At 39.5% G+C, this 144,179-nt stretch overlaps 2 protein-coding genes and 1 long non-coding RNA gene across 7 annotated transcripts; 1 reads left to right on the top strand and 2 right to left on the bottom strand.

The window, feature by feature from the left end:
• Window positions 1-49,588: 49,588 nt before the first annotated feature.
• On the bottom strand, window positions 49,589-55,927 carry LOC125277634. Its single transcript, XR_007186953.1, has 3 exons — window positions 55,190-55,927; window positions 52,426-52,606; window positions 49,589-50,173 (listed from the first exon to the last, which is right to left on the bottom strand). It is a non-coding gene; the product is annotated as an uncharacterized LOC125277634 (long non-coding RNA).
• A 14,067-nt stretch (window positions 55,928-69,994) lies between these two features.
• bcl11aa (BAF chromatin remodeling complex subunit BCL11A a) lies at window positions 69,995-132,284 on the bottom strand. Of its 3 annotated transcripts, none has more exons than XM_048204939.1 (3): window positions 132,031-132,284; window positions 119,320-119,655; window positions 69,995-75,314 (listed from the first exon to the last, which is right to left on the bottom strand). In XM_048204939.1, exons 2-3 carry the CDS (start codon window positions 119,546-119,548, stop codon window positions 73,252-73,254), a joined length of 2,292 nt encoding a protein of 763 aa, XP_048060896.1. In that variant the 5' UTR covers window positions 119,549-119,655; window positions 132,031-132,284; the 3' UTR covers window positions 69,995-73,251. The 3 variants fall into 3 exon arrangements, with proteins under 3 accessions (XP_048060896.1, XP_048060894.1, XP_048060895.1); XM_048204937.1 differs by lacking the exon at window positions 132,031-132,284 and adding an exon at window positions 123,085-123,811; XM_048204938.1 differs by lacking the exon at window positions 132,031-132,284 and adding an exon at window positions 122,279-123,049.
• Window positions 132,285-132,409: 125 nt separating this feature from the next.
• papolg (poly(A) polymerase gamma) lies at window positions 132,410-143,911 on the top strand. 3 transcript variants are annotated; one of them, XM_048204942.1, is made up of 22 exons: window positions 132,410-132,567; window positions 133,243-133,410; window positions 134,621-134,687; window positions 134,785-134,866; window positions 134,990-135,099; window positions 135,186-135,239; window positions 135,559-135,670; window positions 136,946-137,035; window positions 137,869-138,007; window positions 138,166-138,238; window positions 138,328-138,448; window positions 138,530-138,614; window positions 138,693-138,746; window positions 138,930-139,049; window positions 139,580-139,689; window positions 140,770-140,891; window positions 140,986-141,149; window positions 141,652-141,764; window positions 141,871-142,073; window positions 142,188-142,265; window positions 142,463-142,522; window positions 142,593-143,911. In XM_048204942.1, the coding sequence occupies exons 1-22, from the start codon at window positions 132,551-132,553 to the stop codon at window positions 142,689-142,691; spliced, it is 2,241 nt and encodes a 746-aa protein (XP_048060899.1). In that variant the 5' UTR covers window positions 132,410-132,550; the 3' UTR covers window positions 142,692-143,911. The 3 variants fall into 3 exon arrangements, with proteins under 3 accessions (XP_048060899.1, XP_048060898.1, XP_048060897.1); XM_048204941.1 differs by having other exon boundaries at window positions 132,411-132,567; window positions 141,655-141,764; window positions 142,188-142,268; XM_048204940.1 differs by having other exon boundaries at window positions 132,411-132,567; window positions 142,188-142,268.
• The last annotated feature ends 268 nt before the right edge of the window (window positions 143,912-144,179 follow it).

Here is a 144,179-nt window from a genome sequence, read left to right as displayed (position 1 = left end):
AGTGTGTAATTTACGATTAGCTTGGACAAAACACTATGTGCTCAGTGCTGAATAGTTGGAGATTTTTTCACATCGGTTTCCATAATTACTCTAAAGATGTGCAGACTGATTTGTGAGTATGTGCTATGACATGGTCAGAGCAGTATGAATCTGATCTATCTCTTACAATGCCATTAGCATTACAGGGGGAATCCTATACTTCCTTAGCTATTTTCTATTTTACAGATTCTCTGTGGTCTGTCTCTGAAAGGCTTTTGGCTCTCATTATGTGGCTACCTGTTTTGCTTTTCTGGCATTCCTCCTTTGATTTAACCGATTGACATTTTCAAATGAATGTATATAAATGGGGAATAATCAGTTGGCCAAAACTATAGTCTATTAAGGCACGTAACCCGCAGCCGGACCTTCTGACTCGATTTGCATTCCAAAACCATTTCAAAGGCAACAGCAGAACTGTAATCTTTCTGTTTATTTAAAACATTTGAGGGTTCTGTTTTGTGGTCAACCATGAGGCATTCGAACAAACATGAAAGGGAAGGTTCATTCATAAAGAAACGGCAGCCTTATTACTGAAGGACCTACACACACGCAAGTGGGTGCACACACAAGCCTGCACTTATCCTCATTTACTGGGCTACTTCAGCAGAGCTGGAGAGCTATACACATTGATTAAAAATTCATTCCACATCCAGCTGTTTAAGAGACATCCTGTTGTATTTTATTAGTGAAGCTATGTTTCCATTCAATTTGCGAAAATAATGTGGATAAATTGGATTATCGCAAAAAAAATATAGATATTTTTTTGATGAAAGGCTGCAGCACTTCAGAATGACTATTCAGTCACATGACATTTTAATGTGCATCTAGAAATGTATGTGGTAAATATGTTTTCATAGAATTTTTTGCAAATTTCTTCTAATCAAATAAAAGAATTGTTATGATTATTAAAGCACAATTTTTATTTCCATCCAGTGTCATCCCAAAATTTACATGCAAAATATTCATATGGAAATCCTTTACAATAAAGTTCAATTAAGTTTTACACTAATGTTTAGTTTATGTTCAAATGTAAATTAATTACATTTATTAAACTGTTTTAGGTAGAAATGAACATTAAGGTTTAGTTTACCCCCCAAAAAAATGAAAATTCTGTACACATAAACACATAGATATTTTAATGAAATCTGAGAGATTTCTGTCCCTCCATTGACAGTCCATGCAACTACAATTTTGACACTTCAAAAAGTTCATAAAGAGATCGTAAAACTAATCCATATGAATTGAGTGGTTTGATCCAAATTTTCTGAAGAGACACAAGAGCTTGATGAACAGATTTAAAGGTGCTCTAAGTGATGTCACGCGTTTTTAGGCCAAAACATTTTTTGTCACATACAGCAAACATCTCCTCACTATCCGCTAGCTGCCTGTCCCCTGAACACACTGTAAAAAAACACGGTTTCTGTAGTCGCCACAAGCTCCGAAAATGGCAATAAAAACAAACTGGTCCAGCCTGGACCACGAAACATAATAAACATGCTCCAGCCAATAACCGACAAGAATGATTTTAAATGCGCGTTCATGACTGTTTTAGGAAGCACGGAGGGGAGGAGGAGGAGGAGGGAGGGTCTAGCTAGCCTCTGTTTTGTTTGACAACACTTCGAACGTCAACAGGAAGTTACTCCACCCAGGATCACTTAGAGCACCTTTAATTTAGGCTTTTTTCACATATAAACATTCATCAACGCACACATCAGATATGGTAAAACAAGCTCAAGCATGCTTGCTTGATGTGCGAAATCAATGAGTTTCATCCTCGCGTGTTATGCAGCATGTTTGAGTTTACACAAGAACCCATGAGGTTTGTTCTTACAGTACAGTTGAGCTTCTGTTTATGTTTGCTGATCAGTGTTTATATGTGAAAAAAGCCTAAATTCAATCTGTTCATCATATAAAGCGATCTTGTTTCTTCAGATATTGAATTTTGACTAAATTGCTCAATTTATATAGATTAGTTTTCCGATCTCTTTCTGAACTTTTTGAAGCGACAAAGTGCGTGGACTGTCAGTGAAGGGACAGAAATCTCTCAGATGTCATTGATCTATCTATATTCATTTGTGTTTTGAAAATGTACGAAAGTCTTACAGGTTTGGAACGACATGATTTTTTTTTTTGAGTGAACTAACTCTTTAACTAATGTATTATTCATTAATCTATTATTTTATGTATTTGTATAGAAAACTATTAAAAAGTGGGTCAGGAGGGTGGAGATCCAGAAAACATCCATAGCACTTCCTGAAGGATTTCCTTGACGGCTCTAATTAAATCTTTGGCCCCTAATCTAGTATATACACTAATCCAGTGCACACATAAAGACAGCTATCCTAATCCATGGTGTTGAAAGCTGCCTATCTACAGTAATACAAAGAATGCTGGACTGCCGTCAGACAACATCTGTGCAAAGACTGTTACACCTTTCCACGACTGGAATCCTCCTCCTTTGCTGTTCATTATTGAGCGATCTATCCCAGTTCATCTGCTGCAATCTCTGACTCAATAAGATATAACAGAGATTTATTGTGACTATACTATAGACTCTTCCCAATGAGTTTGAAAGAACAGAGATGTCTTACAACAATAATCACGGATATTAAAATGCTGTCAAAATTCTGCTCATGCACCGCTCACCAGAAAATCCCTCGTATATCTCAGCACAATAGATGACATTTAGGCAGAAGGAAAAAAAGGGCTGAACTGGGCCTTTCTTGTGGGAAATCCTGCTACTGGCCTGAAATAACAGCATTATCTTGAGAAAATCCCAGATTAAGCAGACAGGTAGGAGCATGGCCGCGCTCCGGGAAGCGCACAGGGTGGAAATCGGGCAGGACGGGGAGGGGGTGCAGAGAGAGAGCACCACGGGGGGCTAATGCTCCCATCCCAGGCCACAGCTGATCCCCACCTTGACTGACAGGGTGCTGTGCATGGGCCTGCATACAACACAGCCTACGGAGAGACAGACACAGCGCAGCATGGCACCTCCCCGCACAATCTCCCAGACTCCCCTGTGCATTTACAAGCATGTGCAGCACAACTGCTGAGCTCCACACATGTAATCATACACAAATGTGCAGTTCTACTAACTACAGAGACAGAACTCATAATTATTTAGTTATGTAAAGCACTGCCACATGCTCGCATTAACAGGAGAAATCAGCAACGACGTCACAAAAATCTTTGAAGAAATCAACAAAATGCAATGCAGTTCAAGGAGGATTTTCAATCCTTAAAGGGGACCTATAATGCACCTTTTACAAGATGTACAGTAATGTAAGTCTCTGGTGTCCCCAGAATGTGTATGTGAAGTTTCAGCTCAAAATAACCCACAGATCATTTTTTATAGCTTGTCAAATTTGCCCCGTTTGGGTGTGAGCAAAAACACGCTGTTTTTGAGTGTGTCCCTTTAAATGCAAATGAGCTGTTTCCCCTGGTCCTCTTTCCAGAAGAAGGCAGAGCTTTAACAGCTCGCACTTCAATTGCTCAACAACAACAAAGCTGGAGAATCTCACACAGACAAAATGTCGATTGTCAGTAACGGTGTTCGGACTTACATTGCTCAAAAAGTCAGACACTGATGGAGAGACTCAGGAAGACGTTACAACTTTTAGAATGCAACTAGACATTTCTGAATGGTTAGTGGATACATTTATGTAGTTGCTGTGGAGTTGATTTAACGCATAGCATGTGCTGTCATAGAAATCCAGCATTGAATTGACCCTCGTTTGTGAAGCAGTCCGGCGTAAATTGATGACATGGTAACAACACTCTTCTACAACAACTCTTCCTCTTCTCTAAAGCAGCCCAACATATAAATATATTTACATTTTTTTTCGAAAATGACCAATCGTTTTAAAGCCCTTTGAAGCTGCACTGAAACTGTCATTTTGACTTTCAACCGTTTGGAGGCCAATGAAGTCCACTATAAGGAGAATAATCTTGGAATGTTTTCATCAAAAACCTTAATTTCTTTTCGACTGAAGAAAGAGACATGAACATCTTGGATGACATGGGGGTGAGTAAATTATCAGGAAAATTGTATTTGAAAGTGGACTAATCCTTTAAGTGTCTTTGTTGCTTGTTTTGTACTATGTTGGTACGGACTTTACTCGACTAGATGTGTCAGTGATAGCCTGGTAATACCAGACTCTGCTACTTCACTTTGCTTCGTAGACAGAGTCTGGAATGGCATAATAGAGAAGTGTTTTCTCTCTCGCTAGGGGACGCTTGTCTGAAGTTTAAAATCATTGGTTACCCGTAAGCCAATCAGATACGTTTAGTTATGACGTATGTTATCCGCCTGTACAGCCGCATCGAAGCACAGACATCATGCATCGAACTCAAATCTATGATTGAACTTCCACTGTAAACCTGTTGTAAACACATGATGATGTGAGCGAAATACCGGAGTGAACATGGCTGTAAACGACTTTTGCAGATTATGCGAAGTTAATGCATCCCGAAGTTTGCATCCCGTGTCTCGTTTCCCATTTCCGCGGTCATTTCGGTTTTCGATTTCTCTAACCTACAATGTAAAACTCGGCGCTTAGCATCTACGTCACGGCTCTCAGCCCGCCCTCTGTTCGTTGATTGGCCCGGCTGTTTCCAGACCGGTGGCAAACACAAAGCTCTGACGCTGTATCAGACTGAGTACAGAAGCGAAATGAAATTGAGCGGAAGTAGGAAGTCTGACGTAGTCAGGCTATGTCAGTGATGCTTCTGAGTGTAATTAATACTTGCGCATAACAATGAGAGTTTTAACCTCAACAAAGAATATTAAGGAAAAACTTGTTTTTTCACATCAGAGGGGAAAAAAGAAAAGGAGACAAAAATATTGATGAGACTGGTGGGAAAATATGTAAAGTGTATGTTTTGGATTCATTCATATGCATCAATAAATAGGCATAACCATATCGAATGGAACTTAAATGAATATTATTATAGCATAATATAGAATAATATGCATAGAAAGTTGAAGTTGCAAGCTATAGGAGGTGGCAGTGTTTCCCAGTGTTTTTTCAGTCTTAAAATGTTTCATTTAAATAAAGATATATATTATTGTTTAATCAGTGGTTCTCATCCTTTTTTTTACCTTTTTGACAAAATAATATTTGAAGGCTCTCATATAATATGATATTAAAAGAAGGATATTAATTTAGTCTTGTAGTGTGCACTTGGCATATGCAAGTTTACAGTATACTGATTCCGTGTTTCTGGAAGGATACAAGAGTGTGAAAGAATACATGACACGGGTTTCAGTACTGATACTTACTCTATGTATTCATAAGACAATCTGTCAACCAACAAAGAAACTGGCACGCATTTAGCATTGATGATACAAGCAAAGAACTGGCCTATTCTCAACCGTTGATGACCTTGATAAACCCTGGGAATGCTTTTAAAAGTGGAGGCATGCAATAATTATTTTCTCTCATTCTTCATCCTGAGCCTCCCACTGAGGGGAGCATTACACGCTTTCACTCAGCCCATCCTGAACATCCTTTGCTAATGATGGCCCACTATTACTTGTCAATGACCTTACACTCAAACACAGTTCGATTTACACTCTCTCCTCTGAATTTTACAGAAAGGATGGGTAACCTGAGGAATAATTGGATAAGCAAGGCCAATTAAACGGCTAAAAAATGAAAATGTGCTGATGGTGCCAAAAAGAGACAAGAAGAGAGCGTTTTCTGTGCTTGATTGCCCTCACTCCTGAAAAGACGCAGGGCAGGGTGCATGTTTGGGCAAGAGAGAGAGAAGAAGGACTTGAAAAGGTTTGACTGCTTAGCCTAGTCCTTCAGCAGGACCCCAAGCGCAGTAACCTTATATCAAAGACAGAGTGTAGAACAGGGAAGGGAACTACATTAATTATTAAAGCACTTTTGGTAACAAGCTGCGCGTCGGTAGATGCCTATTGTAAGGACGACTTCCTCCTGTTTCCAATTATCTACTTTTAACAGTCCTATAGCGCTGCGTATTTCCCTGAAGCCCACGGACGGGTCTGGCTGCTCCACGGCCAAGTGAACGAGAGGTGTGTGCTAAACCGTATAGCGCTAACTGCTAACATAAGGCGAGCTCACTATCTGTGTATCCACAGAGGAACAGACTGCGAGAGGAACCGGTTCATCCTAGCTTTCAGCCGTGGAGTCGGCTACAATTATAATTGTTCACTTCAGGAACGCAGTACATGATCTCATACAGAAAACTGGTGGTTGACTCCACACATAGCAGAAATCACAACCTGTGCTGAAGGTCTTATTGGAAGGCATCTCAGGCACTCTGACAATTTATTCATTATCTGCCAGACTCGACAGCACCGGCCTGCAGTCTGCCAGTCAGATTTCTCTTATCAACTGTCTTTCGGTTTTTAGCATTTTCTGCATTATTTGGTGCCTGTAATGCACTTCAGGGGACAGACGAAACATTCTAAAGGTGTTTGTATTCCATCAAGTATTTCAATGTTTTTTTTGTTGTTGTTTGTTCATTTTATTTTTAACAGTATATATTTTTCATTTTATACACATTTTTTGTATTTCATTGAAAATATTCATTTATTTATTCAGTATTTCATAATATTCATTAATTGATGTCAGCTTTACTAAAAGGACATTTCATTTTGGTAGATGAAAACAACATTTTAGTGAAAAAACAAAGTAGTCTCGCATAGCCAGACCTTCAGACTGATGGCAGAAAGTCTGGACTTCATAGCAGCTTTCATTGGCCAAGGACTGTCCAGAGCTTTCTGACTGAAATGTAAAGCAACCAGTCACAGTTTTTTTTGTTCAGTGTCATATTTAGGGGCATGAAAATGTAAAGTCGATGTCTCTAAAATAACAGACTGGCGAAGAAAAATTCTTGGATGTATTTTAGAGAGCATATATCGTGAACTTCACATCCATCATTTAGGTGATCATGATAAGCGCTTATTGTCACAGATATAAACACCACAGCTTTCTTTTTCCATGAGGGGGTTTGGCATCACTGTAGCTTTTTTTTCAAGGTGGACCATTAAAGAAAGTGGCACACACGTCTCCTGGAAATCCTGTAGAATTCTACCAGAATGTCAATCAGATGACAACTTCAAAACTCCTGAAGTCTTTTCCATTTTGTGTGCCATATGCATCAGATGTTCAGCCAACGGTTCGTGATATATATATATATATATATATATATATATATATATATATATATATATATATATATATATATATATATCCTTCAGTTAGATTCAGCTTTGCAGTTAACCACAATACCAAACACAAGCAAAGGAGGTCAAAACAGACTTTTGCCCAGTGTGAAATTATGGACAAGATTGAACTAGAGATTTAAAATACGTGAAAAATAATTAAATGATAAAGTAAATGATAATAAAAGATACCACATAGGCAACTTTACAATGAAAACACTTGTGAAATTTAAGGAGAGTGACTACAAAAAAAGAAAACAATTAGATTTCAGATAATATAATCATTGCCGCTGAATTTGACTAATAGTTAAGAAGCCCCAGAGAAGTTTCAGATCCAGAGGTATTCAGATGAAATGTCTTTCTATGTCTGTATGACTTGCTTTATTCTGTGAAACACATGAGAAAATATTTTGAAATGTCTTTTTGTCCATACACTGAAAGTCCAAGGGGCCCAGTGTTGTTTAGTGTTATACAGAAGAAAGAAAGTCAAGATGGAGATAATAAGCAATGTAATAGCAATGCTAAAAAGAATTTAATTGTTTAAAATATTTTTCTGTCTGGCATTATTCAATAAAATATTTTAATAAATTATATTCTTTCTAGCATCTTGCGGTGTTATTTTTTCTTTAAAATGATAAAATCATTTCATTTTCCTCATAGTACACATTTTATTTCATCTAATCTTTGTTTCATTGATGAGGTTGACACTGGTTTTTGCTGCTATCATTTAATAAAAAAGACATCAAAAATGACATGCTACAGACTGTAGCATCCCACACGGGACATAACTGAGTAAATGCCTTTGTATAACGCAGGCAGTAAAGTTAACCATAGTGTCAGGTGCTCTGTTACCGCATTAAACACACTTTTCACAACACATTGGCTCTGCAGGGCTCCACTAAAACTCCATTTCCATCCACTCTCCGTCAGTGAGTAACTGTTGATTAGCGTGTGATTTGTTTACACTGACTGATGGCCTTTCACCCTGAACTGTCATTTCACACGTCCACAACCTTGTGCCAATGAGCCATTTAACACCCTTCAATAAGACCACCAGCCAGCAGTCACCCCACCCTGAAAGAATCATGTTTATTGGGCTCAATAAAACTCTTTGTTCCTCAGGCAAGCGCAGATAACAGGCAGGCAATATCTCTGAGTACTAAATATTGCCGTTATGATGACGGAGATTGATCTGTGTATCATTGCAGCGCACAACAGTAATGCATTTTGAAGACTCACTCAGAGGTCATTAGCACTTAAACTGCAGTGATGAGAACTTCAGCAAGCTTTGCACCTCTCCTACGATCTGAACTTGGTGACTCTATCATATATTGAGTTAAGCATCTTCCAGTATTTCTGCTTACTTCTCTCATGTTTAATTCATTTGTATAATTAAAATATTAATAATTGAAATTAATATTCGACAGCAATAATGCAGCCTTTGGTACGGGAACATGTTCGTGATTGATAAAGATAATTGTATGATTATTCATTATTTTGGTCATTTTAAGTGTTGGGATTGATGTTGTGCAACAAAGATGAACAAAGATGAAGTTTGTTTCATGGCTCCTTTCAATAAGACCCAACTTTTAATGGGCCAACTTTCAGCAACATGAAACGTTTTGCATATTTTCTCAAGTTTCATTTTTAATGGAGGTTTTAAGAACTTCATTAAGTACCGAGGAATGTGAGCGCAAGTATGCATTTGATGTTTTTGGCTCTTTTTTTTTTTTTTTTTTTTGGTGAAAAGAGCAGAACCACGCAAATCCCATTGTTGTTGGTGAAAATAAAAACAAGTAAAACTGCCCTCTGTAGTAGTTAGTCAGGCTGGAGTCCTTTCAAGCATTCAAGCACAGTTGTTTCAATTATCTTCAAAGCAGAGTCGAGCCGAAACCTTTGTTTTTTGCACACCAGTACACTGGCTTGAACCTGACCCTGTTTCTTCAAGCTTGTTGAGGATTACATGTTCCTTTAGTACTGTTTGATAGTAAGAGCACTTTTTTCTCATTTATAATTCATTTTCTCCTAATTTATTATTCATTTGATCTAAAATTTCATTAATTTTCTAAAATGTTCCAATTGGGTTTTTCTAGCTCAGGCAAGAATTTCTTTGTCCCTTTTTATAGATGGTTATTATTCTTTAATGTCTCGTGTTGTAGAGGTTATCGTCTTCTAGGGGCAAACAGCATTTTTAAAAGTTTTAATCAGCCTTTAATGAAAAGGGTCAGTGTCAGATTGGTGAGATTATGTCTGTCTCTCTGTATTTTTTTTCTATCACTATTGTTCATTCACTTTCTTTTCATGGTCTCCTAGTTGCTCTCTCTTTCTTTAAAATGAAACGGCTGCACTAATTACAAACTGCAGCACATGGCTGGTCAAACTGGACCGGGAGTCCTTGCATAAGAAAATGATACATGTATTATGTGCTCATTTAGGCGGTGATATGCGGTATGAAGTTGTGCAAGTCTATAGTCTCATTATAATGTTCCACATATACTCTACTCTAGAGACTTTCTTATAATGTTAATGCCTTCTCACTCACTTCTGATAGTTTTTGCACGAGGCTGGCAATACTTCTCTACACCTACCCTATTTATAATTCCCATTTTTCATTTAAATAACTAATATTACAGCGCTGACTTCAACTTCAGCCTTGGGCTTAATGTATTTTAGAAGAACACGTTAATCCCTGACACAATTAACCCTGTAAAGCCAGCTGGTCATTTCAGACTGGACCAAAATCATCACATATTACCCACTCTGAAGGACCTAAGCAATCAGATAAAGTGCTTTGGGCTGGGTTTGAATTTTTGAATTTGTGTATTTAACAAAAACTTGAAAGTATTAGTTCGCTTCTGAATTAGAATTTTTTGATCATTAACTCGCCCCTATGTCAACCAAGATGTTCATGTCTTTCTTTCTTTAGTCGAAAAGAAATTAAGGTTTTTTAATAAAATATTCCAGGATTTTTGTCCATATAGTGGACTTCAGTGGGGTTCAACAGGTGGAAGGTCCAAATTGCAGTTTCAGTGCAGCTTCAAGGGGCTCTACACGAAGTGAAACGGTCTGTCATTTTTTAAAAAAAATAAAAAATTCTATACTTTTTAACCACAAATGCTCGTCTTGCAATGCTCTGCGATCTGCCGCGCATTACATAATCACATTAGAAAGGTCACGTGTGACGTAGGTGAAAGTACAGATCCAGTGTCTACAAAGAGAACATGCAAAAACTAAGTCAAACGCTCTTTACGAAAAAAAAGTAAAACAATGATGTTGGACGATTTTGAAGCTGGAAGAGAAAATGAGATGTGGAAAGTCTTTCGCCCTACCGCGGTACTTCCACCTACATCACTCGTGACCTTTCTAACATGATAACGTCATGTGTTGCGGATCGCAGATCTAGTGCAAGATGAACATTTGTGGACAAAAGTTTATAATTTTTTTATTATTATTATTTTTTTAGAAAATGAATGATCGTTTCGCTAGACAAGAACTTTATTCTTCGTCTGGAATCATGTAGAGCCCTTTGAAGCTGCACTGAAACTGCAATTTGCACCTTCCACCCATTGTAACCCATTGAAGTCCACTATATGGAGAAAAATCCTGGAATGTTTTCCTCAAAAACCTTAATTTCTTTTCGAATGAAGAAAGAAAGACCTGAACATCTTGGATGACATGGAGGTGAGTAAATTATCAGGAAATTTTAATTCTGAAGTGAGTTAATCCTTTAATATATTGTTGAAAATGTATTAATATGGTATAGTGGTGAACATTTGACCTAGTTCAGTACCTTTGAACCTGTTTCCAGAACAGGGCCTACTTCAGACTAGGCAGAATAATGGACTGCATTCCTGAAGACTACTGAGAGCAGGTTGGTTTGAAGTAAGGATGCATGCTATATGCTACGTTCACTGCGCATTATATTTTTGGGTATAGGGTTTTATGTGCTCTGTATTATTATGTCTGCAAATACATGCATTCATACCTTTGTCCTTCATATAGCCGGTGCATCTACAAGCCCCAAATGTCAGTAGTATTATCATGTGCCTGTTTTGGTCAAATTTGCATCTGGCAGCATCAGTGTGGGCCCATTTCTAAAGAGCAGAGGTTCAGAGCAGTCACAGCTTAGCATTCATATTGATAAGGGTGTACTCAAAGGAGGGCTAAGAAATGCATTTGCCATGTCAAAGCTAGACAAATTCCCTGCTGCCTGCTATGAGGTTGTGCTCCTCTGAGGTTCAAAGAGAGAATGACAAAGAGGAAGATTGTCAGGTGCAATGACTGAGAATAAGACCAGCGCAGATAGAGGGAGCTGGCACAGGTGCTGAGCTGTAATTATGACCAGGGTGACCATAGTCTCAGCCTCAGACAGACCGACCGACCGCCCACAGTCTGTTCACTGACCGTCTGATGCATATGGCACACAAAACACTGCGAAAAGCAACTAAGAGCACCCAGGGTTTTTATCAGTCAGCCTGAAACAAAGTTGTTTTTACAAGGAACCAGCACTGATACAAGTGTAGCAAGTTAACTAGATATCCACATGCAGAACTGTAGGCCTATATTCTTATATCTTCAGAATGACTTGAGCACCATGACAAAACAAATAATACTTTACCTGAGTTGTGAATGTGACCTTGCAGCTTAAACTGAATGTGATGAGACTGTGTATAGCAAAATAATTTCACGCACAAACTCAGGAATTGCCATTTTGACTCATTCAAATTAATCCTTCACTTAATGAACTAACTGAATCGTTTACTGAATCAATGTGACTTACTGAACTGTAGGATTTAATATTTTTATTTACAGATAAAGTTGTTGTTTTTTATGACAATATACAAGACAGTTTACATTTAAAATTGTCATTGGTCTACCGATTATTTTGGAAATTATCAGTAGTTTTAGTAGTTTATATATATATATATATATATATATATATAGTTACTGACCAAGGTGACTTAAATGAGAAGAAAACAAGCATGAGTAATTATTCAAAGAGATAAACAATACAAGTTATGCTAGCAAAACCCTGACAGGCTATACTTTGACAAACATACCTAAATTTCTCAGTTGATGAATATACAATTGTCTTTCACAAAGCAGAAATACATTATATTGTCACTGTGATTAACTCCCCCCTTTTTTACATAGTGTTTAAATTTATTATGCATGCACATGGAGACTCATACTAGGCAGACCATAAATGTTCAATATGTAATGATGGAGGTAACAGCTATATGTTATAGAGTCCGCAGCTGTGCATTGTTCCACACAGGCAGGGTGGCTGCAAACACACAGCATGTGAAGTAAAATGAACACACATTCTTATCAAATGCAGATTTTTCTGCTGCAGCATGTGGCAGTGTAGTCGGCTGGCAGTAGCGGTGGAGGGGCCGCTGGCCTGCGCCGGGGGGCATGCTAAGGATAATTGGAGGGCCGGCATATTGAGAATGAGGCCAGGCAGCCCAGTCTGCTCAGGGGGGTCAGCGCTCTGCACTCACAGCTGGTCATTAGTGACCCACGCAGAAAGGAATATGGAGCTATGCTAAAAAACCTATTAAAATTTTAGCTCAGTGGCTGTGACAACATTACAGGAGAAAGGTGAGGGAGGGAGATTAATCTTTATTGGGCGATTAGCGAATATGGCCTCCGTCCGCTGAAACGGGACACACTGGGGGTTGCCAAGTACAGAGCTGAAACACACAGACTAAGGCCGAAATCGAATCGAAAATGGATGTCGCACTCTGTCTGAAGGGCGGAACTTGTAGCGACTACTCTGAAGGGAGAATAGTGGATTCATTCACGTCTTTAAATTGTGTACTGTCTCTGTACTTACAGTTTTTCATCGATTGCTTAAACACATTTCTTGAAATTATGCCTCCTTTTCATATCACTCAATTCCCCATACTTCCTATTTTCAGGTCAGAATGAAGCTTTCTGCTCAAAACCATTCAATTTTGCTGAAAGACCAAACACATACCCTCAAACATAACACACAAGCCCTCAAAAACCACACACACTACAACTGTCACACTACAATAGTCTTACACACTGGTGAGATAAATTCAAAACACTTACAAAAACCTCCTTTTGGCAATCAGGAATCATTTTACATCTCAATGTCTATTACAGTATACAACAAAAATAGAGCATATATATACAGCAGATACAGTGAAATTCAACAATAAGCTTTAAGAAAAGTTTATTTTCAGATCGTGCAGTAGATGAAAACCTTGAAATACCAATGAATTGAACATGAACTTGGATTACGGTATACTGTCAATTAAAGTATAGTAAATAAATAAATGAATAAATATAGCATACTCTGCCAAATTGCATTGCAGTACTGATAATGACCATATTTGCCATAATAGAGCAGTTTCTTCTTCTGACAAAAGACTTTCTCTCCCTCCCCAGTTGTCTCTCAGTTCTGCAAAAATACAAAATGTAAGACGCACTTGGCTACAAATCAGTTTGACAATTACGAGTTTGAGGGTTTACATATAATAATAAAAGTTCTCTTCTCTAAAGTAATGCTTCTGTGTCTGTATGTGTAAGTAGAAAAACCCAGTAGATGAGCCTGTAAACCAACTTCCCTCACGGTCATTCCTGCACAAGTACATAGTCAAATATAGTGCTTTGTATTTCATCAGGAACAAACGTCCCTTGACCCCGTCCCCTTCATTTTTCTTTCCCTTCCTCTTCCTCTTTGTCTCCGACAACTAGGATTCATTTTCCAAAGCACATAATCACCTGTGGATTCTGATTGGTGTGTCATCAGTTTTGCTACCTAATGTTTACACATGATAAATGTGTGCTATTTGGGTTCACAGTGTGACATTTGAAGTAATTATATTGTGTTATGTTTTCTCAATGAGAACAAGGTTAAATGCAAAATGGCGGCAGTTTTGTGTAGAGTTTTATAGAAAACATTGAGAATTTCTAACTGAATGAATGGTTTGGGAAATTGGGCCAACTGAATCGAGAAAAACTGTAATATTTTATTGTCTTTGGGTGCTTGATGGGTTTAAATACCAGGTAAGATCATAATTTCTTGAAGTGACCGTTGAACGTACCTTTCACTATTAGCTTTATGTAAGGGTCATTCATGAAGAGATTCAATTGTTTACTTCTGTTTGGTACAGCCCATTGAGTATGAAAAATGCTGTTCAAATATTCTGTTCGAAATTCACCTTAAAACTGAACGTTTGTGTCCTTCACATCAGTTTTGTAATGAGGTTCAGTCATTCTTACCATAGTCCCACAGGGTAAGCCAAAAGCTAGAGGCATGTTCAAAGGTTCAAAAGCTCCAAAAGTGACTTCAACTTGATTGTATCACATATAACTGAAGATGCTAGCTTAATATTCCAAACAAATAATATTATATTTCAAATCGGTAGCAGTGTCAGGGGTCAAAAAAACACGCGTTAATGAGATTTTGAATTATGTGGAAAACAAACACAGATTTCAGGATGCTCTCCGAAATAAAGTTACACCTTGAGGAAAAAAAGTGCTCGACAAAACACTGCAAAATGACCAACAACCTCGTCCAACCTCGAAACAAAAGAATCCAGGATCTGAAGGTAGATAATAAAGACAAAAAAAGAAGAAAAAACATGGCCTCAGCATCTCCTTTTATCACCCGCATTAATTTGTTCTCCCAGAACAACAAATGATTTTTCCAGCTCTTGTGAGGATTTTGTTTTTCTTTTATGTGCTTCTCAGACATTAATTATATATTTTTATATAGAATATGCAAAAAGAAATCTGAATGTTGGAAGGCAAGGTGATTAAATATTAAACAATGCAGAAATCATTCTGTTACCTAAAGGGATGCTATTTCTTTTTCTTCTTTTTCCCCCTTCCTCTTTTTTGTCGTCTTTGTGTGTCGAAAATTCCTTTAAAGTACCGCATACTCTGAAGGCATGCACGGCAGAGCCGGGCGAAGTTTGTTTCAGACCCCAGCTATTTATTATGGAGTGTAAGGCGGCCGGGTCACTTCACTAAACTAATGTGTCATTACTCGCCGGCTGCAGCACTGACCAAAGCGCTTGCAATATGCATTGAGTTTGAATTATTTCTCTGCCCTCTGGCAGCAACAGTGAGGAAGGAGGCAAACGAAAGAGAAAGACTAGAAGAGAGAGTGAGAGAGAGAGAAATGAGCAAAAAAAAGGAGAGAGGACATTCTGCGCAGTTTGGGTCTGATCCTAAGGGAAGCATTAGCAAACCTTTGAAGGGGGAAAAAGGCATCTGCACCATAACTGAGACTAACACTGGAGGGTGAGGGGGTCACAGTCCATTCCACCATGTAGCTATTTTTGGTAGCCGGGCCTGAGGAAGAGGAGGGGCCGAGGGAGACTTGCAGCATTCTGCACTCAGTCTGAAAGGAAACTTCACGGCAGGTCTTCGTCGGTGTTAAGCGGATGCTCTCATCCAGTAGCGGCGGTAAACAAACGCAATCGTTAGGGTGAGTTCAGGGCTTGTGGCCTCCTGGTGCAGTAGACCTGGGGCTGGGAAGATCAAGGAGACTCTGGCAAAGGAGGGCTGTTCTCTTTGTGAAGGCTGTGAGCCTGCAGGGCTCTGACTCACATACAGTACCTGAATCAATCCACTGCATCATCTCGTACTCTCTCAGAGACTTTCAGCTCTGTTCAACATGTTTCACCCGAGGAATGGCTGGATACAGAAGCATCATGCCCATTCAAACTGCTCAGATTTTTGAGCCAAGTGGATTTTGAATGTAACTTCCAAAAAAATATATATTTGTATGTTTGAAAAAGTAAGTGAAACCAGTGCTTAGTAGAACCACTGAGCTGCTAAAGTTGTTCTTTTTCTTCCTGGGGATTCAAGTAAGCCAGGACTAGGGATGAGAAACTGGAAGAATTTACCAATTTTGGTGGATCCGATTCCTAGCAATACCAGTTCTGATTCCTTAATGGTTTCATAAGCAATTCTTTTAGTACTTTAAAGGAATAAATATTTGGGAGGGGAAAACAAACTGCAAACCAATTGCTAAATGATGAGATATAATAATAAAAAAAATATATATATATATATATATATATATATATATATATATATATATATATATATATATATATATATGTAATATATGTAATAATATATAAAATGTAAAACAAATAATAAATAAGACAGTTTTGCAAAAATGTGTTTAGACAGACTATTTAATGACCTTCAGTCTGTTTTAGAGTGCAACCCAATACGTATATAATTTAAACTCTGTCTGATGTATATATTAAATAATACTAAACAAACAAAAAATATGGTAACATATTTTATTAATATTTTTTTTAAAAAGACTACTGACAAAATGTGCATCTTCATGCATATTGTCATTTGATTTAGGACTCACAAATTCTGTCATTAATTACTCACCCTTGTGTCATTCCAAACCCGTAAGACTTTCGTTCATCTTCGGAACACAAATGAAGATATTTTTGATGAAATCTGAGAGCTTCATAATCCATATGAATTGAGCGGTTTAGTCCAAAATTTTCTGAAAAGAAACGATCACTTTATATGATGAACAGATTGAATTTAAGCTTTTTATTCACTTAAACATTCATCAACTCACATATCAGTTGTGGTAAACCAATGGAAGCTCAAGCTTGTTCACGACGTGCGAGAACCAATCAGGTTAATTCTCGTGTGTTTCGCAGCATGTTTGAGCTTCCACAATAAGATGTCAGGTCAAGCATGTTTGGTTGAGCTTCTGTTGATGTTGGCTGATCAATGTTTATATGTGAATAAAAGCCTAAATTCAATCTGATTTCACCAAGTACAACAGATTCATGGATCAATATCTTTGTTGATCCTCGAACAACATTCCAATCAACCAATCAGATATGAGGGACAAGTTTACCGTTCATGTCAAGTTTAGGCTAACAACCAGAATAGGTGCTTCTACATCAGTGTTATTCACCTATCATTTCCGTCTGATTTTAGGGAGAAGTTATGGGTAGGACTAGGTTTAGGGGTAGCCTTTCGGACAGGAATGTTGTTCCAGGATTAACAAAATATGTTGATCCAGAAATATGTCTTACTTGGCAAAATCACAGTGACCTGTACAGCACAGATATGTGTTTAACTCACTAAAAAGAACCGACTCATTAGAGTCATTTGTTCGGGAATCAGACGACATTGGTCAAGCTGTTTTCTATGTTTTTGAGTTAGCAGTGATGTGACTCTGTGTTGAAGAAGTATTACTGGAAACTCTCTGCGCTCCTGCATCAGTGGAAGAATGCATGTTTAAACTGTGGAACCGGTCCAGTTTTGAATAATACCCCTGACAAGATACGCTAAAAACATTTTGTTTTTAATTTTGACTTCACTTCAGAAGTTGATCTGTTCTCTTAATACTTAAAATGGATTTTGTTTGGAATAACTGAGATGGGCGGTCCAGCAGAGAAAGGGTTTTGGACACATTGGTTCCACTGTCAGCTAGCTAATCTGTGAGAGCAGTCTTGCAAAACAAACCATCACCTCCACAAAGGACCTGCCACCTGGCTCTGATTTCCCTCAACAACCATGTGCACCATCACTGAAAACACACAAAGATTTTGTGGTCTCCGTAGGTCAGTGCAGAGTCTTACAAAAACTCGCTAGAAGAGCAAATGATGACAAAATGACCTCATAAGTGGTAAATAAACAACTTTTTAAAGAAGTCTTCACCAAGCAGAATAGCCTCCATATCATATTAAAATGCATCAGTTTTTGTCAGACAGGAATAAACAAATCTGCGGAGGAGAGCCAAAGTGGTGTTGCTAATGCTTCCCCTTTGGAAAGGCCTGCGTTTGGCCCCGTGGGCAGAGGAATGATTGGCAGGCAGAGGAAAGTAGGAGCGAGACCCGGAGGGGAATGAGCGCGGCAGGGATTTGGCTTCACCAGCCCTCCCTCCATGTTTTGAAATCTAAGAATAAACAGCGATAAGGCTCCAAACTCTTCCCGCCGTTTAATCTTGCCCCCCTCCACCCTGTCTCACTGGGCAGCCTACCTCAAATGGACTGGGAGGGAAAGAGTGGGCATGCATGGCTGCTCTCACCTGCGCAGGCTGGCTGTGCGGGCAGGAAGAGCCCCCTGACTGTTGCGCTAATCGCCTTTAACAGGAAGCTCCAGTGTCTCTGCTTATGATTCTTCCCCATCTGTCTTTCTCTTCAGCGATGAAGACATCCGTCGAGATTTCTTCCCCTTCTACTGTATCCCATTATGTTGTCTTTCATGCTGCTTTCTTAGTTTGTCTTTCAAAGCAACCGTGGATGTCCTCTTTTAGCCAATGCCATGTCTGAATATTGTAGACCGGTGCTTCTCTAACTTTTCAGGTAAAGTATCACCTTTGGTCAAATCAGACCTTTCAAGTACCACCCAAACACACTGATATTTCACTAGTTTCTGAAAATCTGTGAACATAATTCCATCAGAGCTGCATATATAAAAAAACACACACAACAATAGTAAGATTAATACAGTTTTACAATTGCACATATTTATATAATGATTTTGCAGTCCAGTTCACACACAGTATATTATGGAATTCGGGTCAGTGTAGCCAATTCAATTTTTTTTCAAGTATAAGCACATAAATAATATATATATATGGTCACACTTTAGATTATGATCTAATTATCACTAATAACTTACTATTAACTATGACTATTAACTCTTAAATGTGCCCTAGATTCAAAATTTGTATTTGCCTCGGCATAGTTGAATAACAAGAGTTCAGTACATGGAAAAGACATACATTGAGTTTCAAACATTGCTTTCTCTTTCTTATGTAAATCTCATTTGTTTAAAAGACTTCCGGAAAACACGCGGATCTCAACATAACACCGACTGTTACGTAACAGTCGTGGTTTACGCCCCAGTATTTGCATATGCCAGCCCATGTTCCCAACATTATGAAAGGCATTAGACAAGGGCAGCCAGTAACGTCTGGATCTGCACAGGTGAATCAATAGACTAGGTAAGCAAGAACAACAGCGAAAATGGCAGATGGAGCAATAATAACTGACATGATCCATGATAGCATGATATTTTTAGTGATATTTGTAAATTGTCTTTATAAATGTTTCGTTAGCATGTTGCTAATGTACTGTTAAATGAGGTTAAAGTTACCATCGTTTCTTACTGAATTCACAGAGACAAGAGTCGTCGCTATTTTCATTTTTAAACACTTGCAGTCTGTATAATTCATAAACACAACTTCATTCTTTCTAAATCTCTCCAACAGTGTAGCATTAGCCGTTAGCCACGGAGCACAGCCTCAAACTCATAGAGAATCAAATATAAAAATCTAAATAAATACTTTACTCACATAAATCGAAGCATGCATACAGCATGCATGACGAACATCTTGTAAAGATCCATTTGAGGGTTATATTAGCTGTGTGAACTTTGTAAATGTGCTGTAATATAATCGAGAGCTCGTGTGGCAGGGAGCACGCGAATTAAAGGGGCGGAGCGCTGAAAAAATCAGTGCATAGATAATGATGCCCCAAAATAGGCAGTTAAAAAAATGAATTTAAAAAAATCTATGGGGTATTTTGAGCTGAAACTTCACAGACACATTCAGGGGACACCTTAGACTTATATTACATCTTGTGAAAAAGCATTCTTGGGCATCTTTAATTACTGCTTATTAATAGTTAGTAGGGTACTTGTTAAGTTTAGGTATTGGGTCATGGTCATGCAGAACAAGGCATTAACATGTGCTTTATAAGTACTAATAAACAGCCAGTATCCTAGTATGCATGCTAATAAGCAACTAGTTAATAATGAAAATTGGACCCTAAACTAAGGTGTTACCATATATAATTATATAACTTGAAATATATGTTCAATTTTTATTATTTTTTATGAACAAAAAAAAATGCATTTATTTGAATTTTTTTGGAGGGTTGTGGAGGTTTGTTTCCTACACAAAGACAGCTACCAGCATATTTACACCCCAAAGAAAGATTCATATAGTGGCCATGCTTACTCTGAGTGTGTATTTATCCATATTTTACTTCACACTGTCCAGATTACGGACCCCTGTGAACTGTGTCCTGATGACCAGGAAGCTGCAGCAACATTATTGCTATTATTCACTTACATTTGTCACACAGAAAGACAAATTATGAATGAAAAATGTGGCAGGGCGAGTGAGAGAAAGCTGATGAATAGAAAGTCAGAAACAGAGTGAAAGAGTGTGACAGAGAGAGAGAGAGAGAGGGAGAGAGAGAGAGCAGTCGGGGTGGCTCGGTGTCAGCTGACATATATAATTACAGGAATGGTTCTCTCTCCCTAAACCATTATTTATTTTAGCAGTTCTGACCCACTGCTGTGGCTCTACCACCCCCACTCCTGCCAAAAAGTGGCTTTTTTAACTGAAAGCTTTCCAAACAAGCCTCACTAGTACTTGGCTTCACTCCAAGAAACTGTGTATTTTGGTGAATCTGGCCTGTATTACTATGAGTCTGTGCTGGATCGGAACTACTCAAGTAGCTAATTTGTGTGTGTTTGTGTGTGTATTAGTTTGTAATGCTTTGTGTGTGTGTGTGTGTGTGTGTGTGTACGCAAATGGTGTAAAAGTGAAAAGTTTTAGCCTCACTAAAATGTGCGGTAAAAAAAAAAAAAAGACAAAGAGAAAGACATAAATTTAAACAATCATATTTTACAGTGTGATTGCACATTAGAACAGGAGGTTACAGGTTTTTTTTCTTTTTCTTTTTTTTCTGTTTAAGCAATCTGGTCCAGTCCTCTCCACACCAAGAGTTTTAATATTGTAGATAGGTAAAATAACCCCAGATAAGGACTCCGAATGAGAGGTTAAAATAACTAACTAAAGGTGTGAATGAGCTGAAGAGGCACTGTCAGAAGTACAGGAAAATGTCACTCATTGCATGATTAAAGTTCAGCCCTGTACTGGCTGCTTTCCTCTGTTCTGAAAAGAGTCGATTTGAATTTGACAGTATCTGTGCTTTTCTTGGTGATTAGAAGAAGTGTTAGGAATGCTACTTTAAAGCTAGCTTGTCAAGATACAAGCTACACGTTATTTAAGAGAGTTAAACCTCAGTCAAGCTACTCTTTTGAAATAAGTAGTTAGCTACAGGCTACTAACAAAAAGAAGCTAACTACAAACTACTTAAGGGGACAATGAGTATGTTTACATGCACACTTATTGTGAGATGGATTAAAAACACATATCTTACTGCACTGACAAATAGCAATAATGTAAGTTGTAGATAAAGCATTTACAGGTGAGCACATTTATTGTAGAAAAGTCCATGCCTTTTTAAGATTTTATTCACTTCAATTATCTTTTAGATGCCTGGAAAGCACATTTTAAGAATTTCCTGATATATGAACCTAAAGTGTACCTTTCTTTAAAAAAACACACACCTTTGAATGAATATATATTCACACACACACACACACACATTTATTGAAACTCTGTGAAGCTAATAAACTAATCACTAAAACACGAATAAATCTACCCCATTGCTTGCATATGGATGATAATAGAACTCTTTTACATTACAGTACAGTGAAGCACTTCACTCTTTCACATTCCACTCTTTATTCTTTCCAAAGGTGATGAGTTGAATGTGACCTTTGGCCCCTGTTAGCTCTGACAGCTTGTTACCACAGAGGCATGTGAGACTGCTAAAACACACCCTGGTGGACAAATTCCTACACTACAGGCTTAGGATCAGAGAGGAACAGCACAGTAAGCCAACACACTGACTTTAAACAAAAAAGACATACAATAGAGTCATAATTTGCTGAGAAAGAGATTTACTGTGTGTATATATGTCTGTGTGGTTTGTAGTTTATTGGTTTCAAAAGCTGGTAGCAGTATTGTTAAGCTTAAAAGAAGAGCTGAAACGCTTTAATAAAAAGGTATGTGTGTGAGAGTTTGGTTGAGGTGCGTGTGTGTGTGTGTGTGTGTGTGTGTGTGTGTGATAAATGAGCCAAAACAATAAAAGGTGGCCCCTAACTGAAAGATGCACACTGTCAAAGAAAATAAATAACTTCAAGCCTCATCACCTTCTTTGGGAAAAAAAAGTTTCACCACATGAATATGCAAATACATCAGCGAGTTTACGTTTGTTTACAAAGCTGCTGCTTTTGTGTCGAGCAATTAAAAGCGCAAACATTTCTTTCTACTCGCTCTCGTCCCATGAATACGGATATCTGTAGAGATGATATGTAAAAGCTGGCAAATGCATGCAGATTATTAATGCAAATGCAATGCAACTTTTTCATTTGTTGACATGAAAGGAATGAATGCCGGATTCAGCATTATCCTGTGGGCTGTGGGTTGCGGCCAGGCCGGGCTACATACTGCACTAACGCTCGTGATTTTCTCTTACCCTGACCGCATCGTCTCAGCAGCAGTGGCAGAATCGAGCCGATCGGATCCAGGGCCGGACACAGGGGACAGGCATTGTCACAACGCATGAGAAGAGTCGCTTGCATCAACGCACCCCCTCTGCCTCCATCTGAGATATTTATAATTCTAATGAGGATGATGATGACCAGGGCAAAGCGGCCTGCACAAGCAGCCCCATCCGCAGGCTTATCGGAATAACCTCCTGCTCCCTGCATCTTCCGTCCGAATACACATACACATACATTTGGACATAACCATGCAAATCAGTCTCGGATGCGCCCCGAAGAGAGGCAGCGGTCGATCCCCCACGGACAGAACGCTGTCCTTCTTCATGACCTGTGTCACCCGGAATCAGCAGTCGCTCCTCAGCCGTCCCCCTGACCCACGCATTAGCATCCATGTGCTGTGCATTGTTTGCTCGCTTTTTAATGCAGTGTTTTATATGCTGAATATGCAGTAAAAGGCCTTGGCAGAAAAGACGGAGGGAATGTCCTATGGGTAGGAAATGCTAATTGCTGTAATCGTATAACTCATTTGGGCATTTTTAAAGGAATAGTTCACCCAAAAATATAAAATTCTGTCATTTGTTACACACTCTGAGTTATTTATGTCCGATTGTTCAAGCCTCTTGTTTCCATTCAATGAAAGTCAATGGTGGCAAAGGCTTCAAGCAAGATTTTTAATGAGTAATGGCTTAAATTTCAGTTGGTTCCTGCACAAAACTTCCATATGGCTTCAGAAAACTACTACTACTTTTGTGATGCTTTTATGGTGCTTTTTTTCTTTATTGAGCTTGACATTCTGCTCACTATCTACTTTCATTGTATGGAAGAGAGCATCTCGGACATTCTGTAATTGATTTCAATTTATGTTCAGAACTAAGGAAGTCATACAGGTTTGGAATGACAGGAGGGTGAGTAAATGATGACAGAATTTTCATTTTTAGGTGAACTATCCCTTGAAGGGGTTTGTTGGCATCCTGTTGAATTTTTTGCATGGGTTAGAGACAAAGAGTTAATGTCATCTTGACTGTCTATAGCTAGTCAATAGCTAGAAAAGTGCCATTTCTCATCCTGAGAGGAATTTCTCTCATCCTTTTAAGATGTTTTCATGTGACTCAAGATCAATGCCTTTTTATTTCTTTGAACAGCGCAGGATCAATAGTCAGCCACTGTGAAGAGTGTGACCACCGAAAGACGAGCCATGTGAAGATTATGACCATCAACGCACCAGAGCCTGTCCTGTCTCTTGCTCTTTCTTAAGATGTATTTTCTTGAAAAGCAAAATTGCATATATATATATATATATATATATATATATATATATATATATACACACACACACACACACACACACACACACACACAGACCATGCATAACATTATGACCACTGACAGGTGAAGTGAATAACACACTGATTATCTCTTCATCACGGCACTTGTTAGTGGATGGGATATATTAGGCAACAAGTGAACATTTTGTCCTCAAAGTTGATGTGTTAGAAGCAGGAAAAATGGGTAAGCGTAAGGATTTGAGTGAGTTTGACAAGGGCTGAATTGTAATGGCTAGACGACTGGGTCAGAGCATCTCCAAAGCTGCAGCTCTTGTGGGGTGTTCCTGGTCTGCAGTGGTCAGTATCTATCAAAAGTGGTCCAAGGAAGGAACAGTGGTGAACCGGCGACAGGGTCATGGGCAGCCAAGGCTCATTGATGCACGTGGGGAGCGAAGGCTGGCCCGTGTGGTCCGATCCAACAGACGAGCTACTGTAGCTCAAATTGCTCAAGAAGTTGAGGTGTCAGAATACACAGTGCATCACAGTTTGTTGCGTATGGTGCTGCATAGCTGCAGACCAGTCAGGGTGCCCATGCTGATCCCTGTGCACTGCCAAAAGTTCCAACAGTGGGCACGTGAGCATCAGAACTGGACCACGGAGCAATGGAAGAAGGTGGCCTGGTCTGATGAATCACATTTTCTTTTACATCACGTGGATGGCCGGGTATTTGTGCGTCGCGTACCTGGGGAACACATGGCACCAGGATATAGAAGAAGGCAAGCCGGCGAAGGCAGTGTGATGCTTTGGGCGATGTTCTGCTGGGAAACCTTGGGTCCTGCCACTCATGTGGATGTTACTTTGACACGTACCACCTATCTAAGTATTGTTGCAGACCATGTACACCCTTTCATGGAAACAGTATTCCCTGGTGGCTGTGGCCTCTTTCAACAGAATAATACACACTGCCACAAAGCAAAAACTGTTCAGGAATGGTTTGAGGAGCACAACAACGAGTTTGAGGTGTTGACTTGGCCTCCAAATTCCCCAGATCTCAATCCAATCGAGCATCCGTGGGATGTGCTGAACAAACAAGTCCGACTTAAAGGATCTGCTGCTAACATCTTTGTGCTGGATACCACAACACACCTGGTAATTCACCTGTGACTTCTCCATGCCTCAACAGGTCAGGGCTGTTTTGGCAGCAGAGGGGGACCAACACAGTATATATACCGACATATTGAGCGGTATATATTTTTTTAAGCTGTTCCTGGTCTTTATTCACTTTCATTGTATGCAGCTTGAACATTTAGCTAAATATCTCCTTTAGCACCCCACACAAGAAAGAAAGTCATATAGGTTTAGAACAGCGTGTGGGTGAGTAAATGATGACAGAATTTTCATTCTTGAGTGAACTGTTCCTTTCAAGGGATGTTTCTCTCTCTCTCTCTCTCTCTTGCAAAGATTGGCTATGGAATAGATTAGTGCTCTGCAACATCACTTCAACTCCCAGGCCAGCCAGTGTGTGTGCCCCCACTCCACATTTGTGTTTAATCTTATTTAAATGAAAGGGACTTTGGCAAGAAGGCGGCAGGGAGTGCCAGCCTGCACTCCGGAGCTGGGGAGAAGGATAATGCCCAGCTCTGTGGCAGTGAGAGCAGGGTTGGGGGGAGGGAGGCCGGAGGGTGGAGAGTCCGATCCAGCCCAGCAGGAAGCTCCAGATGTGAGGCCACAGAGCTGACAGTGCTCGTTCCCTCTGGGAAAGAGTGTGGCTAACATAGCTCAGAGAAAATGAAGAACAGAGAAAGAAAGACAAAGAGAGAGAGAGGAGAGACCGACAGGCTGCTGTAATTTATTCTTGTGAAATGGACACAGTTTGGAGTAAACTATAGGTGCAGAGGAACAGAGAGTCCTGTGAACTGTGAAAGTGTGAAGCCTATTCTTCATGTGCAGAGGAAGTGATGATAGTCTCTTTGCCCATTTGAGCCCTATGTATGAATTTATTTTAAAATACATTTTTACACCTCTTCTATGATGAGTATGTTTTCCGTTTCTGTATTGAAATGTATTTTGATGCCTTTAGAGGGGCATAGATTAAAAATGAGATGCTGATGCAACTATCCTGATTTTATAATCACAAAAAAAAGCCTCATTAAAAATAATTTGGCATATTAAAACACAACTGCTTCGCTGCTACTGATATCTGAAAAACATTAGACAACTAAACAAAGGTCATGTGATTTGACTTCCAAAAATGTATGAACTGTTGTACTATATCGTAACATTCCATAAATATCAACTTCATGTAAATATCAACTTCCACACAAAAATAAAAATTCAAACAACAGTTTTGGGTCCCATTGTATGGTCAAAAAATATAATGGAATCAATGGGAACTGAAACAGTTTGGTTAGCGACATTCTTCAAAATATCTTTTTTAGTTTGGAACGACATGAGGGTGAGTAAATGAAACAGAATTTTTATTTTTTTGGATGGCTATCCCTTTAATGCAGTTAACATCAAAATCCAGAGTACTAAAATGTTCTAGAAATAGTGTAAAGTAAAACAAAACTTTCTCTTTCACTCATACACTACCCACATGTGGCCATAAACCACCAGACTTCTCATAAATGAACCAGAAAATCTGAAACTTGTCGTTTCAAATATTTGTAACCTCATATAACACCCCCCACCCCCCACCCCAACCCCATGTTTTCCTCTGCCGCTGAGCCAATCCAGTAAGTGTCTTTAGATGATCGAATATGTTTAAGCTCTCCATCTCTGAGTGTGTGTTTGTGAGCTGGGGGTCAGTTTGAGATATGTAGCTCCTGTACGTGTCACATATCTTATCATTCTGTTGTTACATGTGAGTCAACAGTGCACACATACAAATACACACATGTGCACTCACACACAATCATGTAGTGCTGCGTCAATGTGGCCAGGGGCTAAGAGTGTGGTGGTGGGCCAGATAAGGGGCCGGTAGAGCAGGCGTAGTGTTCCGTGGACAGTCTGAGAACCGATAAGAGCAGATAAGATTCAGCCTGCGAGTGCTTATAGGAACATATAAGCTGAGAGACCCTGCCACCAGCCCCAAAGACTGTGTGTGACACTTCAGAGGCCCGAGAGAAGAAACCTCACACACATTTACTCACCACCCCAGTGCCTGAACGCTCAATTGCTTTGCCTGAAGCCATACAGCGAGGAATCGGACATTTACATACTGCCATTACAATAAATACATTTAATATTTATTTAATTAGGCACTTTAAATGCAATCAAACTCTTATAATGGTTTTGCAATGCAAAAGGGTTTTGCAATGCAAAAGCGATTCGGTATGACTTTGTGAAAGGTCTGAAATGACACTGTTCGCTTTAAGACCATATCTGAAGGTTTATTTCCAGACCACGCATGAAATACGTCAATGTCAAAGGAGACATTTTGAAGTTCTAGAGGTGGATATTAAGGCCACGCATTTCTCATAAAACATGACCTTCATTTTCTAGGAGGAAGCCGCCACATGGTACTGTTTTGCATTTGATACTGGCTGATGGGCCTGAGGTTTATTTTGAGACATTTATTGTAACACAGGTGTTCTCTTTTCTGAGAATCAGGAACTAGATGGGTCTGCACGGACCACCATGCTCAGCCAAGTGTCGAAAGGACAGCTTAAATGAAACTGGCCCCAGAGGAGGTGCTGGCAGTGGGGGATAGATCGAGAAGAAGAGCCAATATGACCGTGCAAGCTGCCCTGAAAGGGAAGGAAGGAAACAGGGGCCAGTGGTTCCATCAAACAGACAGCCTCTCGGCTAAAGTCTCTCATGGTTGTGACCACACCATCCCCCTCAGAGGAGAGAGGACTCCTGACTCTCTCACAGGCCCGAGAGTGAAAATAAACACCACATGCAGCGACCAGACTCTATAGTATTTAATGAGGGGAGAGTGTTTTAAGAGGCTGCTGAAAAGTATGGGGCATGAAAAAAGAAAATATAAGTCATTCTTTGTATTCCACCAGTTCAATCATTTTTTTCTATTGAGATGTCCTGAGGACATGCTTTACTTTGTGAACATTACTCTGTGAGTGAAACATCTCAAAAGAACCCATGTAGACAAATGTTTTCAATGTATTTCAAAGAAATATACTGTGAAACTTTGAACATTTTAAACAATGTTTTTTTTTGTTTGTTTGTTTTTTGTTTGTTTTTGTTGTTTTTTGTTTTGTGTTGTGTTGTGTTGTGTTGTGTTGTGTTGTGTTGTGTTGTGTTGTGTTGTGTTGTTTTTGTTTTGTTTTGTTTTGTTTTGTTTTGTGTTACAATAACTTTATTGTAAGGTTCCATTTTTTAACAATAGTTAACTACATTAGTTTATATAAACTAACACTAGCTGCATTTCCATTACCCTTCAAATTGCGCAAATTGTAATTGCAAATTGAAATTACACTCAGTGGAAACACGTGAATTTAGCAAAAACTCCAAATATCGCAATTCTTCTGGCGACATCGGAGTGCACGCTGTTTGACGTCAGATTGTTTGACGCTGCTATCTCCTTTGTTTACATGAGGTGAGTACTATTATTATTAATAATAATAATAATAATAGTAATAAAATGCTTAATAAAATGACAATGTTGTTAGACTACCGGAACCAGTAATAAACTTTTTTCCAGGTTTCTGATTGGCTAACATGGCTTTTGACAGCGCTTCATTGCGTGTTTTTGCATTTTCATGTGGACAGAGATTTTTTTAAAATCATGCTTGTGTGGACATGATTTTTTTTTTTAAACGGAGGAGGAAAAACTCTGTTTATAAAAATACCCATGTAAAAGGTGTTAACAGAAGGCTAAGAAAAGAGGTGGTATTGAATATCAATGTAAAATACTGAGAAGCTTTGTTGGTTTTTTTGTTTTGCTTTTTTTTTTTGTTTGTTTGTTTGTTTTTGTTTGTCCTCATTGTCTATGTTACATGGAAATGTGTATGTATATGTGTATAGTTAAACGCAATAAAAAAAATTTAAAAAAATACCCATGTATGTGTGGACTAGGCCATATTCAATGGGAGGATGCAAAAAAATGAGGACGTGGTAATCGAAGGAAATCATTTTTGTTTATTGGAATATTCTTGATCTCTCGAGTGTCAATTTAAAGCGTCATCAGCTGCTCTCAAGCCTCTAGGGATCTTTTGTTATTAAAGTTGGACATCTAATACTAATAGTATTCATCTATTAACAATTAATATTAGAAACTAATAGTATTAGATGTCTATGTACCTGTGCATCCTCGCTCATCGCTCCTCAGGAAGCTTTCTCACTCCTCGTTCCTCGCCTCTTTCTGCATTTAGCTATAGAATTGAAATGGAATTTATAGAATTAAAATGGCCTTCAAAATTTTATTTGAATGGTTTCCAGGTCACAGGCTGGAGGATGGAGGAACGAAGAAATGAGGAAGCATCCATTAGAGTATTGAGAAGCACACAGGGAAGCATATATGAGGGAGAAGGGCTTCCAGAAGCCGTGGCAAATATTACTCTCCACATAAAGCTCCCAGAAAGAAGTATATTTTAGAAAATGACTTATCGCAAAAGGAAAATTACTCATCGCGAGAGTTTTGTTAATGGAAACGCCGACATGTCGCAATAGTTTTTTTATCGGCATTTAGAAAATATCTCAAAAGATTTGTGCAAATCTGTAATGGAAAAGTAGCTAATGAAAAGTACTGATGAAAAGCATTTATTCATTTTAGTTCATGTTGTTTAACATATACTATTACAATACTTAAATCAAATCATTGTATCTGTTAATATTATTTAATGGATCTGAGCAAACATTAACTAATGTTAACAAAGAATAATAAATACTGTAACAAATGTAATGTTGTTAGTTAATGTTAGTTAAAGCACTTACTAACATTAGCTAATGGGACCTTATTGTAAAAGGTGAACGATTTTTCTGTCTTGGACATGCTAATATTTTCTATGTTTAAGGAATGAAAATTGTTACTAAGATTTATACACTTTTGGAAACAGTACTGTTAACATTATTGTTCTTATTTGTTATATTCAAAACACTCTGTTGAAAGCCATTAATTGTTGCTTCTTCTACCTGGAAACCCCCCGACAGCTAGAGAGAAACCTTGTGCAAATCTCCATGCATCCAACCATGACTTTGAATCAACTGTGGGCAATAATGAATAGATATTAATTTTTAATATCTGGGACCTTTGTAAGACTTGTCAAGCTGTCGCGAGGCTCTTTTGATATGTGAGTTTTAACATTCATAAAAGGGCTTGAAAGCCTGCCAATGAGCAGCATCTGCTCCCAGTGCAGTGAGACGGGGCTCCTCAATGAACTAACACGCATGCTGCTCCTCCCCACAATGAGACAAAGTCAAAGACAAGTTCCTTGTTGATGCCTGTCAATGGCAAAGGTGTCACCACTGCAATTAATCTCTTTAACAGAGAGCAGGGCACTGCTTTGTTTATTCTGCTGGCTTCTCTCCTCCCCGACTGTACTCCCCATGGCCTCCGCACACATACGTTTATCAGACCCCTTATTTCCTTATCGGTCTGTCATAGCTGACCATGGCCTCTTGAGTAACTACGCTGAAGGAAATGATGAAAAAAAAAGGGAAAGAAGCAACAAACGGCTAACCCCTTCAGATTTCCACGAACTGCCTTATCAGAGGAGACCGGCCGACCTCTCTCTACCAACCACATAACCAAAGAATGACCAGACCTTCCTCTATACTTTTCCCTCCTTCGTTTATTCTCTCACATTTAAGTCTCTGAACACTTTCCACCTTAACGGCACCCTTGTCCACACCCATGTATTCATGAAGCCCAAACTCCTCCACATTTTAACACTTTTTTTTACTAAAACTTGCTTGCTATCTTTCTTAAAGGGACAGTGTGTATACTTTTGAAGTTTTTTTCCCCTAAAATCCAATTATAATGTTAGTGAAGGATACAGCAAGTCGTAATTTTGAGTATTTTCCACCCTCTTTGACACTTTTTGAGAATTAAATTAGTCAAAGGGAATACTTAATCCAAAAATTACTCCCTATATGTTGTCTTGAAGCACAAAAGTATTTTGAAAAATGTTTTTAGTGTGTTTTTTTTTTTTTTTTTTTTTTTCATACAACAAAAGTCAGTGGGACAAAAGTCCCAACGTTGTGGGATTTACAAACCCAAACATGGCAATATCCGAAATCCTCACCCTTGTGGGGACATTTTTCGGTCCTCATGAGGAAAACAGCTTATAAATCATACCGTTTTTTTTTTAAATCTAAAAATGCAGAATGATTTCTGTTAAGGTTGTGTTTAGGGGCTAGAATTTACAGTTTATACAGTATAAAAACCATTATGTCTATGGAAAGTGCCCATAAAACATGGAAACCCAGCATGTGAGTGTCTGTGTGTGTGTGTGTGTGTTCCTCAGAAGAAAGAAAGCCATACAGGTTTCAAATTGAGGGTGAGTAAATGATGACAGAATTTTCATTTTAGCATGAACTGTTTCTTTAAATCTGTCCTTCAAAAAAGCAAAGCAGTCGTGTGGCTTAAGTCTGTCTTGTTAAAATAAGATGTCATGTGCACTACTTTTATGTTATTTTCATGTAATTTTGGCACCTGATGGTGGCCTTTCATTGTATGGAATATATTGAATTGCACGGAAAAGAGTACTGTCAAATCACAAACTAAATGATTTTTACTGAATTTGCATATTTTTTGGTGAATGGTTCCTTTAAGACTATGTTATATATTGGCATAGTTTACATCATTGTTTATTGAAATAAACCAAGTTTGGGGATATTGAATAGATATTTATGTATAAACAGCGGGTGGTTGTTTATTGTGCTCATGAATGTTTGATGGTACAATGACATTTTATGAATGAACCATTTTTTCAGCTTTGTTTTCATAAATGGGTTGGGCAGACATAGGAGGGATCTTTACATGAACATTACACTATACTACATAGAACATCAGACTCTTTTATTTCAAAAGAGCAATGAAAATATGAAATGAAATGTTTCCAAGTCCCCTTTAAACCAACTCAACCGGACAGAGCGGTGTCTGCACGTGCAGGTGACATTCACAGCTGTAGGATCAGTGTGAACAGTGAAAGAGCAGAATGTTCCAGAGACAGCAAGCGTTCTTCTTTCGGCTCTTGGATAAAGGTATGGAAATGAAGGGCAAGTTGACTGAGCTGTAAGTACAGCCAACCGAGCACAGATCAGGAGAAATCCCTCGCTTCAATTAGTCATTCTTTTCCTTTCTTTCTTTCTCCTTCTTTTTTTTCTGACATCTGATTAGAAATGTATTCCTGAATCTCACCAGCAAAATGAAAGAGAAAGAGAACCGGAGAGAAAGTGCAGGATAAAGATAATCCAACAGCTTAGGAGATACACCATAGAGTCAAACCAGGGCACAGAGAATGTTTAAAAAAAAAAAAAAAAAGCATCAAGACAGTGGTTAAAGAACAGGCCATCTTTAATGAGTCAGTGTCCAAAAAAAGAGGAAAGAAGAGAAAGAAAAGCTGGCTTTAAAGTATCCCTCATTAGCTCCTCAACTGATGTCACATGCTGGCAATCTCACAGCCATGAAGACAATAAAGCCAAAGCAGCCATGTAGCGATTACGGCTACCCAGACTATAGACACTGTGGAGTAGTATGAAAAAGTGTACGAGTGTATTAATTAGCATGGTTGCCAATGAGAAAAATGTTGTGTACACATACAAGCTCACATCAATCTACTTACTGCATGCTAACACATGATAACAGACACACACAAGCAAGTTTAATTTAAGAGATGCTTGTATATAAATATATTGTAGCATCTCAGTATAATTAGATAGTTGTTTGAAAAGTAGGAAAAACATTGTTAAAATAGTCAACATGATTAAACTGGTTTAAATATGTTATGAAGCGACGAGAATACTTTTTGTGTGCAAAAACGAAACAAAAATAACGACTTTATTCAACATTTTCGTCTCTCCCATGTCATTCAAATAGCAATGCTATTTAAGTTGCAGTGCCAAGTTCTACATCAAAACGGCGGCTCGGTATTGGCCGGCTCCTGTGTCAGCCAATACTGAGTCCGCGTTCTGACGTAAACACAGGAGAGGCGAATTTGTTGAATAGTCGTTATTTTTTATTTGTTTTTGCACACAAAAAGTATTCTAGTAGCTTCATAACATTAAGGTTGAACCACTGTAGTCACGTTGAATTTTTTAACAATGTTTTTACTACTTTTCTGGACCTTGAATATAGTCAATTTCATTGCTTTCAATGGAGGATAAAAAAAAAACTCTCTGATTTTATCTTAATTTGTGTTCAGAAGATGAACGAAGGTCTTACTAGGTGTAGAACGTATCACATGAGGGTGAGTAATAAATGACATAATTTTCATTTTTGGGTGAACTAACCCTTTAAGGCTAACATATTCATACTAAATGCTAAAAAACTTAAATTTTGATTTCAGATGGACTTTAAGACTGAAGAAATTTCATTTTGGGGTGAACTAAAGGTGCAGTATGTAAGAATTTTGCAGTAAAATATCCAAAAACCACTAGGCCAGTGTTATATATTTTGTTCACTTGAGTACTTACAATATCCCAAATGTTTGCAACTATTTGTAAATCATGAGAAAATTGCAATTTTAACCAAGGTTCCGGGACGTGTGAGGACTCGCCTCTCAATTGCGTCATACCCTCGGTTTCCGGTTTTATTTTGTAGAAACCATGGAAACACCAAAGACGCTTTAATATTTACATGTTTTAATAAGCAAGGGAACAACTGTTTGGTTACGCTTATAGACATAAAACTAATTGTTGTTATATAGCTCAACATGTTTAGTCTTATTGTTTAAATCAAATTTTCTTGATTTTTTTTTTGCGAGTACCATGCTTTACCATGCCTCAGAGAAAAACACTATTTTGTGAAGTAGCTACAATAGCATAATCAGATGCAGCTTTATTTTTAATAACAGTAATACAGCATTTTCTCCAACATACAATACGTTTTAAAATGAATTGCATGCCATTTATCAACACAAGCCATTCAGCATTTATTAATATGATATTCTAAAATCAATCAGCTTACTGTAGTGTGCAACAGTGTCTCACAGCAGCTGCCGAGCGAACGCACAGAGTAACGTTATAAGATTTTCAACACACTCAAATGTATCTAATATGATAAACAGAGCTGTGTTACCTCATAAGCTAGACCGGAAAAGGGGAAGCGGCGCTGGCGACTGTGGCATAATAAACGTCCCGCTGCTCGCGGAGTGTGTTGCGCAATCGCTCCAGCGGCCTCGTTCAGCTCCCACAACACTCGGCCCTGCTCTGCTTCATACTACAGTAACGTTAATGATCGCATCCATGAACATGATTTCTTCCCGAGTCCTATCCCAATTATTTTCCACCAGCTGTTGAGGTGAAGACCACATGTCCCAAGATTCCGTGCTCAAACTTGGCGTCATCAAGCTACGCCTTTGTTTTGAATAGGCCTCTAGCGACCTCTAGCAGACAGAAAATATTACATAGTGCACTTTTAACCCTTTAATGTTTTTGTGGAAACCATAATACACTTTTATTCAGGATTCTTTAATTAATAGAATGTTCAAAGGAACAGAATTTATTTGAAATAGAAATCTTTTGTAGCATTATAATTATCTTTACTGTCACTTTTGATTAAATACGTCATTGGTGGAAAAAAAAAAATCTTTCAAAAAAAGAAATCTTACTGACCCCAAAGTTTTGAATGGTAGTGTACATGCCTGGTTGTGTTGGTGTTTGAATTTGTAATATGTGCTTAATTTTGAAGTACATTCCAAAACATGCTACATCTGCCATATTGCTTTTGTCCTTGGTAAAGGGTCTAAGGTCACAGGTTTCTCCCGCTCTCTTAGGTAGCGATCCAGGCCTGGTCGTTTTCCGAAGACTGTGTCCTACAACGACAAGGCCACTCATTAGACTCCCAAAGAGCAGGAGGAAACTGGCTAGACAGGGTCTCACAAGGGGACAGATATTGATCAAGGATCAAACACACCCACACACACACTCATACATTCTTACACACAAGCACACTCATACACGGCAACTCGAATCAAGGGTGTAAATTGGGGGATGCGAAGAGGAGAGCGAGGGGATGCTTGATGAAATAGAGGCCAATATGTGATCAATACAGCCTGAGATTTTCTCCTCTCTCCATTTCAATTGTCATGCTGCAAGCAATTAGACGAGGTGAAGATAGTGGGCCAGATTTACCCCCATTACCAGACAGGCCCTGGGAGAAACAAAAAAGTTACTGTTATTATTTTTCTTAGTCGATATGCTTTGATTTTTTAAAATAAAACTGTGCATGGGGTGGAGAAATGTCCTTGAGCTGACAGCAGGCCAATGATGGCAGGTCACTTCTCAGAGAGAGAGATAAAGAGAGAGAGGTAAAGAGGAGGAGACATATATTTGTTCCCATAATGTTCCTATATAGTTTGGGAACCAAATAATAACACACAAAATATTCATAGAAATGTTCATTCTCTTTCTTTTCTTTAAAGAGGTTTTTGTGCCAACCTAAAGAGAAACTATAGACAACGTTCGTTTACACTTCATTTCCACTTTAGACATTCATTTAGACATTCATGTCAACTAACTCATTCATTCAAAACGACGTGTCAACTAACTTTCTTTAGAGTATTAGTAGACTGTTAGGTTAGAGTTAGGGTTAGTAGAATTAGTTTGTGACCATCAAAATAAAGTGTTAGCAGATATTAAGCAGACAGTCTACTAATGACTAGTTACTAATAGTTAGTAGTATGTTTAAAGTAGACTATCAAAATAAAGTGTTACCGAACGTTCTGTAATGGTTATTTTTAGGTTTTATTTTATAACCAAAAACTAACCTTCCCTGAACAATGCAAGGAGGTTTTTGGAGACAACCTAAAGAGAACCTAAACAGAATGTTAAGTTACACTTTATTTTAATTACTGTGTAATTATACATATAAGTACTGAGTAATATTAATTAACTACATGTACTTACTTTAGGGTTAGGATAGGATTAGGGTTTGGTTAAGGGTTAGTTCCATGTAATTATGCCTAATTTATGGTTATTACTATAGTATATACATGTAACATGTAACAAGGACACACTAAAATAAAGTGTTACCGAACGTTCTCTAATGGATATTTTTAGGTTTTGTTTTTATAACAATATTTTTATAACCAAAAATTAACCTTCCTTATCTATTATTGTGACATTTCTAATGGTTATTTTTAGGCTTTAATGTATAGCCATAAACTAACCATCCCAGAATGTGCGGTTAGATTAAAGGAAACACACTAATACAGACACTGTACCAGTTGACCAAGGTTAGTGAAATCTGGTGCATATAGTATGAAATAAAGTGTCAAAGACCCTTGTACCATATCAAGTACATACTGTAACTGTACTACAGAGCACACCTGTGCAGACATGAATCAAGAACAAAGAAACCAGCTGTCATGTATTTAACATATCATACATGTCATATACACTAGAATGTGCAGGACACGACCACAAGAATTATCTTATTTTATATTAACTTATAGAGCTATATATATAATATCTTATAGAGCTAAATTATACAAATAAAAATCACAAATGTCAAAATTGTTGACATAAAATAAGAGTATAGCACTATAAAAATTTATGTGGATGTCATCAGCTCAACTTATTTAGTGTTAGAAGATTTTGATGAGGAACTTGAAATTTCAGAATTTAAGAAACTTGAGATTACTGAGGTTTTTACTCAAGAGAAAAATCTAAGAGGCAGTTCAGTAAAAGTCTCAATTTGCTCTCTGTTTCTTTTAATTGGTGTGTGGGAGAAACAATTGAGACGTTCAAGAGATAACGTTCGTTTCCTTTCCCGTGAGAATTGAAAAGTTTTTTAGCTTTTAGTATGAATATGTTAGCCTTAAGGTTATGAATAAGCTGGTGTGTTCCAAAACAATGACAAAATTCGCATTAGGACATGTAAGCATTCAAAACTTACAGTCTCTCACGTCCACTAAAATGGATCACGGCTTTTCATGACGTCACCGCGTACTTCATCTTCTCAACAAATCTTCTGTCCAATCAAATGCTTTATTAAAATTTGAAATCCCGCCCCGCCCCAAAACTATAAACAGACGCTGAAGCTGCGGCTGAGAAAAATTGATGCTAGATGAAACGCTATTGGCTATTTTGGGAAAAAAAGGGGAGGAGCTTCTAGATATATTCCACCCTGTCTTCCTGTTTCACTGAAAATTACGTCAACACAGTGAATAAAGCTGCGCGTTCCAAGGCACTTCATGGGCCTTTAATGGTTTTGCCCTTACTCTCTTGAACAGAACCATCATGACATTCACCAACAGTGACAATGTACTATAGATAACAGATTAAAAACAAAAGCAAAAAAAAAAAAAATGACAATACATATTCAATGACAAAGATGCAAGAAAATGAGACTGTAAACAGTAAATAAAGTATTGCTTAGATCAGAGCTAACAAGATGGTTCTTGGCAAATCTGCATGCCATTGTTCCTAAGCGCTGATATGCAAGGAGAGAAAACCACGCAAGATCCTTCACATGACCTTCAGCGTCTGCGTCGTCTGAAGGAGCTTACCTCTTTTTCTAGGAGGGAATGTCACGCAGACCCAAGGCTTTATCTCCAACCCAGTTTTTCATGGGCATCTTAAAGGGCTGTTTGAGCTAGCTGAAGTGTTTGGACAATAGGTATTCATTAAGGGCCAGTGTACAGTGTACAGGGCTGTTTTGTCTGAGAGAGGAAGATAACAAAAGGACATGGCAACCCACTTCAGCATTTTCGAAATGAATGGCTGGGGCGGAGTGACAGTTTAGCATTCAGTGTCAGGTGTCGCCCGCGATGTACTTTTTCTCTTGTTTATTTTTCATGGGCCGGGGATGTCTTGAAACAAAGAGGGGTTCAAATTTGGCACCGTCTCTCTTGTGCGTCTTTGCTCTTGTTTGGTGTAATCCTTTAGCGTTGTCTGAAATGACACAAGTGTCAAAGCCAGTGATGTCAGAGAGCGCGGGCTGCATTCTTCGTCCTGCCTCTGAACTCGTCTTCACAGAGAAATTGATTAGCAAGGGTTCAGGCCCGGCAGCTCAGGCCTCAGCATGCAGAACACTCCCTGAACACAATAAAAAAGAGGGGGGAAAGAGGAGGGGATAAGAGAGATCCCTGGCAGAGTGAAACACACAACAGGACAGCGGGGACTAGCCAGTTCAAAGTCCACAGTCTGAAACCCTAGAGAACCCCACCCCACCCCCCTCTGAACCCTGCCCCCTGCCCCCTCCTTTCTTGGCCCTCGTCTGGTTTGAAAGGTCAGTGCGTGTCTGGGAAAGAAGTCTGGGGATCCCCTTCTTTATTAAAGGTCACTATTATTCAATAGCTCTTAACACACAGCCGCTCTTGCTTGGTCCAGCAAGCCTGGGCAGGAGGGGGTGCTGGAGGATGCAGGATGGGGTGCAGACAAGCCTTGGAGATAGCAGGTTTTTGGGTAGTCCTGCATAGGGCTGTATTACTGAAACATCATCTCTTAAATCTTATCTGTTTCGTAAACATGATGATTTCAGTCTGGATGTCATTTAACTTAATTTTAGTTAATGGAAGCTGTTTCTCTTTTTTTTTATCCTATGGGCGACTAAAATTATGGAACTCACTACTAAGAGATATTAGAAAGGCATCAACTATCCTTTAAATTCATCATTATCATTAAATCTTAAAAAGTGTATTATAATTTATATAATTTTAAATACTTACTATAAATGTAAATGATTATACAAACTATGTATAGAATAATATATAAAATAAAACATATAAAGATGAATTATATATGTAATTTTATTTTATATATTTTGTGTATGTACACTACTGCTCAAAGGTTTGTGGTCAGAAATATTTCCTTTTTTTATTTTTAATAAAACCTTTATTCAGCAAGGACATATTACATTTATCAAAAGTGACAGCAAACACATTTATAATGTTACAAAAGAAACCTGAAAAAAAATGTGTCAGTTTCCACAAAAATATTAAGCAGCACAAATGTTTCACCAAATCATCATATCATAGAATGATTTCTGAAGGATCATGTGACACTGAAGACTGGAGTAATGGAAGCTTACAAAAAAGTGTTGTGTTTTCATTAGACTGCCGTCCAATAGAGTTCAGGGTTAAAATGTTTGTTGAATGTGGTTATCTGAAGAAAGTGTGATGATGGGCAGTTGAATTTGGCGGTAAATTGAGTTGGGGGGAGGGGGTGTTCGGGAACGCTGCTAGTTCCCACACTGTATTCGGTTCACCCCAGCCAAATACTTCCCGATTTCTTATGAAGAGAGGGAACTGACACACTCATTCTCATGTAAAACACTCTTCGCACAAGCATCCCCCAATCTGCGAGTCCTCATTAGGTATGCCTAGTTTAGCGCTGACTCTTTTTCATCAAGTGGCTCTATTATTACAATAATCATCACCACTACCTCAATCATGTTTGCAGTAATTTCATAAATCAAGGGCCCTTTAGGAGGCCACAGGAGCTCTGGATTCTCTCAGGCCATTTGTTCACAGTTACAGAGAAGAGGTGAGCCAACGGGGGGAGACTGATCAGTCTAGGCCTTTCACACAAGAGGGACAGTAATTACAACCCTGTGCAATGGGTGACAGGGGAGAATTATCACTCTGATTCAAGACTAAAAGCCGCTTTCTGGCTCCAATGCTAAATTCTCCATCAGTGAACATTGTTCTTGATTTTTTTTTTTTTTTTTTTTTTTTGTGATATTTCAGGACCAGATGTTTAAAGTCTTGTATGGAGATGAACACAAACGGATATTTGAGCAGTGGGGGTTCCCACTGACTTTGAAACGAGATGATTTTTAACACCTGGTTTTGATAAGGCTCCTTTGGACATGACCCTTAAAGCACATGGCACAATTTCATATGTCATAAAGAGTATGTATTTGATAACAGGATAGTAAACTTTATATGATCTGAAGTCTTTTTTTTTTTTTAATGACAAAAAAATAGTCTACAGAGAAGGTTTTGCTTAGCCTCAGACAGCCATGAAGAAAAAAACTGTTGCAAGTATTTATTTTGATGCTGGTGTCCCTACTATGCTGCCCCAACATAAACTAGTCTGGACCACCATTGAAATTAATCTTTTTAGCAGGGAGTAGACTTGAATGAAAAAAATGAATGGTTTCGTGAACTTGTTTTCTTAACAGTACTGATCATGCGTACAGTCCATTAGCTTCTGAGTCACAACTGAAGGACATTTCTACTTTCCCACATGAGGATTCATCAGGGAACGGGTGATGATTTTCTGTGTGTCTTTGCATGCTGGCAGTAGCAGATGGCTTCAAATTGAATTAGATTGCAGTGTTAATAAGAGTAACTTTTTGTTTGTGTCCTTGAGAAACAAAGATTTTCATATCACCCTGGATTCCAGACTAAAACACTGAAGCAATGCAGACACATTCCATGAATATAGTACTTTGATTTACTGTTTTTCTAAGCATTGAATGCACAAATCAACTACTTAGATATGTTAGATGAGCTATTATCTAATGTTAAATTTACCTATTAAAAGCATACTACATTATGCATCAATGCAAAATGATAAAGTGAGTGGAACAGCTTTCTTCATAACAGCCATCTAACTTTGCATTGTCCTCAACTAGTACTGGTAATCTCTTTTTCTCAGTCTCTCTCTTCTCATTCTCTCTTTCGCTCTTTACATGTAAATATACAAGTAAATGTTTATTAACATGGGTGTGGGGTTTGTCTGTAGTGTATGTGTGTCACATGTCTGTGTGTGCACGATTGCATGCGAGGGTGCGCCCTGGTGTGTGTCCATGCGATTGTATGGCGGGGTGTGTCTGGGTCTCACCCCAGGTCGAGATGAAGTGTCTGGTCTCTCAGGCACAGTGTCTGAATTTGGGGCTCCAGTCGGAGGGGGCCACCTCACAGAAACATCACTTAGCTCAACCAGGTCATCGTGCACTTCTATAACATCTACAACTAATATGTCCACTATCCAGTGCCATCGTGACCGTTACATTGCAGCCACAGATAACCATATTCAGAGGAGACTGTTTGGACCTGGATGCCATAAAAGACATATTTATGTCTAATCCTCAAACACACACACACCCACCCCCCAACCAAAAAACAGCTTCCAGTCCCAACCGTCGCTTCAGCCCCCTTTCCCAATCCTGCTAAGGATTATTTTGTATAATGATGAATAATTTATGAAAATCTACCCCCTGGCCCTCAACAGTGTCTCTCAATTGGCCTTGGCATTAAGCCATTCATTCCTCTGTCTGGGGTGGGAGTCGCTCATAAGCAACCGCATAATAAAATCTCATTTTCCCTAAAAGCGAATGATGCCATGACTTAAAAACTTATGAATAATTTCTAAACCTAAATTTGGACACACTCTCCCCTTTGTGAGTGCTAAACAAGGATGGTGCCATTTTTTGGTATAACTTTTTACTTTGCATCACCCCGCCAATGCACTTTTTCTTCATTCCTAGGTATAAGCCTTCCTCTTTGAATTTTACTTTCATTATTAGGAATGGGTTCTGATGATTTTCTGGTTTTGGTTTCTCTTACCAATTCCTTAAAAGTTTCACTGAAAATTCTTTTAGTTTTTTTTTTCTTTTGGAATAAACACCAAAAAGGATTGTCAATTGATAACATCATTAAATAATTAATAAGTGTTAAATAATTTTAAGTGATTTATCTCATTATTTTTAGGAGTAGCATAAATCCAACACTGTTATTAGGCTTATATATTAAACAACATTTCTACAAAAAAAAAAAAAAAAAATATGGAAAGATATTTTATTTATAAATATTTATAAAATACTGCTGACAAAACTCATAATGTGTGTCTTTAGAGACAAGCTGTCATATGAATGACCATTAAGATAAGCTTATTCAACACTCTAAAAAATGCTGGGTTAAAAACAACCCAAGTTGGGTTAAATATGGACAAACCCAGCGGTTGGGTTAAAGGGGACCTATAATGCCCCTTTTCACAAAATGTAATATAAGTCTCTGGTGTCCCCAGAATGTGTCTGTGAAGTTTCAGCTAAAAATACCCCACAAATTTGCCCCTATTTGGGTGTGAGTAAAACATGCCATGTGTTGTTGTGTGTGTCCCTTTAAATGCAAATGAGCTGCCGCTCCTGACGCACTTTTCAAAAGAGGGTGGAGCTTTAACAGCTCACGCTTCGGTTGCTCAACAACAACAAAGCTGGAGAATCTCACGCAGCCAAAATGTCCATCATCAGTAACGGTGTTCAGCTGTTCAAACCAGAGTCGGACGCTGATGGAGAGATTCAGGAAGAAGTTACAACTTTTAGAATGCATCTGGACGTTTCTGAATGGTTAGTGGATAAATTTATGTAGTTGCTGTGGATTTGATTCAACTCATGAACTAGCATGTGCCGTCATGTTAAAGGTGCCCTAGAATTAAAAATTGAATTTATCTTGGCATAGTTAAATAACAAGAGTTCAGTACATGGAAATGACATACAGTGAGTCTCAAACTCCATTGTTTCCTCCTTCTTATATAAATCTCATTTGTTCAAAAGACCTCCTAAGAACAGGTGAATCTCAACATAACATCGACTGTTACGTAACAGCCGGGGTGTACGCCCCCAATATTTGCATATGCCAGCTCATGTGCAAGGATTAGACAAGGGCAGGACGTCTGGATGTGCACAGCTGAATCATCAGACTAGGTAGGCAAGCAAGGACAACAGCGAAAAATGGCAGATGGAGCAATAATAACTGACATGATTCATGATATCATGATATTTTTAGTGATATTAATAGTGATATAAATATACTAAATATATTATTTATATTTAGTGATATAAATTGTCTTTCTAAATGTTTCGTTAGCATGTTGCTAATGTACTGTTAAATATGGTTAAAGTTACCATCGTTACTTACTGTATTCACGGAGACAAGACTGTCGTTATTTTCATTTTTTAAACACTTGCAGTCTGAATAATTCATAAACACAACTTCATTCTTTATAAATCTCTCCAACAGTGTGTAATGTTAGCTTTAGCCACAGAGCACCATCAAACTCATTCAGAATCAAATGTAAACATCCAAATAAATACCATACTCACGCAATTAGACATGCTGCATGACGAACACTTTGTAAAGAACAATTTTGAGGGTTATATTAGCTGTGTGAACTTTGTTTATGCTGTTAAAGTCAAGCGTGAGCTCTGTGGGCGGAGAGCGTGAGCATTTAAAGGGGCAGCAGCCTAAATCGGCTCATATTTAATGATGCCCCAAAATAGGCAGTTAAAAAAATTAATTAAAAAAAAATCTATGGGGTATTTTGAGCAGAAAATTCACAGACACATTCAGGGGACACCTTAGACTTATATTACATCTTTTAAAAAGACGTTCTACGGCACCTTTAAACTTTTGTGCAAACCCAGCTTTGAATTGACCCTCGTTTGTGAAGCAGTTTATTTAACTCAACTACTGATTAAAAAATATTATTATATGGCTGGCTTAAAATGAACCCAAAATTGGTTGAAAAATAAAATGGCTGGGTGAAAACAACCTGCAAATAATAGTCATTTGTTTGGGAATCAGACAACTCTGGTTGTGTAGTAAGTTGTTGATTCACTAAAAAGAACTCGTAAGAGTCATTCCCTACTATATAGCAGACAAAAAAAGAGTATGTCAGAATTCACAGTATACATAAAAACAGTAGGGAAAAAGTAAATGAATGACACTACTTCCAGCGAGATTCTGAAGTGTGCACTTTACTATCCCATGAGGCCATGAGAGAAGATTTGTGAATGGCAGTGAAGTGACGCAACTGATGCTGTAGGTCACGATAATGACAATGTGACAGTTGTAGTACATTCAGATTAAATCCTTTATATATTAAATAACAATAAACAAACAAAAAGAGAAAAAAATATGTTTCATTCATGTGATATGAACAACCAGTCAGACAAGCTAATTCAAGCCCTACAATTAGTTGTAGCCCTGTATTTTAGTGTATGTATTTGATTCACTAAAAAAAAAAAAAAAAAAAAACTGCTCATAAAAGTCAATCATTCAGAAATCAGTAACTTCAGCTCACAAGAGTCATTTGTTCATGAATCGGACTACCTTGGTTATACTGTATGTTGTTGATTCACTAAAAAGAACTTGTTCATAAGAGTCATTGTCTGTTTCATGTTGTAGATTCAGAAGAAGTGTTGCAATGCCGTTGAATAAGTATTGCATATTCCTCCTGCATTGATAGAAGAATGCACTAGCGATAACTGTTAACAGAAATGGACAGCGTTCAATAAAATGTTTCAGGTAGCAGTATGTTTTTCACTTTTAAGGTTTAACAGACTGGCCTTTCAATGTATAATTCATTTACAGCTATTAACAAACTTGCACTTGAGAAAAATGACTGTGTTAATATGACCCCAGGGTAGCCAGTCCCTAAGGCCAAGCTAGTAAAACTCAACACTGGACAAGACACATCATGTAAACTGAGAGAAGTTAGAGACAGAAATCTGAGGCAACTGTGACATGTTTTTTTCTATGTGTGTGTGTGTGTGTGTGTGTGTGTGTGTGTGTGTGTGTGTGTGTGTGTGTGTGTGTGTGTGTGTGTGTGTGTGACAGAGAGAGATTTAAAGAAGAAAGACAGAGTGTTATCTGAAGCAGCAAAGCCGTCTCTGGCTGCAGGGATCTTTGATGGTGGAAATCAATAGATACTCACTGCATAGTGGCGTAACCTTGTCAGGCCAGAGCAAGGGTACTCTGGTTAAAAATGTGGGTGGAGGAAAGAGAGAAGGAGAAGGGGAGGGAGAGGAGGATGGTTAGAGTGTCATGTGGCTGCCCTCAGCAGATTAGTATGTGAGTGTCCGTAATCAGGCCATGGCCTTGAAGGCCTTTTAAAAGCCTTCCGCTGAAGCAGATCATCTAAATGTGACCATGGCTGAGTGGACTGCACAGTGACACACATATACTACCTAACATAGTTACTTCAGGGGTGAGAAATAAGCAAACATCCAATAAATCCTCAGCTTGTGCAGTCAGTGATGTTATACACAGGATTGATTCACACAGACATAGTAATTTCCAACTAAAAGAGTTGACGTAAAGGTTGTGCAGTACTGGATGCCCTGTGTGGAGGCTGGTGGAGGGGTGATGAAGCGGGTGGTGGTTGGGTCAGGACAGGCTAAAGCTACCAGTGTCACTCTGGCCTTGATGGTTTTACAGGCCACTGCAGATCCGTTCTCACACTTACGTGCTCAGTCATTTATCCATGAAAGAAAATAGGAATGTACAACAAATCAGTACCATATTAGTTTTCGGCCAATATTAGAGATATTTTAATTTATCTGTATCCATCGAAATGTGATATTTTATTATACTTTTTATATTTATTTATAAAACTTTTTTAGTTAATACTTATTTATTATATTCTTACTTAAAGGATTAGTCCACTTTTAAATAAAATTTTCTTGTTAATTCACTCACCCCCATGTCACGTGCTTCCGCTTTCCACATTCTTCAAAACGCTTATCCTGTATGTCCTACACCTTCCCTATTCTACTTATGGAAAAAAAAACGAAACTGGCGCCATGTTCGTTCCATAAGTAGAATAGGGAAGGCGTAAGACATACAGCGTAAACATTTTGAAGAATGCGGAAAGTGGAAGCACTTGCAAGGTGATAATTTGTGTTTATAAAGCATATACAGTTGAATTTTTTTAGAAAATGACCGATCGTTTCACTAGATAAGACCCTTGTTCCTCGTCTGCTATCGTTTAAAGCCCTTTGAAGCTGCACTGAAACTGTAATTTTGACCTTCAACCGTCTGGAGGCCATTGAAGTCCACTATAAGGAGAATAATCCTGGAATGTTTTCATCAAAAACCTTAATTTCTTTTCGACTGACGAAAGAAAGACATGAACATCTTGGATGACATGGGGGAGAGTAAATTATCAGGAACATTTTATTTGAAAGTCATTAATTACTCACCCTCATGTTGTTCCAAACCCATAAGACCTATGGTCATCTTCAAATTAAGATATTTTTGATGAAATCCGTGAGCTATCTGGCCTCCAATAGACTCCAACACAACAACCACTTTCAAGGCCCAGAAAGGTGGTAAAGACATCATTAAAGTAGTCGATAAAAAGAAAGTTGTTATTTTTGTTTGTTTTTTGCAGACAAATGTACATTAAGGTTGAACCACTGTTGTCACATTATTATTGGTATGGGACAGAATTAATACCAGTATATATATTAATCAGACAAGATGACAGTTGAATGCCCATGAACATGACATCTATAGCTGAAAGCTTTTTTTTTTCCATCTGCTTTTTCTAGGTGTTGGTTTTGCAAGACATGTGATAGTGGCCAGCACAACATAAACAAAAAAAAAGACTGAGTGCACCTCAAAAAAAAAGACAAAGAGCCCAGTGGCCACCTCAGTGGGCGAGTGTTTTGTATGCGTGTATGTGAGAGACAGACAGATTGAGAAAGATAAAGCCGGCTCTTTGAATGGGTAGGGGTACGGACAGGCCTACAAGCAGTGCCAGGGGGCACAGCCATTGTGCCAGTGTGGGCTCTGTCTTTGAGTCCCAGCTGAAACAACAGCGCTGCAATTACACCTGCCCATCTCCCTGCTCTCTGAATCTCCCTCTGTTCACTCGCTGTCTGTGGTACCCCTGTTGTTTCTGTTTGTTTATATCATTTAGCTTTTTTACTTTCATTTGTTTTGCTTTCCTTTTTTTTTTTTTTTTTTTGGTATCTCATGCTTTTTGTGACAGGGCATGGGGGCTGCCTTTGCCTCCAGGAAATAGCAGACAATTTGCAGCAGCTGTGATGCGCAATAATACAACAAATTCACTTACTGAATGACAACGGCTTTGTTGACAAGCCAATTCAATTAGCCAGTGAAACCAACGGGAGTAGCGAGCGGGCAGCTAGTCAGACCCCGGGTCTCTCTCTCTCTTTCGTTCTCTCTCTCTCCTTAATTCCCTACATCTCTTTCTATCTGTCCAAATGAGAGGATGGCTGTGTGCCTGTGTTTGGCACTGAGAGAGAAGGCCAGAGTTCTGGCCGGTCTGTAGTCAATGAGAGCTGAATGAGTAGTGTGTGTGTGTGTGAAGCTGTGTAATGCTAATTAATGGTAGTTTTTCACACAGACTGCCTGGTAATGGCAGCAGAGCTATTATAGCATGGCTCTGACCTATGCCCAGACAAACTGGCCTGCCAGCTTGACCCGGCTAATGGCGGAAGAGGAGTGGGGCCTGCTATTATGCCTTGATCAATCATTTTCCCAGGGCCCCATGTAAAATGTATTGCGCTTGTCTAAGCTAATGTATCGATATCGGACCTTAGGAGACAGCTTAGTCAGACTTGCTCACTTGTTAGCTTAATTATTTCACCTCTTTAATATCCTGTTATTAACGTGTGTGTGTGTGTGTGTGTGTGTGTGTGTGTGTGTGTGTGTGTGTGTGTGTGTGTGTGTGTGTGTGTGTGTGTGTGTGTGTGTGTGTGTGTGTGTGTGTGTGTGTGTGTGTTAAGAGGTGGGGACTCTGCTACCACTCTTTTTCAGTTCTTCTATCTTCCCTTATCTCTTTTCGGTCATTTTTCTTCTTGGAAAAAAAATTGCAAATGTAGTCTTTAATGTGAAGTGGGCATTTTCTATGCTTCCTTCCATTTAGAGTTATTAAAAACTAATTATAGTAAAAAAAAAAATTATAAAATATATCGAGAGAGTGACAAAAGCCATTTGCAAATACTTCAAATTCATACTTTGTGCTAATAAATCTGTCAGACCTATATACATTTTTCTAATTTTTCTCAACCGACTGAAACCAGTCTTTAAATACATGTTCTATGAACTAGCTACCTCTGAATTGCTGCTCATACTTTTTTTTATGCTGGCTTAATGCTATAAAAGTGTAGCAGTCTGCCGTGCATGTAAATAAAAAAGAACTTAAATATAATTAAAATAGCTAAAATAGCTCCTTGTTACCATTAGAAAGCAGAAACATTTTGTGAAAAATTGGCAAAACTGGCTTTTAGATTGTTAGCTAGTCTATTTTATAATTAAGATGTGTTCAACATACTCTTACTCTATTCCCTACATTAGTCCCCTAATATAGTCCAGTTGAAGGAGTGAATGAAAACGAGTGAGCGACTTTGTACACTGAGTGCTGCCTTTGCATAGTTTGTGCTTGCTGTTTACAAATCATTTGAAACTTAGCAAAAAAGGCAGCTCTTGTAGTAATGAAAAGATTTATCTTGAACTCTCATGGAAACTAGCATGTATAATGCTTGATTAAACAATTTAATAATCATTTAAAAAGAAGTTTGTGCCTGTATGATATTACGCTGTACTGACATTCATCAAGCGGTTTGAAAAATGGATGGATGGAGGATTCAGCCAGTGCATTATGGGTATTCTCTAGGCGTTGAGTGAACATCGGTTGTACACTCATTAATTGACTTGATAACATCCACTATGGTTTCAGACACAACAACAAATGGCTGGCCCTTCAAATTATGCCCTATTTAAGAGTGTAGAGGGGCGATTTCGGACACAGCCATTGTCCGTTAGCATCTACTGCTAGCATATGACAATTTATAAAAACATATTTAAAATGCATCACACAAGAGTTCCCAATGAACTTCCAACAGCCAACACTCATTTATTAAGGATGTTTTCAGTTGGTGTGTCCTGCACACCATCTTGGCTCAATATGGAACAGGTCCCTGGAGGTTGTCTACCCCCTCCCTCCAGCTACCACCCCCAATCACACCTCTGCCCTCCTACCATGACCTTGGGCTAAGCACTTGACCCACCCTGTGGGTCATTGCTGGTGGTTGTAACTGGAGAGCAGAGCTGTTTCTGACAGAGCTGGCCATGTTTAGTCCAGTGGAGAAATGCTAAGGGCCAAAGCTATCCAAAGAGGCCCTGAAAACTAGAGACCCACTTTTCCACTGAGTCCCAAAGGCTTCAGATGAGCACTAATGGATGCTAATAAAGCTGATGCGTCACCTGATACTTTAAATTTTAGAGAAGGAATACACAGCCACCACAATCAGAGACTCCCATTATACAAGAGCAGTTAGTGCGCAGGTGCCATGCTGATTGCAATACTAAACAGAATCTGCTGTGCATTTTCACACTGATTTTACAGGAAAGTCTGATAAATTCTGAAAAACTGACTTGTTTAAGTTGGAATGTAACCGAAGTAGCGACAGATTGTTTCTTCAGTACTGAAACGTACATTCAAGTGAAAAGGATTATCAAAAATTTAAGATGGGGACTTCCAATCCATCGGTTGTTTATTAGATGGCAGATGGTCGACTGTAAGAAAGGGACAGCGTTTAAGTGGATTAAATGATTGGAGAAATCTGCCATACGTCACCAGAGAGAATCTGTAGTTCTACCAGTAGAATGAGTTATTACATTTTAATTAAAAGGTAAAAAAAAAAAAAAAAAAAAATATATATATATATATATATATATATGTATATATAGCATGAATGAATCATCCACAATAAGATCATTAAGATGCATTACAAATAGACAGGATGAATTTACATTTAATGCCAACTTTAAAATGTTATGTTTTTAACATGTCTTAACAACCTTATTCATAGCTGAAAGAATTTTTAAATGATCTGAAATATGTCAAATTACATGAATGCATTTGTCAGACTGCATTGTGAAACACTGAAAATTCTTTTTATATTTCAATTTAAATTTGAACAGAATTTTACAAGATGCAGAACTACAACTGGAATTTGAATACAAGTAGAATTAAATGAATTGATATTCAAATAAATTCATGTTTTGTTTACTAGAAAATCTCAAGATGCTGAGAGTGATGGAGAGTCTTTTTGGTATGTTAGTGCCAGTTAGAAAGCCTGGAAAAAACTGAGCCAAGCTAACACTATATCAAAGAGGAAATCGATGGAAAATGGCCCGAAGTTGTTTATGACATATTTAGCTAAAGCAATTTTCCCCAAATAATATCACTGCATAATATCAGTATATATGCCAAAAGCTGTTACTTGTTCACGGTTGTGCCGCAACCACTGAAGCTCCGCAGACTCCGCGTGGGCCTAGCCGTGGCTGATTTGGTATTCACAGGATGTTCTTGCTTTTATTTTGCAGAGATTTAGTGGCAATGGTGTGAGTAGGAAGTCCTCTCTCAGGTGCTGTGGAAGTCAGAGAGAGGGTACAGAGAGAGGAGAGTGTAATAAAGCGCTGATGGTAATTTAAAAAGCAGGCATGCATATCAGAGACTGGCCATGACACCCCTCTGTCCTCCACCCCTCTCCCTCTCTTTGCTTACCGGCCTTCCATTTTTCTTTTTCTCTTCATTTCCTTTCCCCCTGCCAGACAATCAATTTCCGCCCCTGGCATAGCGTTCATCTCTCTTTTTCTCTCCCTCTCTTTTTCCCTCACTCTCTCTCTCTCTCCATTCTCATGGTCAGATGACTATAGCTGACCTTTTCACTATAACCCGTTATTAGAGAAACTGACATTCAATCCCTGAGCCCGGAGGACACGGAGAGCCAGCGTCAGTCACCCAGGCCCCCACTACTGCCCCTGGCTTGCCCCTGACCCTCCCCTTCACGCCGCGCAACCCGTCAATCAACCCGCTATCCTCAGGCGTCCACCATACCGCCACAGCCTCTGAGAGAAAGGTGCTCTCCGAGAAGGATGGTCTTCGGGGTCATGTGACCATCACACCTGCGAGCTGGGCTGTTGTCAGTCGGGGTCACAATGGTAACATAACGACTGAAAGGTGTGATGGAAAGAGAAGGTGAAGATTCCCCTTAAAAAACTGACTGAGAGGGTGAGGGTTATCCTCACACACATTACTACGACCAAGTTTACACCTGATATTAAGATTCATTTTGGGTGACTATTTTATTTTATTTTATTTTATTTTATTTTATTTTATTTTATTTTATTTTATTTTATTTTATTTTATTTTATTTTATTTTATTTTATTTTATTTTATTTTATTTATTTTATTTTATTTTATTTTATTTTATTTTATTTTATTTTATTTTATTTTATTTATTTTATTTTATTTTATTTTATTTTTTATTTTTTTTTTATTGTATTATTTTATTTTTATTATTTTTATTTTTTCATTTTATTTTTTTGTTGTTGTTTTCATTCTATGTTGTTGTTTTATATTTTAGAAATATACTATTTACTTTTTATTTTACTATTTATTTTGTGCTTAATCACAATAGATAAATGATGTAAAAATGTTTTTTTAAATAAATGAATACTTTTATTCACCATGGACACATTAAATTGATCAAAAGTGACAGTAAAGTCATTTATAATGATTTTTCTATTCATCAAAGACTGAAAAAAATATCATGATCACGATCAACAACAATATTTAGCAGCACAACTGTTTTCACCATTGATAATAATAAGAAATTCTTGAATAATAAGAAATTTCTTGAGCACCAAATCAGCACATTAGAATGATTTCTGAAGAATCATGTGACACTGAAGACTGGAGTAATGATGCTGAAAATTACAATTTAAAATATATTAAAACAGAAAATAATTATTTTAAACTGTAATAATATTTCACAATATTACTGTTTTTACTATAATGCAGACCTTGCTGAACATAAGAGACTTCTTTCAAAAACATTTTTTAAAATCTTACCAAAAATCAGAGACCCTCCCCTTGAAATGTGACACATCTAAGGTCAGTGTTATTATCAGCTGTAAACAATAATGTTCCTCAGCTGACTACTTGTGATTGGATCACCCGAGACAGATCTTAATACCAAGTTTAAATAGAGGCTAAAAATGTTTAGAATCAAGAAGGGATTAAAAATAAATAAAATCAGGTTTGCTTTAGGTTTAAAGTGTTCTCATTAAATCTTCATTACCATTGGAGTTTAATGAGCGTTTGAAGAAAAGATTAAATTGGCGATGGTGGAAAATTTGATACAGAAAAACAGAGGCATAATTTGCTAGGGAAGCATTTCAGCCTCTTTTTTTTTTTTTTTTTTTTTTTTTTTTTTACAGCAAAGTTTATTGACTGACCAGATGAGACACAGACACTAGCAATTTGGACCAACTGCATGTGTGCTTTACACAATGAAAACACACTTTCTCACACTAATTATTTGCCCTTTGCCTTGGCAGAGAGGGGCTCAGGTTATGATAATTTTGTTATTTTTAGGTAATTGTTTCCAGTGTGCAAGTTCATGAACATTAAAGGGCTTGCCGCGTTTTTAATCTAGCGGATGAAGGTTTAACAGCAACGGCGATGTGCTCTAATGACAGAGGAGCCAATCATGGGCTCTCCTCACGCACACAGCAGAGCAAATAAACGGCCACTGGGCTGGGCTGCCTGCTCTCTCAAACTCTCAGTTCCTGCAGAGGCTTGCATGCAGCTGCATATGTGTGCGTGTGTACTTACAGCAGTGTCACTCAGTACAGCACAGGTGAGGAGCAGGTATGTAGGACAGGGTGTGGTCCAGGCCAGTCGAGCAGGTCAAGCATGTGACCATCGCCGGCGGGCAAAGGGTGTGGAGCAACCCGGAGAGATAAGCGGAAGAAGGGCCAATCGGGGCCGATTCAGCTTCAGGTACAAAGTGTGCCTGCGGGAAGAGGAGGAGAACTAAAATTTCACACACACATACATAAGCCTTCGGGCATTTTCCAATGTTTCACAAACAAAAATTGATATAGATGAGTCAGTCTCTCATGTTCAGGTTAACCTTTTAGTGCCAACAAGAACTGGAGACAAAAAAACACTCACACTTGTACACTGTAAAAAAAGAACTGTTGGTTTAACTTAAAAAGGTAAGTTACCTGGTTGCCTTAATATTTTGAGTTAATTGAAATTAAAAATTTGAGTTAGTACAATGAAGGCGATTGATTTAATCAACAGAAACTCAAAATATTATGTACTCTGAACTACATTAATTATCTAAGTTGATTTGACAAAAGAAAACATGTTGTGATGACAAATCAGGAAAATCATTTTTTACAGTGTACAGTGAACACACAAAACACATAAAACAGGCCTCAATATATGATACGCCTCTTCAGATGACGTTAGTATGACTGCTTTTGTGAAAATTAAGTGTGCTAAAGTGTATTGAATGAATTTGCAGATAATATATTAATGAAATAAAAGGCACATGAAGTGTACTTAAGTATGTTAAGACAAGTACACAAAGTGTACTTAAATTTCTTAACATACAGTAATTACACTTTTATAAAGTGCTCTTTGTAATATCTTTTGTAATAATATTTTGTCGTGCTTCCAAGAAGTACACTTATTTTGATGTGTTGACTAACATACTAAAGCATGTATAAAGTAACTTCATTACAAATGTGTGCTTACGAATATGTTTAAATATAGTATAATATACATGTTTCAATAGAAATTACATTAAAGGTGCCCTAGATTCAAAATTTGAATTTACCTCGGCATAGTTGAATAACTATGTTACGTAACAGTCGGGGTGTACGCCCCAATATTTGCATATGCCAGCCCATGTTCCCAACATTATTAAAGGCATTAGACAAGGGCAGCCAGTAACGTCTGGATCTGCACAGGTGAATCAACAGACTAGGTAAGCAAGAACAACAGCGAAAATGGCAGATGGAGCAATAATAACTGACATGATCCATGATAGCATGATATTTTTAGTGATATTTGTAAATTGCCTATCTAAATGTTTCGTTAGCATGTTGCTAATGTACTGTTAAATGAGGTTAAAGTTACCATCATTTCTTACTGAATTCACGGAGACAAGAGCCGTCGCTATTTTCATTTTTAAACACTTGCAGTCTGTATAATTCATAAACACAACTTCATTCTTTATAAATCTCTCCAACAGTGTAGCATTAGCTGTTAGCCACGGAGCACAGCCTCAAACTCATAGAGAATCAAATATAAACATCAAAATAAATACTTTACTCACATAATTCGAAGCATGCATACAGCATGCATGACGAACATCTTGTAAAGATCCATTTGAGGGTTATATTAGCTGTGTGAACTTTGTAAATGTGCTGTAATATAATCGAGAGCTCGTGTGGCAGGGAGCACGCGAATTAAAGGGGCGGCGCGCTGAAAAAATCAGTGCATGGTTAATGATGCCCCAAAATAGGCAGTTAAAAAAATGTATGGGGTATTTTGAGCTGAAACTTCACAGACACATTCAGGGGACACCTTAGACTTATATTACATCTTGTGAAAAAGCATTCTTGGGCACCTTTAAAGCACATTTTAACATAAATGTTTGTCAGTATATCTGGCAGTACACTTTAACCATATTTAAAAAAAAAAAAAAAAAAAAATAGAATTATGAAAATACATGTAAAGATGTACAGTCTTACTTTAGCTGAACTCTAATGTTCAGCTAATTGCATTTAATAATTTTAAACTATAATACATTTTCATTGATTTAATGCAATTAACATGCAATTTATTGTCTGAAAACATTACATGTAGTTCACAGTTATATTCTTTGAGACAATATTAATTCTATAATAAGTACCCTTTTTTAAAGTATGCTAAAAGGTACTTTTGCACAATGATGACCTTTCACTGAGCCATAAAATGTTACTGTTGCCGTCTGCCATTTTCTCAAACAAGCTTTTGCTCTTCTTAATGCGTTCTATGAGAGATCTGTGTATTTGAACAGTTTGGAAACGTAAGGAAATTATGCAATAATATGTTCAAATGTATTTTTTAAATCACATTACTGTATAATTTAACCATTTCTATAAAGAAAATGGTGAAAAATGCTTTGTAATGTCACTGTTGTTTTACCACTATGAGTACATTTTAGTGAAAATCACAGTTCATGGAAATCCTATACATTCTGAAAACCTCATCTGGGTTAGCAACAGTAGCAAAGAAGGCGGAGCTTAGCAAAGGCTCAGTTGTGTGAATAGAAATTTTTATCATTTACATAAAGCTGAGCTATCAGAAATACAGTCAGTAATGGGGTACAGAAGAGCTTTAAAGTAGTACAGCTCATCTCAAGGGTCCGGAATCTGGGCCTGGTCTCAATAACAGGCTTGATAATGTGAGAGAAAGAGTGAGAAGAAAGAAAAAAAGAAGAAAAGAAGAAATTCTCCAAACACATCCTGAAAATAATTAGAACATGTAACCCACCAAAAAAGGTTCAAATTTACAGGAGTAGATGACCCAAAAGGCTTACCTCAGTTTAACAAGCCTCCAAAAGCACCAAGTGTTGAGCTGGGCAACTGAGGCTCCATGTGCGCTACTGGGAAATGGAGGACCACTGCACTAATTCCACTTGCTGGATGTGTAAGTAGCAGACAGACATTAGTGGGCCCTGTAGGAGCAGTGCATCAGAATCTACTTGAATCTGCTGGTCATAAACATCCATTATTTTAATACTGAAACTCATTTTCTTATATATGAAGGACCTTTTTGGCAGGAGAGATTAAGAGGGGGATCTTCCCCCTTTTCCAAAGTGGTCTTGTCTCAGAGAGTTCCGGAATGTTGACTGAGCTGACCCGAATCATTTAGCATGATAAGTAATGGGCACCTGTGGCCATCCACAGCATTCCAAGAAGACAAGACCACTGATATGATCAGCTATTCCAAATACTGATTTCTGGGGCTGAGTACAGAGGTCAGCAAGTACACACTTACACACACACAAACCCAAGTATAGGCCTTATATATGCGCCAGAGAAACAAGCGTGCAGCCATCTTCAGAATTTTGTTTTTGAACTTCCATTTTGTGGTAGCTCTGTATATTTCTATGACATCGCTGGTGAAGAGTAATTAGATAGTAAAGTGGATTTACTTATTGTCAAGTTAAAAGTTCTCATGAGCATTGTAATGTTTCAAGCGGATAATAAGTGTCAGTAGGCCGAGGAGATTTTAAAACGAGCAGTTTATTCATAAATCCATAAGATCCTATTTTTATGCTGTGGAAATACACTCATAAAACATATGATTATATTTTATATAAATACTTTTGTATTTATTTTGCCAATATGCCACCTCGTAATACCTGAAACATTGTAAACAACAGTGAATTTCTGGCAACTACAGTTGCTGTAAATTTAACAGGATATTTTTGCCTTTCCAGTGTGTCTTTCCAAATCTTTCTTCTGTGGAACACACACACAAAAGACATTTTGAAGAATATTTCAACTGTTTTGGACCATACAAAGTAAGTAAAATAGGTCCAAAACATGTGAAAGGACTTTCATTGTACTGTACTGACAAAGAAAAAGAAAGAAAAAATTATTCAAATTATTTTCTTTAATGTTCCACAGAAGACAGAAAGTCATACAGGTTTGGAACGACACGAGGGTGTTTTGGTGAACTGGAGTTTAAAAAAAAAAAAAAAAAAAAAAAGGTCTTGGACAGTACAAACTTTATGTGTGTTTGTTTGTGTGAGTATGTTGAATTAGAGGCTGTAGGAAAGGGTCTTCACTGAAATAAATATCTCTCTGACCTTGGCCATGTCATCGCTGTTCAAACACAAATACACTGGTCACTATAGCTGAAGACACCACAACTAATGGGCTCCCACCATTCCAGCAGGAAATAAAAATGTTGATGAAGAAGGTATCGATCGCTCAAATTAATTCGGCCCTGATGGCCCAATAGTCACGTGTGGGTGTGTAAACAGAAAATCCCTAATGCAGGAGGGTAAGACAGAAACAGAGAGCAAACCTCATCCACTCACTTCATAAACTGAAGTCTGCAGATTCAGGTTTCAGACATTGAGATTCAATGATTGTTTAGTCATTAGCAGACAGGTTAATGTAAGGGCTTTTCACGAGTTCACATGTTAATGTAAAAGGGCATAAAGGTTTGACGCTGTTTGTATTGAAGGTGTTGAGCATAAGGATGGGACGGTTAGAGGAAGTGAGGTAAGCAGCTGTTTATGTTGGGGAGTTTTTTGTGATGGACAGGATCATATGAATATCAAACTTCATTAGAAACTGACTGATTCTTTTATATTCGAGTTTGATCTGTATGTTCACAGATATTTTGTGTTGGCAAAAAAATCAGGATTCTTTGATGAATAGAAAGTTCAAAAGAACAGCATATATTCAAAATATATTTTTTTTGTAAGTCATTACTGTCAATTTGATTAATAAAATGCATCCTTGCTCAATAGAGTGTTAATTTCTTTTCTTTCTTTCTTTTTTAAATCTTCCTGACCCCGAACTTTTGAATGTTTACCACAGAATGCAGATGACTTAACTCCTAATTTTTAAACTACTTTTTATCATTAAAAATAAATAAATAAAATGCTAATGCTAAAATGCTAAAAAAAGAATAATGCTAATTTGGTTGCTCCAGAAGGACTGTCACTGTTATAAGAATACTGTGTCACTTTGAATGAGATCATCTTCTAAATCAGGGCTGCGTTCAGCCCCGACAAAACGTTGCAAAACGTTTTTTAAACGGAAACGGTGTCGCGCTGAACACCCTGTTCTGATGACGCAAGAGTTGACACTATGGCAGCTGAGAAGCCCATTCTTTGTGTTCTTTTTGAGGTATTTTCGGAGCCTGATTAAAGGTGCTAAAGAGGATCTTTCCGTCGACTGAGAAACCAAAGACTGTTAGTGAGTTTTTGAAATGAGCGCATGCGTAAGAACAACCGCCCTCCTTCACAGCTCAATTCGAGGGAACGCCTCCCAAAACTCGTGCACGAGTATTGGAACACGAGTGTTTACCACCGGCATTCGCTGTGTCGTGTTAGTGGATTCATTATGTCCGACTCACCGCAGGTAACTCATAATCTGCAGTTGTTACTTCTGTCTCCTGACAAAAACATAGCATGCGGCGCCTGTAGAGTGTGGAAAGTTACTGGAGCGTGCAGCCGCGCTCGTCTCTCACAAGGAACGTCACGGCGGTGATTGACAAGCCAGATGGCCAATCGTTTACGCGATGATCGCGTAAACGATTGGCTGATGTTTTTAAGGCCCTACCTCATGCACAGATGATGTATATTAATATTATTCCTTTCAGTGCACCTAATAAATAGTCTTTTATCAGTTAGTAAAGACAGTTTCAAGTAATATTGCAAAAATGTATAAAACAAAACATCCTCTTTAGCACCTTTAAATAATTATAAATACGTGTTTAATACTACAAAATGCGCTCGATGTTACAGTCACTGCCCTTGCCGTCCAGAATAAAAGAGAACATCCCAATCGAGTGAAGGGATTTGTGAAAACCTCTAATTATTGTTATACAACATTTGACTTGCACTTCATGATGAAAAGACAAACATTTCAGGTGAAGGATAATCCACTTCTTACCTCCGAGACTGTGTTATTGTAACGATCACCGTCTGTTCCTGTCACTCCCCGGACTACATCTCCCATCATCCTCTCTGCCACTCACCTGCACACACTTCACACTAATCACTAATCACCACACCCAGCTGCAGCTCATTACCAGGACTATAAAGGACTCACACACACACCACTTCACCGCGAAGTCTTGATTCACCCTGTGACAATTCCGAGCGTTATTTCCCTGTCTGCCTGTCTGTTATCGTTCCTGCCTGTTTCTTGTTTTTGACCCGTTGCTGCCTGTCCTGATCTTTGCCTGTCCCTTGACTACGACTCTGCCTGTTCCTCACTGTTCCTGTTTGTTCCTGTTTTGACCCTGCCTGTACGACCACTCTCACTTCTAATAAATGCTGCACTTGGATCTCCCGCCTGAGTCTCCATTCGTAACAGAAGACTTCGCCAACTACGATCCAGCAGCTTCTACAAGCGTTTCCAGCCTCAGAATGGACCCAGCTATATGTCTCATCCACCTTCGTCAAGGTAATAGTTCCCTGGAGGACCACATTCAGAAGTTTCTGGATATTGCCCATTATGCAGACTGGCCTGACTGTGCTCTTATAGACTTTTTTTGCGATGGCATAAACCAACCCCTTCAGAATAAACTGAGACAAGAGGGACCACGTTCCTCACTTACTTGTTTTATGGACTATGCATTGTTGACTGTTGGCTCTCCGTTTACTGTGGGTGTCGCGGAGGATTCCGACACCACAGAGAATCACGTAATGGCTGCCGCTCAGGAAAGCACTCACAAAATGGCGGCCACCATCACAACAACACCAGTCTACGCCTTCGCTGATCGCCCAGAGCAACGTCACGCCTTCGCTGATCGCCCAGAGCAACGTCACGTCTCCGCTGATCGCCCAGAGTCACGTCACGTCTCCGCTGATCGCCCAGAGTCACGTCACGTCTCCGCTGATCGCCCAGAGTCACGTCACGTCTCCGCTGATCGCCCAGAGTCACGTCACGTCTCAGCTGACCGTTCAGTGTCACGTCACGTCTCTGGATCTATCCAAGGGCGCAGAGGACTACGTTCCAGTGTGGCTGATCCTCCGCTGACTTCAGCACGAGTGGCTGGCATTCCCAAGCCTCTGCCGGCCGCTTCGCTCCCAAGCCCGGTGGCCGCTTCGCACCCAAGCCAGCCGGTCGCTACGCTCTCAAGTTCGTCTATTGCAACGCTCTCAAGTTCGTCTATTGCAACGCTCTCAAGTTCGTCTATTGCAACGCTCTCAAGTTCGTCTATTGCAACGCTCTCAAGTTTGTCTATTGCAACGCTCTCAAGTTCGCCTATTGCAACGCTCTCAAGTTCGCCGGTTGCAACGCACTCAAGCTCACCAGTCGCCATGGACTCAGGCGCCCTGGACGCGATGGACAAGATGGCTGCTTTGCCAGTGCCTACGGGCAAGATGGCCGCCCCTTCGGTGCTCACGGAGGTAGGGGGCGTTCCAGCCATGGAGTCCACCCCAGAACCCGCTTCAGCCAGTGAGTCTGCTCCAGAAACCGCTCCAGTCGGTGAACCATCGCCTCATCCTCGGAAGAGGAGGAGGAGGAGGAAGAAGGCTCCTTCTGTTCTTTCCCCTCTTACGTCCAAGCGTCTTGTCCTGCCGGCGCCACCCGAGCTCCTCGGTCTGCCAGCACCACCCAAGCTCCTCGCTCTGCCGGCGCCACCTGTGCTCCTCGCTCTGCCGGCGCCACCTGTGCTTCTTGCCCTGCCGGCGCCACCTGTGCTTCTTGCCCTGCCGGCGCCACCTGTGCTTCTTGCCCTGCCGGCGCCACCTGTGCTCCTCGCTCTGCCGGCGCCACCTGTGCTTCTTGCCCTGCCGGCGCCACCTGTGCTTCTTGCCCTGCCGGCGCCACCTGTGCTTCTTGCCCTGCCGGCGCCATCCACGCTTCTTGCCCTGCCGGCGCCATCCACGCTTCTAGCCCTGCCGGCGCCATCCACGCTTCCAGCCCTGCCGGCGCCACTCAAACTCCTTGCGCTGCCAGCGCCACTCAGGAGTCTTGCCCTGACGGCTTCACCCACACGCCTGGCCCTGCCGGCGCCACATGAACTCCTTGCCCACGAACCTGCGACGGGCCCGCTAAAATCCCCAATAACTTTTTGGGGGGGGGCAGTGTGCCTGAGGGTGGGGAGCTTGTGGGTGGGGACCCTGCCCGGCCACTGCCTGCCCGGCCACTGCCGTCATCGGCCTTTGTACCGTCATGGCCACCCATGGACTGGGGTCCACTATGGACATTTATTGACTCTGACCCGCCGTGGTCATCTATGGACTCTGTCCCGCAGTGGCTGCCCAAGCCACCTGACCTGCCGTGGCCGCCTGAGCCACCTGACCTGCAATGGCCGCCCAAGCCACCTGACCTGCCGTGGCCGCCCAAGCCACCTGACCTGCCGTGGCCGCCCGAGCCACCTGACCTGCCGTGGCCGCCCGAGCCACCTGACCTGCCGTGGCCGCCCGAGCCACCTGACCTGCCGTGGCCGCCCGAGCCACCTGACCTGCCGTGGCCGCCCGAGCCACCTGACCTGCCGTGGCCGCCCGAGCCACCTGACCTGCCGTGGCCGCCCGAGCCACCTGACCTGCCGTGGCCGCCCGAGCCACCTGACCTGCCGTGGTCGCCTGAGCCACCTGACCCGCCGTGGCTGGCCGAGCCACCTGACCCGCCGTGGCTGCCCGAGGCTCCTGACCCGCCGTGGCTGCCCGAGGCTCCTGACCCGCCGTGGCCGCCCGAGGCACCTGACCCGCCGTGGCCGCCCGAGCCACCTGACCTGCCGTGGCCGCCCGAGCCACCTGACCTGCCGTGGCCGCCCGAGCCACCTGACCTGCCGTGGCCGCCCGAGCCACCTGACCTGCCGTGGTCGCCTGAGCCACCTGACCCGCCGTGGCTGGCCGAGCCACCTGACCCGCCGTGGCTGCCCAAAGCCCCGGACCCGCCGTGGCTGCCCGAGGCTCCTGACCCGCCGTGGCTGCCCGAGGCTCCTGACCCGCCGTGGCTGCCCGAGGCTCCTGACCCGCCGTGGCTGCCCGAGGCTCCTGACCCGCCGTGGCTGCCCGAGGCACCTGACCCGCCGTGGCTGCCTGAGTCCCTGGGGCTGCATTGGAGATTCCGTCCCATCTGCCGTTAGATCTCCAATGCACCCACCCCCCTCCCTAGCTGTTCCTGTTACGGCGCGAGGACGCGCCTTCCGGGAGGGGGGCGTTATGTAACGATCACCGTCTGTTCCTGTCACTCCCCGGACTACATCTCCCATCATCCTCTCTGCCACTCACCTGCACACACTTCACACTAATCACTAATCACCACACCCAGCTGCAGCTCATTACCAGGACTATAAAGGACTCACACACACACCACTTCACCGCGAAGTCTTGATTCACCCTGTGACAATTCCGAGCGTTATTTCCCTGTCTGCCTGTCTGTTATCGTTCCTGCCTGTTTCTTGTTTTTGACCCGTTGCTGCCTGTCCTGATCTTTGCCTGTCCCTTGACTACGACTCTGCCTGTTCCTCACTGTTCCTGTTTGTTCCTGTTTTGACCCTGCCTGTACGACCACTCTCACTTCTAATAAATGCTGCACTTGGATCTCCCGCCTGAGTCTCCATTCGTAACAGTTATGATCTATATTATTTTTATTGTTTGTATTAAGCTTATCATTATCGCTGATCACTGTTGTTGTGCTATATATATGATATTGTAATATTTACCATCTATCCTCCTCTGATTATAGAAAAGTTTATTAAAGTGTCACATCACAATACAATAGCAAAATATATAAGTATAGTATTTTTATGTTACATTAATACCCATTGTGCGAGCTGTCTCTTTAATGCCGCGTGGTTTATATACATCTTGCCACTGATTGGGCTGACATTTCTGACACACCCACCAAACAAGAGAAAACGTATCTCAAACCCGTTGCACACCGTGCACAACCTGGAAAACGTAGCAAAACGTTGCGCACCGGTTTGAGCTTGAACGTGCCCCAGGAGTGTCCAACCCTAATTAAACACACCTGAACCAGCTAATCAAGGTCTTCAAGATTACTAGAAACTTTCAAGCAGGTGTTTTGGAGCTGGTTGGAGCTACACTCTGCAGGACAGTGGACCTCAATGAGTGGAGTTTGACATGTGTCCTTAATTAAAGCATATTTGCTTATTAATAAATATTAATATGAGCATAATATGTAACATATAACATATGTTGATAACAGATAAAAATGAAATAAAATAAAAATGGCAGATAAAAAACACCACTTTGTGTGAAATATATCACAAAACTGATGTCTGATTGGCTGAACATGCCTTCAATCTCAAGTGCAACCTTTTGCTGGCTCTCCCCTTCTATTCAGCAGCATGTGTCAGGCCAGACGTATTGTAGTTCATGAAAGGGTCTGAGACACTGCAGATCAACCAGATTGTGTAGCATGCAGAGTTCAAAACACCCCCCTCGGACGAGCAAACACGCTCAGTGAGGCTGGGGGGGTGGGGGGGGAATGCTGCGAAGGTGGCCAATCTCAGCGCAGGACTCAGAGGGAGGAGCTGCACGATCCTCCTCTTGGACTCAGACATGCAAGACACTTCCTTTCTAGTGGACTGCCCCAACAAAGGTGCTCAGTCATGTGAAACTTAATCTGCAGCCTTGCCATGCTGACCTCTCACCCCCACCACCTTAATACTGAGAGAAAGAGGGAGAGCTGTGCTAAGACAGGGTGAAACGGCATGGAGAACATACCAGAGAGACCATGAAGTTGTAAAATGAAGATGGAATGGCCTTTTGAAATCGCTTACAACACATGAAAAATGGTTACTGTGTTCCTGCCGCATTTCTCTGTGTGCTTGTTCACGCCTGTGTGTGTATGTGCATGACTCTGGGGAAACAAATGTAAGTGAGTGTCAAAACAGTCTTAAGCGGTAGACAAAGTGCACTGGGGTCACTTTAACACAAAACAGTAGGACCACTAGACAAAACACAGCCTCAATCCTGGCCACAGTGTTCTTCTCCAGCCCATGTTATCCAACCACAAGTGATCAAGCAAGATAGATTGATATTGACACATAGGGCCAGATTTACTAAACGGGGCAAATTAGAGTGAGAGCGCAATTCCACAAATGCGCCGATGGGAGTGGCAAATTTTGCGCGTGATCTACTGCTGACGCGCAAATTAAAGAACACAGACGCAGTCAAATCATTTACATAATGACCAACGCAATCTACCAAGAGCAGTGCAAATTAGCGTAGGGACACAAATAAGCAGAGCTGATGCTCATCAGGTGCGGATTGACACGGGCGCTACTTGTTACATGTAGTATACGGATAACGTCTTCCTCTGCTATTCCAAAGAGATGAATACGAGTGGAAAATATTTTCTCTCTCCTACCACGCACTCTCTGTTCTCTGCGGTGTCTCCTCCTAGCAGCAACAATTGTAGCCATGTCGCAAAAGACATGCTTTCCTGGGCGTTAAATAATGGTGCAAATATCAGTAAATTGACTAGCACAAACATTAGTAAATCACGTTGCGTGATTCATTTAAATACTCTCCTCCCATAAATTTTGCGTCTGAAAGGGAAACTCCGACAAATGCATATACAATAGGGTCAGCCGCAAAAACAACTCAGTCCATGCCTTTTCAGTGCTAATTTTGCACTGCGTGTCTTTAATAAATAACGACCGTAGTTTTTTAACGCCAAAAGAGGGTTTGCGCTAGCACAAGCTATTAGTAAATCTGGCCCATGGTATTGTATCTGCTATAATGTCGAAATGAAACAGAAGTTGCAATCCCCTTTTATTCCCTATTGTGACGTACAGTATATCCAAGTGAAACGGCTTACCGAACAAGAAAAAAAATGAGGGGCGGGACTTGATTTTGTCCTTCAGGAATTGATTGGATCGCTGTGTTTTGTTATTGCTGTGAACTCATGTGAGTTACAGCCCTTGTAATTTTTAATCAAACACAGTAATGTCCCCTTCTCGCAATGACATCTCTTCTCTGATGACGTGTGCACCGACACAAGGGCGGGACAATAATCCCTTCCTTTCAGCAACCTGTCACTCTCATGAGAACGCAGCAATTAGCAAATCAAATCAAATCCAATCAAATCCCGATGGACAAAAATCAAGTCCCGCCCTAGATTTTTCTTATTCAACAAGCCTGTTTCACTTCTGTGGTTTTGGACTCCGTTTACACCTGCATTTAGCACTGACCACTTTTAATCGGATCACCTAATACTAGTTAATACCAGGTGTAAGCAATGCCTCCCTTTCACACCTGTCCCGTCCTCTCCCCTCCAAAGCCCTCTACCAACCATTAGGAACTGTCCTGAAAAAATCTCTGTGGTTCAACTTTAGCCGTCCTCTATGATTACCTCATTTTTCCCCCCGTCTCTTTCGTAGAGAAGGTGACCCAGGCTGTTCATCTCTGCAGCTGCAATTAACCCAGGTCACCCTGCACAGCTCCCAGAGTTGAGCAGGAACGAGACGTGTTAACAGCAAGCACGGACAGGCTTTTTTTTTTCTCCAGCAGATTAGCTCCAGTCTGCCTGGACGCATTCCCTCGCTCTCAACCATCAGGCTACGCTGGGATTAAGGCCTGCACCAAATGCCCTGAGGAGAGGAGAAGAGAGGTGAAGGCTGTTGTATATGTGAATGTGAGAAAAACTACAGACTATCACCACAGACAAGCACTCGGATACTGGAAAACAGATTACTGTCAAGTTATTACAGATACATCTTCAGCACATACACTTACAAACCATAAATGTTTTTCCTTAGGGAGTGAACTTGACTCTCTGACCTTTACACTCCAGACCATCCATTCACACACACACATACACACACACACACACACACACACACCCTGTCCTTCAGTCCACACAGTCTTAACTTTATCTCAGTTGTCCACACCTTGCATTCCAAGTCTCTTGTCTATCTATAGACTTTAGCCTTCCCAGCTCAGCAAACAGCCAGGGTGAGAACAAGGCCAGCCATTAGTCCAACATGCCCCAGGGTGCTAAAAGAGGACAAGAGAGACACACACACACACAGGAAGTCACTGATAGATTTATGGTAATGACACACTCACTCTGTTGACCATGCAAGGGCAGGAGACTCGGATAAGTCACCAAACACTAAACTCCAACATCTGATGTCTGAGGTTCAAGGCTTGAGGAGTGTGTGTGTGTGTTACGGTAAAGTGTTCTTTTATTACTTTGGTCAACAGATGACCAGGACCACTATCTGTGCCCACGGATTTCCACAAAACTGGAAACACCCATTATTCAAAATGTTTTTACACATCTACCACAACTAGATTTACAGTATTGTTTGTTTACTAAATATGTTGGCTAATTTGATACACTACAATTTTATTTTATTTTTTTCCCAGTTTAAAACCATAACATCCTAAAAACGCAATAAATTTACTTTGGAAAGTAATCTAAATGTATCAAAAGTGATTAAAGGATTAGTTCACTAAAATGAAAATTACCCCAAGATTTACTCACCCTCAAGCCATCCTAGGTGTATATGACTTTTTTCTTTCTGATGAGTTATATTAATAAATATCCTGACACATCCAAACTTTATTACCGGCGTGATGAATACGATCCTCAACTGGATGGAACTGAAATAAATACTTTGATTGTTGCGATCCTATCAGATTTATGATAGCAACCTGATTGTAACAAAGCACTGTTCGCCAGAGGAGAACTGGCCCCCCGACTAAGCCTGGTTTCTCCCAAGGTTTTTTTTTTCTCCATTTTAACACCTATTTGCCACTTGTTTGCCACCTGATGGAGTTTGGGTTCCTTGCCACTGTCGCCTTTGGCTTGCTTAGTTGGGGACACTTGACATTTGATATTCAATAGTATTCTTGACATTTATTCAACAGTGCTTCTGATCTGCCTGCATTGACACTATTATTTAAGAGCTGCTGTGCAGCCAAATTATACCAGCTATCAATGTAAAGCTGCTTTGACACAATCTGCATTGTAAAAAGCGCTATATAAATAAAGGTGACTTGACTTGACTTGACTGTAATGGCAGTGAACGGGACCAACGAGTATGAATAAAGCAAAATACGTAGCTACCTCCAGACGCCTTCCATATTCAACTTACGAAAAAAGTGTAGCTGACGTTGTGTTGTAGGACGCAGCGTAAGCGTTTTGAACTGTGAGAGGCTTTACACATTCTTCATAAGTTGAATACGAAAGGCAGTCTGGCGAAAGCTAGATATTTTATTTTATAACTTGTTAAATAATATAGATATTTTTCATACACAAACGCATCGCTTCACTTCAGAAGGCCTTTATTAAGCCGCCAGAGATGATGGATGGATGCAATTTCTTGAGCTTCAAAAACTTCTTGGTCCCGTTCACTGCCATTATAAAGCTTGGATGCATCAGAATATTTATTAATATAACTCCGATTGTGTTCATCAGAAAGAAGAAAGTCATATACACCTAGGATGGTTTGAGGGTGAGTAAAGCTTGGGGTAATTTTCATTTTAAAGTGAACTAATCCTTTAAAGAAATCATTGTTTTCAGTAAATAAAAGTGAAGTACTCTGTTCAGATTAACACATTTTACCATGTTTAAATCCATTCTGCAGAAATCCGTTGGAAGAAAAATCTTGCATTCGGTTTGCACAAGCAGATGACTAACCTCTTGACCTCTTTAAAAGTATTATGCGACTGACAGGTTTTATTGGGCTTAGTGACAACTTAATAAAAGTCATTTCTCATTTGTCTTTAAATATGTGAACCTAAACTGTTCATTAATGCTCACAGAAGGTATCCGACTGTATATACAGTATGTTCTAAAAATGACACATCTCTCCTGGGCCTCACACCACTGGCGAGAAAAAGAAATAGTCCATATGTGACATAGTTACAGACCGTTCAAGTGACACACCTTCTAAGAATTCAACACGCCTCATTCAAACAGGCCGTTATCTCCAAACAGGGCTCAGTGTGGGCTGCGGGCTCTGTTTATTCAAACCTAAAGGGCATTGCAATCTCCACAACAAAGTGTTCACCTGGGATCAATCAGTTAGCTTATTAAAGCACTAACAATATTCAAATGATGCTGCTGCTGCTGTTTAAGAGTGTGTTTGTGTGAGTGTGTGTGTATTTATCTCCCCTGCACCATTTGTGATTAATTATCCCTCACAAATCTAATCATAGAACACACATGGTTGCTTCTAACTATCTATCTGTTGTCCTGTGCTTGAGGGGGGAAAACAACAATGAAGAGACTGATTCCACCTTTAATGAGATTGGAGTCAGCATACAAGTTCTTGTGGCATTGCTCGACCCCCATTCAGCAAGCAGGTGTCCATTTCTAATGACTCCAGGAGCCTGACAGCCTGCCGTTAAAGAAAGTGAGACAGAGAGAGAGAGTGAGAGAGAAGAATAACATGTTAGATATGGCTCACTGGAATGAGGATAAAATGACACTTGACCAATTGACCCCGCAAACCTTTGAGCAGGCCTGTCAGGGTCAAAGGTTGAGCTTGGTGTGATAATCTAGTCCCCATAACCTCTTAACCAACCCCATTTGACCAAGGGTAAGGAATTGTCTCCAATGTTTGAAATCAAATTGGTGTGGAGGTTGTATAAATTGCAGCATGAGGCCATTCTGTAAGAGCTGAGCAGTTTGCGTTCAGATGATGTGCTGTAAATTTAAGCTTGGTTAACAGTCACATACTTTGAAAGCAGGGCGAGGTGGACATTGTCCATTAAGGTGCACTTACTTTGTGCTTACTCACCTCTGCACACCGCACATTTAACAGAGCAAAGCCAAGCTGGGGTAAAGGAAGTGATGCAAAGCTAGTTCAACACACAAGGCGGGGCGTTGGCGATGAGGCATTCGTGTCTAGTGGTACCGCAAACTCACAAACCGATGAGAAAGTTGACAACGTGTAACGTTTAAACAACCGAGTCAACCTCTGTTTAGACAGCGGTACAATCCGCTTTGGCAACCTTGTGCTGAATAGCCCAGAGCAGAATGCCTGCCAGCGGGCCATAAACACAAGGAACTTTTGATCAGGAGACCAATTTGCACGGCCAAGTCCACAAAGACACAAAACTAAAACAAACCATGCACCTCAAGGTTTTGAGACTCATATTTTCCAAGTCACTGGAGAATTCTGAACTACAAAACACTGGGAAATGGGAAAAGAAGGATATCTGGGGATACAGAGTGAGTAATGCTCATATGGATTTTTATAACAGTGAGAACATAATAACAACGCCAGTGTTCCCATCTTGTTTTGTTATCTGTATATATATATTGTTGTAATAGTTGCTAGTTTGATTTTTGACAGGCCATGACAGGGGCAGTTCATCCAAAAAAGGAAAATTCTTGAAAATGTACTCACCCTCATGTCGTTCCAAACCCGTATGACTTTCTTTTTCCGTGGAACACAAAAGAAGTTGTTTAGTAGAATGTCCAAGCTGCTTGCTTCCATCCAATGAAAGGGGATGGAGACAAGGAGCTGCCAAGCTGCTAAAGGAAAAAAGGCAGCATGAAAGTAGTCCATACAACTTTGAAAATTATATATAGCTTTGCGTATATATATATACACACACACACACACACATACACACACGTAAACCAGTTTGAATATGTTTTAATCAATGTGAATCTTACCTTGAAAATATTGCTTGACAGCAGCTTGGACATTTAGATTAACATCTCCTTTTCTGTTCCACATAGGAAAGTCACAGAGGACTTGAAAGACATGGGAGTGAGTAGATGACAAAATTATCATAAATACAGCATTAAAGTCTGTAAAAGTTTGGAGGGAACTTAAGCACATGGGTTTATGTGAGCAGTGGTTTATCAGGCATAGAGAGAAGTCAGTGATTTGTTTTATTTGTCTGTCTGTAGTGTAGCATTTTTTGAGTAGAGTGACATGTTGTCCTTAAGAGCGAGATGAATAAAATGGGAATGATTGGGTAGGGAGGGGTTGAATTTTTTGCGTCTTTCCCACCTGCTAAAACACAATAGGACTCTCTCAACACAAGTGGCTGAAGGGGAATCTTAAAGAAACACATCTCTGCCTGGTTTTATGGATTTGTGTTAGACAAAGGAGAAAATTTGAGAGTGCATCACTATAAAAAAAATACTTGGCTTGTGGTCAAGGCTCTGTTCCACTACAAAACTAACTTTTTGTTGATTATTTTAGCAATTAAACATAAAAGATTTATACAAAATAAAGGCGGATTCAGTAGTGAACTTGCATATAAGAGTAGCTGCGTATGTGGTAAAACTGCTAAGCTGCTCTTGTGACTTAAAGAACTGGTAAGGTAACACTTTTCAAGTCACTTGGTCACATGACCCCAGATATCTGCAGAGCAGCCTGAAGGCCCTCCTACGCCCAGGGGCTGAACACACCAAACACACAGTAGCGGGCAAGGAACAGGGGGAGGGGAGAGGTGCCACGAATGCAGAGCTGCTCAAGACGACCGTCCTAATTATTTGACATAAACACACCCAGTGGAGTTCCAGCAATTGAGAGTTAAACACCATCATGGCTTTAGCACGATACTCAGTTGTGTAAGTGTGTGTGCGTGTGCGTGTGTGTGTGTCAAATGCCCTCTACAAAAAAAAAAATAAATAAATAAAAATTCAAAGACAAAAATGCAGAGAGAAATCTTTGTCACCAGACACAGATATACTTTAATTTTTTTTATTAATTGTTTTCAATAAAGGGACAAAATTGGTTGGTGAACAGGATAATGTAGACAACTGCCAGAAAACACAGACAGTGGTTTCTCCAATAAAACTTAACATAGACCAGAAACAAAAACAACAAAAAAGCAAGTCTGTCAATGACCTTTGGTCATTCTTTTCTTTTAAAAATAAAAAAAAAAAAATGAAAACAAATGAACAAAAAAGGATCCATTCTATGTCTCCGTTTTGAACAGAGTATTTAAGCAATAATAAATAGTGACTCCCATTGAAAAAGATAAAGTTCAAGTTCAAGTTACAACAAACAGCTCTCATAACAGGAATAGAAAAGGCTGATAACAAAATATTCCGCATTGCCATTTACAAAAGAGTATGAACTTAAGTGGGCTGCTCCTTTAGTTCCATTTCATTTTTAAATATGCTTTGCATATGAAAGTCATCCCAATCTAAATATAAAGCACCATTTAATATTTGGCAATGAAAAAAAAAAAACACCTGCAAAACATTGATTATTTGAATTCATTTATTTGAATGATTTTTTTGTTTGTTTGTTTATTTACTGGTATTTTACTGCATATGAAGTTAGCTTTTTTTCAAGATGCTGGAATGTATTCAGGTGAGACAGGTGAAAAGACAGAAGCACACTACAGAACAACCCAACATTAGCTTGCTGTACTGCATACAGAATGGCAGCAGAGGAGATTTTAAAAAAGAAGAACAGAAAAAAGATATGTACAACCACCTGTTTTAGCTAGTGTGGACATTCTCAAAAGACTCCTCGGGGGAAACCATTGAATGGCCTCCTTTGTTCAATGCCACATACTTTAATTTTTTAATTTGATTTTTTTCTGTTTTCTTTTTTTAAACATACAAATAATTCGCACTATATTATCCTGCCAAATTAAAAAAATATACCGTGGCAGCTTGTTGTTTTTTTCCACTACCAAAAAAGGTACAATAATACCTTTTGAGAGAACAAGCAACAGTTAAAAATACAAGCCTCAATATAAATACTGTAGTACCTACACTAGGTGAACATTTAATTCAAATACCATTCTAGAAATACAGAAGAAAGTAGACCATAAATGTGTTTTAGCATAGGAACTGACATGATGTGCATTTTCCTATATTTAAGTTTCTCTATTATATATTTTATATATAATCTTAAACCTTTCCCCAATGCAAGTTTGACCTGAAGAGCTGTGAAGAGCCAAGATGAAAAAAAGAAAAAGCAGAAAAAAAAAAATCACATATTTTTTCCCATTTTATATATAATGTGATCAAGTCTTGAACACCACCAAGACAAAGAGGAAAAGAGAAACAACAAACTTAAATACAGTTTCCCCTAAGATAATGAAATGTTACTTTTTAAAAAAGTCATTTTATTTTCATACTTAAAAAAAGATTTGTACAAAAAAAAGTTCTTGCAGTGAAAGCAGCAAGTTTCAATTGTCCGTACTTTGTCAAGCACTGTGTGCTTTGACACAATAGTATTATATCGGAGTTGGGCTTTATCTTCATGAGGTGAGAGGAGGAGTTGGCTTTTTTACATTAAATAATGACACCATGTTTGATTCTTTTGGAAGTTTTCCCTCTCGTGAATACCTGTAAACTGGGAAACTTTAACAGTGCACTTCGTTGTCCAACAAGCAAGCAATCGTAATTTATACTCAGCTACTATACCTCCAATTAGCATGTCTAATATAAAAAGAAGGGCAGAGTGGCAGGTGCTGTACACCAGAAACGTTGTCTAAAGTCATTGATGTCATAATGCAACAATGAAAAAGAGTCTCCTTGAATGTCAGCTTAGACCACACTATGTGTGAAACTCATATAAAACAAAGGAACAAAAGTGACGTGTATGGTTTTCCCTCTCTCTGTCTCTCTCTCTCTCTCTCTCTCTCTCTCGCTCGGTCGGTCTTTCAGGTTCATTTAGTCTTTTAGGGAGCTCAGACATAGGCAATAATAAAGAAATAAGATTTTGACTCAGACCTGTAGGCAATTCATAGTTAATCATCACTGACAGCTGCAAATATTTCAGTGCTTTCTTAATAACCAATTCTCAAGTGTACATTGCATTAGTTCGGTCCAAATGCCCTCAAGTGTTCCTTCACAATGGATGTTCACACTAACAATGGTCATCAAAGAAACGTCAAAATGTTGTGCTACTGAAGATAAGACTTGAACAAACACAGAAAAGTCAAATGATTGTGGATTGAAAACTAGTACCGCCAAGTACAGTACCTTCAGATAGAAGTAAACGAGACTGAATCCCACACCATATACTGCTTGTGCCATGCCCAGGACATAAACCACAATGGAAGGAAACATTTTACATAGGTACCTAATGATGATTAACTAGAAATTTCCTTAGCTTTTTGCTTACTACTATTTCTCTCTAAAGTCACAGTTGACTGTAGCGGTCAGGTGCTTGATGCAAGAACCTTTTGAGGATCCATCTGATCCTTATGTAGTATCTAGCTGAGACTCCAGAATTACAGCAGATGAGATTAACCAATGCAATTTCAAGATATCCAAGGCACTCTTTTTGTTTGTTTTACCAAATGATAGTACAAATTCAAATCTTAATGCTGTTTCCTTTTCAAGAAATTCAAAGGCTGTCGTTACTTTTATTCCGTAATAGGGGCCAATTAATATTTTAACCCTATGTGGACAGAACATCTTTTTGAAAGATTAGTTTAAGTGCGATATCCAGCCCGTCCAAAGAGGGTTAAGCAATAGCCTGTAGTCCTCCATGTTACAACACAAAACTGTACATGATATGTATTACAGAATGTATGCAGCATGGTTGTTTTTTCTTTTCTTTTTCTTAGATCTTAAAATAAAAAAATAAAGAAAAAACATCTTAAAATAATGAACGTTAAAACAGCAACACATTTACTAAACAACTAACCAACCAGGGACAATTTATTTTTAAAATTAGCCAAAATATATCATGCATGCTGTCAAATTCTCCAAAATGGGAAAGAAAAAAGAAAAAGTACACAACATGTAAATTATTGCACAAGAGAAAGGCTCCAAGTTTGCGTCAATGCAATAGTATTGCCCCGATACAGATCATGCATTCAACGGTAAATGAAAAGGGTGTGCTGGTGGTGCCAAGCACGTTGTCTTAGCCGCCACTGGACTAGCGAAACAGGGAAATCTACAAGGATGAGGGTGGGAGTGGGGTAAGGTGTTATTCGCTGTTAACAGGCAAGTGAGTCACCACACTTCACCGCTACTCAGTTTTAATTTCGTTGTTCAATGCGCGGTCACTGTGCCATTTTTTCATGTGTTTCTCAAGGGTGCTGTACACACTAAAAGGCATCTGACAGATTTCACATTTGTAAACGTCCTTGCCCACTTGCCCGTGTGTTTTCATGTGCCGTGTTAGCTTGCTGCTCTGGGCACAGGCATAATTGCAGAGCTCACACTTATAAGGCCTCTCGCCCGTGTGGCTGCGCCGGTGCACTGTCAGATTGCTGCAGTTTTTAAATACTTTGCCGCAGAACTCACAGGTGTCACTGCGTCGGCCATCTTTCGAGCTGGGCCGACCGGGACCCCCAAGGTGTGGCGTGCTGCCGCCACTGCCAGTCCCGCTGCGGCCCGAGACGCCACCATCCAGGTCCCCTGGTGGCGTAGAGAAGCGCAGGCTTCCGTTCTCTGAGGAGTGCTCTGAAGACGAGGCGAAAGGCGATTGTCTGGAATCCCCAAAATTCAGAAAGGGGTCCTTGAGCTGCCGAGAGGCAGCGTAGCCAGCCAACCACTGAGAATAGACATTCTCAGTGTTGGGGATTGTAGGGGTAGAGAGGTCAAAGTCTTTCTCCAGCTTGATTCGTTTGGAGAAAGGACTAAGTGAGCTGGGACTGCCCAGTAAGAGCTTCTTGGACAAACCAACGGAGGCAGACTCGCTGGGGGACGAGCCTCGGCCATTGATAGCTGAGCCACAGCCCTCGTCCACTCTGTCTGATTCCAGAGCCGAGTCCTCGTCACACATGTCCCTATGTGCATCATTGTCAGAGTTTAGGGCTCCTCGCTTGTGTTGATGAAACGCCTCACTGTAGTGCTGCATGCTGGCAGCCAAGCCCATGCCCTGCATAACCTCAGGCAGCGAGCGCGGGATCCCATCCTCACCCGCGCCCAGACGCCCGCCGTTGTTTTCGTGGTGCCGTGCAGCCTCAAGGTTGAGGCTGAAGTGGTAGTTGTTTCTACCTCCCTGCCTCTCCAGCTCCTCCTCCTCTCCTTCCTCCTCTTCCTCTTCCTCCTCTTCTTCCTCCTCCTCCTCCTCTTCCTCTTCCTCTTCTTCCTCTCCGTTCTCTGGAATCAAATGATCATTTTCACTCTTGAATTTGGCTACCACAGACTTGAGGGCATTACTGGCACTACCCACCAAGTCACTGGTTCCCGGTTCAGGGGAGCTGGCTGTAGACAAGCCATCGTCGGATTTGACCGTCATGGGTGAAGACTTGTTCATGTGTGTCTTCATGTGCCGCTTCAGCTTGCTGGCCTGCGTACAGGCGTGGTCGCACAGATGGCACTTGTACGGTTTCTCACCCGTGTGACTGCGTCGATGCACTATTAAATTACTCTGGAACTTGAAGGTCTTCCCACAGAACTCACAAGACTTGGTCTTCATGGGCGTGTTGGGCTGTTGGGTAAGAGGGGTTGGGGTGGACTGGGAGCCAGAGGGGGACTGCATGGAAGGTAGGGGAGGGGTAGAGAGAAAGGGCGGCTTGGATCCTGACTGGAATGGTTGTAGTAGCCGTTGCATAGGGCTGGGCCGGTTGGGTGAGAGAGGAGGAGTTGACCCTGAGGTGTTACCAGCCAGCTCCCTCAACCTACGAGAGAAGTCCATAGCTGGGGGATCCATGGGTATGGGGTTGAGGCGCAGCACCCTGTCGAAGGCACTCGGGTGGTGGGTGGCCAAAGCCAGCTCCTCCGGGCTCAGGTGCTCCATGCGATGAGGGTCCAAGTGATGGCGGGGTGGAGGGCTAAAGAGAGGCGGCGTAGGGGGAAACCGACCCTCTCGGAGAGGGGGTCCGTCGCGTCCAGAGTTGGGTATCCGTAGCAGGTTGAATGGGCTTCCCTCTGGGAGATGGATGCCATGCAAGGGGGGTTGAGAGGAGCAATCTGCGACCATTCCTGAAGGAGCTCCCACACGGGGCGTGAGCGGACTTCCGCGCTCGCTCTCAAGGTAGATACGGAAGCCATGAGTGTTCTGGGCATGTTGCAGCAGAAACCAGGCACTGCTGAACGGCTGTTTACAGGTTGTGCAAGTGTAGCTGCTGGGCTCATCTTTACCTGCAAAACACATAAGAGAAGAATTAATTCTCTAACTGTACTAAAGACATTAACTGCAACTCATTCAAAGAAAAAACCATTTGGTTAATAGGTCTGTAGATCTGTTACATGTGTTTGTTCACACTCATTCCCTTTCTCAGCTGCTCCCTGGTGTATTTTGGACATACGAAAACCCTACAGATTGGGCCTTAATCATTTATGAACCTGCCTAGACCCCGGGCCTTTGCAGCCCCCCATACTAACAGTCTTTCAACAGCTTTAGCCCCTCAGCAGGCTAAAGTAAGTATCACATAACAGTAAACACAGCTCTTATTATAAATATGCTCCCAAACAGCACTACAGGCCAGAACCCAGTGAAGCAGAGCTTTTCACAACACAAGACCAGACAAAGCACTGATATTCCAGCAGAGAAAGACTGTGTTGGGGTTTAGCTCAGGTCTTTGCATGGGGTGATACACTTCTGCTTTGCAGTTGTCAGCCGGGCTATAAAAGCAAACAATAGTGCTCTCTCAAGCTGAACGTTTTCATCCATGTACAAAAACAGATGAACAGGAAGCATACAGTATACAAAATTTGGAAGAACTAAAGTAATATAGATGTAAAGGGTAACAGAGGAAGCACACACATTGTTAGAATGTGTTAAAGGATACATTACTCAATGTTCAGGTATTGTATACCAGTGCAATGCTAGAGGAGAATATGAACATTTGTTGTAAACACCTCACACAACACTCTGTTGTTTTGAAATTAGAATTCTATTTAATAAATTGTCTGCTCTTCAAATGCAATCTCACAAAAGACGTGTTCATACAAAAATAGCTTCAAATGGAATTAAGGGAAGCTACCAGTAGAATAAAAAAGAAAAATGAGAGACTATCTCCTCCCTTACAACTGAAATGAAGTATGTAGACAATTGTCACAGCAAAGGAACATTTAAAACAATAATTGACTTTCAACAGCACTTTGACAATGACCTGTGATTTTCCTCCCATTGCGTTTGTAATCTCATTTAATGTTTCTGACTCCTACGCCACCTTATTTAAGAGATTAAATAATAAAGGAGGCTGGAAACAAGAGCCTTTCAACATTAAATACACTGTGCTGAATCCTGATGCAATGTTACCCATTTATTAAATATTTTTGTTTCTGCATTTTGGAGGAACTGATACAGCAGTATATTCTCATGCAAATGCCTTGCTATTTTTGATTATCTGGTCTCTCTAAACAAAATAACACCAAATGATGACCAGCTTTTATAACTTAAAAAGAAAAAAAACATCTTCATTAACATACACCTCTCTCATAAATATGATAAGTCTAAATGTTTTATCTAGTCCAGATGGAAAGCTGTCAAAGCTACAGAACCATTTTTGATAATTACACTGATTTAATTTCTAAAAGAAAAAAAAAAAAAAATGTGATGCAAATGGCATTTGCACCATCAACAGGTAAACAAGCAGCGAGTTCAGGATGCCTATAGTTAAAAACACACGATTAACTCACAAATGGCAATGAAATGGATATTTTCATGAAGTAATGAGTGACAGTTTGAACTTTGAAAATTACCAGCGCTAAAAGGGATGTTACATGCAAGGTACAGATATCTACCTACGCTCCCAAAAACGCAAGGTCAAGCGGTCAGGAAAAGAGCCATCATCCACACAGGAACCACAACAACAAACAGCGAAAATGGACAGGGGAGATGGATTTAACTCCCCCCACAAGCCAGAGGTCTCTAAACTGCTATCATGTACTGTTTACAACCATCCCGAGAGAAAAAGGGGAAGAGGAAAAAAAGCGAAAAATGGAGAGATGGCGGGAAGAAAGGCAGAAAGAGGTGCTGAACGGTGCCGAACAGGCAGCATGCACTCTTTCATCTCGTTTGTTTTCCTCAGAGGGGCTTTCTCTGAAGTCTTCAATAGCCAGCAAAGCATGTAACGAGGCAAGGCCTTTCTGCTGCTCAGAGGAGGAAAGGCAGGCCTGAGCCACTGTGGGTTTTCTCAGATAATCCTGTTAATGCACACAAATGGGGGTGGTTCTGGAAGGCTCTGTGGCGGGCAGACAGCCACCTCCGGACATCGCTGCGCCCTTTTGTGCTGTCATCATTTTGTCTCTTCCTTGGCACTTCTTAAACATGGCCGACGAAAACACACGCACTCTACATGAGCAAGGTGTGCAACAAATAAATTATAATGTTTAGGAATGGCTGTTAGGAATGACATGAGTGAAGCTTAAAAATAATATAAAACATGGTGATGTATACCAGTGATTCCCAAAACTTTGTCAACTTGAGCCCTATCAGTAACACCACATCATAAATGTGTTCTCTTTTACTCCAAATATACTGAATATCATTTAGCATTAGCATTATTCTAATTCAAGTGTAAATATTGAAAATCATCCACTTTTAAACAAAATACAGATTCAACTAGATGATTACTCTCTATTTAATAAAATAATTGAACTTGCTTGTATCTCACTGAGAATTGAGAGAATATATATTTTATATAATAAATACACACACACAAAACATATGTACTCTTTAACAAAATTTGCACTTGTTGATTTAAATACCATTTAAAACTATAAAAAAAAAAAAAAAATCACCCAAATGCACTATAATTAGTACATCTGTCTATTTTGAGAAGTTATGAATTAAAGGTAACAAACCATACACATTTAAAAGAAATTAAAAATCCAAATCTTTCCAAATACCACTGGAACCTGCACATATAGGTCTGGTATGTCCTTAAGACAAAACCATTCAGACTTCAAAATGAAATGTGAATCAGATTTGACAGACGTTTAAAATATATATAATAATCCAAGGTCCCAGAACAAGAGATCAGTGGTGATGATATCACATGCCAGCTTTCAGTTGAGAGAGATGGGCAGTGAAGGAGGTGACGGTTGGTGTAAATAGAGAGAAAAATAACAGCACATTGCTGATCTGTGGCCCTGCCACCCACGAGCACCTCCTGACAAGCTCACTCATGACCAACAGCTGAAAGCCCTGCACCAAATCAAGACTGCACACTACTTTATATCAGGCGGGTTGATGCAAAGGCCAGCTAAATTATGGATCATTACAATCTGCAGAAATTACATTTAATTGCTGCCACCTGCAGAGGGTTTAACCTAGTATACATTTTTGTATTATCATGCAAAGGGTATTTTTCACTCCTGTCACAGCTACAACCATAATGGCTATCTGTTGTTGTCGAGTTGGAGAGAAAGTTTTAATTTGCCTCATGTCAAACACAAAACCCAATTCGCTTTCAAAACCGGGTCTACGGAAGGTTCGAGTCTTTAAATAGACTTTGAGGGTCCGCCATCTCCTCACCAGCCATGGGGATCTCTGAAGGACAGGTTACCGCATCTCCATGTTTAACAAGGGCCCGCTTCATTTCATTACACATGGCAACGCTCAGCGGAATATGTAATCATCTTTTTCACATGACATTTTGAATATCCAACTAGACAAATAATTGCGGCAATAATTGATAGCTTCACGCAGGCTGCAGTATTATTGACTGGCGTGCCTCTCGCAGGCACCACCGTGTGCCATGCGGACATCGTGCTTGGCACGCTCACAGCCAGGTTCTTCTTCTGACAAAACTGTCACAATCTGTTCCGATGACGGGAGTCGGCAAGCCACCGACAGGTGCTCCAATAATCTGCTATTAGACTCTGAAGATTTTACTGGGTGGAATTAAAAGCAGCAGCTTGCCAAAGAAATTAGCCTCCCCCTCCTTTCGGTCTAATTTTAATTTTCTCAAGAGAGTTGAAAGAGTATTCTTTGTGTCATTGACTGTCTTTTTGAGACGAGAAGTCGAGAGCTGAGCATTTGAGACGGATGAGCAATAAAAGCAGACGAGGGACTTGTGGGTTCTCAGCTGTTTAATGTGTGCAACTTACGTGGGCCACCGCTTGGTGCGCAAGTTTGCTAAATGTAATGATAATCTGTGCCTCGACACTCTAAACATTTAAGACAAGTCGGAAAAGCGGCCTTGCTCTAATTTTCACCGATTTCTCAGTTAATTAGAAAGCTCTCCAATTTGCAGCGAAAGCGGGTCAGTCCGGACAAGCTGGCAAGCCATGGTGTTTGAGGCAGAGACTGCCGGTGACAGTTGTTGGACTGGTCTGCGGGAGCTGGCAGCGGCACGGCTACTTACAGACGGATGCGAGCGCTCAGTGCATTGCTGGCAGTTTTTACACAGGGAAATGTCAGAGCAATGTTACAGCACAGAGCCACGGGAAAACAAGAACACCCCCCCCCCCCCCCCAAACTGCCAACCACATCCTCACAGGACCGACTAATCCAGCTAAATCGGCACACACACACACACACACACACACACACACACACACATACACACACACACGCATTAAACTGCAGTTAGATAAAGCCACATTAAATGATCTTGACAAAAAGTAAGGCTGTATTACACAGCGGTGATGGCTTGGCAGAGAGTGACTGGTGCCCATGGTGAAACCGGAGACATGGAGGAAGGAAATATGTTGTGAGCCCCCCATACACCCAATCACCCCCCCCCCCTTGCTGAGTCCTGCATCTTGCTCAGGAAAACTGTAGCACACCAAACAGATAGCTTTACAGTGCAAAAATAACCAAAAAGTGTCAAGTTATGACTCTTGCAAATTTCAGACAGCTCGTCTGGGGTGCAGAGTGTATAAAATCCGCCTAGGGGACAGGTCAGTCGAATAATATTGCAGAAGTGCACTCAAACAAACACACACACACACACACACATAACCTGTTTGTTGGTATTCAAAAGGCATTGTGTTAGTTACACAAGCGCATTTACAAATGAATTTTTTTTTACCGTCATACCAATTCCATTACAGTTAAATACAGCTAAGTGCATGAAACGAGCATTACGAATGGATTTATCTTGACTGACACACATGGATGACTGACATGTATAGATGGAGAGCGTGTATATTTGGAGTAATGTCTACAGTTGGCTTTGTTAAGAGAGCGGGGTGCATTTCTATGTGTGCCGTCTGGATCGATGGCGCTGGCAGACTAAGATGAATGCCAGATTAAAACAGCTCGGGCAGCCCAATATCCCCGACATGCAGATTCATCCATTGTTCTTCCTCCCACCACTAAAAACCACCCCCCTCACTCTCACACACACACAAACGGCGTCCACGGCAAACAAAAGCACCGGATATGAACGCACTTGCGTAGAGCAATTCAAAACCTCCTACATGCGAAAGCGCAGGTCATTTGGACAGTTGCTGGCATTTCGCGAGCTGTACTCTCAGCCTTCCATCTCGACAGCTTCACTGCTGTCACTAGCCGAGACTACGGCTCCTTTTGTTTTGTCCTTGACGATTGTGTTAAGACAGCTCTCAGAGATAATGGTAATTGAAGTAATGCAACAATGCAGTAACAGGATTACTAAATGCAAGGGGGGGAAAGGACAATGCCATGTAATATCATTTTTGAATTTTATCAGCGGCTTATGCTTTCAAGAGCCTCTGCGTATATTTGTGTTTGAGGTGTCCCTTCACCTCTGCACCTGCTCAAGTCTCAAAATTATGAAATTACAATTTTCATATTACATTTTCATAAAGTAAACTAAGCACAATGCATGTGAATTCTGTTAACGACAAATAAAATACATTTTATAAATCAATCAATGTCAAACTTTTTAATAAATATTTTGCGTTCAAATTTATATACACTACCATCGTTCAAAAGTTTGGGGTTGGTAAGGTTTTTAAATGTTTTTAAAAAGAAGTCTCTAATATTGCTCACCAAGGCTGCAAATATTTGATCAAAAATATAGTAAAAACAGTAATATTGTGAAATATTATTACAATTTAAAATAACTGTTTTGAATTTTAATATATGTTAAAATGTAATTTAATCCTGTGACCGTAAAGCTGAATTATCGGCAGCCATGACTCCAGTCCTCAGTGTCACATGATCCTTCAGAAATCATTCTAATATGCTGATTAAAAACAGTTGTACTGTGTAAAATTTTTGTGAAAATTGATACTTTTTCAGGATTATTTGATGAGAATAAAGTTCAAAAGAACAGCATTTATTTCAAACAAAAAATGTTTATATTTTTGATCAATTTAACACTTTTGATCAATTTAATGTTTCCTTTTTGAACAAAAAATATCTTGCACCCAAACTTTTGAATGGTAGTGTATATCTAAAATTAACTGGTCCCCATTAATTTTAAGTTTTTCCACAACATTTTGCATTTGCTAGATAATTTTAAGTGTCCTGCAGTGTAACAAATTCATTTTTAAAACTACAAATATTATACACACACATTTATAAATAATAGCAAAATACTGTTTAAAATACTTTTTACAAGTTCACACTGCAGGACATGTTGAATACGTATAATAAAGGAAAATGTTTGCTAAATCTGACCAGAGTGAAGCTTCTAATGAGTGTCTGTGTTCAGGTCATGTGTGTCTCTGGCTTGTATCAGTATTCCTCCAAGCAGTCTGGCTGGGTCGACCCAGCACCGCTCTCACACACTCGGCTCTTTGTCCGGTTCCAGACTCTTTGTGGTGTGCCGAGTGACTGGCCACAAACAAAGGCCTGTTTGACCAACACTTGTTCACTGACAAAGCTGGACAGAGGAAGTGCCATAAAAATCCTGCAAAAGACTCTGAGACACTTCTCACACTGTGTGTCCTCCAAACCCAAACATTATGCATTTCTCTCCGCCTTGCCAAAAGGACACAAAGTAATATCTAAACAATGAGATGTAATGCGCCCATTAACTGCACTTTCCAAACGGACAGAGAGAGGGGAAAAATACTGTGATGACACTAATAACACAGAAACTGTTATTTATGTATGTGTGGAGTTAAGAAATAAATTAATAGCATTTATAAGGGAATGTGTAAAAGAGTGTACATCAACAATTTGTGATGGTCAATCATCCTGAGGGGAATAAAATATGGATTAAAATTAAAAATCCTGCTGGAATTCCCTTTTCCACATTATGCGAGTAATCCCAGCATCAACTCATTCCGATGTACACCATCATGTCTTCCGCCTGCCTGCCTGCCTGCCGGACAGCAAGCGCAATTATGAGCAGAAGAGATTTCCACACACCTGACTCCCCTCTCCTTATCATTATTACAGCGAGGAGAGACGTGTCCCCTCCAATCAGAAATACACACAGCTAAACAGGGCCTGCCCAGCTAATGATAACTGCAGAGAGTGGCATACGTTTCCCTCTCAAGCCAGTCAAATCAAACCCGGCTGCTCGGGTCCGAGCGTAACGCGTATGCGTGTTCTGTTATTGCTGAATACAAGAAGTTGATTTCAGTATTTAAGAGCAACAATGAGGCTAATTTCACAATCCTCTCGGTGTGTCATTAGGCACTGCTCTACAATCTGCCACACAAGAACGAAGACAAAACACAATTACCCCCCAATGCTTATAAAGAGATGGGATATGAAAGCGTTATTGTTTTGGCGAGGAGGCCAATCAGGACTTTACATGTGTGTGTAAATGTATATTTGTGCATGAGAGACACGTGCACATGTGTCGTAGATGATTTGACTTTTGCTGGGGAGAAATATAAATAGTGAGCGCCAAACAGTTCGACTTCCCTGCTGTGACACTGTGCTTCTCTGCTTGTCATACACACATATTCACTGTGCAATATAACATTTATTTTTAGCATTTATTTTAAAAACGTACAGAGAAAGCAGTTTATGTTTTAAAGGTTAAACATACATTATTCAAAAGTTTAGGGTCAGCAAGATTTTTTTTAAATATTTCATTTTTATTTCAAACTTTTATTCATCAAGGACACATTCAATTAATTAAAAGTGACAGTAATGACATTTATAATGTTATTTATAATTATTTATATTTCAAATGAATGCTGTCCTTTTGAACTATTCATCAAACAATCCTAAAAAAAGGTTTCCACAAAAATATTAAGCAGCACAACTGTTTTCAACACTGAAGATATTCATGATAATAAGAAATAGTTCTCGATTAGAGTGACTTCTGAAGGATCACGTGACACTGAAGACTGGAGTAATGGCTGCTGAAAATTCAGTTTTGCCATCACAGGAATAAATACAAATACAAAACATATTTTAAATTGTAATAATATTTCATAACCTATTCTTTTAATGTATTTTGATCAAATATATGCAGCATAAAATTGTGTATATTTAACAAGACAAAATTATTGTATGAACTTGATTTTTAGAAGACATACAAAGTCAGTTAGTCCATTTAAATAAAAGAAACTGCAAACATGTCTTTAAAAAGTTTTGAAAAAGCTAGCATCTGTGTGTTTGCAGGTGCTACTTGGTTTGTTTTCTCTAATGCAATGACATTCATACACCTGACTTAAGTGACCAAAAGTGTTTAAGTACTGCATATATGTGTAGACTTAAGGACCCCAGTGAAACCTTTTCTTTAAAAAGCACTAACCCTGCAGTCAGACATCCTCTGCTTATGGATGTGAATGTAGGGAAAGTGTAGGGAGAGTGATGACTTCATGTAGAAGCAGCCCAGGAGCTGTGCTGGGGATTCGCTTTACCACTGGGGAACATGCCTGGAGAGCAGAAGCCCCTGAGGGACAGATGGAGAACTCTTGGCATAGACACCCATGAACAATGAACAAAAACGTTGTTCCGTCACCCGGATTATTGTAACTGCTGCTCCGACCGTTCCTGCACTTTGGATGTGCGAATCAGGCCTCCTGACGCTGGAATGGATTGTTTAAAAATGAATTCCTGCATAACCTCATAAACATAATTTTAATAATACAGTCAGAGCCTCTTAAACTGTGTTTATGATTGTAATTAAATGGCCAAACCTTTATATAACCGTCAGAGCGTAAAACCATGCGCGCATCCTCTCTCTCGCTCTCTCTCTCTCTCTCTCTCTCTCTCTGTCTCTTGTGAGGAGAGAACCTCACTGCTGATGGTAGCAACTGTAGACTACTCTTAACCCAAAACCAAAATGTCAAAATTATAGAGAGCACAAATTACAGCATAGGAGGGTTGTGTGCTTTGCTCTTTTTCTTTTTTTAAGCTAAGAAGAAAAAAAAATGCTCAGAAAAATACCAGGCTAACCTGCATCCAGATGTATACACACACACACACATATCTGGAACCCTAGAAAGAATGACAAGACTTGTCATAAACAGCCTAATTAATCACTGTGCAAACTACTACATGCTCCAAATGCATCAATTAATTAAACCCAGATTCATTTAATCCTGTGGAGGAACACAGGCTTTGTGCCCAAAATAATTACTGCAGAAAAAGTCATTATTATTGGAATTATTGTTATAAAATAGATTTCAGTCTGAGGTATCCCCAAAGAAATGCCTTTTTTGAAATATACTTTTCAATATGGCTGAGTACTAATTAAGCCTTAGCACTAATTTAACCTGCACAAACACCAAAACGGCATCAGTGTCGCTCAAACGCACAGATCACTCCTATAACAATGCAGCAAACGGGCGCACGGCCGAGGCTTCAGCTGCAGCCTCTGAAGCACAGATCATGGAGACCTCTTTTCTTCATTGTCTCTCTCAGAGCCAGAGAGAACGAGGGAATGAAATAGAGGGGAGGAGGTGGGGGTGAGTGAGATATTCACAGCACGTTCTGCATAAATGTATCGCTGCATCTGTAAGGAAGAGAAATTGGAGCTGCGCAGAGCTGGGGCCCGGGGCATGGCTTCAGACACTGTCAAAACATTTTCAGCCATTTTAATTAGAGGACCAAAGCCAGTTCTGAGGCTCCATAACATTTGCTTTCACATAATTGCACTTCGCTCAGCGTTTTCGCCCTTTCTGTCCCCCATCGTATTCAACTTGGGCAATTCATATTTCCATTAAGGCTTTTTTGTGCTTTTTCAATTTGAATATATTTTCTTATAGGACATTCAAACATTCATGAATAGCGTGTCCTACGGTGGCTGAACAGCTGGAAGTCTGTTCGCTTGTACTTCATTAATTATTCAGCTACCTTCGGCTCTGTCACTGTGGTATAGGGTATATGAAGTACAGTATCAGAAAAGCTTCCATTTGGGTTTTTTAAGGTTCTTATTCAGCATTTTGTCTGCATTTATCCCCTTTGAATCCCTATGCTCGGATAAACGTGCAACCAAACAAATGCTGACACTTGTGATTGGAGGTGTTCAAATAAATTCACAGGGGTAATTTTTTCCTGTTCTTTCACACGCAATAGGTCAGCGGTCACCTGTATGCAAAACACACACACATATATATACATGGAGAGAACAGGGATGTGCAGGGACATGCAGACCAGAGCAGTCAGCAGCAGCAGCTGTCGGCCACAGAAGATCACTCATCAGCCTTAAACCTTCATAAAGCTTAGCAAACACCAGGTACTGGCCTCACGCCCTTGGAAAGACACACATCTAACAAGCCTCTATTTTCTATGTTAGCAATAGGAAAATATGGATTACGTTTCAATATTTCAATTGAGCAATAAAATCTTAAGCTTCTTTGGTTTACATCCTGCTTTTTTCAAGGATGGTTCATGTTAGGGGTGTCACTGTATAACAGTATTAATGTAGTAATATTTAAAAAATGAAATACTGATATTGTGTTAATACTACACATCCAATAATATCATAAATAATCCAGTGCCAGAACTTATCTAGTTGATTTAGTAGTAGGTGGCAGTGTTGCACCATAATGCTGGTTGGGATTCTGTCATAAAACATAAAAAAGAAGAAGATGATGATGTTGATGCAGTGTGTCACTACTACTGTTGCACAAAAACATGTCATCGGAGATGACAAACGAAAGTGAGACTCTACAAACTCAAAAAAAGTTAGTTAAAACACAAAACGAAGTTAAAGATTAATTTGACTGATTGCATAATTTATTATTATTTTTTATAATGAAAATCTGACAGCCCTAGTTCAGGTAATTTGCATGTGCACTCCACAGGCAATTCTACAAACCGATTGGTCTTTTTAACTAAAACACATCTCATGCCATATTAAACACTGCAATTTCTCTCGTACATCTCCTCTCCTTTATACTGTCTCTGGTATCTCTCTCTTTTGCTCTTATTCATTTGTCCATCAGCACCAGGGGGCTGTTCAGGTGTTTGTTTTTCCCAGCCCAGACTATCTTTGGAAAAAAAAATTTCTCTACTATCTGGCTGCAGGTCTGCACTGACTCAACCTTAGGGGTTCAGAAAAGGGGATGAGGGAGTTGATGATGGAGAAAGAGAGAAAAAAGAACAAAAGGAAAAGTTAAACCTGTAAGTCAGAGCCCTTTTTGCTCTGCAGTCTCCGGAGAAGAAACCTCAGCAAGACTGACCCTCTCTCATAAGCACACACATACACAATCTAACACACACCTCACCTCACCAAGAGGCCGCTTTTTGCCTCACAGATGCCCAGAGCTCTCAAAAAACAACAAGGAAAGATGAAGAGAGAAAAAGCAAGTAAGAGAAAAGGAAATGGGGCATATGGGACTTTGAGTCTGATTCTGATATGAAGTAGAATATCAAGAATATTAGAATAGAAAATTAGTCTCAAGAGTTACATTTATTGTACTTTTGTGAGAATTGATTTAATTAGTGTGCAAAAAGTACTAAAATCAGCATTAAATAACAGCAACAGAAATAAAAGAATATTCAATAACTGTATTTTTCAGAATAAAGAATTAATCAGAATATGTAAAATTATGTGCACATAAAAGTGATGACTGAAAACACACAGAAACCATATAGGCTTTAGCCACTTACAACTTTATCTCATCATTTCATCTCAGCATTTTCTCTCCCTCTTTTTCCCTCTGTATTAAAAAAAATAGTTTTCAAATATATTCAACCGAGAGCAACAATCAATAAAAGGAAATTTTTAATGCAGATATATACTGTAACTGGTGCCTAGTCAACAGTAAAATCCCCTCAATGATTCTGGTGGCAGTAAGGGGGTTGAGAGAGCCATAAAAAAGTTTATTCACATAACTGCCTCTTACTGCCTCCTGGAGCCACTGACCCTTGCACTACAAGAGCTGACAGACATGCAAAGAGAGGTGTGAGGAGCCTGTGTGTGTGCCTGTGTGTGTGTGTGTGTGTGTGTGTGTGTGTGTGTGTGTGTGTGTGTGTGTGTGTGTGTGTGTGTGTGTGTGTGTGTGTGTGTGTGTGTGTGTGTGTGTGTGTGTGTGTGTTCATGAGTAAGACATGGGTAAACCCCTGAGATGTGACTGCAGCTAGCTGCTACGCTAACACAAACTGATGCAACAAATCAATAGTGGAGAAAATCTCCCCATGCAGCATCCACATGGCAACATTGAAATACACATAAAAATCACATACACAACCTATTTAATTTTTTTTTTTTTTTTTTTTTTTTCGTTAGACCAATTAACCAAAGCAAACTGGGCTGTTTTGGGGAATAATTGCTATATTATTTATTAAGTATACTTCTGAAAAAAATATTTATAAGAATTTGTGTATATGTTAGTGCCTAAATGTCATACTTTAAAACAATATTTTTAAAAATGTATATTTTAACAATATCACACAAGCGAAAGTGCCTTTGTACTAAATTCCTAATCAATTTCTGAGAAAAAAATGTCAAATAAATAAATACATAATATAATAAGATATAGTTCATGAAACATTTCATTAAATTTACACTGTATTTACTTGTGTGTAAAGACACAAAAACATGAACTGCAATAAAAAGTGTAACCAAAAGAAAAAAAAAAAACATTTGACACTTTGTTAGAACAGTGAGAAGACCGCGTTGGAGAGGCTTGGTGAAAATGAAAAGCGATGAGAGAAGGTCCAAACAGATCACTCACTCTGCCTCACGGCTCAGGCCTGTGTCTGACAAGAGGACAAAAATTTCTCTAAATTATTCAGAGTGGACAAGCACACATCTACTGGGCACTGCCCTAAAAAGAACATATCCAGAGAGCGGGAAAGTAAGCGAGAGGCTAGCAGGGGTTGGGAGGCAGAAAACGGGAAAGGGAGAGAGAGAAGTAGCAGTTTGATGAACGTCAGAAGAAAGGCAGTATTGCAGCAGCAGGCCGCCTGGGGCTAGTTGTGTAGGAGAACACAGAGGCACACAGCCGTTACAGAGCAGTCAATAACGACACAGCCTCTGACATTTACACAAACACCAAGGCCCCGCCACTAGCGCCAAACAAACACCCCCAAAACACATACACACCGCCTTTAAAGGAAGCCCACAGTAGCTCCTCACACGCCAAAGCAGAGTGGAAAAGAAAAAGAGGAAGCTACGGACAAGAGTATGCAGCGGCTCTTTGCGCAGGAGTTGATTTAAAGACGGAGCATGTAAGGAGATTGAGAGGTGTTGAAGATCCCTTTGCTTTACCGCTTTCTCTTATCATCAATCTCGTCCAGAGAAATTACCGACCGCCCTGGTTTCATTTTTTATCTTACTTAAGAGGCAAGGGAGAGGGCAGCTAGCAAATTACAGAAATATATAAATCACACATTAAAAAGTTCCAGAAAACTATTTGCAATCCTTTTTTTTAGTGGTGTGTGCGTGCTCGAGTGTGAGTGCTCCATTAGGGCATTTTGAGAGCAGTCTAATGTGGCTAATGTTCCCATCAGAGATACTCTAAGTGCTGTGCCATTCATTTCCCTTCCACCCCCTTGAGCGCAGCGGTCACAAGCCCTCCAAATGCTTCCCTTCGAGGAGTGGCCAGCGCCTTTTAGCCAGGCCCAAAAGATCGGCCGGCCGCGCGGGAAGAGCCAGGGCCCGACCACCGACGCCCTCTCCCAAAGCTATGGGTCTACTAATTACCCCCATCTCGACACCAACAAACAACTTTTAAGACCTATTAGAGGACAGTTGTCCGGGAAGGGGTTTTATATCCCATTAAAACCAGAAGATTAAATTGCTATTCACATAAATTCACCCGGCCTCAGATACCGGTAGGACTCGGATGCTAATAGCGTGTGGCCTATCGCAGCTAAACAGGCTACAGCAGGATGGCACCCTCTTGCAAAATAGCCTCGAGTGCGATCGCATAAATAACCTCGGCTTTTCCGTTGAAGCCATTTCAGGTTTCAGTGGAATTCCTGTTCTCATGTCTCTCCCGACCTGTTTTTGTCTTTGCTCTCCACTCCCAGAATCCCCTCAGCATTCGCTATCTGGGTTTCTTTGTTGATCCTACCTTTCTCAGCTTTCGGTACGGCCTGGAGGAGGGGGGCGGGCAGGACGAACGGGCTGGATCTGCCGGGGCAAGAACTAGAGGTAAAGTCAGCCAAGGCCAGAGAGAGCGAAACCCAGCAACCATGTCAAAGCCAACAAACACTCCCTATCTCATTCCCAAAGGAACTGTGTGACTCACTCTCCAACAAGCCCCCGATTCGCTCCAAAACCTCTCAGCGTAGCCATAACATACATGCCTCAAATTTGGCGTAGAAACCACAGCGACTAATACCAGAGACGTGTGTGTTGGGGTGAAAACGGGTGAAGATGTAAAACTCGACAAAACTTCTCTGAGTGCGAGGACACCGAACCCTACAGAACTTAGGCTGACCCGATACATCACACCACCCTCCTGACTGCCGCCCTAAGCTGTGTGACATGTCCACCGGGTCTGGGGAGAACATGTGACATTCATGCCTTTAAGAAGGAGCTCTCAGCACATCTATCGAGCTCAGCAGGGACACGAGGCCACACACAAACAGAGCACTGTTTCAAGAGCGGCCAAGGCAGTGCTGTTGCATTCCTCCCGACTGGCGCATGGCCGGCTGGTGAGAGTGCGGTCGGCCTCCAAAGCTGCCCCTCGTCTCAATCGCTCGTACACACTGGGTCTGCTCTCTCTCTCTCACTCACTCACTCTCTCTCTCCCTGGAGACGCATGTTTTGCCGGCATGGCCCGTAATACTGGAGCGTATACCAGGAAATTACGTGTTCATTTAAAGCTTCTCATAAATACAGCTGAATTTATAATAAATCAGTGACTCATCTGAAGCCAAATAGGAATTCCCTGCAAACTAAAGTACTTAAAGGGATAGTTCACCCAAAAATTACAATTCTATCACCCTCATGTTGTTCCAAACTTGTTGAAGTATGTCTTAGTGTTTTTTGATTGTCAATGTCCAATGTTAGACAAAGATAGTTAAAACAATCTTTAAAGTATCTTTTAAGTTCTTCAAAAGATACAATGTCATACAGGTTTGGACAACATGAGGATGAGTAAATTATGACAAAATTTTCAGGTATGCCTTTAAATAGAGTTATTTAGAATTGCTAGTGTCCAGAGGGCAATGAAGTAGACCAGTATCTTAAAGAGTTCAATAAAGTACGAATGAATGACCCTGGTGGAAAGATTGCCTCTGTCTATCTCATTTCACATTAACCTTTGGGCTTGAAATCTGCTGCTTGGACTCATTTTCAGTATCTTCGTTTACAGTACATGTTGGTGCTAGAGAGGTGGAATGTCCATCAGGGCCAAGGGCCAAGGCTATAGAGGTATATAAAAGTAAGAAAGCAAAATTGAGATGGGGGAGGGTGGGGGTGTGAAAATGATAATGAGACAGACATCAAAGATCAGACCAGAAAACAAACCGCTTCCACATGGTCATAAAACAATTTGAGCCATGAGTCAATACACTGATAAGGCACATCAGATGCCGTGGTGAGGCAGCCAGGCAGAGGTGAATGGACAAGCACTTGTCTGTGTGTAGTTGTGTGTGTGTGTGTGTGTGTGTGTGTGTGTGTGTGTGTGTGTGTGTGTGTGTGTGTGTGTGTGTGTGTGTGTGTGTGTGTGCTTTATTCATGCGGGACAGAGCGCATGACTCAAAGCCACTCGGCCCTGCACTTTATCGGGATAAAAAATTCAGACTGACCCTTCTACTGCCCCCGTTTGCAGGCCACAGCCATTAGCAGAAAGAGAGAGAGGGAAGGAAGGAAGGAAGGAAGGAGGGAAGGAAGGAAGGAAGGAAGAGAGACCTTTAGGTTTGGTGACACTAGAGCACTTCCCCCATATGTCTGATATAGCAGTGATGGTACTTTCAAACTAGCATCCAAAGTTTAAAAGCTACTCAAAATTTTAAGTATTTAAACTCAATTCAAGCTACTCTCTTAAAAAAAGTAGTCAGCTTCACTTGAAGCTACTAACAAATATCTAAATAAAATATAATATAAAATACATTATTATAATATAAAAAATTATATTATAAAAGTATACAATAAATGATAAAATATAATAAAAATATATAATAATATACATAAAACATAATCATATCAAATATTATGTGTACTATAAATATAAAATAAGGATAATACTATATAACACTGCAACAAAACAATGACGATTACACTGAAAAAATAAATTTACACAACTAACACAGCTAGAAAACACTAGTTTCTTTAAATGCTGCAGTTCATCATGTTTTCAATTCAGATACTGTAGCTACAAAAAGATTTTATTAACACTGATATGAATTATCCAAACGATCCTATGAATCAGACTGCCCACATTTACACATAATAGAAGGCAGTGTGACTATTTCTTTAACTTTCTTGGCTGCAAACTTACGCACACAATTAAACAGGGAAAAAATCTGCAGTTTAGCATTTGTCTTGAGTATTATTATTTTGACTATTGCCAAAAGTAGGAACTACTGTGACACTGTTAGAAAGTGTAAAGCAGAATTGCTGCTTTTAGTTAGTAAAAAAAAACGCTGCAAATACTTAATTGCATCTCTCTGTGTGTGTTTGAAGGGTGGGGGACAGGCATTAGTACGGTGTGGAAAGAAGACGTTAATACTACAGTATAACATTTACCATTTATAACGGGGTGGTAAGATGGATGCCATGCATGCAGGGCTGTGGCTTTTGCTGCTCAGTCTAATTCTTCATGGCAGCACTTCTACCCACATTTACTCCCAGTCCCACAGATAATTCAATACAAGTGTTCTAATCCATATCATCCCATCGTATGTTACCTTTGACAGCTCAGCACTGGGGCTGCAAACACCCCGCCTCTAACAACCAGTCAGTACGGCCACAGTCCGAGCCCTCCTCTGAAAAAAACGAACATATTACCATTTGTTTCATCTCCGTCCATTTTTCTGCTCGGAGACAGAGTTAGTGGTATGAGTTGGACACAAAGCAAACGCTCTGAGCTCAGCATGAAGGACTTTTTATGTATGAAGACCAAGAAAACCAGCCATTCATGAGCAAAAATGTGACCCGTTCCAACTCGGGACACTTACACAACTGATATAAAAATCTTAATTACCGCAGATGTACCTGCAAGCTCTCTTCAACGGCTAAAGTCAATAAATCAGGTTTTAACACGGCAAGGAGCCACAACTCAAAGCATGCTGGAACATTACCTGCACGCTCTGCCAAAAATGTGTCCGGGGTCCTATAGATCAGAGATCTCATAGGGGTGGCGTGAAGCAGGGTACAAGGAAGTGAGGAGAATGGAGGGGGGAAGAGCTTTCTGTAAGGTCGCTCAGGTTGACGCTACATATCTCAGATGCTTATCTCAAGTGCCTGGACTTCCCAAAAACAGCCTTGAGAAAAGAGAGAGGTGTGTGTCTCTGACATTTATTATGATGCAGTGTGTTTACCGTTTCTAGAAAATTGACTCACCAAACCCGTTTGAGCCCTCGACTTTTTTTCCAGTAGTTGAGATGAGCAAAGGACACCGGTCTCTCTCTATCTGAGCATGTGTAGGCGAGACTTCACTATGTGCATATGATCCTGTTTCAGCTTCTAATTTTTGACCCCAACCTTGCCCTCCTGAGCTCGGTCCTCGACCCCACGTTGCATTACAGAACACAAAGTTATATAAAGCGACGTAAGTAGAGCAAAGCGCAAGCTGCACCATTTCTGCCCTCTGTGGCTCCCAGCCAAACAGATAATGTATATTCAGCCTGCGGTGCAAACTAGGTCTGTATTTGTAAATACCACAACTCTGTACAGTATCAGACTGTTTTTAGAAGCCCGTCTGAACGGAGCAAAATGATGTCTTTTCACAGTGGACAAGTGGAACTAATCCATTTCATTAAAAACAGACAATCAGATTCCAGTCACAGAACAGAGCACTTAGCGCAGACTGGCTTCAAACGCCAACTGACATCAATACTCTCTGCCCCGCAGTAGCGTGAGGAAGCGGGCGGGCTAAAATTGATGCCGTTCACAGTTCATACCCCCTCTACTTTCTGCGCTCGTTTACAACTGTCTTTTTTAACGCGTTTCATCGGGGCTGGAACAGACCAGAGAGTGGCCTCTAACAAACTCCAGATCCCTGTGCACACACACACACACACACGTATGTACATATACACATAACAGGGCTCAGTATACCTTGCATATGAACACAAATATTACACGTTAAAGACAGGAACAAAGGGTCGTGTCTATAGGGGTGTTATCTCAAAATTCTCAAAAAGTCAGAGTCGGAACCAACAATAAAACCAGAATTAAAGAAATTGCCGTTAATAGAGGACTCAGGGAAGCATTGCATACAATGAACCAAAATAACACAAAGTGCAAACTATAGAAAATGAAGCAAGCTCAACAAAATCAGCTGCAGGAGCATGCATATATATATATATATGTTCACTACAAAGTGCAAACACAGTGATAATGAGTTAAAATACAGCACAAGACAGCAAGCAACATTATGAGACTCCCTTAAATCATGTAGGTCTGCTTAGTTGAAATCTCAATGTGGCTGAACAATGCGGCACAGCAGTTCTCAACCCTTCTAACTCAAAGGACCCCTCATTGTAAAAAATAATACCCAAAGGCCTCCAATATTGACTAAGATGTTTCCTCTGGTATTTCTGCTGCTAATATATACATAATAAAACATAACTTTTTTTTATTAACAGAAACTGACAGTGTAGATATATTACATCACTTTACCACAATTCATTTTGTTATTACAGAAGAGTCAAAATTTTGATTCGGTATGTTCTTCAGCAAAAAAAAACAATAGTAACATACTATAATTTTTAAAAGCCCATTTCTGCATTGAAGTAAGTATAAATAAATAAATAAAAAAGTTTCTCTGAGGTGGAATCTGAAAAAAAAATTATTGGAGAAAAAGATGTATTTTTTTCAGTTCGTTGAAAAATGAATAAATTAATTAATTACTTAGTTGACAAACATGATTGAATAAATGAATCGAGGAAAATATTTAATTTAGTTCATTTTTTTAATTTAGTATATTTAATTAAAATGAAAATTACATTTAAAAATGCACATTATTTGGAGCCTGTTATAAACTTAAATGGTTAATTTAAAATCAGGGAATCAGCCCTGCAAGTGTCCTATAGTGGCCACTCTAGTCAAAGATGTCTGGACACTCCTCTAGAGGGAAAAGACACAGAAAGAGGTAGAAGTACAAGGCCGCAAGAAACTTTGCCATGTCACTTGATAAGCAACACTGGGCAGGGCGTGGTGACATTGTAAGAGTCACGGTACAGTAAAGCAGACCAGGAAATCCCCTCTGACCTACAGAATACACACAAACACACATTCAAAAAGGCTCCTTCAGCTGTCTGGAGCTTCTTACTCAGACATAAAAGCATCAATCTGAGGAAAATCGCATGAACCTTGACAAAACTGAGCGTAACTATGAGTACATGAAACTGTTGAGAAAGAAATGGAAAAATAAGATGTGTTTTGACAGTCTCACTCATCAGCAGGGTGTGGAGAGTATCTCACAATACGTCCAACTCTGAGAGGACAGGTGGAAAAAAAAAAAGTGGAGAAACCATGTCAACTTTTTAAATCAATGTGCTTAATGAGGATGGAACGGGACTTTTTGCCTCTGTTGGAAATAAGGCGGCGGATAGATCGAGGGAGAGTCGGTGGACAGCGTCAGCCGTGGCACCCTTTTCCCGGTGGTGCCAGATTACATTTCCAACAACAGCTGCCTCCTTTGTCCGCTCGCAGCCAAGCCAAACTGCGCCTAAAATTTCATTTAATCTGCTGCAAAACCTGAGTGTCAGCCACTTAAATGGCAGCTAAAAGCACTACTCTCAGATAACTGACTGACACTTGCTAATAATAGACCCTGGCAACAGGGGAGCCACGGCGGACATTTTGTGTAACCGTAGAGAGACGCCGGGTGCCTGGGAAACAGGGGAGTGGACGGTCCCAGCTCCCCTAATGGGTGGGATCCTCTCACAGGCCGCCTGCACCGTAGCCCCCTCAAGCTCCACCCTTCCCCTTGCCCTGATTAGCCAATCCTAATCCAATGACCCAGGTTCTCTCTTTCAGCCCTCAGCCGCCATGCAACAATGGGCCTACATGCTTTTGTCTCCAAGTCTGGGGGCAAGTAGGAAGCAAGGAGGTTCAATCCAAAAGAAAGAGTGAGGATTTATAGATGATATAAAAATGTCCCCTTTTCAACTTAAGCCCCAGTATGTCTGAATGGAGACTCGGCTCTCCGGTCACAGGTCCGTCAAGCTGTGACGGTTTGGACCCGGTCAAGGAGCAGAAGATTAGCGCATGGAAGAATGGGGGAAATTGGAGGAGGAGAAGGGGGGGACAGGTTGAGCAGCTTCTGTGGTACTGTGTCATTACACAAGGTCTCAACACGCCCTATACGTGGGAATCTGAGACAGAGCCTGGCAGGTCAGGGCTGAGCTCAAAGCAATAGAGCACCACGCTAAAACCACTGCTTGTGTGTTTAAGAGCCAAAAGCCCAACGGACACATCATCGTGCTTTCTTTCTCTCGTACGCACAGGAGAGAGAGTATTTATAGAGAGGAGGAAACACCCTTCGACTGAAAAATAAACAGATTCACTGTACATCGTTGAGGCAACAACATAAAAAAACGTTCCGCTTCAATGGGTTCACAGATGCTGCTCTCTCGGTTTTGTTTTTCACTACCTGTTTTCTGCTTTTCTTTTCTCAGGTGTCGAGAGGTGAAGCCGTCTGGAGTGGACACATGTGGCAGGAAAACCTCAGTGAGAAACACCGCGAGAGGGACAAAGGGACAAAGGAGGAGTGAGACACTATTGGGTTTGACAAACTTTCACATTAGTGAGGTTTCAGTGCGTCTATATATACATACATATATTTTTGCAATGTTCCAGAACTGAAAGTCACCGTTAAGATGCGATCATATAAATGAAACTTGCAGATTAGTGAAATTTTGCAGGATCACTGTCCACCATTTACTCTTACTCAGAGATCACTTCCAAACAAAGTCACTTTATCTTGGTCAACACCGAACATTTGACATGTTCAAAGTTTAACACACTTTAAAATGATGCAAAATGCTTGCAGGGAAACTGTGACTCACGCACCCCTTATGTTAAATTCCGGATCGCACAGATTCCTATTACTAAGGCAAATGTGTTATAGTTGTGTGCCCCTATGACAATCAGATCCCAAAATGCCACCATTACACGTCACAAAAGCAACATTTGTGCAATAGCTACAAATAGGTAGTAAAATAGGTTTACGATTAATGTATTTTCATGATCAGTCATTGTTGTCACTTCCAAGTTTTCATGCCCATCTCTAACATATCTGCTCAAAAGCAGGCTGGAAACAGAGAGATGGACAGAGAGAGTAAGACAGGAGGAAGAGAGCGGGCAGGGGGCCTCTCACAGCCTTGATGAAGACATAAAGGGGAGTGGATGGAGGGGGTGATTTAGTCTGCTGTAGGAGATTTTCACTTCTGCATTCTTGTCATGTCCAGATGTTCTCCTCCAAACACACACACCAAACAGTGTCCACATGTACTCAGTCTATACAAACACAGTAAACATCAGCGCAGTGACTACTGCATCAATACTAGCGGTCCGAAGATGGACTTTTCCTAGAGAGCAAGACCGATGGCTAATATAATGCCAATATATACACAATACAATTCAAATATTGCAAATGATATGCACAAAAAATTGCTCAAATTAAAAAGAATCAGCTTTTTTTTTTCTGATTTTTTTTCTTTTCACTATCTTTTTTTGTCTTTTTAATGACTGTTTTTTAAAAAAAATTCTGACTTTTTGCTTTTGTTGGAAATAAGGGAGCAGATACAGTACGATTCAAAATGTTGGGGTCAGTAAGATTTTTTTATCCCTTATTCAGAAAGAATGTATTAAACTGATCAAATGTAACAGTAAAGATTTTTACATTGTTACAAAAATTTATATATCAAATAAATGCTGTTCTTTCAAACTTTTTTTATTCGTCAATTTATTCATGCAGCACAACTGTTTCAATTGTGATAATAATAAGAAATGTTTCTTGAGCACCAAATCAGCATTTTAGAATGATTCCTGAAGGATCATGTGACACTGAAGACTGGAGTAACAGATGTTGAAAATTCAGCTTTGCCATCACAGGAATAGACTCTTGGGTTTTTTTATCAAATAAATGCAGCTTTAGTGAGCATGAGAACTTATTTAAAAACATTTTTAAAAACCTACCAACCCCAAAACGTAGTACATTTGGCAGGCAGCATCAACTATAAATCTGAAAACAGAAAATGTTTATTATCCATCGACAAGGCTGTCAACAGTTAGAAGTACGACATCACTAATTAATACTGCTCTTTTTATACTACAAAACTTGGACAAAATTCTCTCACAGACCAGTCTCACAATCAAGTTTAAATATAGTACATTAGAAGTGAGTTAACACTTGTACAGGAAGCACAGTGGTGAACCTGTTAAGCAAACCAACCTCTGTCATCTCCACCGAGAGCGACGCATTTCGGACTAGGCCATGACAGCGGCGGGCCGCTCGGCGCACGCTGACGAGCGAGGGGAATTGTGCGCTGATTACTGGCAGCTTGCCTTTCTGACTTGGCAGCTAGTGGTCACTGGGGGAGGAGGACATGATAGAGGCAGGATTTAGCCTCCGCTACACACACAGGGTAATGAGAGCCAGCCAGCGTGGATTTATGTGCATTAGGAGGCACTGGGCTACCCGGCCTGTGATACATTTATTTGGCTTTATTAGCCTTGTGGCATATACGTATTGGAGGTAATTTGGTTAAGGCTGTTAGGTCCATTATGCAGCGAGCATCGTCGGAGGAGGGAGAGGGCTGTTATTAGTGGTTATCAGATGAGAATTATGAATGATAACGGAGGCCCATCTCTAATTTGTGTGGCTAAGGTCTCCATTTAAATTATGCATACAGTGCAGAGCCGATAAACAGTGGGGCATCTGTGCAGGGATGCGGCCGTTCCTGTGGTCAGGAGAATACACTGGTCCATGCTTTAAAATAAACACATGCACTTACAAACGCACACAAATACCCACAGAAAATCAATCCTGAACTGTGCTCGCCCTTTAGTCTATAACGGTTCTATGTGTGTTCCTGTTGGTAGTGGCCGGGGCTGTATCTGCAGCCTGCTGGTCAGATCTGTGTGTTACTGTGTTGTGACGCTGGGGTCACCCCATTCTGAAGGGGACATGGATCAGTTTATTGACCGCTAGCTGAATGCAGAGCTCACCCCGGCGGACTGCTCTTACAGTGTACTCTCTCTTCCTGTGACACGCTCACCTTTACCAGGGCCTGTGAGCACTCAGTGTCACAGAGTAAAGCTCTTTTGTTCATTTCTGTGTAAAAGATAAATAAATATAGCACAAGGGCATGTAAGACATATGAAGAGTGTTACAGTCTTTTAGTCTGCAGGGCACAAGGGTCACCTGAGAATTCAGCTCTCGGTCGCTAACAGGTCTCGCACAGCACTGCCTGGTCAAGCAGAAACAGACATCTGTGTCTGGTCACAGGGACCATGAGAGAAAAACACGAAGACAAAACAGGAGAGGGGATGAGAAAAAAGACAAGGAGGGCAAAATTTTGCTGCACACAGTTTGAGAGAATGATCACCATGAATCAAATATGCTAGAAGAAAAAATAATAAAATAAAATAAAATAAAAAAATAAAATAATAAAAAATAAAAATAATGAAATAATGAAATAATAAAAAATAAAATAAAATAAAAAAATATGTGCCAAGAAACCTAAACTTTAAAGATGATGGCTTAATAAAAAAGGCTATATTAATTAAAATGAAATGCAAATTAATTAAACTGAGTGCTCAAATATATATAAGTATATTTAAAATACATATTATATAGAAAGGCATATTTGTATATTTAAACAGAATTGGAACAGGAGTGTAATAGTTACAATTAGAATTTCTTTCCAGATGTTTTTATCCAAAACAACAAATATATATATATATATATATATATATATATATATATATATACGTCTTCACCATATATTATATATATATATATATATATATATATATATATATATATATATATATATATATATATGTCATACAACCACTATACTGTCCACCTTTCAGCAACTATAGATATTTTGTGCTGAATTTTAAGAGGCTGACTCAGCACATTATAATTTCACTTTATCATAATTAACTGAATATGGGTTTATTAGTTAAGTAAAAAATTCCATAATAATAGATAAAACACATTTTCTGTTTTGTAACTAGTTGCATGTTATATTGTGCCAACATTTCATTCTTGTTTTTTGAACTTTTTTTTTTTTTTTTTAAACCTTCAAAAGACATTAAAAATTTTCTGGTTCAGCCACACTCATTCTCACCACAAACATCCAGCCAGGTACAAATGGGCAAAAAGGAACTAAACGTATGAGGACTGCACAATGCTAAATTCACCTGTCTCATCATAGTAGCGTAACACTGCGCTTTTTACAGTACAGTTCCCCTCATCCTGCGCAAGAACTACTGTACTGTTAAAAATAACTGAAGAGCGAGTAACACTCTGGCTATTGATACAACCTCAACTCCAGCAGTGAGGTCACACACAGTCTCCTCCCCCACGGCCCGTCCACGCACGCTCCCTCGCACATGCAGCCGACCCGCAACTTATCAAAGGCATTAACAACTTTTCGTTAAAAGGCTATAAAGTCTGGCAGAGGTCAGAGTTCACAGCGTCAGCTCTCCAGAGCAGAACAGCACGGCTTATGGAATCAGTGTAATGTGTTTAACAGCGCAGAGTTATAAAAATGGAATGTTTAAAAAAAGAGAGAGAGAGACAGAGAGACAGAGATACACTCCTACACAAGCCCCTGTGTGTGTCGGAAAGGCAGAGCAGTACAACATTGAACAAAGAGCAGCCAGGCTGGCATGATGTGTGTGTGTGTGTATGTGTGTACGCAAAAGAGAGAGAGAGGGTAAGAGTTTGCCCGCGGCATGCCGAGATGTCAAAACTGTCTCTCAGTAGCTGCAGAGAGACGCAGACAAAGGCAGAGAATCAGCCACTGCTGCTATTGATTACTTCTCACTGGAGAGCACTGTGTGAAGAGGGAAGACAATGGAGCAGATCAAACTCACACGCTCACCTCTCCACCCCACACAGAGTGCCACCGGCCCTCTGCTCTCATGCAAACCACAAAGCCTGTGCTGCGTTCGCCAAAAACTCCGCCACATATCGGAATTAAAGGAACAGCTCAGTCGAAAATGAAAATGACATCATTCACTCACCCTCATGTCAAACCTGTACTTCTGTGGAACACTAATGGAGAATTTCTGAAGAATGTACCGGCTGCTCTTTTCAAGATAATGATAAAAGATAATCTTTTCATACAATGAAAGTGAATGCGGACTGTAGCTTTCACGCTCCTAAAAAAATGCAAAAGTACCATAAAAGTGGCCTAGCGCTTCTTGTTAACAGTTTCATTGGTCATATTTTTGATCTGTTGATCGAATCATTTGATAAATTGTGAACGAATCATTCAGATGATTTGGGTTTATGAACTTAACGAAACAATTTAATGAAAAGATCTGACTCAAAAGACAAAAAGACCGACATTTGAGTTGAGAATCAACCAAATGTCTCACTGATCACAATGATTAACATCCAACTGAGAAGATTTTCAGAATTAGACAAGCTTTATTCGCCAAGTGTGTACAAACACAAAGAATTTGTATGGCTCTGGGTACATGCATACAACTTTTATGTTACTTTTGCATCCTATTTCGGGCCAAACTGCCCCAATCCTGATTTACTTTCACTACATGGAAAAGAGTGATCAGGATATTCTTTAAAAAAAAAAATAAAAAAAATCCCTCATGCTTTCTGCAGTAGAAATTCATACAGGTTTGGAACCACATGAGAGTAATAATAAATAGTGACCTAAATTTTCCTTTTTGGTGAACTATTCCTTTAAAAAGCTGCATTTTACAGCTGTACAGATTAATTCCTCTATATATTCCATGTTCTATATCCTAATGAATTGCACACATAAAGCTGTCGGTATATTTTAGTATGCAGGATTATAGTTTTGTTGGACACATTGAAGCTATCAGTTGTGGACCGGGCCCCATTAAGGGCACTGATGTGGCTTTTGATGGTCCTTCTGCAGGAGTAATAGCTGTGGAAAACGGCTCTCTCTCCCTCTTTTTTTCACTCTCACTCTATGCCTCAGTGCCAAAGAGCTCTTGTCCAGGCAAACTGTTAATAAAAAGCACTTTAACAAGACTTCACACAGCCCAAAAGCAAACATCACAGATACTCTGGCCCCTGTAAGCAGAACAACTACACGTTTACATAACTAAACAGAAACATCTAACAGTAGGTGAACCTGTATCTAAGATAAACATGACTATATTGTTTCATGGCACGGACAGTAAACAACAGAAATGGGTTATATAAACATTAATTATATATTTATATAGACATAAAATAAGAAAAAAGATGCAGCCTCTTTGTCTCTGTACTTTTTTTTAATTCAAGCCAATTATAACCCCATAAATGGAGGTGCACCAGGGGTGTGAGGGGGCAGTTTTGGCTGCTGTGTTCAGGATGGAGGGAAAGGAAGGGTGCGCAGGTGCTGATGTGAATCTGGAGGGCATGTCCATTCATCAAACGGCCCAATCTTACGGCCCCCGCACACAAACAAAATATGCCACGGTAAACATAATCCATACATCAAACTCCAACACAGCGCACATATTACCTTGTTCTCTCTACACTGACGTGAACAGAAGCAGTTGAAGGGACGGCTGGTTTAAGGCCTGGAAAGATCATTCACTTCCCTGTCTTTCTATGGCATCCCAGAACCCTCTGCTTTCGTTTTAAAGGAATAGTAACACAAAATACTGTGGCTATCTTCTAAAGCAGCATTATAAACATCATAAGTGACATGATTCCACATAGGAAGCAACACAGAGCGCTCCATATGAGAGCTTTGAATCTCAACTTTTGAGTACAACAGAGTTTGATGTTAGCATGTTGCTAAGCTAATAACCAATTTCTTGTCATCTTCCCACACTTGTAAAGAAAAGTGCTTGTAAACTGGCTGTCAAGCTTTAAGGACTTTGTCTGGGGTTTTCTGTCAAAATAAAAGCTTTGAAAATGAAATTAAGAAATTACGGCATCCATAAATATTAGTATTGTCATTTTACATTTGTACTGTAATATTAATAATAACAATAATAATAATAATTATTATTATTATTATTATTATTATTATTAAAAAATTAAAAACTACATTTTATAATATTATAATAGCAATATTTATTTTTAAAAATATTTTATTTATTATTATTATTATTATCAATATAGTCATATTTATATTTATTGGGTTAAATTGTTCAGTCCTACAAGCAAGCACAAGAAAAAAAAAAACTTTCCCCTAAACCTATTACAAATCACATAAAAATACATAGCACACACAAATATTAGAATTAATAATCCATTTTAATTACACTGAACTATTTTATTTAGTATTTTTCATACTGTATAAAAATAAAATATTAATAAATCAATCAATAAATCAATAATGATAATTTCTTTCATAATTTGGGGTTCATTTTTTTTCCACAGAGCTTGTCGCAGTGGGTTATGGGACACCACAAAGGATGCTGCTGTAAAATTTGACCAAATTGAGGTAAAATGAGAAAAAGTCTTTGAATCAGGAGAGCGTCTATGATGCCTTAAAACACAGCTCACAAGGTTTTAAAGAGAGCAACTGAAGTGTGAAGGGAGAGAGACAGTTGAAAAGAGGAGGAAGTAGAGGACTTTATTTTTTCAGTTGGTGTCGTGGGATTTTGCTTTTGAAAGTTCCTGTTTGTGTAGGGAGTGTAATGCTAATATCAAATAAAACACATTACGAGACACGCGTTTTTGCAGTTTCTTGGACATTGTGTGCCCAGCATGTCCAGGAATAGCCTGTTGGCCAAAGTTGCGAGAAATAGTATCGAGTTTGCTCTGTGCTATTTAATACACGCATAGCCAGATCACATCTATCCTTAGAAATCCAAGCCAGCTAAGACGGTGGGCAGGGTGTAATGAATTCCATGTTGTCTATGTTGAGCCTGTCCTCCTATACGAACCGCTCTGGCCTCTCTATGTCCAGCCAGCCTGTCAGTCTGGCCCAGGCTGAGCCTTATCTGGCCTGTGGTTACATCTGGGGTTCAGATCTCTGACCCCAATTGGGTTACATGTACCACAGTCCGTTCTTCCACACACATACATGAGCAGCAACATGAACACACTCTGAAATGCCAGCCGTCTCATGTAGCACACACACTGTGACCTGTGTATCTGCCACCAAAACACATGCCGAACTTACATACGTATCCTGGTTTGCTTAAAGGGATAGCCTAACAACATGTATTGGTCCATACAATGGAATCCAGTAGTATTTTGGACCCCATTGACTTTCATTATATGGACAAAAAACAGTTGAAATGTTTCTCAAAACATCTTCTTTAGTGTTTCACATGCAGGTTAAAAAGGAAGTCTTACAGGTTAAAAATGCCATGAGGGTGAGTAAATGATGAAGGAATTTTCATTTTTGAGTGAACTATCCCTTTAATAACAGACACATGGTATTCAGGAAGACTGATAACACACACACACACACACACACACATATGGGAAGCTAACATTTGACCGAAGACTCACATTTGCTGGTCTGTCCTCGTGAATTCAGGGGAAGAGCTGGAGATATACACAACCGGTTCCCTAAAGAGTACTTGGAGAAAACTTCTAGACTGACTATTCAGGTCAGCCACACACTCACTCACATACAAATAAATGTGACTGCCCTCCGGCAAACACATATTTGAGGAAAAATAAAACTCACCAGGAAATCATTCCACTAAAACTGGTGCAGGTTAATAAAAATGCATATACATAACTGCGGTTATGTCATAAACATCTGGTGACATACTGAATGCTTTGGGAAGCATAGCAGAATGTACATGAACACACACCCCACACTCTCACTTGCAAATACAGCTATATATAAAAGAAAAAAAAACATATTTTTGGGCTGGAAAAATCTAAATGACAACATCATCTGTTATTCAAAGCATTAGGCCAGAGTCGCCCCTCACACCCCCAGCCTGTGATTGACAGTTGGTGGCCACTAACTGTTGCAGCTGTGCTGGTCTATAAGGCAGGTGTGTGTGTGTGTGTGTGTGTGTGTGTGTGTGTGTGTGTGTGTGTGTGTGTGTGTGTGTGTGTGTGTGTGTGTGTGTGTGTGTGTGTGTGTGTGTGTGTGTGTCTGTGTGTCTGTGTGTGTGTGACAAGTCTGATTAACTGCAGAGCAGACCAGTGCTGACCTCTGTTCCCTGTGTCCAAGCTCACCTTTGATACGGAACCTAGCATGAGGTGCCTCAGATAAGACAGAATGCTTTTATGACACATTGCTCCAGAAGGAAGGAGTCTACCCTCACAAGCTCATTCTACTGTAGAATATACAAAAATGTTCATGTATCAGATACGAAGACTCAAACAAATCAAAATTTGTTCTACCAAATCAACAGGAAGTGCACGTTTGTGACTTTTTGACACATTCATAATTACTAGGACTGCAACGATATTCAAATTCTGGCCAATACCAATAAGATAATAATTATTTTCATGTTATGGCTGATAACTGGCACTAATACACTAATGGTAAAAAATCTAAAATAAATAATTTGTATGCTACAAGTAAATTTGATTAATGAATGAGCATTATAAAAGATGAAGGATACATTTTCCATTTAAAATATGCTACAGATAAGAGTAAACTGTTTGAATTAGGGAAAAAAGTTCATATAAAAAAAAAACAACAATAACATAAAAAAAAAAAAAAAAAAATTAAATGCAATAAATATCCAATATCAATATTCTGTTCAAAAGTAAGTTTTTGGTCAAGTAAGGTCCATAAGTTTTTACTGCTTAAGGAAGTCTCACCAAGGCTGTGTATTTTTTTTCTATTTGAATATATTTTAAAATGTAATTTATTCCTGTGATGGCAAAGCTGAATTTTCAGCAGCCATTACTCCAGTCTTCAGTGTCACATGATCCCTCGAAAGCATTCTAATATGCTCAGGATTCTTTTATGAACAGAAAATTCAAAAGAACAGCATTAATTAATATAATATAATTAATATAATATAATATAATATAATATAATATAATATAATATAATATAATATAATATAATATAATATAATATAATATAATTTTTAAAGGCCTAAAATTTCCTGATATTTCCAGGTTTAATGCCTGTGGGAACCCAGTAGACTCGTGTCTAAATCAAACGACCTAGGCCAAGTTTCAGATCACACTAGGACTGAATTATGAAGCACAGTAACAACTGATGAATCACTGTTGCTGGGTCAGTGCCGGCCCAGGGTTCACTGACCATCCCTCAGAGAAGAGGGAGAAATCGATGGTGTCCTCTGTTGGCCGAGGGTAAGTGGGTCATACATCAGGGGTCCCGGGTTCAGCGAGCTGCTTAGCAAGTGGTGATCAGGCACTGGGCGGACAGTGACAGACTCCACAGAGGAAATGCCCTTGCTATGGCTCACTCGATACGTGACCCTGTCCAGCCAAACACACACAAAGGCCTTCACGTCCCGTTTAATGCCCTGCTCTAGCCTGAGCTCAGCATAATGGACAAAACGGTCATAAAAAGACCCCTCAAACACATTGATTTCCTCAAAGTGGGTTTTTCTCAACCTAACAGTGCTTTTTCTTGTTAATTTGAACTCCTTTCCTTTAAATCACCAACGGGGATCCGCAGGTCATAAGCATTATTAGAATTGTGCTTTCATTTTCTTTTGGTGTTTTGTTTTTGTTCTCGAAAGTCCTCCAAGCTAAAGAAGATGATGACGGAGCCCAGGCTACAAGGCCAGCTAACCGGTCTAAACTGGTTCTGACATTGGAGGGTGTGCAGCTGGTGGAGAGAAAAGTAGTGTTGTTTTTGCCTTTAGCAAAAAGGAACCTGGAAGCATTTGAGAAATCGGCTGCAGGTACAGTAAAAGAGAGAGAGAGAGAGAGAGAGAGAGAGAGAGAGAGAGAAATCAAGAAAGAGAGGAGAATGAAAATGAGAGGTAGGAAAAAAGACAAGCAGACAGCACGACTGATGAGCGAGAGAGGAGGGTGAGAGGAATTGTAAAGGCTAGAGTGAGTGCAGGCTATGACACTGTCTCATCAAACAGCTGGACCTCGGCCAAGTTCATCTGTTAATGGACAACCACCATAGGGCCCCCAGCACTCCCCCTTCAACCAGCGCCTCCCTCACCCCCTCAAACCCTCAGCGCTCTCTCTTTCTCCAAAAAAGAAACAGACGTAGATTATTCTAAAGCCTTTTCTTTTTGTTGGAGATAAACAAAGTACTTCAGGTTCAGGGCTCACCCTGGGACTCTGACAAAGCAATCTATCATCCTGTCTGGCTCAGCCAGTTTGACCACACTGAGACCAAGGAGGCTAATGGACCCACTGGACAATTTTGTCTTTGTGTGGATGCCCCCTCCGTTCTGCCACCCCCGTTCCAATGCCCCCTCACAGGCACAGATGTGCTTGACCAGGCCCTCTCCAACCTGGATCCATCTCTTCCTCTGTTTTATTACATACCTAAAAAGTGAAAATGCTTCTAGTTTGCATTTTTGTAATGTATTCAAATATTTTAAATTACAAATTCTATTATCAGCTGACAACCTGAGTCAAATATTGAATAAAAAAAAAATTCTGAATGTATTAGTCATGCTGCATGAACTCTACATGCTTTAACTCCAGCATGATCCAAAGAGCATTTTGTGCTTCAATGGAAACAAGAACGTCTATACAAAGAATCACATGACCAGTGTGACAAATTTGCTTATTTAATAGTGCAGAATCTGAAATATTTTTAGAATTTTCAAAATACAAAAACATTTTTTTCCCAAGTTTAAAATGGATTTTGACAGTGGACACGGTGTGTGACTTTAATACAGAGTGATATCAAAATAAGGAAAATAAGAATTAAAGATGAAAATGAGAGTTTGTGAGAGAAAGAGCAGGGGAGATGAGAGATAAAAAGAATGGTTAGCATTAGCCTCAGACGTGTCGAGACACATACGCCTCCTGGATTTTCCCTGGAATGACATGCAACGGAATGAAACTCATAAGAGGGAAAAGTATAAAAGAACAAGGGAGGGAGAGGGAGAGGGAGAGAAAGTGCAGGAGAAAGGGGGGAAAAGAAGTGGACTTAAGAGTATTTTAGTCCTTGCTTGCAGGGATTTTCAAACAGAGGGCGATTTTACTGCAGTTTTTGTCTCGCAATCAAAAGCAGCATTATATATTCTTTTCATACTTTTCCTCAGTCAGGTATTACATTTATCATATTGCCCAATACACTATGCAGTTGATAAATCATGTGGTATATTATAAGACATGTCACCTACACTATCAGAAATGTTTAGAAAGTTCTTCACCCACTTTTTGGGATATATCTGAGAAAAAAAACGCAACTCTGTTAACAAATGCTGATTTAAAAATAAATGTAATGAATGCAAATCAACAAAGAATCAATTAATTTCTTTTTTAGTCTTTTTTTTTTTGTTGTTGTATTTTATAATTTATATAAAATACCACTAAAAAAAAAAAAATGTTTATCTTTATCTTAACTACACATTGTCATATAAACATCCAATCAGAAACTACAGTGATTTTGATCTCCTGAGCCTTAAACACAACACAGCACTCTATCAGTTCTTGGTTCATGAAGTTAGACAAGGTAAAATTACTTGGAATTCAGTAAGTGAGCCAAATTAAATTAGAAGCTGCTCCAGTGGATTCAAAAAAGGTTTGTTATTCACTAAAAAGAACCCACTTATAAGAGTTATTCACTTGGGAATCAGACTTCACTGGTTGCGTGGTGTGTTTTTGATTGACTAAAAAGACACAAGAGTCATTCGCTTGAGAATAAGATTTTGCTAGGTTTCAAGCATAAAAAAAAAAGTGGAAATGGTACCAGTTCTCGTAATTTATTCGATAGTAGACTGAATGAACGGTACTTTACCAGACAAATGTTACGTAAACTAATGAAGTTTATATTATATCCCCTCCCACTTTTCAGATTGCTTGTGGTTCCTGCTGAAAACTGATACAAGGATTAAGGCAGACACAACATGAGCAGGTCATCTATATATCATGCATTGTCCAAACACACAGGTAAAGCCCCACTGCACGTTTATGCATGCATGTGTGTGTGTGTGTGTTGTATGAGCTCAGGCAACAGACTAGAGACAGCAGCACCCATCAGGGATAGGTTCCTGTTCAGAGCACAAACAGACACGGTTCACAACCCCCACTGTGAAACAAACAGTCCAGAGTCTCTGCCAGGATCTCATCTCACACTTACACACACACACACACACACACACACGAGCGAATGCATGCGGCATACAACAGATCACACAAGCTGACTGCAAGCGGTCCAGAGCAAGACGTCTCAATCAAACAACAAACATAATTCCCAAAGGATGACAACACATTCTCTGCTGTACAGGTGCAAAGAGATGGTGACAAAGAGAGAAAAGAGCTTAAAGCAGAATTCAAGGCGGAATTAGACACAGATGGCCGAAGAGAAGACCTCAGGATGGAGAGACTAATAAAGTATTTGCTTTTTAAGTCCGCTAATCAAGGAGAAAAGAGAACTAATCAACCCGCATTACAGAGATCAGATGTGCCGCCCGGGATGGAGTCAAACGGACAGCCAACGCTCTTCCCCTAAACATGCACAGCCGTTTCGTTCTTTCTTTACCCATTTTGAGACGATAAATTATCCATTAGATTTCATCATATCTTACTAAGGCAATTACATCAAGAAAATGATAGCGCGTGTGGAATCAATTATGCATGCCCTTGGCCGGAGACCAGAGGCTGGGAAGTCGGAAAGGGCAGATCCACTCCGCACATGCACACAAACACACACACACACACACGCATACATGCAAAGAAACCCATACTACACCGCGCTACACACACACACACAAATAAAAAAAGACCCTGGATCTCACAGATGTGCCCCATCAGTTCATCTTACTGCCTAAAAAGTTCATGCACTTAATAATTTATTTGTGTTCTGGATACGGTTTCCCAGCTGAATATTAACAACTTTGAAGCGTGCTCACAGCCAGGGTAGGGCTAAAGGAGTCCGGAGGAAACAGTGCCTGCCGAGTCCCACCGGCCCGAGTCCATTCTCCTCCCCCCTCCTCTCCCGAAACCAGCGTGTCCGTCCGAGGAATGAACCGTGCAGCCGTACGCAAGTTACTTTTTCTCTGATTAAGAATTCTTTTTCATTGCAATGTAGGTTTCAGTGCTCCCTCGAAGCATTTTTGGCAAAAACAGACGAGAAGAGAAAGGAAAGGAAACGAAAAACATAATATGCAATATAAATATATATATATTAAGAAAAATGATTTCCCTTTTTTATTATTTTTTTATTTTATTATTTTTATTATAATTATTATAATTTATTTTAAGTTTTTTTCATTTCAGATCTCTTCATTTAATTGCATAAATATGCATTATAATATGCATTTATTTGATTGACATTTTTTTTTTGTCCACAAGCCCACTCTCAGTCTCTTCCTGGTTCAATTACACATGACAGTCTCTCTTTTGGGAAATGCATAAACTGAGATGTGTGTGCGTCCCTACGTGTGTATTTCCATATGGGCTCCGACTGTACGAATGCATGTTTGAGATCTGGAACCATTACAGCCACATGTCCACATGTGGAGGGACACACGCAACGTGCTGAAAGATTTAATTAATTTCCCTCAGCATGTTAACAGAGAGCCTCACTTAGTAAGACAAATCACTCTCAGAAAATGGCACTAGCATTTGAATCCCAGCAAGTGTGTGTGTGTGTGTGTGTGTGTGTTTGGGGGGGGGGGGGGGGGGGGGGGTGTGCTCAACATCTGCTTCCTCGTTGGGAAGGGGGTTTACGGTAGGTTTGGAGCAGAAAAAAAATGTGTGAATGTTGTCATATGCAGAAGGTAGAATCGTCTTCCGTGTGTGTGTAATTTGAGTGGTTAGATGAGGCTCTCAATGCTATCTCTGCAGTGTGTTACAGCGGCGGGCTGAGCCGGGGCTGATCAGCAGTGATTAAGTGCGCCGCTGTATGCAAAGTGCATTAATGAGGGTGTGCAGAGTCATCAAGTAAATTAAATATGTCAAATCTCCCGGTGAACTTTCAATCTTCACATACAAAATGCTGCTTTCATTTACATCCTCCATTTCTCGCTCAAAATCCAGGATGAAAAAAAGCAAAGCGCAGAAGCAATTTATACCTTTGCTTCTTTTCCTTTTTTTTTTCCAATGCACCCCCTCCCCTGTGTAAGCATGCACACACACACACACACTTACAAACACACGCATGCTTTCTCATACACAGCTCCCTGCAGAAGGTCTGACAGGCCGTGCTGATGTGTTCAGAATGCGTATGGTAATAGGCCAATCAAAAATGCAAAACAATTGGCAATTACTGAGAAGACCTAATGGTCATTAGAATTTACAACTAGGTAATGAACTAAAGTCTGCCCACACCATGCATATTCATAAAGCAATTTAGGCTTTGAAGATTAAAGAAGTGCTTAAAATTCAAATGAGCCTGAGCAAATTATCAGTAAGATTCAGTCAGGAAGTAGCGGTGTGTGTGTGTGTGTTTCTGTGTGTGTCACCAGCACATGTTTTTACGAGTAGATGTTGCACCATTTTCCTCAAGTTTGTTAACAGGAAAAGCTGCCCAGCGTGTGTGTGTCTAAGCGAGTATGTGAGCCCCGTGGGCCTGACGGAGGCTAGTGAGGGTCTAGGTGTGAGCTCAGAGACCAATCAACACAATAATGGCTGCTTAACAAAGCTGGCTCTCAGCTTTATTCGACTCTTCGAAATCTTTATTTGTCTATGTCCTCTCTCATTCAGATTGGTTAATTCATAAAGAGGAAACGCTTTTCTGGCAATTGCCGCTTTATTGAGTAAATGATCATTTGAAAAGCAGTTCAATATTTGTGGTAGCAAATGTCTGAGGAGGTAGAGCGGTAATAAAAGAACTAGCTTTAATGCAGATTTAATAATTTGTTAAAATAGAGCCATAATAATTTTCCATTCTTTATGCAAATTGCAGAGCTGACATTATACTTACAATGAAAGCGATTAAATTAAATCAAAATAGTTCCAAAATAAATACAAATACATTGTATTGTATATCAAAAAGACAAAAAAGGTCATATTTTCATTGTTTTATACTATAAAAAAAAAAAACACAAAACGAGCCATATCGCTGAGAAATAAACTCGATTTTCCTTATATATATACTAACAAGATAAGGTTTTCAGATCAGAGCGCTGATAGAACAACAAATCCTTGCCTTCATCAATGAAATGAAAGGTTGATATCCATGTCTAACAGTACATGGATCAAATATTAGAGCCTCTGTGGTCACAGGTAGGTTGAGTACATGTAGGCTGCAGCTGGGCTCTGGGTGGCTTCAGCCCACTCAAATCTAAAAATAAAGCAATTAACTTATTGGCAGGCAGGAGGGGAAAGAGTATGACAGGCCGTCCTGCACTAGGTGAGGGGTTGTGACCCACATGGGTCTACAGGACGGTAAAGAAGAGATTCAGAGCACTGGAACTGACAGAACAGAACATTTCTGAGCATTTGTATGGATCTATATACAGTATACACACATAAGCGCACACACACGCATACAAAGCTAGAGCGAGCTTATCGTACTATGTAAATAACCAGAAATCCAATATCAAACACAATAAGAATCATATAAACATAATCAATCAATGTATTGTTAAGCTGTTGCAAAAAAAAAAAAAAGCAAAATAAAATAAGCACACTGTTGCTCCCACACACACAAACCTCACCAGAATACTATAATGTGACATTTCAAGCATATCAGCTTATCAGTCCAATAAAGAGCTGATTTGCTCGAAAACATCACATTATGTACTTTTTTGGTTATGCGTTTTTGAATGTGCTGGCTTTTCATGTTTCTTTGATATCATATGAATAATTTTACCTATATATCTATAAATTTTAAACAAAAAAAATTAATCGTTATTAATCTCTGAAAGATCTGAGCCCTCGTCACGCTACGCGTCTGCAGACTGTCACCACGGCGGAGTTTAAAACCACATACACACACGCAAATACGTGCGCACACACATACACAAACACTACAACCCACTAAAACTAGGCAGGCACCCAATACCAACATGAGCAGAGCAGGCAACCACCCAAATCACACACAAACACGGAGAGGGAGATACGGACAGCAGCTCCAGTCGTGGCACGCACGTTCTGGAGGACCTCACATGGGTGAGAGGTGTGGAGTGGCTTTAAGTAAAAGTCTGAGTGAAAGGATTTGACGGCGATCCACCAGCCTGCAAGAGACGGCCTGTCCTGCTTAACACTGTCTTTTTTTTTTTTTTACATAACCAGATCAGAAAGTGTGTATAACATCCTGTTTTCACCTGTGTGAGAAATCTGAGGGCACTTCCCTGAGGAACATTTCGTTGCTCAGAGATTGCTCTTTTATAGCTCAGGTGATGACTTTAAGAGGGGGGAAAAAAAGAATTGTAGGATAAATTAAAATCAAATAAATATTACAGCTCAGATAATTCAGTTATAATGAGATCTCATTTGATTGGTATCTTGGCAAATCTGAGCACAGTTTGAGACATCAGCACAAGATTTCAGCGAAAATCTCATGCTCTTTTATAGCTCAGTTTCAAGCAACAACTTTAAGAAGAGGGATAAACTAATTTTAGGAGGAACATTTGAGACAAAATTGACATTTTCTCCGATGTTTTGCTAAAATTATTTAGGAAAAATAAAAAGTAAACACAAATTGTTTACATACAAACAAGGAAATGAATGTGAATAAATTAAAATCAAATTAAAACTATAGCTCAGATAATTCAGTTCTTGATTTCTTAGCGAATCTGAAATCTCTTCTATGAGATTCCATGGGTCTTTTTCTGCAAAGAAAAATCTGAGAAGCACAAATCTAAAAATTTAAATTTAATCTCACTGTCATTTGGAGCAACTTTTGAGATACTAAAGCGATCTCATTTGTGAGTTTTCTTCCCTACAGGTGGAAAGCGGACCCCCTTAAGAGATTAGGAGAGACAGAATGATAGAAGGAGCGACAAAACAGACAGGAAGGGAGAAAAAAAAACACTGAGCGCTCAAGGTGTCTGTAGAGACTCAAGTCCTGCCATCTGTAACCATTAGAGCCCAGATGAATTGATCGTATTGAGCGACCCGGCTGGCGCGGGGGCATAGCTGGTCAAGGTGACCTCATAGTGGAGTTGTGTCCGCCCGGTGATACCAGGAGGGATAGAGCAAAAGGAAAGAAGACAGAAGTAACAAATGAACTAGCTTAGCACTGGAGCAGTGACGAGGCCATCGCATGTGTCTGACAGCGTGTGTGTGTGTAAAAGGTAAACAGAGTAGTGGAGGACACCCCTCCTGAAGCCCACCCGATGCCTCCAGCCCTGCTCTGTGCCAATTTCTCTTTGGCATTGGCCACTGAGGGATGTCCTGCAGTACTAGTGCCAACTCACACACACACACACACACACACACACACACACCTCGCATGCACGGCTGCAGAAAACCACAAACAAACTCATAGGCCTCTCGCAGCCACACACACACGGCCTAGTAATTCTGCACCATTCCTATCTGTGTTTATAGAAGCTGTCTGTAATCCGCAGAGATTTATAAATATGCTTTGTAGTACATAAACATTTTTATGGACACGTTCCTCTAAAACATCTGACACAATTTGAGAGCTGCAATACGACAGGACCCAGTGGGTCTGTGCGTGTCCACCCACATACAAAACACGCATACATGTTGGCACAAATAAAATGAGGAGATCAGACCAGAGGGGAGCTTGAATATCAGCAAAATGATCACAAAATCTCTCCGCAGAGGCATAATCACACTTCTCACGAACCTCGAATCGAACCCTACACCTTCTAGACCTGCATGTACCTGCGAACAACAACAGATACTGAGCGTTTTTACATCGAGCAGACGAGCGCTTTTATTTTTCATCTAACATCCGGCGGAAAGACAAAGCGATCGCTCGAGGTAGTCCAGGAAAGACGGCATGATCAGGTGGCATTATGGAGATGAGCACAGACAGAAAGGAGAGAGCTGGTTATTTCTCCTCTTGTGATGGAGGAGGCGATGCCATTGTCTGCAGGAGGGAGGGACGGGGTGGGGGGGATGAGAGCGTCATTGGGTGCTAAGAGCGTATGAAGGGGTGCGGGGGTGGGAGAACTGAGACGGAGCGGGTGGCACCGTGCCAGGCAGTGCCCGTCTGGCTGCTAAATACCTTTGTTTCCTTGCACGCCAGCTTTGGTGCAAAAAACAGGTAAAACGGACACGATTTTGGGGGTTTTAAGACTTAAAATATACATTTTTCATTTTAATATCTCTCAATTTCAATCAAATATAAAAAAAAAGGTATTGCACAAATAACAAAAAATATATATTCTCCTTTCTCATTTTTTTTCCAGGCAACACAAAATTCCCAACCCGACAAAAAATGTGTGCTGTAGCCCATTAGATGAGAATGGCGAATGAAAGGAAGCCGTCCACCCCCACAGCACCGAGCCGACTGTATCATGCAAATCAAGCCTGAGGATGCAGAATATCACAATGTTTCTGCGAGGGATGCTGCGAGACACATCTCCACATGCAGCAAAACAGCTCCAAGAGAATTAAACATCATTCTGTGCTATTATTACACCTCATCCCTCTGGAAAAGCTGCACACCTCTCACACACACACACACACATTCAGTAATGCTATTTTTCCAAGATCAGACAGGAGATGGTACACATATGCAGGGACTAGATACAAACACACATGGGCATACAACAGCACGGTATTCTTTGAAAGGGATGACGGGTCTTGTGTGTGAAGAAATCCTGTCGGTGAAAGGAAATAAAAAGGTTTGGAAAATCAGACCCCCCCCCTCCCCAAATTCGAATACATATTCATAAAGAGCCGCTTCCAAGGCACCATCGCCGCTCGGGTAAGACATGTCTCTTTGTCGCTTCCTGATAATTCATTTTCCTGATTGTAAAAAAAGGACAAGCAAGGTTTGGGTGTTGCCCCATATTAAGTCGTGACAGCGCACACACTCGCACCTGCACAAATAAAATGATCTTGTGACACTATACATGCATATTTCCACATGCCGTCTATTACGTCTGTCAGAAACACACACTACCATGCTGCATGGGGCGGTTTAGAAAATAAAAGCAACTGTCATGGTAGCCTCAGCTCTCACTGATGACCGAACGTCAGCTAACGCTGCTCCTCACAAGTCCTCTTAAAAAACGATCAGTGTCAGCACACTCGCAGCTGAACTCCAGAAGGGCGCTTTGATGATAATTATGATCATGACAGATCGTCAAGCTCCAGATAATATGCGATTTAAAAAAGGAAGAAGAAAAAAAACAATAAGGAAAAAAAAAAGCTTAAATTGCTGGGGTCTTTGTTAAGCCACTCATTTAGGTCACATTTTGGCACAGAAAATTGCAGGCAGCTCACATGCCAGACAATCGCACACAGTGTAATTGATTCAATATTAATTGGATGCCCCTGATTTACATTGACTGCTACAGCCATATGCATAGCAGAGAGGGAGAGAGTGACAAAATGGGCGAGCAAGCGAGCGGGAGAGTTAGAGGCATTAAAAACCCACCCAGCAAAGGCCATTTAAAAAACAATTATCTGTATTGAGGTCCGTTCTGCATGGCGGCAGTGTTAGTCCGATCTAATCTGCCGATTTATTGGAGAGCAGTCATAATTTCTGAAGGGCTGCCATAGCGAAAGACAGAGTCTTGAAAAGCGTTTGATAAAAAAAAAAAAAGTTCAGAGCTCCAAATGGCCCCATATCGTGAGCCAAAGCGAATTCAATCTGTTCCATCGACATGTTTTTGGACAACGCGTTATGAAACAGAAGATCATAGGATGTTACTCTGCATAATTTTTACATTTCATCAGACGTCTTACATTGTGAAGCAAAGGACACGATGCAGATTATATCAACAGAGCGTATTCAAAGCTCTGGGAGCAGCATTAATTCAACTAGACGCTTTTGTGACAACCGGTCTAATTTTTTGCCATTTTCAGGGAATATGAGGCTCCAAAATCTCATTTAGGGATTAAAAATTAAATAAATACATTATGTCTGTATCAAATTACAGCATGGGAGAGAAGAAGGTCTCAGTCTTCTCTTTCTAAGGCCCTCTCACCAGGATACATTGTGCTATTTGGGGTAATACACAGCCACAAACGTGTGTATTGCCACTTTCTATGCTCACACAGCAAGTCCATTCCTCTGTGGCAGGTACTGCTTTTCCTCACACTGAGCTGCTCTATATGGAAATGGAGTTGTTACATCACACATAACAATTTCCTTATTTGGTCGTCTGAACTACAGCATAATGATCCCTCTTAAAATAGATCAAATGAATAATAAAGTATGTAAAAATAAATATTCAAAATAAAAATAATAATTCATAGAAAGAAAGAATATATATAAAAATGTTTTTCTTGAAAATAATATATAAAAACTAAATAAATAATAGAGAATATTTAAAAAAAAAAAAAAAAAAAAAATCATACATAAATAACAGAATATGTGAAAAAAGTGTTGAACTGTCACCTTTCCTTCACCCTTTTAAATGAAGTTTTGTGATGTTCTAGCCCACCTCTAACCCAGGTACAGATACACGCACACTCTCACAAAGTATTCTAGTTTACGTATTCACAGTAAGCTGCAGTCATAACTAACCTTGAATGTGTTATGTCTGAAATCGTCTATAATATGGCTAATTAATATCTCTTCCCTGTCTGACCTGCCATGGCAGCAGATTCAGTAACATGCTGAGAAGCTGTTATGGTCCTTCCCACAAAATTGTTTAAAAAAAATAATAATAACAAGCACACATAATACCAGTGACCCAACGCTATCAGCTGAACCCTGATACATTATGATGTAAATGAGTTTAATAACCCAGTTTAGCGACTGACAGAAACAAGAGACGTGTGCGATAGCCGGCTCGCATAAAGGTTGTATAATTTGTGCTGAAACTGCATCAACATGCTTAAAACAAAGAGGGCAAGCAGACACAAATGACCCCATTCAGCCTCCATATCTGATCAAATTTAAACGTTCTATAGCAAAGCACTGTGTTCCACAGCAGATGATTGTACACATTTTATATGCACACAAACTATACCGATACATTTTCTCTATCTCAAAATATGCAAGTGGGAACTGTTGGAAAACAACTTGATACTTGAACTCAGCCGCCGATAATTAGCCTAGAGCAAAGGGTCAAGTCCAAATGACTGTTGATGGGGCTAACCGGACCCAGACGCTTCCTGGAACCTGATCTTTGAGGCAGACCAGAGAATGGCCAAACGTAAAGCCAGGCCAGAAAAACAGACTGGAAAGTCTCACTCTCACATTTTCTACATTTAAAAAACAGCCACTCAAAATCACCCCAGCAGCCCAAGACACTCACGGACACATAATAGCATGCCGACAACTTAATTTCACTTAACGCTCAGCTTAAGGAAGATTAGACTTATGCTGCTATAAGATTCCAGCGTTTTCTTTTCTCTTTTTATTTAAGTTGTTTACAGTGGAAATTAGGAGCTATCTTGTTTGCTGTTTTTTATGACTATATTTTCTGCGTTTTATATAGTGCAAGTCAACCTCTAATTAAAACGCACATCCACAAAACTAAAACAAATAATTAGAGTTGTATTATTGTTCCCTGACAAACCAAAATAACCAAACGGCCTTCCATTTCCTTTCCTTTTTTGACAGAAAGTGAAAATGTGCAGGCGTGCATTTATACGGATAAGATGTGGCTGTGCAAGAACCCACAACGAAATCAAGATACATCTGTCGAGACCACATGAGAGAGGCTGTGCAGCACAGAGAGGCATTTCCCATGAGTCTGTGGACACACACCGAGGGGGATGGCCTCTCCTGTCACAGCAAGGACTCTTCGAACCGCCCCTCCAGTGCCAAAATCTCCCCCTCTCAATCCCTCTTGTAGGGATGAGCGGCCCGTCAAGCCATTTAGAACACACCCTTTGCACTCTACTTTGGCGGCCGGTAACAAAATTGCAACTTTTAAGTCAAAGTCTGCCACTATGGGCCTCATGGGGAGTGAATGACGAGTTACCAGAGAAAAAGGATTTAAAAAACATAAAGTGCAAATGTGCTAAACCGAAGCATACAGACGGTGGTGGGAATGTGTGATCTACGGTTCGAATCTGAGCTTAATTATCCAAATCCCACAGAGTCCAACTGAAGGAGATCCTTGATTCCAAGCAGAGATGATCTTGAGATAATAAATCAGATTTTAAATGTGTTTTTTTTTTTTTTTTTTTTTTTTTATCTTTGTACTCTATGAAGTAATGCTGGTTCCTCTTTTGGTCTTCTCACTCTGAGGTTTGATTGAATATACCCCCTTCCCCTTCCTGCCCCACAGCTTTTAAATATTCAGCACTCTGATACGTCTCCAGAGCCGCGAACGAGACGCCCCACGGAGGAAGGACATGTGTCTACGATATGTGGCCCACACAACAACTCAGCTCCACCACAAATTTTCCTCACACAGACTCAAAAAAAAAAAAAAAAAATCACATTGGATGAGGTTACCTGTAATGTTTTCCTGTTTGGGACAGATTCCTCGAGAAGACGTCGATAAGCAGTCATCATCCTCCGGCGTAACCTGGATGCCCACCTCCACGGGGTTGGACGCTCTCCTCAGCTCAGCGTTCGAGGGCGAGGGGGGCTTATCCACTGCTTTGTCCATGCACAAAGTGCCATTGCACTGCTTCCTTTTGTGCTCAATGAAAATAAGGATGTCTCCCAAAGGGAAGTTCATCTGACACTGGCCACAGGTGAGCAGGTCCTGGTCTCCCTCTGGAGATACCTGTACCAGCCCGCGCTGTTCCTGCCTCTCCTCCGAGACCACGGCTGACAGGGGCTCGGCTGCACACAGGAAGAATCCATATGCGACACAGAGGGAAGGAAAAGCAGAGGGAATATTAGAGACTGGGTGCTGTAATGAACGCAGTCAAGAAGAGGGAGCACATATATATCAGGACAAAAAAAGAAAAAAAATACTCATTTTATGCTCCACATCAAACTCCCACCATTTTAATTTAGTTTCTAATTTCAGATCCATAAATGTAATTACCTCACAAGTTATAAAAAAAAATAATAATTATAATAATCAACACAAAAAAAAAAAACAATCAGTTAAACTTCAATGAACAAGTACAAAAACATAAAATTAGCAAGGGCATGACATCTTATTAACATTTGATTTTTTATGATATAAGGGTAAAAGCAATATAATTGTGCTATATCTATTTTTGGTGCATTAACATATGTGTCTATAACTACAGAAAATTCATCTCAGTCTGACTCTTTGTTTCACTCAACCATACACACATCTGGATCGTGAAATGACTGCATGGACAACACGTGTAGATATCCAGCAAACCCAACACAGTCAGAGCTGCAGTAATACATACTTCACACAGTAACGACTATTAGCTTTTTCCCCTCACGATAAAGTTAGCTATAAGGTTCACACACACACACACGCACACACACACATGCAGGTATTAATGATTGTTTAGTGAAATCTTTTGCGCAGAGGTTACACTAGCTTCCTAACGGTTAAGAATCTTGACCTTCTTTATAAGCTGCCAATTTCATGCTTTAATGAACCTAAAACCACAGAGAATCAAAAAATAGATTTTAATTTTAGTGGGTGATGATTGGTACAGATTTTGATAAAAAGGTGTTGGGATCATGTGCAGGTCGGATAAATTTACTTCAGCCCTGTCTGGGGCAGCTATTGAGGGGCAGATGTGGAGTAACTCCCAGACGTACTTATGAGGAAAATATCCGACACATTTGCACATGAAATAACACAGACGAAGTGTGATAATTCAACCTTCTATATGGAGCAATGCTTTCGCCACTTTTTTTTCTGCTAAGTTTAAATGCTCAAATAAATAAAAGCCTAAGCGAATAAAAGTGAACTCAAACTATTTTAATTCTCATTCCTAGAGTGATACATAGTGATATTGATTCGTAATAAATTCGTAATGATAACAGCTGTAGAACTAGTCCAGTTATGTGTGACTGTGATAAAACAGAGAGATAATCGATATATGCAAAACTTCAGTCATGACTTAATAATACCGAGCGAGTATTAGCTTATAAAGTTACAAAATATATATTTCATTTCAAATGCGTCACAATAAAACAGCAGAATATATTCGACACTTAGTTTAGCTATAACAAGTATATACTTGTTTTACTATCGCAGCTGCAATCTAAAGATATCCGTATACATATGCATATTTTGAATTATATTAAAGGAACTTTATACGACTGACCTTGTATAAATAAACAAAGATTCTGTAAATATGTTACAAAGGAACATTCGACAATCTAGACAATTATTTTAAAAAAATAATAATAAGTTGGCTCAGAAAGTGTGGAAACTGTGGAAAGTGAATCACATTGAGTTTTCCCAACTGTTTTAAATTCCACTACACTCAGCGCAGGCGATAAAAACGATATTAAATTTTAAACTGTTTTTAAAACTAAGAATATTTTTGTATATTTCAAATCAATTCAAATGTCTAAATTCAAAAGAAGCTTAATGCCACAAATTGGTAATATTTTCAAATAGTTCTCTGAAAAGTAGGCTATCTCTGTGTGTATGAACGTGGACCTTTAAAGCTGGGTTTGAATAAAATAATAAAAAGGTTTGCAATAACAGCTCCTTCGTTATAGTGTCTCTTTCACTTTACAAATAGCTGCCATCTGTGTAATTATGAATTAGATGGCAAAGTTTATCGTGATTGACATTTGGTCTATTTGTACTGCCTGATCCTCCTTTGTTAGTTTACTTGATCTATTAAAAAAAATACAAGGTATAAAAATTCTACATGTCATGCCAGGTCAGGACGGGGTAAAAAAAAACTGTTACCAGTTCATATACAATACGTTTCGCTCTTGCTAACATATGGTCAAATATAGATAAAGATAGCGGTGAAACTGATCGGGTTCGAGTCTAGTTTATGATCGTCGTCTGCCCCCTAGCGGTGGATTTCTGACACGTACAGCAGCAGCAAGCACACGGAGTAACCCGCGCTGAGATCCCACAGCCTGTGTGTGGAAACCCAATAATGTCACACGATACTTTACAATGTTACAACAACTCGGGATTTGTGTCAAACATGTTTATCTAATAAAACGCGTACTAATGCTTTTGTAACTGTACATTTGCGATATGAATAGGTAAATATCTAAAAGCCTGGAGCTAAAACGTTTTCGTTTCGTGGTCTTCCTGACAGCATTTTCAGGTCCATAAAATACAAAGTACACTATATTTACAAAAATGTAACTTACCACAGAACTTCAAGACATGTTTAGAGTGAAATAAATAATTCTAAGGATAATTCTAAGAATAGTAGCCTAACAGTAGGCTACAAATGTAGCCAATGTTTAAAAAAACGAGCAAAACTGACTGGTTTTCTCGATACACTTGTATCTTAAATAGTTGCATCACATTCAGGTTTCGTCTTACCTTTGCCACCGACATTTAAGACAAAATCAGGCCTACGTGAAATTGAATTTATCCTTGTAAATGCACTCAGAACGGCAAAGAGCGTAGCGTAAAATCGTCTCCTACTGCTTTTAAGCGAAAGCCCAAACGAGTAGATCAGAATCGCGTTTTCCTTCAAATGTAAGAAAAGCTTAAGAATTAGAATTCAAACAGATTTTATATGCAGACGGGTTTCTCTGCGACGTTAGTCTCACACAGGCGACTATGCGTGCTCTATTTGCTGGCAGTGGGTAGTACGCGCACGCGGCGCTTGTAAACAGTCGGACACGAGATTTTTCCCAATCAAAATTCACTTCCACTCTTTGAAAATCTTCCAAAAATAGCGCGAGAGGGGGGAAATCCTGCCCAGAATCACAGACAGACAGCGTTACGGGACATTCCACGAGATGTGAGCGTAAATAAGCGAGAGAAAGCAAGCGTGCATATACCCACCACAGTCCGGTATATGTGAGCGCTTGCTCTTAAGTGGTCAAAGCGACTAGGGCACGAGAGCCAAGACATATGCGCCTAAACACAGAGTCGGCACGAACTTCTCCAAGTATAGCGATGGAAAGCAAACTTTTCTGGCATTTCGGCGGACGAAGGTGCGCGTAAAGGCATTTCAGAGATGGGAGCGCTCTCTTCTCTAAAGTCCACTTGATCTGCGCTGTCCAGTGTCCAGTGTGTCTTCGCTGAGAATTACGCTCCTCTCCAGCAACTCAACACTACAGAACGGAGCCAAAAACAGGTAAACGGAACGGGCACAACATATATTTGTCTTTACTTACGCGAAAAATCCCGTTTGCTTAAGTGCTGGGGTTTGCCTTGCTTGCGGCGAGACATGGTGGTTGGTGGTGGCTTTCAGCTCGGTTCACATCGGGAGAGCCGGGTTAGAAGGGAGACTCCAGAGAAAATATCTTCATCAATGCCTTTGACATCCAAAATAAATTAGAAATAATACAAAGATGGCGCAGGGAAGATGGATTGTGGGATAGCCGTCATGGCTTTTTTGAAAAGAGAGAGAGAGAGATGAAAAAATGGCAAAAGCCCCCCTGAGCTGCAAGTTCAAGTGCGGACGTGACGTCCCTGCGAACTTGAACGTCAGGAGATGGATGGACATAGACATACAGAACATGGGCAGGGCAAAGCCGTGGAGTGGGAGGAGGGAGTGGAAATAACAAAACCAATGGACACTCATTAGGGGCTGGACATGAAAAATAGACCCGAAGAAGCCAATGGACAGAAAGATCAGGGGGCCGGACAAGAGGCGAGAGAGAGAGAGCGAGAGACACGCACACACAGAAAGAGAGAGAGGGGGGAGATATGCTTAATGAAAGCAATGTGCGCTGCGGCGTGTGTGTGTGTGTGTGTGTGTGCGCGCGCGCGCGAGCGCTGGGGGTGGACGCAGGAAAACAGAGCACGAAAAGCCAATGGACAGGAGATTCAAGGGGGCCGGACATGCTATATATACAAAGAGAGGGGAGAGGGACCTCGCATATAAGGTTTCCTAGTGGACACTGATGGTGCTTCAAACACAGTCACTCAACTCCTGGTCAAACAGTCAGAGGTAGCGCGCAAGCTGCTTTTCGGCGAGACACGATCGGGTTGCATGAACAGGACAGACAGGTTCCGAGTCGGGGCATGTGGGTTCAACCGCCGCGTGCGCTGCCACATTCCTCCAGAACAGAAGCCCAGAAAAACTTAAGGGACATCATCACGTAGAGCGGGATAGGATACTAGCTCGCGCGCTTTGCGAGCGATGTAGGTGGGACTTAAATACTACAAGAGTGTAATTGTAAAAATATAACAACACACTGACGAATAGATTGTGGGAGCAGCCCACTAGAAAGAAAGGGGACGGGGTAATAACTTTCAGATGTGTTCAGATTATAGAGAATGGCGACTGGGAGGAGGAGGGGGGTGTCAGTAAACCGCCGCGTGGATTTAGAAATATAAAGATGCTGTAAACAGCGCCGATGCATCTGAAATTAAAGAGACATGAAGCGTATAAGCGAACGCGATGACAAGCTAGTTCAATGCATGAGGTGGGAGGAAGAGAGAGACACCCCTGCGAACTAGTAGAAGTACGACTAGACTATAGCGACTGCTCCAGAGACTCAAAGCAGAGGCTGCGTGAACAAGTGACAGTCTGCGGGGAAAAGGCACAATTCAATAGGGAACCGATCGGAACTGAATTCGAATGCTGGAGATAATACGTGACCCGTGAGCGAGCGAGCGAGTGAGTCAAACTGCTTTGCAGGCTTATGCGCTGACATCTTTGTTTCTGGACCAAGACTGATCGCTGTGTTCGGTGCGTGTGTGTGGGGCTTCTTTTTTTTTTTCTTCCTCGGCGCGAGGTGTCAGCTCTTTACGCGAAAGTTAAGTCAGGTTTGCGCTGGGTAAAAAGGTCAACTCTGCGCGAGGGCTATCTGGGAATGCCAATGGATCCGATGCTTTTCAGGTCATTGTTCTCAACAAGTGCATATGATTAAAAGCACCGCATCGATCTGAATTTTGTATATAAAGCCTTTGATTTAGTTTCAGCGCACTATTCTCCTGCATGCACAAAGAGAGCTAGCTACATTTACAGCAATTTAAAACAACAACAACATGTAATTATTTAAAAGCAAAGAACTATATAGGCTATTCTAAGAAACATGGATTCTTGGGTTGGCTATATGATTATTTGCATAAAAGCTAAGCTATAAAACACCAGCATAGACGGGTTTCTGGGTAATAAAAAGTAACAAAACACTTTTTGTCTCTAACTAGGACCTTTATTTTTAAGTGTCTAATATTTCTGCGATCGTGCAGCGTGATTGACAGAAATGCACCACGGATTCCTTTAGGACCTCTCCTTTAGGGATCGTGCTCTGTATTTCATGCGTCCCACAGAAGGATTGCATTGTTAAACCTCGCTCTAAATATTTCGTTAAAAATTACTTTGTCGAAATGAACTTAAAAGTTGTGGGAAATAGCCTGAGGTTTCTTGAAACCGTAATTATATTATGAAAACTTAGTTTGCATGCAATTTTCCTCACAAAATCAAAGGGAATATATCCCCGCGCGTGAATAGCAAATATTGGTCTGGAAACAGCGTTTACTTTTGACTGATCGATCGTTGTGTAGGTTTTGGTGGACGTTCGTGCACTTCACTAGCACTAACCATGGCACCTGCCCACTCAGGCCATTGGCTAATGGACCGCCTTTTTTTTTTTTTTTTTTTTTTTTACTTTTCTTGAAAGTCTGTCCCGGACATTGATCAGCGCAAACGGAGCGTTTACACCTCCTTCAGGAATGGAAGCTATCAGACAGCAACAAAACGCCGCGTACAAACAGAATCTCAATATGTAAATGACAATGCGACTGATCCCATCATAAATCAGCCAGACGTTAAATGCATTGCAATATCCATCTCTCCGATGCACGGTCAGGCGCGTACAGAAAAAGTGCTTTTGTGTGAGAGAGTGACAGAGGAAGCGATTGGAAATGAGAGTGAGAGGAAAGTGCGATGACAGATTCATGCTTAAAATAACGTTTCAGCTCAATGCGCGAGGCCCTGTGGATGACACAAAAACCAGATTACCAAACCTATGACTGTTGCTATAAGATCACTTTATTAAAATGCTGCCTTCTTTCACTATTTAAGACAATAATATTGATCCATAGGTCAGAGAAGGAAAAACCAAGACAGTTACATTTCTTTTGGCCATGTGCTTGCCTTCCACGGGTAGTGGCTCAAGGAAATTGACTGACTGGCCCCTTGGGCACATTTTAATATATGGAAATGACCGAGGGCTTATGCGATAAATCAACGCCCAACGCCCTGTTCATGCTTCACTCCTCTCATTTTCCCACTAGCTCTGGCAATTCATCAGCAGATCTGTTTTCCTGCAACTGTTGTCCAGCGCTGATGTCATGTTGAAAGAGGGGCTTTATTGGCATCTATGGTTTACCAGAGAGATTAGCACTGAGTAAAAACCGTCGCGTGCAGTTTGTGTGCGCATGAGAGAGAGAGAGTGTGTGCGCGCGCTAGTGCTTTGATTTATCTTTGCCTAACTTTATCTTTAAAGACCTTTCAGGATAGATATGCTCATTATGTGTCTTTCTGGTTGTATTTTATTTATTATTACAACAGTAGGTTTTCCGCATGTATTCCAATTGCAAACGTGACAGATTTCAGGCAATATTCCAATACATTATCTTGCCAGATTTATTAAAACTTCGATTTTAATGCTCAAAGAACAGCTGTCACTGGTTATTGAGCATTTTATAGATAAACAAAGTGTCTGGTAAACACGACTAGTAGACTAATTCGTGTTATTTAGTGCTAAACAAACTAATATGCAAAAGAAAAAGAAAATGTGTGCATTCTTCTGGGTTAGATAATGTTTTGTTAATTACATACTCGATCAAATTGTTTATTTATTAATTTTTCTATTTTGTTATATCAATTGCAAAGTTTTTTTTATTGTTGCACAATGTCTTTTCTTATTTAAAAAAGTGCACATTTACTCTTATGGAAACTTTCTTAAGCGACTAAAGTGCAGATATGGTACTGAGAATTGAGCCCCGTTTTATTGTTTTAATTCAAATACAGAGACAATGGCAAAATGAAATAAAAAAGTAAACAAAAAAAATGTTTGCCGTATTATTTATTTGCCCGATGTAGTATATGCTAAGATCTCTCCATACTCTCTGGTTCAAACAGATTTTTGTGTATGCCAAAAGTAGAGTTTGGACTGATGTACATATAGAGAGTGAATGCCATGCACTGACCCACCTGGATGGAAATAAATCGCTTTTCTTGCCTTGTTGATAGTTCTAAATTAAATGGCATGTATCTCTCAGATATGGATGTAATCATGATATTATCCTCTTACGCATTCCTCTGGGACAGGCTCTGCGAATCGCTGTTGAGTAATTAACCATGTAAAATGTCACTAGGAAAAGCGAGCATTATTAACGAAATTATTTTGTCTCCGTCCATTCTCTTCCAAAGCATATTTAATTCGCACAAAAGACCCTAAAATTAAGCACAGAAACCTCCACAAAAGACAATGGTGCAAACAACACGTCTTCATTTGTCCAGTGTTGCAAATATTTGACACAATAAATCAGACTGACCGTAAGATGAATAGGCCTTGTGGTGTCGACTGTGAAAGGCTTTGACCACCTTAAGTCTACATATCCCACTGAATGTAAGTTTTACCTCAAAGGACGGAGAGAGGCGAAATGGGAATGCTCTTAAAATCCCTGGTAAGTCAAGTCTTGCCTTCTTTAAGGAATTTTAAGCTTCAGCAGTTCAGGCACATTCGCAGACTGAAAATTAATATTAATGGCTAGATTTCACAATGTGGCATTATCACACCGAGCGATGGGTGGGCATGCCATCTGGGTTTTGGCAGGTATTAGATATAATCAAAGGGATTACGTCTCTGTGGGCGAAATTATAAACGTGAGTACTGGTTCTTCTGCAAAAAGCAACGGCGTGTGAGTGAAAGACAGAGAAAATCTGATTACCCCTAAGAGTCGACTAGCCTACATGTGGACACATGCTGTAAGATAAAGACTACAATTATTGTATTAAAAAGCGCTTTAATAGAACAAAAGACAAAGTGAAACACATCCTTGAAATATTATTGCGTAATCGTTGTTATTTCAAGGTGACGCGCTTCACAAGTTCATGCCAGTCGGTGTTTATACTGTTAATCTTACATTAATATGATGATGCATGGAAGCACTATAGTCGTTTATCTGTTGAGCTTAAGGTAAAATGTGTGAAACAGTAAGGCAGAGGGGATATTCAACACATCTACACACAGGCCGACAAAAAACGACAACACAAAGCTCACATCCCCTTTTGCATCACAGTAAGCGAGTGTCCAATCCACAAGGATAAATTGCTGCCATATTTCCTCCAATTAGTTATCAATGACATCGAAGAAATAAACGTTTTTACAATAACCCGTGTTGTTAACACTGGTACGTTACATAAGATATAGGCTATAGGCTTAAATAAGTTAAATGACTTTGTCTGTAGTGTGCAAAACGCAACAAAATAAACAGGATAAGCATGTCATTATTAATAATAAAAGTGAATTATATGGCCTAAGCGGGATAAAAGGGTAAACATTGGAGTCATTAAAGAGGTTACTGATGGTCGACATGATTCGTGGAGTTTGGGAGATGCAGAGCTTAAAGCAATGTGTCGTGTTCCAGGCTCCCTCTGGTGTTCAGAATGATGAGGACATGGAATTTCTCTCGTCTTGACAAAAAGAAATTAACGTACTGAGAGAAGTGAATGACTTGATTTTATACCATATTAGAATAAACACAACTGAGTAAAAAAAAAAAAAATATATATATATATATATATATATATATATATATATATATATATATATATATATATATATATATATATATATAAACAACTTTTTACACGATATACGTTTGGGATTTAAAACTGAAATCAGGTTCTTCATTAAACTGTGAAGCTTCTTTTCCTCATATTTGAAATACTTTTTTAGGTGAGTTACTTGTAAAGAATGGTTTGCTATTTATTTGCACAGCTGGCTAATTCTATTTATTATAGGCTATTTGTTAAAGCTAAACGCACTGCAGTGTGACGATATATTGTGGAGAAGGTCGTAACGGTTTAGGCTACTTTAATACAATTATTATTGTTTTTGTTCTTGACAAAGAGGAGGATGATAATGTTTAGTTATAATAAGACATGAAAATGAAAAGGTCCCAGTTATAACATTTTCGTATGAAAGATTCCTTGAAGCTTTTTATAATTATTTTAGACATCAATTCTGCATATCGTCCAAAACAAGGCAAACGTTAAAGAATCTCTCCTAAATTTTGTCATTTAAACGCGTCTTGTATTAAGCATTCATTGCACTGCGTTGCATTGTTTTTTCATGCCTCCAACGACAGCCTTAAAATGAAGAATCTCGACCACTTGAACTATTATAAACATGATCAGTCAGTTTAGTTTTGATATACAAAGAACGAAAATTCAAATATCATAAATCAGAGATGCATTGTATATGCAAATAAAAACTTGGTCCGAATATCTTTGCCACTTACATCCAGCAATAATTTGGCAAGTTGATTGAATTGATTTCACTTTAATCAGACTGAGGAATTCTGGTCGTTATAATTGCTTCAGAACCATGGACAGCGACTACACGAAATCAACTCTTGCTATACACAAACTCTGCCATTAAATGAGCTAAACACGGGAGACATGCTCAGGAAACACACTGGTTTCACGGCTCACGATACTGCTGAAGAGTTTACCTTTATACCAAACAGCGGGATGACCAGCTAAAAATAACAATATCTTTCTGATAACTGATTCTGCTTAATAAATGCTTTCCTGCAGACTCTACACCGAGGCTATGTTGCATAGCCTATACATTCCTTGGTTAAGAGAATGAGGAACACGTTCAGCTGTTTACATGTTGCAAAGAAAAGAAAAGAAAAGAAAAGAAAAGAAAAGAAAAGAAAAGAAAAGAAAAGAAAAGAAAAGAAAGGGAAATCATAACAGGCTTTACTCTGTGAGTAAAGAAGTGTTGTGTTGCCATGTTGAAATACAGAATTAAAGACAGTGGTTCCTAATATAATATTGTCCTGTATCGTATTGCATTTATCTGAGTCATGTTCATTTACCTTAAAGTGATTTTGTGTAATGTTTCATTTATTCAGTGTCATTGTTCATTCATTTTCTTTGTAAATGCGGTTCCGACCATCTAAAATAAAGTATTCTTGAAATGTTTTTGAAAATAAATATAATAATTGAAATTTGAAATGGTGTTTAAAATATTAAAGACATAATTAATAAAGAAAATGTCGTTGTGGTCGTTTCTTGGTCTTAAATTAGCCAATAACATACATGGCCATAAAAACGCATTAAAGTCAGAATTTATACAATCGAATGCAGCATTGGAGGACAACATTACACTAGCTACATAAGAATGGTGAAATGTTGACCAACGTGGTTTTGAAGGAAAAGGGTGTTAAAACACAGTGAAATATAACGATTTGAGAATGTCAGTGAGAGCACATGCAGCAGAAAGCTTGATTAACAAGCTGTGCGGCTTTTCTACACATTTAATACAAGATCCAGTAGCCTATAAACATCATTTGGAGCGTTATAACTCAACAACTAATTTTTAACGATAGAATTTTAGATTTTTTTAGTCTTCAAGTCACTGGAAGACAGTTGTTATGAATTTGTAACATTATCATGTATAAAACTTTGGAATATTATATAAAATACATTTTTCCATTATTATTATTTCATTCAACTATCTAATCTGTCGTCAAGTCGTGAATGGTATAAAAAAATCTTGCACTATAAAGTGAAATAGAATACAGCAAAAGTGTCATTCTATGTAAAAAAAAAAAAAAAAAAAAATAGGCTTATGCATTCATACACTAAGTATGCAGGCTGATATATTATGGTGACAACGTACAAAACATAACATATACCACAATAAAACAGTACTGGGTATAGTAAAATAACTCTCAAGCAACATTTCCTGTTCTGGGTTTCATTAGCGAGCTGCTGGACGTCATCGCGCCATGGCATTGAGCCACTAGATGGTGCTGTGGATAAGCGATTACGCACGGCACACTAATTCTTTGGAGCTATCCTGCCAAAGCCTGGCTTGTGTCTAATCGACTCAATCACAACATATGCTAAAGCTCGAATCTAACTAAAACTATTACTACATCAAATGGAGTAGATGCTGCCTTTTTCAACTGGGGTACGGGGACCCCCAAGAGACCTCAAGGGAGTGTTATCGAGTCTGTGAAAACGTTTAGAGTAAGTAAATAAATAAATAAAGTACAAATAAATAAATAGAAATAAGATCAAAATAAATAGTTAAATAAAATAATAAAGTAGATAAAGTAAAATATGCTAAAAAAAAATAATGCAAATGAGATTCATATAAATGCAATTATTAAAATAAATATATGATTACAATACATTGATTTATTTTAAAAATAATTAAAATAATAATGAAGATTAAAATAAATAAATTAGATTGAAAATAAACAGGCTAATGCAACTAAATAGAAACTTAATATTTTACACATATTATATTTATAATATTAAATAATTTATCACAGTATAAACTGGATGTTTATACAACAAAAAATATAAAGCTGCCTTTTAAAGGATGGGGGTTCCCAACACAAGCATATTTGGGGGTCTGGGAAGCCTGAGCCCCTCAGAAGGAAGGTTGTTGAGACTTATGAGTCTGAAAGGGAATTTAAAGCCATTTCCAAACTATTTAAAATCTTTCACTTCACCGTGAAGTCTTCGCGGTACATAAAAATTTAAGAAGGCCACAGGCAGTACATGCCTCCAAAATTACAGATAGGCTATCTGATTTATAACATAGACAAAAACGTATCCTAGTCAGTAGGGCTATAAGAGACTGACAATATTATAAACAATAAGAACTTATTCCTTCCAAAGGGGTTAAAACCTACTAAATATAGGGGAGTAGACCCTACGAGGGCCTATTTTTCCACAGAAGAACATTTCTGCAACTTATTTCTGTTAAAGAAAATATTAGTCAAATGTCCATTATTTGTTAGGCCTAGGCCTACATCACTTTCATTGTCCAAATAAAGTTTCAGTATCGATAATCCCACATATGTTAAAAAAAGGACTTCGTTTCATGGGGTTTGTTGTACTATGTACTTACGCAGCGTTGGTCACGTGATTCTGCCTGCTGTCAAAAAAATTCATCGTTTGTTTAAAGAATTGTTTGTCCAGGCTAGTGACGGTGGAAATGTTCAGTAGCTTTTTGGTAACAAAAAAAAACTTAAAATAATGTGTATACAAATGTCTATATTTTGATATTTGACTTATAAACCCACTGTGATATAATATCCAGCCGAATAACAACAAGCCCCGATCTCCTCAGGATTCCTATTTTTTATCAGAGAGTGCAGATTTTCTTCAATAACATAAAAAATTACAGTGTTTGATAGTCGTATCGCACGCTGCTCAGCTCGCTCTAGTCCAATAAAATCGTGATTGATATTTGAAAACATTCATCTGCTGGTGTCAGGGCGCAGAGCATGTCGGGAGATGTCTGTCCGGTGGGCGCCATATTGGAGCAACAACTATTGTTATAAATTGAGACGGGGCTGCTGCTGGCTGAGTTTACATGTTTTCTGCGCGTTTGTTCTGAAAATATTTGGATATTTCTACGCAGGGTCATGAAAGAGATGTCAACGTAAGTGTCCCATGCCTCACAGTGATATTAGTAGGGTAAACGGGCTAGTTGTTGATGAAAAATGCCATGCTAGGCTAGTTTAGCCAGTTTATTAAGATAACGGTCAGAGAATGCAGACTGTAGCTGATAAGCGGCCTGAATGTGTGTTTTTAATTTTATAAACGCATACATTGCAGTGGTTAAATACACGTGTTTTAGACGGTTGCATTTAAACAAAGTATTTTGGTGGTGTTGGCCAAGTAACGTTAATCTTGTCTTTGTTTACAAAATGCACGGTTCTTCCAGCGCTTGTTTACGTTTCTTAAAACGAAGCGCATTTGAATATTTTGAAAGTACAATATGATCTGACATTATTTATATTAAGTTAAGCATATATATATATATATATATATATATATATATATATATATATATATATATATATATATATATATATATAAAATATGTTTGATGGCATTTGCCGTGGAGTCATTTCGATCTTTATACACATTAAGTTACTTATTGTATATTGTATTTTGAGCTGTCATATCTCATGATTGGAGCACCCCTTCATTTTTTAAAAAAGCCTTTAGGGTTTGTTTTTTGTTTATTTGTTATTAATCTTAATATTTAGTGTATCTACAATGCAGAATGACCCTATTATTATTGTCGTCATCATCATGTCGTCATTTGCAGGACTGGTGACAGTACGCTTGGCGGGCAGCAGCCTCGGAAACATTATGGCATCACATCTTCAATCAGCCTGGCCTTTCCCAGAGAGATAGACCATATCTACACTCAAAAGCTCACTGAGGCTATGAAACCATTTGGGGTGTTTGAGGGTGAAGATGAGCTCAATCACAGGTGAGGGATTACATTTATGTAATTTTCCAGTGGTTAGAGACTGGTTTCTGCATTGCAGACTGACACATATTTGTTGCTGTCTGTTGCTACCCTTTTTGTTGCTATCAGTCTAGTGTCTTTGATGAAAGTACAAACATAAACCTTTGAAGCAACTTTACAGTCAACATATCTGGAGATATGTGTATATGCAAAATGTTCTTTATTGGTTACTGTCTTTGAGATTGTGATGTGATTGTGTCAGCTTTTTTTATTACTTTTGACATCGGAAACTATGACTGTTTGGACACAGTGCAACAATCAACCCAATCTAGCCCTTAAATGTGTACTCTTTCTCCATGTTACTTGCATCCAGATATCCCTGTTTATTTGTCAGCTCAAGTTCGTCAGATGATGCAAAACATTTTGTTAAAACTATAGATTGTACTTTTGTATTTTTGTGTGCCTAACCATGGATTGGATTGACAGAGAGGCCTTGAATGGCAACAAGCCCAGTGCATTATAGGTGTTGAAGTTTCATAGTCATGTAGCACATACCTTTTTGTACCTTCATAGACAGCCAAGTTATATTTTTTACATAATTGCATCAAAGAATTTTGTAAGTGCAAATGCATAGTGTATAAGCTAAGCTATCAGGCTAATTGTATATCTGTTTGCTATGCTAGTATGTACAAGTTAACTAAACAGACATTCATTGTCATTAAAACGTAGTTCAAACAACATGTAACATGATTTTGTAGGAACTGTAAGCAGGCTCTAAAGAGAGTACCTATTAAAAGTTATTGCACCAATGCGTCGCTTGAAGACCTGATTTCAAGAGAAGATTTGATTACTCGATTTCTCACAACATGGTGCTTTATCTTACATGAAAGCAAAAACTAGATAAAATATTGCAATCTTGCCATTCCTTGGGACACTTTACTCACTTAACTTAAAACATGAGATAATAAGAAATTGCGCAAATTGTTCATGTTACAGATTTTTGCATGCACACAATTTTAAGTTACTGATCCCATATTTAACTAAAGGTGAATTTAGAACTTCGAAGATGAACTTTTATCGATTTTACATTGTTTGATTTGTTGCTGGTTAAGTGAAAAAGCCTTTGGCTTGTATTTGAATATTAGCCATATAATTTGCCTTCTACAAACTAGTTTTTGCACAATGTCTTGTATGTTTGTGATGACTAAGAGAGATGTTTGTGTCTGTATAGGCTTGCTGTTCTTGGGAAGCTGAATTCATTTGTGAAGGAGTGGATTGCAGAAATCAGTGAATCAAAGGTAATTAATACTACAGGTCTCTTGTCCTGTTACATCACATCACTTGTTCTCAAGAAGTTACATGAGTCGCTTTTTTATAATCTCTTTTGCCTCACAGAACCTTCCACCGTCAGCAGTAGCGAATGTTGGTGGCAAAATCTTTACTTTTGGGTCATATAGGTTGGGAGTGCACACAAAAGGTATATTTGATATGCTTTCTTGTACTGTAAAGAAACAGAATGACCTTAAAAGGCTTTCTCAACTTAAGGTTGCTGATCTTTTAAGTTTGCATATCAACTTTTTTTTTTTTTTTTTTTTTTTAGGTGCTGATATAGATGCTTTGTGTGTTGCCCCACGTCATGTGGAAAGAACTGACTTTTTTTCATCTTTCTTTGAAAAACTAAAACGGCATGACGAGATTAAGGATCTACGGGTGAGTACCTTTTCCATTACTCATAATTTCTACCTCTGCCACTGCTTTAAGAGTGACCTTTTATCTTGTGTATGATTCCTGTTTAGGCTGTGGAGGATGCATTTGTGCCAGTGATCAAATTCAAGTTTGATGGCATTGAGGTAAAGCATTTGGTCATTTGTTTATGATTAGAGATGTATCGGCCGTCGATATTTATCAGGCAATATTTGATCAATTTACAACCATCGGCATATCGGCCATAGCATGAAAAAGGCCAATTTAACAAACCGATGATTTATTAATTAACTGCGTGAAGGCACTGAGCTATTTAATGTCTGTTGCATAATCCAACGTTTTTCTCTGGGTGTTGGCCATAAAATCCTATCGGTGCATCCCTATTTATGATATAAGCCTGGTTGATATTTTATATTGTAACCTTTTTTTTTTTTTCTTTACTCCCCCCACCCCCCCCCCCCCCAGATTGATCTGCTGTTTGCCAGGCTTGCTCTACAGTCAATTCCTGATAACCTGGACCTGAGAGGAGACTCTCTCCTCAGAAACTTGGACATCAGATGCATTCGTAGTCTAAATGGTAATACTCTCCAAGATTTTGTAGTGATCGACTGATATTGATTTTTTTTTTTTTTTTTTTTTAATACACCTATAAATGGAGTCTAAGAAAAGTGCAAAAAATAAAAAGTGCACTGTTACTAAACTGTTTTTGTTGAAAATTAGTAGTCTTTCATGTTAATTTTAATCTTATTACAAAAATAATTTTATTTATAAAAGGCATCAGCAGCAACACTAATGTTAACAATAAGCAAAATAAATGTAGAATGTCTGTTTTCAAATGGAGAAAATAAATTGAAGACAGGAGTCATATCAACTTTGCAGAAATGTAATACTTCATTTAAAACTACAGTTTTAGTAGATTTATAAGCTGTTTAATAGAGTGAAGAATAATTCGCTGGATAATGTTAAATGATAAATATTCTCTGGAATATTGGAATATAACAAACAAAACATTGTATTTTATTGCATTTCTCAACTGGTATGTTATATCAGAATTATTGTTTTTGTCGTTCAAGATTATGAAATATCTGCTGACAAAGTGCTGTTTACCTATGCATTTACACAGAACTATACTCAAACTGCAATCGCTCGCGGAGATAATAAATAATGAATTTCCATAGAGTTGCTTTTACTTGGATGTTTACTAGCGGATTAATAGTTACATAGTAAATGTTTATATAATTATGGTGTTTTAAACAAGTGAATCTTGTTAAAAGTTACATGCGGTGGCCGTGCTGGAGAATTTCCTGAGCATCAACCCGCTGAGTGAACAGCAAAATGCAGACGACTTCACAAGACTAATGATGAGCATAGACAACAGAGAGAGAATTAAATTTATCGCTTTTATTTCCAACATGTGCTCATTCATGGCTGTATTATTTAATTCATGCATAGTTACATCTTTATTGGGACTTATTTAAGGGACTTAACGGATTATCTTACGTGACTCCGTGAGCTTGTCTATATTTCTTATAGCTGCGTAAACTAGCTACATTTCAGGCATTTATGTAACACGTCTAATTTGTGCATTAATGGCTATGTTAAATAAGGTTTACTAATTACAGCAAAGCAGTACGCCATTGTCTCGTCTCCCCTCAGATGCGCTGTAATGGCGATCCTGTGCACAATTCTCAAAACAGCCACAAGATGGCGCCGTTTATCGTTAAATCCGATTTTACAAACCCGATATCCGATTATGGTAAAATGCTTAAATTTCAGGGAAAATATCGGTAAATTGATATATCGGTCGATCTCTAATTTGTCTTATTTCATAGATTTACCTTTTGTTTTGCAGGTTGCCGTGTTACAGATGAGATCCTGTATTTGGTGCCTAATAAAGAGAATTTCAGATTAACATTGAGAGCGATTAAATTGTGGGCCAAACGTAAGTGTGTGATTTTTAAAGCTTGCCTTTTGAGACTTTTTTTTTTTTATTATTATTGATAGAGTAGAGAAGGACAGAAATGATGGGGAGAAGAGGGTGAAATGGGACAGGGAAAGAAATTGCTTCACACTCATGAGCACCACAGATCAATGTGTCCTAGCATGTTAACCACTACTTTCTGATGTCTGGTTTGAAATTGAAACTTCTGTTCTCTTTTGTTCTAAATCTTGGCTTTATGGAAGCTTGTTTCCGCCATGAAATAAAGTGCAAATTTGCAAATACTTTAAAAAAAAGTTTATATCTCACAATTCTGACTTTTTTCCTCAGAATTGCGAGATATAAACTCATAATTGCAAGTTTTAAAGTCAGAATTGCGTGATCTAAACAAATCTCACAAATGTGACTTTTTTTTTTTTCTTCTCAGAATTGTGAGATATAAACTCGCAATTGCATGTTATGTCCAATTGTGGTGGTGGGGGGGGGGACTTTTTTTCTCAGATTTACAGGTTTATATCACACAATTCTGCAAAACTCGCAGTTGCATGTTATAAACTCGCAATTCTGAGTTTCTTTTCTTGTGAGTTTATATCACAATTCTGAGGAAATAAGTCAGAATTGCTTGATATAAACTCACAATTGCGAGAATAAACTTTATCATGCAGTTCTGACTTTATAAGATTTATAAATCTTGCAATTCCTAGAAAATAAGTCAGAATTGTGAGACGAAAAAGTCTCAATTATTTTTTTTTTACATGCTAAAAGCATGTTAAGAATGCAAATCGCTGACCTATGTGATGTTTCGTTTTTTCTTTTTGGTAATCTTTTTCATTCAGGCCGTGGAATCTATTCCAACATGCTAGGCTTTCTGGGTGGAGTGTCCTGGGCTATGCTGGTAGCCAGAACATGTCAGCTCTACCCAAATGCTGTTGCCGCCACTCTTGTGCACAAGTTCTTTCTGGTCTTCTCTAAATGGTGAGGTCACAGCTCATGTGGTTCATATGGTGGAACTGAAACTTCACGTATTGTGTGCTGTTAATGTTTAGTTCATATCCTGTAGTAATGGAATGTCCATTGCTTCCCCGCTCCCCCCTCATCTCTTCACTGCATATTCATTCTTTTTACTTCTTCAGGGAATGGCCAAACCCAGTGCTTTTAAAACAACCTGAGGACAGCAATTTGAATCTGCCCGTATGGGATCCACGGGTATTCTTATATTCATTCTATACAGTTTTTCTAGGCTTTGTGAGCATTTTCTGATTTCACCATACCATCTGTTGTTGTTTTACTTTCAGGTGAATCCATCAGACAGGTATCACCTGATGCCAATCATCACACCTGCATACCCACAACAGAACTCTACCTACAATGTGTCTACTTCCACACGCACCATCATGAGTGAAGAGTTCAAGAATGGTTTGTAATGAAAATCAAAGCAGGTCTTTATTGGCCATCTCCCTTGACCATTGCTCATGTTTCCAATTTTTCTGTTTTAAGGTCTCACTGTTACAGATGAAATTCTTCAGGGTAAAGCCGACTGGTCCAAGTTGTTTGAACCTCCCAACTTTTTCCAGAAGTACAAGTAAGTGGATATCCATCGTGTCATATCAGAGATCAGTTCCGGTAGAGATACAACTTAATGTTGGTTTGTTTGTTGCAGGCATTACATTGTCCTTACTGCCAGTGCATCCACTGAGGAAAACCATCTTGAGTGGTAAAAGCTTAGGAAAATTAATTTCTTGCTTTTCTTGTATATGCAAAAATGGTTCTAATTTTAATTGGTCTTAGTAAAAAGGACTTTTAGTTTGGCTTACTTATATGGGTTTGTACTAAAATGTTTTCATTCTTCAATTTCCATGTTTTCACTCTTCAAGTAATGATGTTCTGGCCTCTACAGGATTGGACTGGTGGAATCAAAGATAAGAGTGTTGGTTGGAAATTTGGAGCGCAACGAGTACATCACTCTTGCCCATGTCAACCCACAGTCTTTTCCCGGGTCAAAAGAGAACCGCAATGAGTAAGTAACGGATAGGTGGGTGGCGTGAGCAAAAAATTGTCTAGGTATGAGTAACTTAATAACAGTAATGGTGTTTCACGAAATAGTGTTTGTTTTTGTTTTCTTTGTAAGGTTAAAATCTTGTATTCTTTCATAGTGCATTTCAAATAAACATGTGGTACCATTTCTGCATAACCTAAAGAATTTAATTTTTTACAACTTACAAGTAAAAGGTATTTAATGTCAATTTTCGTTTTTTTTATTTGGAATTTGTTGGACGCAAATCAAAATATAAGATTTTATCATAATGAGTGCCTATGGTAAAAGACCAAATCTTTGAACATAAGGTAATGATTCCTGTAAATGCAAAGCAGTCCTGCACAGATTTATATCTATATCTTTATATCCAGCTTTAATCACCATTTGATAACCATTAATCACCATTTGATAATGCCCATATTTATTTTGCTGATATGTAATGGCCTCTATATACAGACTACTTAATAGAAATTAAAAAACTGTTTATAAATTTGCACACTGCTTTTTCACAGGAATGAATTTGTTTCCATGTGGTTTATTGGAATCAGCTTCAAAAAACTGGACAATTCTGATTGTGTGAATATTGACTTGACCTACGACATCCAGTCCTTCACAGATACTGGTAAGCTGCTCAGCCTTCTGTTTTCTTCCATTTTTTTTGTTTTGTTTTGTTTTTTTATATGTAGCTGAGGACACTTGGGGTCTTTTAAAGGTGCCATCGAATTGAAAATTGAATTTACCTCGGCATAGTTGAATAACAAGAGTTCAGTACATGGAAATGACATACAGTGAGTCTCAAACACCACTGTTTCCTCCTTCTTGTGTAAATCTCATTTGTTTAAAAGACCTCCGAAGAACAGGCAAATCTCAACATAACACCAACTGTTACGTAACAGTCGGGGTGTACGCCCCCAATATTTGCATATGCCAGCCCATGATCGAGGCATTACACAAGGGCAGCCAGTATTAACGTCTGGAGCTGTGCACAGCTGAATCATCAGACTAGGTAAGCAAGCAAGGACAACAGCAAAAAATGGCAGATGGAGCGATAATAACTGACATGATCCATGATAACATGATATTTTTAGTGAGATTTGTAAATTGTCTTTCTAAATGTTTCGTTAGCATGTTGCTAATGTACTGTTAAATGTGGTTAAAGTTACCATCGTTTCTTACTGTATTCACGGAGACAAGAGCCGTCGCTATTTTCATTTTTAAACACTTACAGTCTGTATAATGCATAAACGACTTCATTCTTTATAAATCTCTCCAACAGTGTAGCATTAGCCGTTAGCCACGGAGCACTATCAAACTCATTCAGAATCAAATGTAAACATCCAAATAAATACCATACTTACGCGATTAGACATGCTGCATGACGAACACTTTGTAAAGATCCATTTTGAGGGTTATATTAGCTGTGTGAACTTTGTTTATGCAATGATAGAGTCGAGAGCTTGGGAGGGGGCGGAGAGCGCGAGCAATTAAAGGGGCCGCAGTCTGAATCGGCGCATTTCTAATTATGCCTCAAAATAGGCAGTTAAAAAAATGAATTAAAAAAAATATATGGGGTATTTTGACCTGCAACTTCAGACACATTCAGGGGACACCTTAGACTTATATTACATCTTGTAAAAAAAAAAAAAAAAAAAAAAAACGTTCAGTGGCACCTTTAATGTCTAAAAGCTGGATTTCATTGTAGTTTATAGGCAGGCTAGCAACATCAACATGCTGAAGGATGGCATGACTATTGAGGCCACACATGTGAAGAAGAAACAGTTACATCATTACCTGCCTCCTGAACTTGTTCAGAGGAAGAAGAAGGTAAAACCACATAGTCTTATAGTGTTTACAGTAATGATCAATGCTATTCGTCTCTAAAGAAGCTATATATGTATCTTATCCCTCTTTTTGGCAGAGTTTGGGAGATATAAACCGGAGCTCAAATGGTGGTGGCTCGAAGCGCTGCTCACTGGATAGCAGTCAGCTGGACAGCTCCAGGGACACGGACATCGGCACCCCGTTCAGCTCACCAACACCAGTCAGCAATCCATGCCCGCCTGTCGCCACACCTGAAGACAGGTAGTGTCACTGATTGGGATGAAATATTTGTGATTTTACTGTACCTGATTTAGCTGGTTTACATCAAAGTTTTCTAGGGGATTTCTGAAAGATTGTGAGATTTTAAGTGAATACCAAATATCTGCCCAAGGGACTAAAATGGCATTTTCAATTTAAAGTATCACACTTTACTGTCAGCAGGCTTTTAAGAGGTCTAGGTGTTGGAAGAGAAAACAAGAATTAGATATTACTCTTCTCTTGCTTCAGTGCACAAATTTTAAATGTCACAAATTGCAGGTTGTTGTTTTTTGTGGTCAAGCTAATTTTATAACCTCATTCTCAAGCACAAGAAATATGAAAATAGCAGTTAGCTGTAGTGTCAAAATGCTGTTATTTAAATTAACTTATTTACAATTACCTATGTTAGTTATGTTGACAGTGGGGGTTTTTTACCCTTCTGCTTCTTCTGAATGAACATTTATCTTTTATCTTATTATTCCCTTTTTTCTTTTTTCCTGGTCAGTAGTATCAGCCCATCCAGTCATCCAGTCCTTGTATTCATGGACAGCCCACCAACATCAGAATTGTCTCCTCCAAAACCAGAACAGGGAATGTCCATACCAGTCATCGGCTCCAGTAAGTTAACTTGTTCCTGTTTTTCTATTGGGGGAAACACATTTGTTGGTGTTTTTGTAAGATGCATTTATTCTGATTTCACTCACCTAGTACTTTCTCTTTTCAGAGCCCATCGCTACTCCAGTTGCCAAGCCTCCAACACCTCCAGCTGGCAACACCATTCCTACAGTGGTGGGCCGCAGTGTGATACCACGCATTACCTCTTCCTCCCCTAGCCCAACTGACCTGCCCAACAGTGTCAATGGAGCACCAAAGAGACCTCACTCTCCATCTCTGGAGGATCCACCTAAGAGGCACAAAGACACAGAGGTCTCACAAAGCTCTTTATTTGCATTTGTTATACCATTCACATGCAAAAAAACAGGCCAAGTTTTACAAAAATTCAAGCATACCTTAATGTGAATGTAAACTCTTTTGCTTTAGGTGTTTTCTGATGACTCTGCGTTTAAAGAACCGTACCCTCCAACTAGCAATGGCGTGGATGGTGAAGATGGGCAAACAGTGGTGAGTTGTTGTTTTTTCTCTCTCCTCTTCTTCATGTTTATTGCATTAGCCACAGGTATAAACCACAATTGGATCATTTCACTAGAACCGAAACTGTTTTCTTGCATCAACACAATAAGACATCACGCAATGTTTGTGCAAAAACCAGTTTGCTGAAAAATAAAATAAAAAAAAAAAACTCCTCTTTGACACAGGAGGGTCTTGCAGCAACCAAACCTATGCCAATACCAACAATTGATACATCAAGATCACAGGTAATTGACATGAAATATCATAATTTGATGTTGAAATTGAAATTATTTTTGATAGTCTTTGTGTTTTCAGAGACTACCCAGTAAAGAGCTTCCGGATGCATCTTCCCCAATCCCCACAAGCAACCTCCGTGTGATTAAAAATTCAATCAGGCTCACTCTCAACCGATAACAGTGAGCTATCTACAGGTGACATGAATTGTTACTGTTGCTGCCACTCTTGGGTTTGCCCTTTAATCTGTTTTTTGTTTTGTTTTTTTTTTTTTTTTCCTCCCCTTTTCTTGAGCATTTGTCTACACAGGTTTTCCCTTAAAGAGTTGGAACCACACTTGTGTGACAGCAGTGCTGCTTTTAAACTGCTACTGATATTTGGCTGGTCTTCCTGCTTGTTACAGAGTTAGTGTACTTTTTTTTTTTTTTTTTTTTTTTTTATATTCCTTACTGTGTCAGAATGCTTGCTTAGACCTCTATTTGAGCTTTTGAAACAACATGTACAGTAGATGTAGTTTGTAAATAACTTTAAAAATCATTGTTAGTCTTTCTATGCCACCTTAATGTAGTTTTTATTAACAAAAAAAATTTGAAAAAAAATTGTCCTGTTTGTCACTGTAAATGAGATTCTTTGTTTGTCCAAAGGTTTTCCTTGCAGTCTTTTTGTAATCGCTGTATTGGTTCTGGTACAGTTTCTGGGAGGACCTTTTTGTGTGGGGTGCGAGTGTGTAGATGGACCAGCATTACTAAAAACCAATCCCAAACGCTGCTGCCACTCCATAGTTTCATTATCAGCTCAGAACAAATGAACAGTATTAGATCTGAGGTTTGTTGGGCCAACATTTCAAAGCAGGTTTGGTTTTACAGTGAGTTTGCGATGTTTGCTAAATGATAAACGAGTCAGTGTTGGTTTTGCGTGTGCATGTGCATGATTGTAATTCCCTGTGTCTAGGGTGTCACCCCCTGCGCCTCCCATGGAGGTCTGAATGGCAGTGTCTCCTGAACTTTAAGAACAGAGACTGAGATTTCTGCCCACTTTCCATAATTTTTCTTCTTTTTTTTTCTTCTCCACTCTCCGTTCCACAACCTGCTGTCCTGCCCTGTTGGGGTGTACAGAGAACATGGGATTACTATTCATTTTGGGGTTTCTTAACATTTTATTTATTTGTACCATTATAATTTTTTATATCACAGGTATTGCAGTTTAACATCTTTTTCTTCTAGAAATTCATTTCATCGCTCAGTTTGAATCTTCCTGTTACCTTTAGGACAATTTCAAAAAAAAAAATCTACTTGTCATATTCTTTTTGTAGGGCAAAAGTTGTATTTGAAAGGGTATTTTTGTATGTAATGTAAACTGCCTTCTTTACATTGAGAACATAAAATTCACAAAACCCCAAATGGCTCCTGTCTTCTTTTTTTCATAACGATCTTGTTCATGACAGCGATCATTTTAAAGAGAAAACGGCACATATATTCTTTACATGCTGTGTAGATTATCAAGTTGTAAGTAATGGTGTAATTGCTTGAGATGACATCACCGCCTATGGGCGATCCCTGTGACGTACATCTTACTAGTGAAGTTGTAAACGTTCATGTTGCGTTGACCACTATCCTCATATAGGACATTAACTAATAAGCTACGAATAACTATATGGGTAAATATTTT

Source organism: Megalobrama amblycephala, linkage group LG10 (assembly GCF_018812025.1).
Source record: "Megalobrama amblycephala isolate DHTTF-2021 linkage group LG10, ASM1881202v1, whole genome shotgun sequence".
Lineage (NCBI taxonomy): Eukaryota > Metazoa > Chordata > Actinopteri > Cypriniformes > Xenocyprididae > Megalobrama > Megalobrama amblycephala.
Note: the sequence above shows the minus strand (reverse complement) of the source record. Positions and strands in the feature narration are given on the sequence as shown.

Bases quoted from the DNA above. Each gene is read 5' to 3' on its own strand.
- bcl11aa (XM_048204937.1), bottom strand. From the start codon at position 123,139: ATGTCTCGCCGCAAGCAAGGCAAACCCCAGCACTTAAGCAAACGGGAT. The intron at 119,656-123,084 runs GTAAGTAAAGAC...TCCTGTGTGCAG, and splicing joins AAGCAAACGGGATTTTTCGC to CCGAGCCCCTGTCAGCCGTG. The intron at 75,315-119,319 runs GTAACCTCATCC...TGTGTTTTGCAG, and splicing joins CAAACAGGAAAACATTACAG to GTAAAGATGAGCCCAGCAGC.
- papolg (XM_048204940.1), top strand. The intron at 133,411-134,620 runs GTGAGGGATTAC...GTGTCTGTATAG, and splicing joins GAAGATGAGCTCAATCACAG to GCTTGCTGTTCTTGGGAAGC. The intron at 138,449-138,529 runs GTTTGTAATGAA...TTCTGTTTTAAG, and splicing joins GAGTGAAGAGTTCAAGAATG to GTCTCACTGTTACAGATGAA.